We start from the raw sequence: 130,416 nt of genomic DNA on the forward strand, positions 1-130,416 counted from the left end.
ATACAAGGACAAATACAAAGATCCCCCGTATAACATTAAGAAACTGTTGGGGCAAGTGCTGTTAGCGAATAGCACCTATGAAGGCCGGAACGGCACACGAGGGAGTGATGTGGCAAGGAACACGCCCAGCCGCCTTTGTCTCCCCAGTGGCGATGTTTTTACACACCCGCACCAGGTACTCATTTGAGGCTGAGTCGACCTCGGGGAAGCCCCAGGACCGGTTCAGATAATCGTCACCGGTATTGGCCGCGAGCGAAAATCGAACCCGGGTCGCCGGGTTCGGTGCTGACCACTACCGCTCCCCCTGCACACACACACACGCACACACACGCGCACACACACGCACACGCACACACGCGCACACGCACACACACGCACGCACGTACACGTTTGTCGCAAATCGTTTCTTTCAAATGAAATATTCCATCCTGTTTCACCGCCTTCTCCCCCTCCTCCCGCTCAACAAAAAAAGCAAATAAATAAATGAAACGAACCGCGTTCGCCAATAACACCGTGGCCTTAAAAGACGAAAAAAACACCACACACACACGCACGCGTGTTCCGTGGAGCACGTTTCTGCGATGCTACGAAGAAGGGCCATTGCCCAAAACGTCGCCTATTATACGGTATTTTACTACGGCCACACGGGTCTTGTTGTTGACGAATGTGTTGAGGTTGCGTTGTCGTTGTTTGTGCATGTGTACCACTGCCAATATTAATGTTTTAAATGTAATTCTCATCGGGCCCCGTGATGTAAATACAAGCAGTGTCCAACCCTCAACATCCACTCCGTCTCACTACGGCTGGCCCTCTCCAATCATCGTGCGCTATGTAAGGGTCATTGCCTGAAACGTCGCCCATTAAATGTGAGTTGATGATTGGGTAAGTTGGTGATTGGGTGAGTGAGTTAGTGAGTGATTGATTAAGTCGATAAATGGGTGAGTGGGTTTATGGTTGGGTGAATGAGTTGATGAATGGGTGAGTACGTGCGTTGATGAATGGGTGAGTGATTTGATGAATGGGTGAGTTGATGATTGGGTGAGTGCGTTGATGAACAGGTGAGTGAGTTAGTTGATGAATGGGTGAGTGAGTTGACGAATGTGTGAGTGAGTTGCTGAACGGGTGAGCGAGGTTATGAATGGGTGAGTGATTTGCTGACTAGGTGAACGAGTGAGTCGATGAGTGAGTGAGTTGGTGAGTCGGCAAGTGCGTGATTTCACCATTTCTCGTAGCTCGCGACGCGGTGCCCTGCATGGTACGGAGACCCCTGTTCCCTGGACGTGGTAGCTCCGTTCCATCGCCCAGGCCCCGAGCCGTATCGATGTTGAACTTACTTCGCACCGTACGTAGCCCATCGTGCTAATCAAAAATGCGGGGGAAGGACAACTAAACACAAAAAGCAGTTTTAAAGAAAATAATTTTAAATGTGCATGGTTCCAGTGGGCTTCACAATATCGGAAGGAAGAGCGTTCCAGACGGCCGCAGAAGCGCATCTGAAAACGCGCGATGCGGTGACCGCCTTTGTTCGATGGCCAGACAAAGGCCGCTGCGAGGATGACCGGAGTTGGAACGATGTGTTACGTTCCTTGACGAGATCAGCGAGCTACTTCCATCTCTCGCCCCTCGACTCCCCGAGGAGAGAGCGGAGAGCCGCGCGTGTGCTTTCGGAGGGAGCGGCGGCGCACCGCACTCCGAACCCGGCGAACACCGAGTTCGATTCCTGGCCACGGATAATTATCATCGGTGGAGAGCGATATCTGAGCCGGTTCTAGGCGTCTCTCGCCTAGAACGAGTACCCGGGTGCAGTGTATAAATATCAGCGATGGGGGAGACAAAGGCGGCCGGGCGTGGTGCTAGCCACCCACTCCCTCGTGTGCCGTGCCGGCCTTCATAGGTGCTATTCGCTAACAGCACTTGCCCCAACAGTCTGTTAAGGCTACACTGGAGGGATCTTTGTCTTGTGTCTCTGCACACGTGCGCGCGCGCGTGTGTGTATATGCGCGCGCGTGAGCGTTATCGCGCGCGAGGGAGAGAAGGTTTTTGCAGGGGGTGCGTGTGCGGTGTGGTGTGTGAAAGGAGAGAGGGGCGGTGGACAGAGGAGGGAGGAGAGCAGAGAGAGAGCGGAGAGTGGCGGGCGTGACGCGAACAAACAGAGAGAATCGCTCTGCGTGGCGAGGGGAGACTGAGCGAGTGATGAGCGCGGGGGGCGCGGAGGATGGAGGAGAAAGGGGGGGGGGGCGAGGAGAGTGGGGGAGGTGGAGGGGGGGAGGTGGAGGGGGGAGGTGGAGGGGGGGGGGCTCAGGCTGAGCGTTATGGTGGAAGTCAATGGTGGGGTCCAGTGTTGGTTGGGTTTGTTGTTGATGATGATGTTGTTGATGATGAGGTGATGGCCGTGCGTGATGTGACGCGCAATGATGATGTTGTTGATGATGAGGTGATGGCCGCGCGTGATGTTGTGACGCGCGATGATGTTGATGAGGTGATGGCCGTGCGTGATGATGTGACGCACGATGATGTTGTTGTTGATGATGAGGTGATGGCCGTGGGTGATGTTGTGACGCGCGATGATGATGTTGTTGATGATGAGGTGATGACCGTGCGTGATGTTGTGATGCACGATGATGATGTTGTTGATGATGAGGTGATGGCCGTCCGTGATGATGTGACGCGCGATGATGATGTTGATGATGAGGTGATGGCCGTGCGTGATGTTGTGATGCACGATGATGATGTTGTTGATGATGAGGTGATGACCGTGCGTGATGTTGTGACGCGCCACTGTGGCTGGGGAGCCGGCGCGAGGGTCGAGGAGTCCGCAGCTCCGCCGAGAAGACGGCGCCATCTCCATGGCGACTCTCGACACCTCATCTGGGGAGGTGTCGTCTCTTGTTAGCTCGCAGCTCCTCCGCCCTCGTTACCGCGACTCCGCACAACAACGCCGCGCGCGCGCACGCGCGCGCGCGCGTCCCTCCTCGCTGCGCGCCACGGGACTCGCAAAACCGCGGGTGGGCAAACCGCGGGTGGGCAAACCCGGCCGGCTCCAGGAGGCACACGTGACTCTCTCTGTGCGGACTGTGCAGCGCGGCTCTTGAAATATCGAAGGGTTCATTTGGGAGTTTTTTTTTTTACATACCGAATTCGAACAAAAATTGGCTCTTCGTGTTATTTTGCTTGCCGACCCCTGACCGTGGGAGTCCAGTTCACCATGGAAGTCAGTTCACCATGGAAGTCCAGTTCACCATGGAAGTCCAGTTCACCATGGGAGTCCAGTTCACCATGGAAGCCCAGTTCACCATGGAAGCCCAGTTCACCATAAAAGTCCAGTTTACCATGGGAGTCCAGTTCACAATGGGAGTCCAGTTCACCGTAGAAGTGGATATAAAAAATGGATCTTGTTATTTTGGTAGCTGATCCCTGGTATAAACTAAACTATATATATTTGTTTATTTTACCAGGTAAGGACCACTGAGCTACATAGCTCTATGTCAGAAGCGACCTGGACACACGCGATGGTCGCTCAACAAAGTGGCACATCACGTGCACATTTATCGCAGACGAATACTCTAAACGCACGTTGATTCTAAATGTGGAGTGGAAAACCGCAGGACCCCAAGGAAAATCCACGCGACCACGGGGAGAGAGACACGCAAACTCCACATATACAGCAGGCGTCAGGGTTGGGATCGAACCCACGACCTCCTGCATACCATGCGAGGTAGTTAACATCTCCTAGCCACCACGGTGGCGAGTTATTCCCAACACCTGTCCCCAGAGTTGTTTGTGGTTGCGACTTGCTGAAACCGTGCCCCGATTGGACTTCTGGGGGCGGGGGGGGAAGAGCTTCATAGCTCATCGGATTTCTCCAGGATAAAATATGACGAAGCACAAATCGAGGATGGTGTTTATATTTCTGAATAGAACCACTCCAGTTGGCCGCACTTTACGATTAAACAAATTACTGGATGTTGACGCTGCTGCTGCTGCGTGGACAGTGGTGCACGAGAACAATTAACAACACTCAAAAACATTCGTAAATGACACCACTGTGTGGCCTTAGATGAAGGCGACGTTTCGCGCAATGGCCCTCCTTTTAATAGCACATCTCAAGATGATGCTTGGAGCCAAAAGAAGTGGTACAATAATGTATTTCCTTGGAGGGCAATGGGCTCTTAGCGCCACCTAGTAGCGACATCATGCCAAGAGTGTCGTACAATGCACGAGCTTGTTAGAAGTAACCGCGGTGCCACGGTGGCTAGGGGATGTTAACGACCTCGCCTGCTATACAGGAGGTCTGGGGATTCCATCCCGACCCTGACGCCTGTTGTATATTTGGAGTTTGCATGTTCTCCCCATGGTCGCGTGTATTTTTCTCCGGGTCCTCTGGTTCCTTTAGAGTCATTTGGCTGCTATAAAATGTGCAGGCGATGAGCGACCACTTCGTTGACCTTTCATTCGTAGTCCGGGTCGCTCCTGGAAAATAGCTACACAGCTCAGTGGGCCTTAACCTGGTAAAATAAAACATTGTTTAGTTTTTAGTTTAACTTCGTGATTGTTGTTGCTTTCTTTCATTTCACTGAATATCCCTTTGCCAATTAACTCCTGGATGAAGGGCTCCCCCCACGCCGTGTCAATCATGGGGGGGGGGGGTGGCGGCGGGGGCCGTATTTGACCATACTTCACCACGTTGGTCAGTGCGGGTTGGTGAAGAGTAGGTGGGGGGGGGGGGGGAAGGGACATCCGATCCGGAAATGGTTTTAGATGTCAATCGTCATTGACATTGATTCGCCGTGGCCGGGAATCTAACTCGGCGTGCCTGTGTTAGGAGATGCGGTGAGCTCCCACCCATGCGACCGATGATACCCAACGTGTGATGTCACGAGTGTGCAAGTCGCAGTACAATCACTCGCCACTGATGCGAGCCGTGACCGAGACTCGGGTGTGGTTTCACGGTGAAAATCCCTGCATCGTGGGAGTAAAACAAAACGCGCTCGCTCACCCCACACACACACGTGTGCATGATTAAGGGAGCATAAGCCACGTTACTAGCAGCCTCACTGGACCAACAGTACAATGTTGAAAGTCCTCGCTTAACGCGTGGTGTTCACACAATGCGTTTCCGCTGCAACGCGGTTCATCCATTCGGGGACACTTTTCGCACAAGGCGCACCGTTATAACGCGGTTTCTGAGTGGTCGACGATTTACCGCTTTCTTGAGATGCGTGGCCGAGCGCTGCGCTGGAGTAAGTACGCGATACGATACAGTTCACGCGGAGGCGAAACCCCCAGCTACTTGTCCCTCTGCAGTCTCACTGTGTGCGCGTAGTACATCGCATCTCCGATCAGTGCGGGTGGCTACGTACGGTGCGTGAGAAGTTCAACATACATACATACGTACATGCGTTACATCATTTAGGGGGTAATTTTTTTCGCTTCACGCGTTTATTTTTTTACTGAATGCGGCACTTTTCGGGAAAGGCGTCCACCACGTTAAACGAGCGCGCGAACGCTGTGCGGCATGTTGCATCAACACAGCCAGTGCAGTCACCGGCAACTGGGGCGAAACCGTCAACTGACTGCAACGGAGAACCGCGGTTTAATCACTTTTTTGGTCGGGCGTTCGAGACCCAGAATAGAACTCAGGGTCTCAACGTTGCGGGCTCGGTGTCACCGGCACGGTTAGCAGCCACCGTTCCGACTCTCCACTTCTTCGAATGTCCCCGATGGCGCGAGAACCAGGGATCGCCGGAATCGTCACCGCTCGTTCCGATGGACGGCTCAACTCCCCAACCTCCCGGCCATCGCGCGTACGTCTGGCATTGCCGGTCATCACAACTCACAGCAGAGCGCCCACCCCCCACCAAACACAAAAGCACAGGCGGTTTAGACTCAAACCATATTCATCACCACCTCTTTGCATCGAGAGCTTCACAATATAACCGAATTGCAATCACGAATCACAATGAATTGCATCACAATGACCTCCTAATTTCACGCACAATACGCGCGCGCACAAAAAAATAACTACCAGTTCTCTCCCGTTTGTATTATTTACAGCTCATTACAATGGACGGCAATCCAGGTAAGAGTGCTCGCACACGCACGCACGCACTCACAAAGATCCCCCGTATAGCCTTAACGGGATTGCTGGGGCAAGTGCTGTTAGCGAGCACCTATGAAGGCCGGAACGGTACACGAGGGGGTGGGTGGCGGCCGGCACCACGCCCGACCGCCTTTGTCTCCCCAGTGGCGATGTTTACACACCGCACCAGGTACTCATTTGAGGCTGAGTCAACCTAGGGAAGGCCCAGGACCAGTTCAGATAATCGTCACTGGTGTTGGTCGTGAGCGGCTATCTGACTCGGGCGGCCAGATTCATAGCGCAGTGCCCTAATCACTACACTACCGCTCCCCGCGCACACATACGCACACACGTATAATGCTTTCAGTTCAAAAACCCATTGCATATACATTGCAACTACTTATCCTAAACACATCCCCATCAGCCCGAGCTATAATTGGGTCACAAAAAATCATTTCCCCTGAATGCCTTTTATTTCATGCAATATTCCATCAATTTATCCCGCGACAAAAAAAAGAGTTCCCAAGGTACCGGCGAGTAACATTTATCTGCGAGGTCTCGTGACCCGGTTCGATTGCTCCTTTATGCCTATCCCAGGGCCTAACCAGCCCCCCCCCCCCCCCCCCCATTGAAGAAATTACTGCAAAAAGCAGCTCCCACCGGCACGTGGTGTGCGAAACGTCGGACATCGCGCGGAACAACACTGCGCAGAGGCGCAACCCGAGAATGCGTGGGAAAGCGACGCGGCATACACACAGAATCCTGCACACACGCACAAAGATCCCCCGTGTAGCTTTAATAGACTTGGGGCAAGTGCTGTGGGCGAGCACCAATGAAGGCCGAAACGAGACACGAAAGGGGTGGGTGGCCAGCACCACGCCGGGCCGCCTTTGTCTCCCCAGTGGCGATGTTTACACACCGCACCAGGTAACTAATTTGAGGCTGAGTCGACCTAGGGCGGAGGCCCAGGACCGGTTCAGATAATGTTCACTGTTGTTGGCTGCGAGCGGAAATCGAACTCGGGTCGCCGGGTTCATAGCGCAGCACGCTCACCGCTACACTACCGCTCACACATCCACACAACCGCACCCCCCGCATAGCCTGTTGGGGCAAGTGCTGTAAGCGCACACGTATTAAGGCCGGCACGGCACACGAGAGGAGAGGGTGAACAGCGCCATGTCCGGCCTCCTTTGTCTCCCCAATGTTGATGTTTATACACCGCACCAGGTATTCGCTGAAGGCTTGGACACCTCGGCGACGAGGTGTCCAAGTCTGCGGGCCACATCTGCTTCCCCAGCATGGACGACTCCGGCATCGCCCTCGTCAAGCACACGGGGCGCGGGGAGTCGAAGGCGCTGCGCTACGAGTTCTCCGTCGACAAGGTGTTGCAGTCGGGCCGCTCGCAGGGCGACGTCTTCCAGGAGATCTCGCAGCTCGTGCAGGTTGCCCGCTCGATCTCTCACTAGCTCACTCTCTCGCTCGCTCATTCTCTCGCTCGCTCATTCTCCCGATTTCTCTCTCTCTCGATTTCTCGCTCTCTCTCTCATTCCCTCGCTCCCTCGCTCATTCTCTCTCACAGTCCCCACGATCACTGTTACGTTGCAATTATGGCTTTATTTTTTGGTGATTTCGAAAACGTTTTTTTGGTTTGGACATGTTTGTTTTGTTGTATTACGGAGTTAGACTGATGGCCTTAATCTAAGTTTTCTTGTGGTTGTTGTTGTTTGACTTGCATCCCACTGGGATTTTTGCACACTGCGTTGGTGTACGGTGCTTTTTTTCAGGAATATTTTTGCGGGTTTTTTTTCCCCATGGATTTCTGTTTGCACACTCACAAAGTCACTTTAAAATGTTTTTTCTTGTTCGTGTTTCTGTTCATGTTTTTGTTTGTTGTGGTTGCACCCGATTCAAGCGCCGAATGGCTCACAGGGCTATACCAAAATAAATAAACTGAAACTGAAAACTGAAACTGACCTAGGGGAGGCGTGGGACCGGTTCAAATACCAATGTTGGCTACGGTGAGGGGGAATCGAGAAGCCGTGTCGCCCGGCTTGTCGGGCAATGCGCTAACGAACTGCGTGATCGCTCCCCAACGACAACAATTGCCATCGGCAGGAGGTCACGGGGACAGACCCAGGTGGCCCTGGTTTGACTGGCAGCAAAAACGCGCCACACGCACACACTCGGGTGAGACAAATGCAGCGTGCGCACAAAAAAAACAACCATATACTTAGTTCAGATCAGCAGATCCGAATGCCGCTTCAAACAAATCACATTGTGGGAAATCAACGGTGGTTGTCTGTGAAGAGAACGGCTCTCAAATGGGGAAGGTGGTGGAACTGCCACCACTGGCTACTGAGGGCCGTTATCACCCACCCAACCCCAGAGGTCAAGAGGTTACGCAGGTAAACGCTTTTCTCGAGGTGAAGGCCAACTCGAGCTGGCGTGCCCAGGACTTGGCCGAGTTGCTGGGGTTCATCACGCGAGTTTGGGAAGCCCTCTCCCACAAATAAAATAGTTGCGAGCAATAAAACTTACCCATATATAAAGCACTTGCGAGTCGGAAGAGATCAAAGTCGGGGGGTGCTCGCGAAAAGCAAACGCTACTCGTCAAACGTTGCGCCAAACGTTAAATGTCCCCGCCACGCAGGACACCAGCGCTTGGCACGGCTGCTGACGCGGAAGGGGTCCCCCTTCAATGAGGTGGGGAAATTTCAGGCCAAGCAGTCTGCGCCGCACGTTCAGCCCAGAAAATTCTGGCTGCGGCCCAGATTCCCGGTTGAGTTGGGGAAAAAAGGGAAATACATATATATACATACACCACCGTGAAATGCGCTGCCGGGATAGGCAAGTGATAGTTGCGGTGCGCGGACGCGGGTGCGTCACGGACGCACGGGTTTTCACGGACACGCGCGTCCCGTGGACACTCGGGGTTTTTTGACTGCGCGTTGAAACGAGGGGGAGGGCTTTCGTGCGCGGAGTTGAGCGCCGGTAGGCCCGGAGAAAGAAGACGGACGCGCAGGATGAGAGAGAGTTGGGGGGGGAGAGAGAGAGAGAGTGGGGGGGGAGAGAGAGGGAGTGGGGGGGAGAGAGAGGGAGGTTAGGCCAGGCGGGGCGCCCGGAGTTCCATCTTGGCGACGGTGGCACGGTGAACCTCGTCGGGCCCGTCGGCGATCCGCAGCGCCCGTGCCCACATGTAGAACTCGGCCAACGGCAGGTCGGGGCCCAGGCCGGCAGCGCCAAACGCCTACACAGCCGGCACAAAGACAAAGACCCCCCCACCCCGTATAGCCTGTAGCAGATTGTTGGGGCAAGTGCTGTCAGCGAGTAGCACCTATGAAGGCCGGCGGCACGGCACACGATGGTGGTGGGCGGCCAGCGCCACCCCCGGCCGCCTTTGTCTCCCCAAGTGGCAATGTTTTTACACACCGAATCAGCTACCCATTTGAGGCTGAGTCGACCTAGAGGAGGCCCAGAATCAGTTCGGATAATCGTCACCAGTTTTTTGGCCGTGACCGGGATTCGAAGCCGGGTCACCGGGTTCGTAGCACGGCGGCACCGCCCGTCCCCCCAACACGCAAACACACAGACACGCAGAGCCGCATGTGTGCACGCTCTCACCTGGATGGCACGGTCGATTACTTGCTGGGCCATGCTGGGCACCACCACCTTGATCATTGCGATCTCCGGTGCTGCCGCCTGCCCCCACAGACGAGCGTGGAGAAACCACCAGTGGTCAAGGAGTGAGAGGGGAACGGTGCAAGCAAGGGGATTTGGAATCGTAAGAGGCCCTGTTCATTGTTCAGGAACTCAGGCTGAGGTGCGAGAGGAATGCGAAGGGATTGGACAGACGTTCGGGGTGCATGACAGACGGATGTGCCAGGGGAGAGGGATGCGAGGATTGGCAGAGACGTGAAGAATGTAAGGGCTGAGAGACATGTGAGGGGGGGGGGGGCTTGAAGGGATGTAACGTATGTGAACGAGTGGAGGGATATTCTTAGTTCTTTCGGTAAAGTCACGTTCACACCTGAAGACGACCGTTTGTGTTATGGTCGAAACGTCGTGAGAATTTTTATTGTTTTATATATATTTTATTATTTTGTTGTTTCACTTCAACGTGACTTTACCGAAAAAACTAAGAATATGAATTATTGCAGTCACGAAAGCTTTAAATCAAGAGTGGAGGGATGTCAGGTGACGTGATGAGATGCACGACGGCAGAGGGAGGGAGGGAGGGAGGGAGGGAGGGAGGGAGGGAGGGAGGGAGGGAGGGAGGGAGGGAGGGAGGGAGGGAGGGAGGGAGGGAGGGAGGGAGGGAGGGAGGGAGGGAGGGAGGGAGGGAGGGAGGGAGGGAGGGAGGGAGGGCCGCCGCCGCCGCCGCTGCTAGAGGCAGCATCGTCACCTTGTTGCCGAGCGAGTCCATGAGGTGCGCCGTCTTCAGCACGAGCAGCCGCGCCTGCTCCAGCTCGACGCGCGACGTGGCCATGTCGGCCATGACGGTTCCCTGCTCGGCCAGCGGCTTCCCAAACGCGACGCGCGACTTCACCTGCACCACCGCGCACGCACGGCCAGGGTAACAGCCCCGCGACGAGCTCGCAAAGCCCGACCGTTGAAGGGAGACCCCCCCCCCGCCCCCCACCCCCCCCCCCGGCTTGTTTCTCAGGGCTGGGGTTCCCCAAAGGTGTCTTGTTTCCAAGGAGGCCACGGAATAAGATTGCCGTGTGCTCGCGCGCGGGTTTGACAACACGTTGACTTTCAAGTTCACTTCTTGACGTAAAGCTTTCGTGACTGCAGGAATTCATATTCTTTGGGTCTTTCGGTAAAGTCACGCAGATAGGTTCAAAGAAAATAACCAAAAAACTACGACGTTTCGACCGCTTGTGTTGCGTTTCGACCGCTATGCGTTGCGATCCAAACGTATAAGTTTTTGTTTGTTATTTTCTTTGAACCTATCTACGTGACTTTACCGAAAGACCCAAAGAATAAGTTCGCTTCTGTTTCACAACGGGAACTCGAGAGGCCCCGATGAGTCTCATCTGCAAGAGTGACCAGGCTCACAAAAAATGGTGGAAGCAAATACAAAAAAAAGATTTAAATGTAAAACTATGGAAGCACAAAATCGAAATAAATCGGAGAAAAAATAACCGCATTGCACAGGAGGAATCGGAAACACTGCGCAATGTATATTCATACAAGACTCAAATTAGTTTCCTGTTCACGAAAGTTGGCTCCGACAAGTTTATTTCTAAACCGTACACAGTGCGATTACTTAGGCAAACGTGATATGTGTGTCAAACACGATTTTGGCAGTCACGTCGGCATGCAGGATCGACATCGCGTGCCACGCGACGCCGTAAATCAATTGTTGCATCGTGATCCCCGAGCGGGGACAACTCCTGGCATTAGGCGAGGAAAGGGGTTGGTGGATTTTTGGCCTACGGAGGTTGGGTGGGGGGTGGAGGGGCGGTGGGGGGGGGTGGTGGGAGGAGAGGGGGGTAGGCGAGGCAGCGGGGGGCCGTACCCTGTCGGTCATGAGCTGCAGGGCCCGCTCGGCGGAGCCGATGAGCCGCATGCAGTGGTGGACGCGCCCGGGGCCCAGGCGGCCCTGGGCTATCTCGAAGCCCCTGCCGGGCCCCAGCAGCACGTTGTCGCGCGGCACGCGCACCTCCACAAACTCCAGCTCGCCGTGACCCCCTGCGTGCACGATGAAAGAAGCTCAACACACACACACACACGACACCACGACGACACCAACAAGAACAGCCGCCGTTGGCTACTAAGCGGTGGGGTGGACGTCACCACGACGCTTGCGCCAGGCTAGGTGCACTTCGAGGCCGTCACGTGAAGTGTCGATGGCTCGCCGCTGGCAGGAGGTTACGGGACCGACCCTGGTGCCATGGGTTGACTGACCGAGGACGACTGGCAGATGCACCAAGCTGTTGCTCCCCACAGCGTCAACTTGCTTGGCTTTATCGGCCCGGCGTTCTGCGTCGCGATTAGTCCACGTTGCTGTACCGCCTTCTCCTGGCGATGCCAGGGTATGGCACCTCAAAACTCACGGGATGTGAGTTCCGTAATATTGGTGTTGCGGTGATCCAGCAACCCTCGTTGTCCCCACAGCGCTGAGTAACAGGCCGCGTGCGTAGCCACCATCGTCCAGCTATGTGTGCACGTATACGGTCGCGGAGTTGTTCGTGCACCGCGCCACGATCCCAGGGACCCCAGTTCGATTCCCGCTCACGGCCAACACCAATGACCATTATCTGAACCAGTCCTGGGCCTCCCTTGAGGTGCGTGTTAAAATTGTCACTCGGGAGGCAAAGGCGGCCGGGCGTGGTGCTGGCCACCCACCTTCTTGTGTGCCGCGCCGGCCTTCATCGGCGCTACTCGCGAATAGAACTCGCTCTAAAGCAGCCCGTTCCAAGGCGATACGTGGGATTCTCTGTCTGCGTGATGCACACTTGGGTAGGCGAGTGTGCGCCTGCGCTTGCCAGGCGGGTCCTGGAAGCCGTAGACGGAGAGTGGGCGCAGCACCCGCAGCCCCGGCGTGTCCATGGGCACCAGCACCATGCTCTGCTGCCGGTGCCGCGGCGCCGCCGGATCCGTCTTCCCCATGAAGATGCAGAGCTCGCAGCGAGGATCCAGAGCACCTGGGGAAGTACACGGACACGCATGGCACATTTAATAACGACTTAAACTTTGTTTGTTTGTTTTGAAACCAGGTAAAGCCCACTGAGCTGTTTTTGAGGCGCAACATGGCGATCGCAAATTATAGCTCAACAAAGTGGAAATTTACAGCAGCCAAATGCTCTAAACGCGCGGTGTTGATTCTAAATGTGGAGAGGAAAAACCGGAGGACCCGAAGAAAAATCCACGCGGCCACGGGGAGACCATGAAAACTCCAAATATACAGGCGTCAGGGTCGGGGTCCTGTATACCAGGCGAGATAGTTAACATCTCGCCACCGTGGACGCGATGCGCACAGCGCACATGCAACAAAACCTGAACTTGCAAAAGAAATTGGGTCAATCTTCCCTCCAATGTTTTTCCCGCTTGTGCTATCGGTGTTGCGTCCTTAAACGAAGAATCCGTTCAGATCTCGAGCGGAGGAACAGTGCAAAAATGCTTCATGTTAGAAAACGGCCCGCAGAAGCTGATACTGCAGAACTGGTCCGCAGGGGGCTGCACTTTCCTGCCCACACTGCCACCCGGAGTAATTCATGTGCATCGCACGGCAGCCAAACCGAAACTTTTCTTTGTAAATACGCACGAGCTCAGTTAGAAGCCAACCTCGCACCCCTCCCCAGAACTCCACACACGCACGCGCGCTCGCTCACCAGACGTCCACCACTTGCGGCCATTCAGAACGTAGCTGTCGCCGGCCTCCACGATAGACGCCTCGATGTTGGTGGCATCAGAGGAGGCCACCTACAAAAATGGGGAGTGATTGCGGGGGTGGGGGGGGGGGATGATGGGGGGTTAGGGGCAGGGTTCACGTGCGCTGCTGCTGCCACCGGTGTGCGCGGTGCTCTGTCCAATTGTGTCTCGTCTCTCCGTTGGCGCTTAGGGAGCTGTCTGATACTAGCGTAGAGGAGTATTGTGAGTAACCGATGAGGGGGCGAACAGAAGGAGGTACGAGCGGGTTGACAGTCAAGGATGACGTAACGTCACGGGTTACGTAAGGGGCTTTCGGAGAGCACCTTCGGGGAACAAGGGCGGGGCCGAGCTGGGGGGGAGGAGCCGCCCAAGGGGGTTCTTAAGGGGGACCCCGTGACGAAGGTGGGGTCGTCGTGGGGAGCCAGGGTAAAGACCGGCCGGAGCGAGGGTCTCTCTCTCCTCGTCGCGGAGCGGTGCTGGCTGAACCCCCCGCTCCGGGCAGACGAGTGAGAGAGTCTAAGGGATAGCTGAGGGTAGGGTCCAAACAGTAGAAGTGTCCGGGGAAGGACCGAGATAGAGTGCACCTACACTGGTGTGAGTGTAGGATGTCGAGTGTGAGAGTGCTTTAACAAACGGCAGCAGCCCTCATAGTATTCCTCGTCTCCGCGTGGTTCTATTGCACAACACTTGCACGTGGCGCAATAGCAAGAAACACACCACAATGATTACGACGATGACGACGGAGGTATGGTGGTGGGGGAGGGGGGGGTAGACGCGCCTCGTGTCGCGAGTGCGTGCGCCGCATGCCTGAGGCTCCGTCATGGCGAAGCAGGATCGGATTTTGCCGTCGAGCAGCGGCGCCAGCCAGCGTCGGCGCTGCTGGTCCGTGCCGTAGCGCACGAGCACCTCCATGTTCCCCGTGTCCGGGGCGGAACAGTTGAACGCCTGCGCGGAGAATGACGGCAAGAAACGCAGCGTTGTCGTCGCGTTGACGATTTCGGACTTGTAACTCCGCGCCACCGCCGTGCAGTGTTAGCGAGCTCGCTCGAAGGGGGACAGAGAGAGACGGAGGGGTTGGAAGGCAAACGATTTGTGGGCCAACGCACCTCGGAAGCGTGCAGCGAGCGACCCATCTCCTCGCAGGCGAAGGCGTACTCCACGTTAGTGAGGCCGGCTCCGTACCGGGCGTCGGGGTCGGCCTCCCGCGCCAGGAACAGGTTCCAGAGCCCGGCCCCACGCGCCTCCGTCTGAGCCGCGCAGGGGGCGGTCGCGGGCCGAGTTCAGTCTCTCATTTGATTCCAAACTGTGCAAAATCGGCACAGCTGGCAGACACCGAGACATCACCCGTTCGCGGCATGGAGAAGCATGGTGAAACAATCGCCGTGACCCACGCGGCGGTATTTCGTCATGCCCGTGGAAGTTGTGTCAGTGGCAGCAGCGGAGGTGGTGTTAGCAGTGGTGATGGTCTTAGCGGTTAGCGGCGGTGGCGCCGGCAACATTGATGGCGTTGTTGTTGTTGGCAGTCGTGGAGATGGTGGTGGACGCGGCTTCAGCGAAGGTCAGTGGTAGCAGCAGTGGTAGCGGTGGAAGCAGTGGCGGTAGTGGTCGCAGTGGCGGTAGTGGTCGCAGTGGTCGCGCGTTGGCTGCGGTTATCAGCAGTGGCGGTGGCAGAGCTGGGCAGTGGTGGTGTTAGCATTTGTGGTGGTAGCGGCAGTGGTGGTATCGATGGTAGGGGTGGTAGCGGTGGCGGAAATGAGTGGTGGTGATGGTTACGGTGGTGACGATAGTGGCAGTGACGGTGGAAGGGACAGTTGTGATATCGGCAGTGGCAGTGGTATCAGTCGTGGCGGTGGTATCAGTCGTGGCGGTAATAGTAGCAGTGGCGGCGATGGCAGTATCAGCGGTGGTGACGGTGATGCGGCGGTATGAGTGGTGGCAGTGGTGGCGGCATCGTAGCGGTCTAATTGGTGGCGGCGGTATCGGCCGAGGCGGCAGTGCCGGTGCGGGACGAGTCGGGTTCCAACCTTGAGTCGCTCCAGCAGCGGGTGCGGCTCCCAGCGCCGCTCGGACTCCCCGTGCCGCCGCAGCTCGGCCTCCGCGGGGATCACGTGCTCGCCCACAAACGCTCGCACGGCCTCCACCGTCGCGCGGGCCGCCGGGGCCAGCTCCGCCTCCCGCACCGGCATTCCGCCACCTCTACCGCCGTCACCACGCCCGCTCGCCGCGGCCGGCTTGCCCGCGCCAGTGGCGGAGAAGCGGCGGTGGTGCCGCGGGCAGCTGGGTGCCTGCGCGCGGTGGACCTTTTTGGGGGGCAATCAACGACGCAGGAGTGATCGATTTAAATCGATACTTGAGCTCGAGATATAATCGGGGACCCATGTTTGAGAGAATCAGTTAGTTGCAATCTTCGTAACTTAAACGACGTATGATACCGTTAGATATAGGCGAATGGAACAAACCGAGAGAGAAAATATGAGAGTGGGGCCAACGGTACATGCCAGGACGAAACGACAGATACGGAGCTAGATGGAAAAAATTACACGGAAATTTTTTTTATCGATTTGTTGAATGGAATCGTCACTCCATACAAACGGTCAGGACTCATCGGATCGCTGGAAAGGCGAATCGTTCTGCGTCTAATCCACAGCTACGCTGAACCGACACGCACACAACAAGGAGGCCGACTCACAGCCATGCTGCGGCAGCTGGTGCTGTAGGGCCGGCCGGATTGCCCTGCCGCACCACCGCCGGGTGGCTTGGGCTGCCCCTTGAAGATGCGGAATCCTTCCCGTGTGGCGAAACCCCAAGCCACGTCAGCCATCGCCTCCGCCAACTGGCCAGCCTCCTCGGCACGCGCCGAGCTCGCCTGACCTGCGTCGCCGTCGTCGTCACACCGCCGCCGTCACACCGCCGTTAGGCACCGCCGTCGCACCGCCACCGTCGCACCGGACGTCACACCGCCACTGTCGCACCGCCGTTACACACCGCTGTTGCACCACCGCCACCGTCGAACCACCGTCGCACCGCCATCATCACACAGCCGTTACACCGTCACACTCCCGTTACACACCGCCGTCGCACCACCACCGTCGAACCACCATCACACCGCCACCGTCACAACGCCGTTACAAACCACCGTCTCACCGCCCTCGCACTGCCACCGTCACACCGCCCCCGTTACACCGTTTCACACCCCTGCCGCACCACCGTCGAACCACCGCCGTCATACTCTCATCACACCAACGTCGCACCACCGTCACGCCGCTGCCGCTGCCGCCACCACTGTGTTAATTTAGTTTCACAAAAACAAGCGACTAAGGGTTTATAATTTGTTTTACATTTTCGCCGACGGCGACGAGTTTGGACGAACATCTCGTTCGTCCACGTGATGATCCACGTGATCACTTCAAAGTACGAGGTATGAGCCCGTCCCGACGGGGCATTTGGCCCACTCACGCCGGCCAGAGCCCTAGCGGCCGAGTGCGGGGCGCACACCTGAGAGCGCCCGCTTGCAGACGCCCTGCAGGATGGCGGCGACGCGGAAGAAGGAGAAGGCCAAGTAGAAGTGCCAGTCCTCGACGGGTGGGCGGCCAGAGGCGCCGCAGTACGCCTTCATCGCCTCCTCGTCGCTCGGGATGCCCAGCGCCACGAGGTCGCGGCCCTTCAGCCCTGCGGAAGGCGGGCGGCGTCGGAGGGGGTTGAAGCGCGGCGGCACGCGTACGCAGACGAGGAGGGGGGGGGGGGGGAGCGCGGACGGTGATTTTACAGGCGTCACGCGGCAAGATTCTCCTGAGGTCGGAGCACAAATAGAAACGCGAGACGACGAGGCGTTGGGTTGCCCGATGCGCCGGTCACGCCGAGCGGTTAAACGTGTCGCCCGCTTTAGTCGAGTGACTCAAAATGAAAGTCGGCGGCGATCGACTATTTCAAGATTCGGACAGCCCAGATCTACGCGTGTCTCCGTGCGTGCGTGCGTGTGCATTAGTGGGGAGCGCTCCCGCCGTGGTGCGCGCGCTGCGCTATGAACCGAGCCCGTGATTCGTGTGCGATTCCCCCTCGCAATGAATTAACAGAGGAGAATATTGAACCGATCCTAGGCTTTCCCGATGTTGACCCAGCCTTACATGAGTAGCTAGTGTTGTGCGTGAACATCAGGAAAAGGTGGCCGGGCGTGCCGTTTGCCACCCACCCCTCTCACGTGCCGCACCATGCCGGCCTTCACACGTAGATGTCCGCTAACAGCACTAGCCCCAACAATCTGTTGAAGGCTTATACAAGGGGTATCTCTGCGCGTGCGTGCGTGCGTGCACGTATTTGCGTGCGCAGACCGGGCAGGATGGGGAAATTGCAGGGCAGATGGTGAGCCAGGCAGCTGTAGGAGAGGTCAGAGAGCGGGTCGCCCAGCGTCGACAGCTCCCAGTCGAGCACGGCTCGCACCTCCAGCCGCTCCGCGTCGAACACCAGGTTGTCCAGCCTGGCCAACCGTCGGTCGTGCGTGTATGTGCGTGCGCCAAAGTTCAGTCCCTGGAGAATCTCCCGGCAGCGCGCGGGGGCGAAACGTCGGACGTCGCCCTCGGCCAACAACAAAAGTGCGACGGGGGACCGCGCGACGGCACAACCGCAAACGCCCACACGGGCGGCGGTGTCGGGAGTTAACGGTCAACATATCACCGGCAACCATCGTTTTCCTCGTCTGTGCTGCCCACCGAAACTCATAATCGACAAACAAAATCGAATGATTACGTTTATTCGGCTTTGATATTCGTGCAAATGGCATTTCACGACCGTCGGGGAACCACAGATTAAGGTGGAAGGCTGCCATGCGGTGAGCCAGCCCAGATAATTGCTCCACAGTTCCCTCTTGTATCAGTTGTCTTTTCAGCCAGCTAAGTGTTTATACGTGTGACAAGAAAGCGCGGAAGCAGGAGAAACCCCACTCATGCGAGGGGGGGGGGTAACACTGCGCCACACAGAAGGGACAGATGATAGCAGGCCACACTTTGCTCTACTGCGTTCTGCTGGCGAGCCAGGGTATTGCACCTCGATGCACGCGGGAAGGGAGTCAACGTTGTCATTTGTGCGGTGATCCACTAACCGTCGCTGCCCACACAGTGCTGGATTTGAGGCATGTGCCACCACGGGCCATGCGTTCATCCCATCCCCACTTGACTACTGAGATGTTAACTCCCTCGCCTGGCGTACAGGAGGTCGTGGGTTCGATCCCGACCCTGATGCCTGCTGTATATTTGGAGTTTGCGTGTCTGTCTCCCTGTGGTTTCATTGATTTTTATCCGCGTCCTCCGGTTTTTCCCTCCACATTTAGAAACGTGCGTTTAGAGTATTCGGCTGTGATATATTTCCACGTGATAAGCCATCATTTTTGAGCTATCACTTGTCGCCGGATCACTTCTGAAAATGAGCAGTATAGCTCAGTGGGCATTACCTGGTCAAAAAAATATATAGTTTATAGTATAATAGTTCAAGTAAATCCCTCATCCCACTGCCCACTTTTAAAGCAGATCACAATGGAGAAGCAAGTGTTTGACACAGTGGACCGTTTTGTCACGATAAGCAACAAAAGCATCAAGTTGCATCCAAGGGCATAAGCCGCCCCACCCAAAGCAGGGAGCACGTGCAGAGGGAACTCGCTTTGAATACCCCATAACAGCCCTCCAACCCCACCGCGGGGCTCACCTGAAGTCACCGTGCACCACGCAGGTGGCCTCCTCTTGGGGCAGGTGAGCCGGCAGCCACTCCAAGAGCAGCTCCATGGAGGGCAGGCGTTTGGTCTCGCTCGCTCGGTATTGCTTTGTCCACGTCTGCACCTGCCGCCCGACGTATCGTCCTGCCAGAGATGCGTTTTTGTTTGCCGTTCGGCTACTGATTTATAATAGTAGGTGTTTGGGTTTGATCGCGTAAATATAAATGTGCCGTTAAACCCGCCACCACCCGACACAGCCAATTAGTAAGTTTAACACGTAGGCTTGTACGGTTTGTCACATAAACAAAACATGCCAATTCTGGTTCAGCACACCGGTGTGTTGGAGAGTTAAATCCACAACATTTACCATTCGAGTACGATGTTTCGTCAGTTTCACAACTCTGGCTATCGCCTGATGAGGCTGGTTGTAATTGCCGGCGAACCGTCATACTCTCCCTCCTCATCTGCGCATAATATTAATCGCGAAAGCCTACAACGTGTTAAACTGGCTACTTATTGCAGTACGTGTAAGGCCCGTTTTGTTTCTATCGAATCTCACTGCTGGATGAGAGCGTCAGTGATTGCGTGAATAAATGTGACGGCACTTATGCACGTAGGAAAGGCCTCGCTGAGCCTCGAGAACTCGCGGGGGGGGGGGGGGGCCCTGTTTTACATTGGGCAGGCCACGCCTTGACTACAAATAATGAGAGACGCGACGAGAAATTAACCGCGGAATGGAGATAGATGGCAGCAACGAGATAAAAAAATCACACAGCTCGGAGACCACTCGTGGACAAGAACAACCGAGCAAGGGAAGCAATGTGACACGATCACCGAGGCCTTTGCCCATGAAATAGGATGCTAAAGGCTGACAAACAACAACAACAACGACATCCATACATTGGGATGTCCGGCCCAACTCTCCAGGGACGACTTGCGATGGGGGAGTGGCAACGCGGGGAACCCACCGGTTTTGCCGAAGTCGGTGAGCCCCACGGAGCTGGGATCCACCCGGTGGATTTGGCTGAGCACGGAGGTGACTGCGGAATACACCTTGCGGCGCTGCTCTGGAGACAGATCCGGCAGCGACGGGTCTTTGAAGATGCGCCCCTCGGCGTACTCCATCAGGTAGAAGGGCGTCCCCAGCACGCTGCGAGAACGGGGGGAGCAACGGCGGACGGCACCGTTCGTCGACGAGGTTCGGACGGCAACAGACCGAGCCGCATACCCGCGCGTTGGCTTCGGAGAAGCCATTCGATGGCATCTGGTGAAGCCGAGTGAAACGAAAACTATCTTCTACTTCGCCAGGTAAGTTCCACTGAGCTGTACAGCTCAAATGATAGCCCAACGAAGTGGCTCATCACGTGAAAATGCATAGCAGCCCAATACTTAACACGCATGCCCATTCTAAATGTAGAGGGAATAGCTGGAGGACACGGATACAAATCCACGTGACCACTGGGAGAACATGAAAACTACAAATATACAGGTGTCAGGGTTGGGATGGAACCCACGACATCCTGCAAAACAAGGTGAGAGAGTTAACATCTCGCCACCGCGACGCTCCATTCGTCACCGTGAACAGATTGCGTGTGCACATTCCTGCAAACGCACAACGGGGGCAACGACCTGTGATAGGGCTCCAATTGCTGGGCCACCACTCCCCAGACAACAACAGTCGCCGATCGCCAGCCAACACCGGTGACGATTATCTGAACTGGTCCTGGGCCTGGCCTCGGTCGACTCAGCCTCAAATGAGTACCTGGTGCAGTGCGTAAAGATTGCCAACTGGGGAGACAAAGGCGGCCAGGTGCGGTGCTGGCCACCCTCCCCCTTGTGTGCCATGCCGACCCTCATAGGCGCTGCTCGCTAACAACACGGGCGGATCTTTGTCTTTGTGTAGACCGACGCGTGAGTGGCAGTGTTTCATACTCTTTGGTTCTATTCGGTAAAGTCACGTAGGTAAAAAAATAAAACAACAAAAATCACGACGTTTCGGCCACAACACAAGCGGCCTTCATCAGGTGAAGGGACCAGACTATCTGGTCCCTACGTGACTTTATCGAATATAACCAAAGAGAATGGATCCTTGCAGTCACGAAAGCTTCAAATCTAGAATGGCAGTGTTTCTTTCCCACGATGGTTGCTCTTGCAATCTTGGTGCCTGAAGGACGACGATTGCCTGTCGAGACTCGAGTTGTCTGCGAAGTTGTCTTCAGGTCTCGATCGTTGAGCGACGTTTGTGTCCCTCAAACTGAGACGCGCCACGTCCAACCAGCTGAGCGTCGGCGCGGCCCCTCCGTGGCGCTATCCTCGCAGCTTGGATTGTAACAGTTCACATCTCCTCGCAACCCGATGACGTGTCACGATCAGGCACCGCGATTCGAATGAAGATTCTGGTATTTGTCGTTGTCTCGTGCGTGCCGCGTCCCCAATGTCCAACGTCCCAAATGCGCCTGCAGCACATTCTCAATCGGTGCACGCTACCCGCCTTGCAGGTTAACTGTGTGCGGGCGAGTATGGTGTGGCGTGTGTGTGTGTGTGCGCGCATACGCAGGTGTTGGCGCGTGGGATCTGGACTCACCTGGAGTCCTCGCACAGAGAGAGCACTTGCGGTACGGGAACTCCTGCCGCTCCCAGAGCCTTCATCACCCTGCACGGAGCACAGACGCACAACAACAGAGGCAAAAGATCCCCAGTGTAGCCTCCACAGACTATTGCAGCAAGTGCTGACGAAGGTACTCGGGGTGATGGCAGTGTGGCCCGTGCCACGCCGGGATGCCGTTGTCGCCCCAGCGCTGATGTTTACATACCCCACACAAAGATACTCATTTAAGGCAGTCAACCTACGGGAGGGACCAACAATACTCCCGATATCACTCGACATTGATGTTAGTCGTGGGGCGGTAATGGAACTGGGGATAATAAAATCACGATGCCACCACTCCATGCCTTGAAAGAATCGGTTTTAAAATGTACCAAGGAATAACTGAAACGCATCCATCCCCCACGCCTCCATCAGCTGACCAACTCCGAAACAATTATCCACCGAGCAAGTGCGACATAAATGCATTCATGCGGAATTATTATTATTATTGTGAATACAGGGACCAAGAAAGAGCAGCTACAGCTCCCCCATCTCGCCATCCACATCTGCATTGGAGTGGCATGGTGGCAAGACGTTAACTAACTCGCCTGGCATACAGGAGATTGTGGGTTCGATGCAGACCCTGACACCAGGATATTTGGAGCGGATTTTTCTCCAGGTCCTCCGGGTTTTTTCCCTGCAGATTTAGAATCAACGTCACGCGCTTAGAGTATTTAGTCGCTATAAATTTACACGCGGTAAGCCACTTCGTTCAGCTACCATCACGTGTGGTGGCCGGGGGTCGCTTCTCAAAAAGAGCTAATTAGCTCAGTGGGACTTACCTGGTAAAATAAAATAAAGATTGCTTAGTTTAGCAGCAGTAGTTTGCATTTTTCCCCGACGTGAATAATAACTTTTCTCGGATCGTTCCAGAATCCGGACCTCCACGTGGCGCCGATTAGCTGCACCTGTACTCCCTCTCCACGGCGTGCGCCGATGGCAGCAGCTTTCCCGGCGGCTTCTTGCGCAGGACGAGCTTGCGGTCGCCACACTCCACGTAGTACGTTGGGTTGGACTGGCCGTGCCGGAACTGACGCACGAGTAGGGCGTCTGTTGAGGTGCAACACACACCATAGACTCGACACGCACCATAGACTCAACGCTGCACCACAGACTCAACGCTGCACCACAGACTCAATGCTGCACCAGACTCAGCACTGCTCATACACTTAAAACTGCCCATAGACTCAGCACTGCCCACAGACTCACACTACCCATTAACATTGCCCATAGACTCAGCACTGCCCAGAGACTCAACACTCCCCCTGTAAATTAAGCAGGCCCGCTCCTTAACCTCCTTTCGTTCCTCTCTCAGAGCCTCACCTCTTCTCCTTTGACAATTCTCTTCCTCTTCCCTTCCTCCCCTCTCGTCCCTCCACTTCTTCCCATCCCTCCCCTTCCCTTTCGTGACCCCCACGTGCCCACTATTATGGTCACTCATTCAGAATATCAGAATCATATTTATTTATACTGAAGGAATCCAATGAGCTATAAATCTATTTTTCCCAGATGTTCAGTCGGGGCAAGCCCTTGCACGCCCTTGCCACCTAAAACACTCGATTGTTGTCGCCGCTTTATAAATATAAAATAAGATAAAGCGTATGAATACTACTGCTGCACACAATAGGAGAGTTCTAGGCAGCAAGAGGCACGATCGTGACCACTGGATCGGCCCTCCCGATCGTACACGTGCAATGCAACAACACGATGTGAATGTAGCGTCTCAAGCCGCCGCTGTTGCAGAAAGAGTGTGACGCACGCACGCACGCACGCACGGGGGAAAACCACTGGAAATAGGGAGATATCAGACACGTAACAGATTATTTTAACAAAGGAACAGCCAACCCTGTAAAAACCCCAAACACGAGCTCCGTGCACCAGGGCGCTTTGCGACCTGCTTGAACGTTACCGAGCGTCGGACGTGCCAATAAAACGAAATAAAAGCGTAAACATCATTTGTATACGGTATTATTATTTCCCGCTCACCCGCGTGCAGCCCCAGTGCCGTGTGCAGGTAGGCAGCCAGCGCCCGCTCGTCAATCTCCAGGCCGGCGCGCACGGCGCCGGTGTCCGGGGCGCCGTGGGACAGCGAAAAGCCCAGCAAGGACTCCAACTCTGCCAGTGCCACCTTGAGGTCCCCCACCTGCAAGGGAGACAAAATCCTCCCAATTGGTGTCATTCGGAGAGCGCACGCTTTCTCATCAGATCTAAACTAAACCATCGGAACAATTTTTATTTTACCAGGAAAGGCCCACCTAGAGATATATAACTCTTTTTTCACCCCATTCAGCGACGTGCCCTACCCCAGGCCGACTTGCTTTCCTCAGCGGTCAACGTGACGTCTCCAACCTGTGCCTCTGTTCCCCGAACGCACGTTGCTCCTCTCTCCGTGTCTCGATGTTACACCCGACGTGCGTTCCACCACGCCTCGTTTGCCGCGCTTATCAGGCGCAGCCCTTCCGACGCTGGCCGTGACGCGGCACGACCCCGAGGCCACCAGCGGAGAGCCGCACGGCACGACCGGGAAACGCCTACGCGGCGGAACTTTTCCGTCGTGGCTACGTTGTGTTGTTCGTCGCCGTGACCGTATTCGTTCTTGGCGCGTGCAGTGGTCGCGGGGGGAGGCACGCACCTTGATGGTGCGAAGGCCCAGGGCCCGAGCCGGTGCCAGGTTTTCTCCGAGGTCGTCGAGAAAGACGGCAGCGCTCGGAGGAACCCCGAGCTCCTCCAGGCAGAGCGAGTAGATCCTGGGGTCCGGCTTCTTCATCCCGACCACGCACGACTCCACCACCTAGCCCCACGATGAGACCAAATGCCAAGTGGCCACATCTTAAATTGTCACACTGCTGCCAAAAACAATCTACGCCTTGGGTTTCCTGCTGGCTGCTGGCTGGGCTCCTGTCCAGGACGTTCAACAGAAGAGCGCCCTGGAGCGCCCTGCCCATTGTCGCAATCTGTACAATCGCGTTTTGTTTTGATCACGAGCATAAAGTAGAACAAATCCATGCACTTTTGCATTCGCGTCAAACACCAGCCAAGCGGGGCAGACGACTTCAGGAGGAGCCGAGCGAACGCATCCGCAATAACCGTCGGCGGCCCGTCGGGAGGCGCCGCGCTGACCACGTCGAAGAGGGCGCGGTCCAGCGGGAGGAAAGTGGCGCCGCCGCGGACGTAGAAGTTGTTGGTGAGCAGCGCCGTCTTGACGCCGCGCTCGCGCGCTCCCCTCAGCGCCGCGAGCGCCCCGGGCACCGGCGTGGCGAGCTGCCCCACCAGGTGCGCCACGAAGCCGTCCACGCTCACCGCGCGCCCCGCCTGCTCCCACGCGGTTAAAGCACAAACGACAGCGGGCTTTTCAATTCATCGGCGTCGGCCGCGGTCGAATCCACATCAGGCCAGGCGAGGGGGGGGGGGGAAAAGGCAGCCACGGCCGTCAGCCGGCCCCAACCATTTTCCAAGCTCTGCAGCCCTCCAGGTACTCAGGCATTCATTCGCTCGTTAATGAGTGTTTACACGCGGGCGGAAACAGCAGCACGTGGAGAAGACGCCACGCGTGCGAGGGGGAGACACTCTTGATCCCATACGGACGGAACAGGTGGAGTCGACATTTATGCTCTACTGCGCATTCTACTGGTGAGCCAGGGGTAAGGCAAGTGCGATCCACCGACCCTCGGTGCCTGGATTACAGGCCACGTGCATAGCCACCACATGTGTTGTTATTGTGTCGGTGTGTTTGTGACCACTATTATTGTCGTGTTATCGTTGGAAATATTTGATCGCGTCTGGGGTTACATTACCACTGTCACAGCCTTACAGCTGCTGTCGTTGTGCATGTGCATCCTGTGTTCTCGATTCACTGCTGGATGAGGGCCTCCCACCACCGCCCGGACCAAAAAATCCTCATTTAGATGGGTTTTGTATTATCCGTGTTTTCATTTCGTCCGCTCCACTCTCGCCCCCCATCACCCCGGCTAATCAAGAATTGCCCGCCGGGTGGCTCAGCGGTACGGCGAGCCGCTCGCGATCGAAAGGAGTGCAAATTAAAATCCTGCTTGGAGGTTGACTCGGGCTCTCATCCATGCTGCTGGGGTCGATTAAAACGAGCACCACAGCGTGGGGAAGTTAACGGCGGTTCTCCTTTAGGGGGAGGATCGCCTCCCGTCATAGGGATTGGGAGTTTCCACCGCTCGCTCAAGAGCTGCAGCGACGAAACTGTGCACAACCTTGAGCACCGCCGCCTTGGTGCTCATTTTGAGCAGCAAATCCCGTGACCTAGAACCGCAAGTTGACTGTACGACCGGCGTCTGTGGACGGCGATCGCGCTCGGCGCTGCGTACGATTCTGGAGCAGTCGGCGCCGAAGAGCTCGTCGAATCTCTCGGGCGACATCTCCCCACGCTGGTAGCGGCACCACGCGTTCGCCTCTCCGCCGTCACGCAGCACGCGCAGCACCGTGCCGCCCGGCAGCCCGCACGCCGCCTCCCACTCTACGCACCACCCACACGCAACCTCCGGTTAGCACGGATGGCCACGTGCGCTGCGAAAGAAGTTCGACACGCGTACATGCACAAGCACGCACCACGACGGCAGCGATAGTAACGACGGCCGCTGTTGGCCACTAAGTGGCGGTGACGTCACCACCCGGAGCTTGTCCCATGCTAGGTTCACTCTGACGCCGTCACGTGAAGTGTCGAAGCCTCGCTGCTGACAGGAGGTCACGGGAAAGAGCCAGGTGCCACGTGTTGATGGACGGAGATAACTGACAGATGCAACAACTGTGCTCCCTACTGCGCCAACTTGCTGCATTTTAACCGCCCGGTGTATAGCTCATTGTTCCGAGCGTCACTCCTCTGCCCTACCGTGTTGCTGGAGGGCAACTACCTCCAACTGCCCAGTAGCGTCCTTCACGAGCCTCAACAGAGGCCGATCTTGACACCACTGGTACCAGTGATCTGCAAGTCCACTCAGCCCAACATTCTCCTGTACCACATTAGTCCCTCTCTTCTCGAGGCCCATGCGTGCCCATTTAGCCTCCTCTATCGGGCCAAACAGAAGCTGCTTGGACATGCGGTGGCTGGGCATGCAGACTACATGACTCAGCCAATGTACCCTCAGCTGCCGGAGAAGCTCATCGATGGGACTACCCCCTACTGTTTCAAAGATCTGCGAGCTCCTCACACAAATCAAGCATGGTTAAAACCAGGATGGATCATAGGGAGACCAGCCGGAATGTATTAAACCAGCGCAGACACACACACAGCATACACGACCCCTGTGTAGCATTACGGACTGATGGGGCAAACGCTGCTAGTGGGCACCTATTAAAGGTTGTCACGGCGCACGAGGCTGGGGGGGGGGGATGTGGCGAGCACCACAGTCTGGCTGCCTTTGTCTCCATAATGTTTCCCACTGCGCCAGTCATGAGTTTGCGTCAAACAAGGCGAGACCCAGGCCCTGCTCAGATATTCGTCACTGATGTTGGCCGTGATTCGGAATCAAACTCAAGTTGCCGGGTTCAGAGCGCGGTGCACTAACCAGCAGGCGACCATCCCCACGCCGTTTGGTGGCTATACGACGTCAGAACTTTCTGACAGCGTGTGTATTATAAGCGTTATTGATTGCGAAGATGCAACAATGACTTATGGAAGACTCGTGCCGAGCAAACTTCAGTTGAAAAACTTTTAAGCAATTCTTATTGACACTGGAAGCACATCAAAGAAACCAAAACAACACGACAGAAATGTGAAATACAATTCCTAAGTTATGGGAAACCGACATTGTGATGATCATCACATCGTGACATTGAATATTGTATCATGCAAAAACGATATCACAGCAAGTCCACCTTGCACTGTACAGGGACAGCTTCCTTTGGCTAGACTTAAGCTGGGCATCGGAATTGTCCAGGTGGGACGTGATGCAAGGTGCTTCGAGTTTCAGAGGCATTTAAGTGCCCCATAAATACCAGCGACCCTTGTCCTGCCGGGCCACTCGGTCAGGACGAGGTTCCTCGCCGCGCCTTCCGTAACGACGCGGCGCAGGAGCGCACCTTGAATGGGCGGGTACGGCGACGGCAGGATCACTCCTCCCATGTCGAAAATGACGGCTCTCACGTCGCCGGCGCCGTGGCTCCATCGCGGGCTCTCGAGCCGCGTGGCGAGCGGCGGCAGCAGCAGCGAGCGCAGGCGGGGACTCCGCCAGAGGCTCAGGGAGTTCCAGCCGAACATCCTGATCGGTGGGGGTGGAGGCAAACAAGGAGGCCAATTGGTGCCCCGCTTGACATCAGCGGACACAATTTTACAAAGTGGATTTTTGCGTGTGTGTGTACTTGTACGGTACGGTCTTTTTGTCAAGCCACTGCCGGATGACGTCCACTACATTTGGGTCGTTATTTGACCGGCGTGTTTCACGGCCGGTCGGTAGAGTTTGGTGAATGCGAGGGAGGCGTAGACGCTGGAGTAGAGGGCAACAGACGTCTCTGCACTGGCCCCCCTTCTGACAAACGTAGCCCTGCAGCAAACTGCAACCTCTGCTTTACGAGCGGCTATCACCCATTCAAGCATTGTCCAGACCCACCACTGCTGAGCTTACGAGATCAGGCGCATTCCGGATGATTCGGCCACATGGGCTGTGGAGTAACATCACGACTAAACGCAGCATTTCAATATGCGATACAGTGGGAATATTTATTGTATATCCAGGGTGCTTCAAATGATTTTTTAACACTTCTCAGAATTTGCAACGATACCACAAGAAATGCGCCTCCGGTCTCTGCAGACCACCTGGAGATGACTCCCATGCAATGTGTTGACAATGATGGCGAACAAGTCGAGACTCTTTTCACATTTTGAAGCTATTAACATACACTTGTTATCATGTTACAGTGTATTATCCGTTCTTCTTCCATTAAAAACAATAGTCGCATGGAAGTGTTTACATTTTTTTGAAGCACCCTGTACAATATATAGGGAAACAGTCATACAAATAAGGACATCTCGTATGAATCAACTGCCCAAGCTCTGCGGTTCCCCAATATACCAAGGTGTTATGTGCCAATTAATGAGTGCTTACGTGCGGGAGGAAATCGGAACACTTGGAGAAAGCCCCACGCGTGCGTGGGAGCAGAACTCTACCCCGCACGGAAGGGACATGTGGGCTTAGCACAGAACGAGTTGGGGTTGCGGAGATGTGTTCGTCAGTCGATTTGTTCCTGAGTATGGACTCGGGAACAAATCGACCGACGAACAGATCTCTGCAACCCCAACTTTACTCCTGTCGATTCCAAACACGTTGCACGGCGTGTACACTGAACACGGTGAATGGCTTTCAAAGTCGTATAATCTCCTGTAGATGCCACTGGTTCTTCACGTTCTGCAGATGTCTGTCCATGCCACTGGTTCTTCACGTTCTGCAGATGCAGATGTCACCACCGCCACCTATTTGCACGGCTGGTTGAACTTACGACTCTCCGTCGGAACGGCAGGTTACCACTGCCACACGGCCTTGGGAGCCGGCCATAAATGACGTCACGCGATTTTGGACGATTTTTGACACACCCCCTCCCTTCGTCACACGGCGTGACGACAAGTCAGACCCCCCCCCCTCTAATATGACGTCACAAAGCGCTGCCCCCCCCAAAAAATATATAAAACATGCTTCAAATCGCTTTAAACTATTGTCACATTGTAGTGCGTATTTAATGTGGCGCTGCACGCTGATGTTGAAGGAGAAAACATTTATTAAAAAGTTGTATTTATTTAAGTAGAACGTGTTGTCTATATTTATTTAAAGTTGCGCATTTTGACGTGACGTCACATTTCTCAACCCCCCCTCCCCTCCTCCTCCTCGTCACACATCGTCACAAATGTCTGACCCCCCCCCCGCCTCTAGGTGCGTGACGTCATTTATGGACGCCCCCCCCCTTACTGCTGCTGTTGCTGTGCGTGTACAATCCCGCGTCTCGATCCACTGCTGGATGAGTAAGCCTCCCCTCTCCACGCCGCACGCTGACCATACTTCACCACGCTGGTCGACACGTGCGCGGCACAGCAGCCGCACCACCTATAGCAGCTGTTACGCACGGCGGTGGGTTCGCCCATACAACAACGCAGTGGCCGGGGATCAACCCAGGCTCGGCTTTCTCGTTCTCGAGAGACGGGGGGGGGGGCATTTAAACCGTGGCTAACAAAAAAATAATAATTTACCGGAATAAACACAGACTATGGATTCACGCAGTGACGAAAGCTTCAAATCAAGATGCAAAGCAATGATGTTGTGTTGTTACGCATCTTCCGAAGGTCGTTGCGTAGCTATTGCCATTAGCAGCCGTTCACGCGATGGTTTATCCTTGTAAAGAATACTGTGAGCGCGGTTATTGTTAAAGTACTGTACTGTGTGTGGGGGGGGGTGTGTGTTGGCGTTTAAGAGAGTTGTGTAACAAGCGCCGTCGTTTCTCGCGTGAGGACAAGAGTTGTGCATCAAACAACAATAAAAGTGTTACGGTTTCGAAGGATCGCGGCGTCTCGAACGTCCGCACGAAGCACGCAGGCCGCGGGGGTCTTGACTGGGGTGAGGGGTCGGCAGCAGACAGAGGCAACCACGGAGGGCTGTGCAGACAAGAGCAGCAGTCTTCTTCTTCTTTGGTTCTTTCGGTAAAGTCACCACGTAGGATGAACATACAATCATAAATTAATGAAATAAAATAGCACGATCAAATTCGAAACGACGCTTCGCGGCGTCTCGAACGACGTTTCGAATTTTATTGTGATAATTTATTTTATTATTTTATTATTTTATTCTCATTCTACGTGGTGGTGACTTTACCGAAAGAACCAAAGGAGATTAATCCCAGCAGTCACGAAAGTTTTAAATCGAAAAGAGCAGCAGTTTTATGGTCGAGGTGGGGTTTTTTTTTTGTTTTACCCCACTGGCGAAACGTCGTGCTGGGATTGTAAATGTTGTGGCTTGGCTCTACCAACACACCGGTTAGTGCTGTGCTAGTGACGAATTGGCCACGTTCTGTTTACGTGACAAACCCTTACTAATTGGATGCGGCGGGTGTGGCGGGTTTTACGACGCATTTATATATATTTTATATATTTTTTATTATTGGAATTAAATAGACGCAATTTATTCCATCAGCTATTTTGTTCATTTAAGTCAGAATTAATTTGTCATCCGCCGAATACCTGCTGTGTTTGTGTGCAAGTAGTTCTGCGAGTGATGCGGCTCGGGAACTCTTTTAGTCGAAGACGACGAAGAAGTGACCTCCTCTTCTTCTTTGACAGGTTGCCGAACCCCTGGCGAAGCATGTTGTGGACTGATAATTGTTTTTTTTACCCTTTTATATGGTAACAAAACTGACACCTTTTTTGTACAAGGAGTCATGTTTACATTGACCACAATACCTGCGGTCGGAACGCAAACAAAAAAACAACAACTCTGATAATGTATGTGGCACTGTCCTTGAAATTGATTGGTCCACACCCGAGACAGCTTTCTTTAGAGCCTCGTCTCACGGTGGTGTTGGACCAGAAGACGCCAAAAAGCGCACAACTCAAAGGCAATGCACCATCAGAGTATGAGAGCTCGGGGTGAGCCTCCAAGACCCCCTCCAGACACGAGGGGGCAGTGTAAACACGGCTGTGGAGTCCTGGGGCATTTACCAGTTTCTCTTTTTTATGTACACGCTTTCATTTAACTCACTCCGTCTGTTGTTGTTGTCGTTGTTGTTGTATCCTCAAATCTTGTAACTCAATTTTAACCCACTTCCCAATGTGGTATCGAATGCAAACTTGGTATACTTATGTCATACTGATGACAATACTTTATTCTATCATAAACAATATATAAAAAGTATATTTTTTTAAACATTCTTTTCTATATGTTATGTTTCGGCTTGGGTCTTCTTGTCCACGGTTAACTGACGTTGGCTGTAATTGGTCACGGTCCCCTTACGTTGTGGGAAGCTTCGGGGCCACTTCCTGGAGTCGTGGAGTTCTTCCATTACTAGTACATTTCATAAAAGCGTGTTTTTTAAAAAAGTTTGTTTTAAATATAGATTATTTTAATATGCAGTCGCCCCCTCGGCTGTGACTGACAGGGTCAGAGGTCGGCAGACAGAGGACACCACACCGTGCGGCTTTCAGCCAAGAGCAGCTGTTTGCACCACGTGTCCCCAGAATCAGAATGTTGATTTATACTGGAGGAATCCGATTAGCTATAAAGCTCGTTTTCACACATGTCCAGTAGGAGCGGGTCAAAACGTTACAATAGCAAACAAAACAAAAGCACGATGGGAGTGCAAAGCATAGGAAAGGTAAACAAACCACTTGAAATAAATATACAAATAAAACTAAACAATGTTTAATCTTACCAGGTAAGGCCCACTGAGCTATTAGCATCTTTTTCGGAAGCGACCTGGCCACAAATGACAGCTCAACGAAGTGGCTTATCGTGTAAACGAAAAGGCAAACATGCCTAATTTTCACAGACGAGAAGAAACCGTGCTGATGACTGCATGGTTACGGTTACACAAAGATACCGTTCCTCCGTATAGCCTGAACAGACTGTTGGGGCAAGTGCTATTAGCGAGTAGCCCATATGAAGGCTGACACGATACAGGAGGGGGTGGGTGGTCAGCACCACGCCCGGTCGCCTTTGTCTCCCCAGTGGCGATGTTATCGGTGATGATGATGCTGATGAATGACGTTACAGAATGAAGACTGGAAGGGAAAAGAACGAGGGGAAGGACAAGTTTGGGGATGCTGGAGGAGCTGAATTGATGAAGGAGTTTATGGTAATAAAGCGGAGGGTGGGGGTAGAGAGGATGGAGAAGGTGGAAGCCACGCGGCTAATTAAATCTAATTTTATATTTATATTTAATTAGAGCGCCTTCACTGAAGGCGTTTGACATACTTAGAAACCCTGTGACAGAATCGAATGATTAAGATGGCAGGGGCGTGCAAGGGTTGAGGTGTGAGTCTGTGGGTAGTGCTGAGTCTATCGGGAGTGTAGAGTCTATGGGCAGTGCTAAGTCGATGGTTTAGTGTTTGAGTCTATGGGCAGTGTTGAGTCTATGGGCAGTGCTGAGTCTATGGGCAGTGTTGAGTCTATGGGCAGTGTTGAGTCTATGGGCAGTGGTGAGTCTATGGGCAGTTTTGAGTCTATTGGTCAGTGCCGAGTCTAAGAACAGTGTTGAGTCTAAGAACAGTGTTGAGTCTATGGGCAGTGTGAGTGTATGGGCAGTTTTTAGTCTATTGGTCAGTGCTGAGTCTAAGAACAGTGTTGAGTCTATGGGCAGTGTTGAGTCTATGGGCAGTGGTGAGTCTATGGGCAGTGTTGAGTCTATGGGCAGTGTTGAGTCTATGGGCAGTGGTGAGTCTATGGGCAGTTTTGAGTCTATTGGTCAGTGCTGAGTCTAAGACCAGTGTTGAGTCTACGGGCAGTGTTGAGTCTATGGACAGTGGTGAGTCTATTGGTGAGTGCTGAGTCTAAGAACAGTGTTGAGTCTAAGAACAGTGTTGAGTCTATGGGCAGTGTGAGTGTATGGGCAGTTTTTAGTCTATTGGTCAGTGCTGAGTCTAAGAACAGTGTTGAGTCTATGGGCAGTGTTGAGTCTATGGGCAGTGGTGAGTCTATGGGCAGTGCTGAGTCTCTGTGCAGTGGTGAGTCTATGGGCAGTGGTGAGTCTATGGGCAGTGGTGAGTCTATGGGCAGTGCTGAGTCTCTGGGCAGTGGTGAGTCTATGGGCAGTGGTGAGTCTATGGGCAGTGGTGAGTCTATGGGCAGTGCTGAGTCTCTGGGCAGTGGTGAGTCTATGGGCAGTGTTGAGTCTACGGGCAGTGTTGCGTCGATGGGCAGTGGTGAGTCCATTGGTCAGTGCTGAGTCTAAGAACAGTGTTGAGTCTATGGGCAGTGTTGAGTCCATGGGCAGTGGTGTCTATGGGCAGTGGTGAGTCTATGGGCAGTGCTGAGTCTATGGGCAGTGCTGAGTCTCTGGGCAGTGGTGAGTCTATGGGCAGTGTTGAGTCTATGGGCAGTGTTGAGTCTATGGGCAGTGGTGAGTATATTGGTCAGTGCTAAGAACAGTGTTGAGTCTATGGGCAGTGTTGAGTCTATGGGCAGTATTGAGTCTATGGGCAGTGGTGAGTCTATGGGCAGTGCTGAGTCTCTGGACAGTGGTGAGTCTATGGGCAGTGTGGGTCTATGGTGCAGTGGTGAGTCTATGGGCAGTATTGAGTCTATGGGCAGTGCTAAGTCTATGGTGCAGTGGTGAGTCTATGGGCAGTGTTGAGTCTATGGGCAGTGGCGAGTCTATGGGCAGTGGTGAGTCTATGGGCAGTGCTGAGTCTTTGGGCACTGGTGAGTCTATGGGCAGTGTGGAGTCTATGGGCAGTGGTGAGTCTATGGTGCAGTGGTGAGTCTATGGGCAGTGTTGAGTCTATGGGCAGTGCTAAGTCTATGGTGCAGTGGTGAGCCTATGGGCAGTGTTGAGTCTATGGGCAGTGTTGAGTCTATGGTGCAGTGCTGAGTCTATGGGCAGTACTGAGTCTATGGGCAGTGTTGAGTCTATGGGCAGTGCTGAGTCTATGGGCAGTGCTGGGTCTATGGGCAGTGGTTAGTCTACGGGCGGTTTTGAGTCTATTGGTCAGTGCTGAGTCTAAGAACAGTGTTGAGTCTAAGAACAGTGTTGAGTCTATGGGCAGTGTGAGTGTATGGGCAGTTTTTAGTCTATTGGTCAGTGCTGAGTCTAAGAACAGTGTTGAGTCTATGGGCAGTGTTGAGTCTATGGGCAGTGGTGAGTCTATGGGCAGTGTTGAGTCTATGGGCAGTGTTGAGTCTATGGGCAGTGTTGAGTCTATGGGCAGTGGTGAGTATATTGGTCAGTGCTGAGTCTAAGACCAGTGTTGAGTCTACGGGCAGTGTTGAGTCTATGGACAGTGGTGAGTCTATTGGTGAGTGCTGAGTCTAAGAACAGTGTTGAGTCTAAGAACAGTGTTGAGTCTATGGGCAGTGTGAGTGTATGGGCAGTTTTTAGTCTATTGGTCAGTGCTGAGTCTAAGAACAGTGTTGAGTCTATGGGCAGTGTTGAGTCTATGGGCAGTGGTGAGTCTATGGGCAGTGCTGAGTCTCTGTGCAGTGGTGAGTCTATGGGCAGTGGTGAGTCTATGGGCAGTGGTGAGTCTATGGGCAGTGCTGAGTCTCTGGGCAGTGGTGAGTCTATGGGCAGTGGTGAGTCTATGGGCAGTGGTGAGTCTATGGGCAGTGCTGAGTCTCTGGGCAGTGGTGAGTCTATGGGCAGTGTTGAGTCTACGGGCAGTGTTGAGTCGATGGGCAGTGGTGAGTCCATTGGTCAGTGCTGAGTCTAAGAACAGTGTTGAGGCTATAGGCAGTGTTGAGTCCATGGGCAGTGGTGTCTATGGGCAGTGGTGAGTCTATGGGCAGTGCTGAGTCTATGGGCAGTGCTGAGTCTCTGGGCAGTGGTGAGTCTATGGGCAGTGTTGAGTCTATGGGCAGTGCTGAGTCTCTGGGCAGTGGTGAGTCTATGGGCAGTGTTGAGTCTATGGTGCAGTGCCGAGCCTATGCGCAGTGCCGCTTAATGCAGAGGGGACGTTGATTCCAGTGGCGGAGGGCGTGCAAGAAAAGGGAGACGGACGACCGAACACGGGATCGCGGGGCACGTGTTTATGGAGTTGGGACCGAGACAGAACTTGCCACACAAACGCAGCTCGCCACGAGAGGCGCGGTCCACTGCCACCGGCATCTGTTGGCGCTGACGTCACGCTTCCGCAAAAAAATTGACACACAGACGGAAAACCCACTTGTTGCCTGCCGCACGAGTTGCGTTAGAGCGGCGTTTGTCACCGAAACAACACGGAGCGCTGGGAACGCGCGTCCTTCTCCACCTGCAACGGGTAAGTGTGGACGAGTCTGGGCGGGTTGAGTGGCTTTGCGGGCGGAGCGTGGAGTTGGTTTTGAGTGACTGTGAGTTTGGTGAGTGTCAGCTGTTGGAAGGTGTGTCAGCTGTTGGATGTGTGTGTCAGCTGGTGCATCTGCCAAGTCATCTCAGTCGGTTAACCCGCGGCACCTGGGTCTGTTCCGTGACCCCCTGCCACCAGCGGGCCTTCGACACTTCACGTGGCCGCAGAGTGCACCTAGCCTGGCACGAGCGCTACTTTGTGGTTGATGAACATCGGTTGGTGTTGGGCTGGGGAGCGGATCTCGCGCCGGGTTCGGATTCCCGCTCACGGCCACCGAACGCCACTGACGATTAACCGAACCGGTCTTGAACCTCGTCTAGGTAGACTCGGCCTCAAATGCGTACGGGTGTATAAGCATTGACACTGGGAAGACAAGACAAAGGCGGTCGGGCGTGGTTGCTCGCTATCAGCACCTGCCCCTGCAGTCTGTTAAAAAAATAAAATAGGTCTATACGGGTGATCCTCGTCTTTGAATGTCAGCCAAACTAAGGCACATTGTCTCTGTCCCGTCACCTGCCAGCGAGCCTTCCACATGCTTCACATGCCTTCAAGACGCACCTAGCCTGGCACAAGCGGTGTGGTGACGTCACCGCCACTTAGTTAAGATGAGTTGTCAGCAGTTGTCAGCAGCGGGTCTGTGTGGTTGAATGTGGCCAGCACCAGTGAAGATTATCCGAACCGGTCCTGGGCCTCCCCTAGGTCGACTCAGCCTCAAATGAGTATCTGGTGCGGTGTGCAACCATCGTCACTGGGGAGACAAAGGCGGCCGGGCGTGGTGCTGGCCACCCACCCCCTCCGTGTTGCATGTCGACCTTCATAGGCACTACTCGCTAACAGCACTTGCTCCTACAGTCTGTTAAGGCTATACGGGGCACCTTTGTTTTGTTGTTTGTGGTTGAATATGGATGGGCGAGTGGGGTGGCTCAGTGCGTGGGTACGTGATGAAGTATGGCTAAATAACCCCCACGACTGACACAACGTGGGGGAGGTGTTGGTGGCTCTACCAGTAGTGGATTGACAACAGTGCTGTTCATGTAGACACGCGCTCCTGTATTGTTTAAGTTATGAGTCAGAGATCATGACTAATGCAGTTTGTTTTATTTGCTTATAATGGGGATCTGTTTCGGATTAAAAAGAACTCGTATAATTCTGTAGATTTTTCTGGCAGGAAAGGTGTTGGTGTTCTACATGTCAACATCAGAGGGCTTGTGAGTAAATTAAGTCAACTAAAACTAGAAGTGGCAAATCTTGACCCGGACATTTTTTGTCTAACAGAAGCATTTCTCACTCCTGCCGTCAATGACTTGCAGATTGCGATTGACAACTACAACCTTTTTCGGCTTGACCGAGGATCTAAAGGAGGTGGAATTGCCATCTATGTTCGTAATACTATTGCATGTTCACTAGCTCACTCCTTGTTTAAAAAAATGTTTCTTTGAAGGTCTGGCTCTCCAAATAACTCTCCCAAATAATCAACAGATATTGGTAGTGTGCTTCTATCGACCGCCTAGTGGGAAGGATGTTGAAGCTGCATCTGCACTGAGAGAGCTTTTTTGGGGCCTCCCTAAAGGTGAAATAGTTTTAGTGGGTGATCTAAATTGGAATTGGCTAAACCCGCCGGCCGTGGCCACAAATTTTGCTGATGAATTTAATCTGTTTCAATTAATAAATGTCCCCACAAGACCCAACCTAAAAAGTCCGGGACAGTCATCTCTGCTTGACGTCCTATTGACAAATGCCCCTTACAATTTCACACTGACTGGTGTTCTGGGTAATAACCTTAGTGATCACTCCTTCATTTTTGGGGTGAGATCATCAGCCAGACCCAAAGCCCCCCCTAAATTGGTTGAGAAGCACTCTATGAGACACTTCAGCACTCAGGTATTTACTAATGATGTGCTTCACTCGGATATTGACAAGGTCTGTGATATCCCCAACCTGACTACGGCTTGGGAGACCTTCAGGTACACGTTTCTCCAAATTCTTAACAAACATGCTCCGTTGGTTAGATTTAAAACTAAAGGCAACCGCCCACCATGGTTTGATCCTTTGAAGCTCATGAAAACTAAGGACAAGGCTTGGGCATGTGCTCAGAAAAGTCATTTGGTCAATGACTGGCTAGAATACAGGATTTTAAGGAACAGATGCGTCAAAAAATACGGCATGCAAAAAATGCCTACTTTTCCTCCACTCTCCTGGAATCACATGGAAATGCCAGGATTTTCTGGAAAACAATCAAATGTATCGAAAAGGCATCCAAAACAGACAATCTGCCCGTTGAGCTTAACCGAAATGGGGAATATTTTTCAGATCCCAAAAAAATAGTTGACAATTTTAACCTTGATTTTTCTGAAGCTGGTAATCTTTTTGATAATGTATTGGGAGTCACCCCTGCTCATGCAAATTCCTACACCCCTGCCCAAACATTAAACGAATTTAGTTTCCAGCCAATCCACGAAATTAATGTTCTGAAACAACTGTCCTACCTCAAAGGGTCCTCCTCTACCGGAGCAGATAGTATTCCCGTCTTTGCTCTACTAACTGTTGGTCACCTAATATACAAACCTAGAGCCCATATTTTCAACCTGTTCATTAAAGAAGCATCAGTTCCTCTAGAATGGAAACATTCCTATGTCCGTCCACTTCACAAAGGGGGCACTAAAGATGATCCAAATAACTACTGACCTATCTCAATTTTGTCCCCGTTGATGAAAATTTTTGAGAAATTATTGACCTACCAAATTAGCAGTTTCCTGTCCACCAACAATCTACTACATCTAAAACAATCTGGGTTCCGAAAAAAATACAGCACCACATCTGCTGCATTAGACTCTCTGAATCACATTTACAGTAGCCTTGATAATAAGCAGTACTGTGCCTGTCTTTTTCTAGACTTGTCCAAAGCTTTTGATACAGTAGACCACAACACCCTGCTTAGTAAACTAAGTTGCCTCGGTTTTTCCAAAAACGCAGTAAAATGGTTAAAAATGTACCTCTTTTCTCGCACCCAAACTGTATTCACAGATGGTTGAAGGTCAAACAGTGTTAAGATAACAAAAGGGGTTCCACAGGGTTCCATCCTCGGCCCCCTTTTGTTCTCTCTGTATGTCAATGACTTGGGCACTGACCTGGATCATTCCAGGGTAAATCTTTTTGCAGATGACACGATACTGATTACTGCTGGCCGCTCTCCGGATGACGTGATTGCTAAGCTACAGGGTGATTTCAACAACTACAACATCAGCTAGTTGCTCTTAACTAGTCCTGAATACCTCCAAAACCAAGGTGCTACGCTTCTCACCAGGACTAAAGCAGGAAGTTATTTTTCCCCAATTACATTCCTGAAATAATTATCAAATAGAGCAAGTCAAGATCTATAAATATCTTGGGGTCATCCTGGATTCAAAACTGCATTTTGAAGATCACATTGATTATATTGGTAAAAAGGCAAAAATAAAAATTGTTTTTCTGTATCGACACAAGCACTGCTTCCCCCCAATGTTCCGTTTGGAATTGATAAAAGCTACCATACTGCCTCTACTTGACTACTGTGACATCGTGTATAAATCAGCCCCAAGTACTGTACTGAAGAAGCTTGATTCCATCTATCACTCGGCCTTAAGATTTACATTGAACTGCCCATATAGGACTCACCACTGTGATCTCTACATTGGGTCAAACTTAACATCTCTAAATGTTCGACGGCTTGTGCACCAGATCTTATTTATTCACGATGAACTTACAAAAAAATCCGCAGACTACCTGCTGGATCTCCCCTCTGTTTCAAAGAACAAATTTGACCTCAGGTCTTCGCTCAGTTACCAGCTTCACATTCCCTATTGCCATACAAAACTGGAGAAAGGTCCTTTGCTATTGATGCCCCCAGGGTCTGGAATGATATTGCCAATAAACTGCAACTTGAATCGCTACAAATGAGATCTTCTCTCAAAACTGCTCTAGAGGAGTTGTACACCCCTAGCTGCCACTGCTATTCATTGGCCTAAAATAAAATAAAATGTTTCGCTCCGGATGATGCTGCAAAGTATTATCTGTATTTTGATTTAGCGTGCTGATCTTAAAGGTGCATTGAAAAATGTGATACTCCGACTGATGCTTCTGTTGTGGAGTGACTCATGCAGCCAGCTATGGCTCTAGGATTTGGTGTTACATGTTATTTATGTAGTTTATTGTAAAAATTCGGTCACAGTCCCTGTGATCACTGTTACGTTGCAATTATGGCTTTATTTTTTGGTGATTTCGAAAACGTTTTTTGGTTTGGACATGTTTGTTTTGTTCTAGTACGGAGTTAGACTGATGGCCTTAATCTAAGTTTTCTTGTGGTTGTTGTTGTTTGACTTGCATCCCACTGGGATTTTTTGCACACAGCGTTGGTGTACGGTGCTTTTTTCATGAATATTTTGCTGTTTTTTAATGTATTTTCTGTTTGCACAGTCACACATAGTCACTTTAAGATGTTTTTCTTGTTCGTGTTTTTGTTTTTTTGTTTGTTGTGGTTGCACCCGATTCAAGAGTCGCATGGCTCACAGGGCTATACCAAAATAAATAAACTGAAACTGAATGTTAAACGCATTTCATGTAGTTGGACTTGCATTGTAATAACGGTAATCGTATATGCAACTACAATTTATAGCTTAAAAAAAATACTCGTTTAACTTCAACGTTTAACATACATTTCAATGGGTTCAAGCGTTCGACGATTGCACAGTTCAAGCAAAGAGCGATGCCACATTTCAACCAACGGTGTCACGTGACGGCACCTGTGGTGGGAAGAGCACGCGAGTGATGAGTGCGGTGGATGTGATGGATGTGATAAATATGATGGATGTGATTAATATGATTAATGTCATTAATGTGATGGATGTGATAAATATGATGGATGTGATTAATATGATTAATGTGATGGATGTGATGGATGTGATGGTGGAATGGATGGGATGGATGTCACAGAACCGCCCTCGATCGCTTTCTGTCCACGTCACGTTTTAGGTTCAATGCAAAACTATTTATCTTCCGAAATGTGATAAATATACCTTGGCACGATTTTCAGATACTTTTCGGGACAAATCTGAAATCGAGAACACGCCACTAGCTGACGGTTCGGTTTCCTTTACAAGACGACCAGACGTAATCCGATTGGGGCCAGAATCTATCTTTATTTTTCAATGCAGATCTGTGTTCACATAAGCGCCACTGAAATGCCCCCGAATGGGCGTGTGGCACAAACAACACGTATTGTGTGCCCTCCTCAATTACTCTTTTTTTTCGACAGACCTCCACACCCACGTGAATGGTTTTTTAGGCCACGTCCTTTGGCGTTCGAACCCAGTCACTGAGACAGGTCGGGACGGATCGGGCTGGGGGGTCATTAGCAGGTAATGTCAACAGGTGTGGAAAACTTTAATCGCCCAGTTGACTGTACCACACCACGCCTAAGCGGCACCCACAGGGCAAACCGGAATATCTGCTCCGGAATTTCGCGGGTCACCGGAGCGGACGCAACCGGTAAAGCCCACCACCGTCGCCGCCGCTTTTCGTCATCGGCCAGGATCTATCCACTGTTCGATGAAGGCCATCCCGTGCCGGTGCCATCGCTTCGCAGGCCCACGAAGCTGTTCGGCTTGGTTCGCGTCGCTCACGCCAAGCTGGTTACATCGGAGCAAGATGTTCACGTTCACCATCCAATTTCCCAAATAGTTGAAATATTATTTGTCATTTAAAGTGTCTAAATATCCGATTTCCCGATTAGTTGCAAGGAAATATTATTTGTAATTTAAAGTGTCTAAATGTAACTGCATCTCAGGCGCTGTATACGTAGGGGGGGGGGGGGTACTATGATATGGATCTAAAATACCCAGGAAACATGCCAACGTTTTGCCAACGTTGGGATGTTTACTGGGTACGAGTATTGACGAAGACAATTCGAACTGTTTAACACGCAGGAGGCTTTTCGCGACCAATATCATCCATAATATAGGGTTGTTTTTTGGGGGTTAGATCGCATAAATATAAATGTACCGTTAAACCCGCCCACCACCCGACACAGCCAATTAGTAAGGTTTGTCTGTCACGTAAACAGAACGTGCCAATTCGTTACGAGTACAGCACACCGGTGTGTTGGAGAGCAAATCCACAACATTTACAATCTTGAGTACGACGTTTCGCCAGTAATTACAACTAGCATAATCGATTATGCTAGTTGTAATGCTACGTGACAACCCCTTACCAATTGGCTGTTTCGGGTGGTGGCGGGCTTAACGACACATTCATATTTACGCGATCTAACCCAAAAAAAAAACGAAATTATGGACAATTAGAACTGAAAACCAGGAACGTGTGTCAAGAGACGTGGCGATACGCACGTTCGATCACATTGTGAGAGATAGATGGAAAGGAGAGGAGAGCACGTGAATCGAGATAACGTGCAGCAGGTGAGAGACCTTGTAACTGACTGCTAAAAGGAGCCAGCGCGCTTCGACAGCAGGCGGTCGCTGTGGAAGGGACGGCGATCGCGCGATTGTCGAGATTCGGCGACGGAGTGGCGGCCGAAGGCAGGGACGTGCCTGAGAGCACGTCCACCGGGGAGATGGAGCACATTAAACGAGACACGAAGTGGATCCTGGAAGAGGCTGGTGACGGCTCGGGGAGGCCTTCATCCAGCAGTGGATCGATCATGGTTGACGACGATGACCCCTCCGTGTGCTCCGTCCCACCGGCGTTAACGAGCAGATGAACTATCGATCAGAGTCGTTAATTATATGTCGTCACGGTCATCCTTTGACCTCTGGTGGGCAGTCAGTTATCCTCGTCGCTCAATCATCGTTGATTAAAAATAAAATACATCTCTTGGTTGGCGAATATATATATTTTTGGTCGTATTTTTGACGCAGGCTGCGATGCTTTAGTCGCGTTGTTAGCAGTGCCGGATTAAGCTAGTGCGGGGCCTGTAGCGTATGTTATAAAGGGGCCATAAATAAAATGAAAAAACTTAAATATTAAAACACAAATGTTTTACTTGCATAGTAAAGTAATTGCATTTTTTTCACTTGCTATACAGCCAGATAATACGACAAATCGCTAACCTTAAACACCCAGTCGTTCATAAAAGTTGAAGGCAGTATAGTACTATAGTAATAGAGCAAGTGCAGAATCACTGAACCGGAATTGATATCTTGAAAGCGTTTAGCACGGGGCCTTTGAAAGTGCGGGGCCCGTAGCTACTACATGTGTAGCTACTACATGTGTAGCTATTACATGTGTAGCTACTACATGTGTAGCTACTTTTGCTACCAGGATAATCCGGCACTGGTTGTTAGAGAGACTGCAAGGCGCCGAGGTGGAGTGGTCCGGTGGAAATGTTGGGGCCCCCCTCGCCAACATTCATAATTAAGAGTAGACCAAACGATTTACTCGCTCGAGTCGGCCAGACTAAGAGAATGACCATGAATCTCTCTCTCTCTGCAGAATGGTCTTTGAAAAGCAACTTACAACACATCGTACCTTACAACATATCTCAAACTGATGGCATAACTTGCGACGCATCGCAAAATGTAATCTCCGGCGAAATGTCGTATCAGATTGTCAAGATCTTGCTTGCTTTTCAACATTCCTCCGCCGGTTTGCTGAAAAATCAAATCAGTTGAAGACATTTTTTCCCATGACGTGACAACTTTATGTGATTGGCTCTGTCGGGTGGTGGAGGGTTATAGTAAAACTAACCATTGGCATTGTACCTACATGGCAATCTAACCCAAAATAAAATAATCATGAATTGCAACGTATCATCATCACTGTGTGTTGAGTGTAACAATTCGTTGGATAGCATCAGGAGTTGCTTGATGTGCAGCGCGAATGGCCTAGTTGACATCTGTGGGAAAAGAGCTTCATAGCTCATCAGATTCCTTCAGGATAAATAAAGATTTTAACGGGACCTTTTTGCCTTTTATCAAAGTGTGAAAAACAAGAATAGGTTTTACATTTTCTGCCAATAGAACAGGCGTTAAGATGTTCAAACGCCAAGGAATGGAGTCTGCATTAACCACACGTTCTTGTGGTGAACATGCAAACAAACATATATTATCAGAGCATGTTTGTTTGCACGTTCACCACAAGGGCGTGTGGTTAATGCAGACTCGATTCCTTGCAAAAGGAATCTGTTTGCTACTTGAACATCCTAACACGACTGTTTTATTGCCAGAAAGGGAAAAAACACTATTATTATTTTTTTTCATAAAGATTCTGATTCTGAAATCCGCCGGCCAAGACCAAAACTCTGCAGGTTGCCTTTGACGAGACAGACAAAGACAAATAAATTGCTGACTAAATGAACACCGCATCTCACCGACCCCTCACTCACCTCACCGCCCAAAACCCCCCTCCCCAATCCCTCCCCATCCCTCCCCATCCCTCCCCCATCCCTCCCCCATCGCATTTCCATTTCGTTTCTCCGGTTGCCACGTGGCGACAGAGACCGAAGCTGCCGTCGCCACGGGAACGCCGTCATCCAATGGCGTCCGTGCGTGGTTGCCGGTGGCAACGGACTGGGGGACCTTGGGCCGGAGTGGAGGGAGGGTGGCCTTCTCTCGGTTGCCTGGCAACCACTCAAGCGTCCACCCCCCCACCCCTCTTACCACCCCCCCCCCCCCCTCAGCGTAACTCGCTGAAATCTAATGTAGTGGCAGCAGGCACGGAAATGATGAGTGGCGGTACACAGGAGAGTGGGGGTGGGGAAGATACACAAACCACACGCAACGGGGAGGACGGTCCAGTGGCCAGTCGCTTGGAGAGCCGCTGGGTGCCCCATCAGCTGCCCCAGTGTTGAGAGCTGGGCGTCCTATCAGCTTGCACCAGGAGCTGCCCCAGTGTTGAGAGCTGGGCGTCCTATCAGCTTGCACCAGGAACTGCCCCAGTGTTGAGAGCTGGGCGTCCTATCAGCTTGCACCAGGAACTGCCCCAGTGTTGAGAGCTGGGCGTCCTATCAGCTTGCACCAGGAGCTGCCCCAGTGTTGAGAGCTGGGCGTCCTATCAGCTTGCACCAGGAGCTGCCCCAGTGTTGAGAGGAGGTCCCCCTATCAGCTGCCCCAGTGTTGAGAGCTGGGCGTCCTGTCAGCTAGCGTCAGGAGGAGCTGCCCCAGTGTTGAGAGGAGGTCCCCCTATCAGCTAGCGCCAGGAGCTAGCCCCAGTGTTGAGAGCTGGGTGCCCCATCAGCTGCCCCAGTGTTGAGAGCTGGGCGTCCTATCAGTTAGCGCCAGGAGGAGCTGCCCCAGTGTTGAGAACTGGGTGCCCCATCAGCTAGCCCCAGTGTTGAGAGGAGGTCCCCCTATCAGCTAGCGCCAGGATGAGCTGCCCCAGTGTTGAGAGCTGGGCGTCCTGTCAGCTTGCACCAGGAGCTGCCCCAGTGTTGAGAGCTGGGTGCCCCACCAGCTAGCCCCAGTGTTGAGAGGCGGTCCCCCTATCAGCTTGCGCCAGGAGGAGCTGCCCCAGTGTTGACTTTGTCTATCAGGAGAGGGGCATCTGGTCAGGAAACAAGTGTGCAATTGTTAACCGCTTGAGGGTGGTGGTGGTGGTGGTGGTCGTGGTGAATGTGATGCAAGCCACAAGCTGTTCGGTGGTGGGGGTCAGAGCAGCAGACGTTTCGCTTTGCTGCTTCTCTTCCCAAAGGAGAGAACCGCAAAACCGTGAGAGTCAGCGCCGGCTTGCGGGGGCCGCCATCCAGCAGTCGATAGGCCAAGACTGATGATGATAATGATCATCTAAGGTCATAGTTCAGCACACTGGTCGGCGTTGGTGAATGTTTGGGGGTTGGCGGGGGGTGGGGGGGGTGAAAGGGGACAGTGGACAGGGCCGGGTATTGAACTGTGATGTTGGGTTTAGCGCATCGCGCTATGAACCAAGTGACCCGAGTTTCATTCCTGGCCACAGCTAACATCCTTAACTGTGTCATAAGTGCTTGGCCGCCGTGCATTATGCAAAGGCCATCAGCAGTTCCTGAAGAAGTGCATTGTGGTCCTTTTTGTCTTAGGCCACCGTCAAAATAAATTTGAGCAAATGTGGCGGACTGACAGGCAGCAGCAGTGATGCGGTGAAAGACAATCCTGGACCGGTTTTGTCATTGTGAGGACTCATCAGCACCATGGGTTTTGTTTGTCACTTACAGATTTGATTGCTGTTGGTATGAGCCAAGCTAATGGGCCCCGTGGTGTTGGAAGTGGGAGCTCAGCCTACATGGTGTACTATTACTGCATTACTGTACTGATGAGTCCTAATTACGGCGAAACCGGTTCATGGTTCTTTTATTGCTGCATCACTGCTGCTGCTGTTTGTCGGTCACATTGGCTCAAATTTACTTTGACGGCGGCTTCAGAAAAAGAGGACCACAATGCACTTCTTCGGGAAATTCTGATGGGTTTTTGTTTCCCATCCCCCCATGCCCAGAGAGCTTCTTTCTCGGGAGCTCCAAGCAGCACGTGGAGCGAAACGTCGGACATTGTGCCGCGTGGTAGTACAACCTGAGAGCACCAGCCAGCCAATTTTCCCTTTCAAGTAATAAACGAGGCTCGACGCCCGCTAGGCTTAAATGATCCCGCAAAATATGGCACATTTGACACGATTTTGGGTTATAGACCAGGGGGGGGGTCGGCAACCTTGCGGCTCTGGAGGAGCCTGCGGTGGCTCTTCGAGGTGCCGCTTTCGTGACGTCGCCTTATCAAGGTGGGCCACCGTCTCGTATTCATCCACGTGCATTGCGGATCTCGAAACTTTGGGTCTTTTTTTCTGTTTGTTACCGAATTAGAAACAAAAAAAAATGGCTCTTCTTTTTATTTTGGTTGCAAACCGCTGTTTTTAGAGACGTTGGTTTTCTTTGAGGGCTAATCAGTGGATCTTTAGCCTTGTGCTTACAAACTGCATGCACACATTTATATATTTACCCTTATTGAGGACACACAGCTCAGCTGTTCAGGGTTATTGACTTAGCGGTGGAAGTGTTGGCATAGGGTCATATTTCATTTCAAATTAGCATAGTAAAAGGTTACGTAGGAAAACATTACCAAGACACAGCAGTCACCATAGCTGCAGTGGGAGCTCTGTGATTTTGTCCGCTATCAAAGTAATGAATATATAATAGTGATATTTTCTCGATATAAATTAAGCTCGTCATTAGTTAATTGGGGTATTGTGTCATGCGTCGAACGGGTGACCCATTGTTTGTTTATGCAGGCAGAGTTGCTCTTGCCAATACCAACTGGTAATCCATCGCGCACAGAGCTGGCTCTGCTGATGAGACTCAAAAAGGTGGAAGCCCGGCCAGAGTTTGCCTGCTTAAACAAATGCATCTTGAGATTCATGGGCGCGGACAGCTGATGTTTATGGCCTTATTTTTTTTGTGTCTTAACATTTTTTTATGTCACACCAACCGATGTTGATTTGTGGTGCCTTTAGTGGCGGCTGCGTAAGTGGTTCGCGCATTGTTGCTCTGAACGATCCGAGTTCAGTTCCCGGCCACGGCTAACATCTGCGTGATATCTGATATCTGAAACAGCAGACCCGTCACCCCTCCCCACGCACTGACCAGCGTGGTGAAGTACGATTAAATAAACCCGCTCTCTTGACCGACACATATCGTGGTGAGGCCACCATCATCATCATCATCGTCCAGCAGTGGATTGACAAAGGGCTGCAAATAATTAGAATAATTATTATGATCGTATTAATTCTCCACGACAGTGCATAATAAGTTGCATACAATAGTAGAATTCGGGTGAAATTGGTGATTTGCAAAGTCAATTATGCGCAAATGAAAAAAATGTCGAATGGACATTTGCATATTACCGATGATGTCCCAGCATGCCCTCTGAGCCTCAGAGAGTGGTTCGGGAATTAACGTTTATTTAGCTTCGTCATTAACCATTTAAAAGATCATATCATCGGGCAAACAAAAGAAAATCTGCATCTACCATGTTCCTTGCATGGGCTTGTTTAGACTGTCTTTGTAGAGATAATTTAACTACCTCGCCTGGTATGCAAGAGCCTGTGGGTTCTAACCCGACCCTGACGCCTATTTTATATTTGGAGTTTGCAATATTCTCCCCGTGGTCGCGTGGATTTTTTTTTGTGTACGGGTCCTCCGGTTTTATCCCTCCGCAATGAGAAACGGGCATTTGGAGTATCTTGCTTGTGATAAATTTCCACACGGTGACGAGCCACTTCGTTGAGCTATCATTTGTGGCCAGGTCACTTCTGAAAAAGAGATACACAGCCCAGTGGCCTTTGGCTGGTAAAACATTTTTTTCAAAAGTTTAGTTTAAGCGTTTGGCCAAACTAAGCAAAATGCTGCCGGTAAACGTCGTGATCCCTTTCACCATTTCTCGCACGAGGACGGCAGCAAACTGCAGTCCTCGTGGGCCACGCAAGCCTCCGCGCGTCTCCTTCCCCGTCGCCCGATCTCTTCCGTCCGTAGGGTCAAACCTAAAGTCAACCGATTTGCACTCGACTGGACGTGCCCGATGCTCGGCGGTCGCTCGGCAACTTGCGCACCGCCGGACGATCGCGGCGACCTCGGCCGATGGTTTGCGAGTGACGCTCGCGCGAGTTCACGGGCGGGGTTGTCCCTCGCTCCGTGCGTGGGGTTCGGGTCTCCACGTGCGGCTGAACCGACTGCTACCCAAACGAATTCGCTCCACCGTCGTGGATTGAATTCGCCCGACATGCGGCTACGCGGTCGGACGCGGGGGCAACGTTGTTGTGCGCGCGCACGTGCGTGCGTTCTCTATGGTTAGCGTGCTGCGCTACGAACCCGGCGACCCGAGTTCGATTCCCGCTCACGGCCAACACCAGTGACGATTATCTGAACCGGTCCTGGGCCTCCCCTAGGTCGACTCAGCCTCAAATGAGTACCTGGTGCGATGTATAGACATCGCCACTAGGGAGACAAAGGCAGCCAGGCGTGGTGTTGGCCACCGACCCCCTCCTGTGCCGTGCCGGCCTTCATAGGTGCTCGCTAACAGCACTTGCCCCTACAGTCTGACAGGCTACATGGGGGATCTTTGTCTTTGTATGGTTAGCTCGTTGCGTTACGAAGCCGGCGACCCAAGTTCTATTCTCACTCACGGCTCACACCGGTGACGATTATCTGAACCGGTCCGAGGCCTCCCCTTGGTCGATTCAGCCTCAAATGAGTACCTGGTTCAGTGTGTAAACATCGCCACTGGGGAGACAAAGGCGGCAGGGCGTGGTGCTGTCCACACCACCCCGTCGTGCCTTCATAGGTGACAGCAGGTTGCCCCCAACAGTCTGTTACGGCTATACGGGGGATCTTTGTCTTTGCATGCACTGCTCGGCAGACAGCTGTTTCACACGGACACAGTACACGCACACATACACAGAGATACATCCAGAGATAATACACTGAGATACAATGCTGCTGTGTGTTCTCTATGCACTGCTCGGCAGACAGCTGTCTCACACGGGCGGTCTCGCTTAGCGCGTGCCCTTCTTTTGGAACGCATCTCCCTTCTACCGCGTAGAGCGAGGGACACATGCACACGTTGTGACGGTGAAATGTGTAGTGACATAGAATGGGTCACTACGGAGCGTAGCGCTGGTTACTGGTAGAGAGCGGGATCGCGGGTGCAATATCCCGGTCTACCAGCAGGGCAGGTGAAGTCTGCCACTGCAGCGCGTAGCGTCGGACGCCGGCAGTGAAGGGCATTTGAGGATACAGCGGCCGGTCTGCCAGTAGGTCACGCGATAGGCACGGATGTAGGGTAAAAGTGACAGAGGGAACAGGTGGGGCAGAACCAGAGCCTTCTGGTGGGTTCCAGAAGGGGGCGTGGCCGGGGGCGTGGCCGGGGGCGTGGCCGATGGCGGAGCCAGGCCACGCTGAGGAGGATAAAAGGGAGGCCCCGACGCTGGGTCGGGGCTGCTGCGGTTTGGGAATGGAACCCGCCGTCTTCGCAAGTCTTCACCTCCTCGTCGGTGTTGGGTCAGGCAGCGTGCCGGCTGTCCTGACCCGTACATAGTTATCCCCTATACTGTGGGAAGTGTATAATAAACGTGGATGCCTCCTACTGGTAGTGTCTCTGAATTGCCACACTACATATGTGACAACGTTGCCAGTCCAGTGGCTGTTGCGACTCCGTTTAGCGAATTCCAGAGAATCCTTTCTCGTCTTGCAAACAACAACAACAACAACAAACAATCGCTGTTCACCACGAAGTGGCGGTGGCGACACCACGCCGCCTGTGCCATGCTAGGTGCACTTCGTCTTGCAAAGCCGCGTCTCTCCACCCTCGCGTCACAATGCCTGCCCCAACCCTCCTCGCCCTTTCTCCTCCTCCTCCACCACCACAATCGCCATCGGCCCGTTCTCCTTCATCCCGAGTGGCTGCTGACAAGTCCGAGAAGAGGTGGGACGAGCTCGAGTGTGTTGTGGTGGTGGTGGTGGTGTTGTTGTTGTGTGGGTGGGAGAAGAGGAAGGTGAGAGTTGTCATGGGAGAGATGGAGAAGGAGGAGGGGGAGAAGGATGAGTGGGAGGGAGGGAAGGGAGGAGGTTGGTGGGAGGGAGGAGCAGGGTGGGTGGGAGGGAGGGGGGGCCAGGGTGGAAGGGGTGAGTAGGGTGGGAGGGAGGGGTGAGTAGGGTGGGTGGGAGGGTGGGAGGGAGGGGTGAGTAGGGTGGGTGGGAGGGATGGTGGGAGGGGTGAGTAGGGTGGGTGGGAGGGGTGAGTAGGGTGGGAGGGAGGGGTGAGTAGGGTGGGAGGGAGGGGTGAGTAGGGTGGGAGGGAGGGGTGAGTAGGGTGGGAGGGAGGGGTGAGTAGGGTGGGAGGGAGGGGTGAGTAGGGTGGGAGGGAGGGGTGAGTAGGGTGGGAGGGAGGGGTGAGTAGGGTGGGAGGGAGGGGTGAGTAGGGTGGGAGGGAGGGGTGAGTAGGGTGGGAGGGAGGGGTAAGCAGGGTGGGAGGGAAGGGAGAGTAGGGTGGGAGGGAGGGGTGAGCAGGGGTGAGTGGTGAGCAGGCGAGAGAGACTCCGAAGTTCTCCAAAACCACTCCCACACCCTCCGGTACCCCCCCCCCCGCCTCCTAGCAGCGAGTGCAAGCAGAGAGTGAGAGCAACAGCGTGGAGGCGGAGGAGAGAGAGAGAGAGGGCAGGGCGGGGGTGGGTTGAGAGGCAGACGCCTGTGGATTTGGTGGTGGTGTTGCCTGCCGGGCGTGGTGCTGACCACCCCCACCCCCCTCGTGTGTCCCGTGCCAGCCCTCGGAGGTGCCACTCGCAAAACAGCACGTGCCCCCACACCCCCGAACGCTCTGCCAAGGGAGGCGACACGGGGGGTTCTGTCTTGTTGGCGGGCTCGGTGTGTGCTGGGGAGCGACGCGGCTGGAACCAGGTGGTGGTGGTGGAGGAGGAGGAGGAGCGGTCACATTACCGGTGAGCATCAACTCTGAGCAACTTTACCACGAACGGGCGGACGTGATTCACGCACGGGCAAGTGACGGGAGGGGGCCCCAACCGCACAGCGGCGAGCCACGTGCGTCGTGAGTTCAGGCGAGTGGGGTGGTGGGGGGGAAGGTGTTGAGCAGGTGGTGGGGGGAAGGTGTAAAGCAGGTGGTGGGGGGAAGGTGGAGAGCAGGTGGTGGGGGGGAAGGTGTAGAGCAGGTGGGGGGGGAGGTGTAGAGCAGGTGGGGGGGGGGGTGTAGAGCAGGTGGTGGTGGGGGGAAGGTGTCGAGCAGGTGGTGGTGGGGGGAAAGTGTCGAGCAGGTGGTGGGGGGAAGGTGGAGAGCAGGTGGTGGTGGGGGGAAGGTGTCGAGCAGGTGGTGGGGGGAAGGTGTCGGGCAGGTGGTGGTGGGGGGAAAGTGTCGAGCAGGTGGTGGGGGGAAGGTGTAGAGCAGGTGGTGGGGGGGGGAAGGTGTAGAGCAGGTGGTGGGGGGGGGAAGGTGTCGAGCAGGTGGTGGGGGGGGGAAGGTGTAGAACAGGTGGTGGTGGGGGGAAGGTGTAGAGCAGGTGGTGGTGGGGGGAATGTGTAGAGCAGGTGGTGGGGGGGGGAAGGTGTAGAACAGGCAGTGGTAAGTGTGGCCGGCGCACCACCAGCAATTATTGCCCAAGCTCCGCCATCCTCTCTGTATACAGTATATCTAAAACGGCGTTGTCATCGGCCATTCAATTCGCGTGCAAGAGGGAGGGCGACGTTGCTGCAATGGAGGTTTTAGTCTGCGGCTTGGCTCGGCACGCCATGGGTTGGTGAGTTTGTTTGCTTTTTTAACGCCATCCGTGTGGTGATCCATCAACCCTCGCTGCTGCCTCCACACGACGATGGACGAGTTCAGACTGTCAGGTGCGGCAATGGAGCCACCCAGCTCGTGAGTGGGGTTGAGTTCTCTGCTGTGCATTAGGGTGGGTTCCCTGCTGTACCTTGAGTTGAGTTCCCTGCTGTGCCTTGGGTTGAGTTCCCCGCTGTGCGTTAGGGTGAGTTCCCTGCTGTGCCTTGGGTTGAGTTCCCTGCTGTGCGTTAGGCTCCCTGCTGTGATCTGGGTTCCCTGCTGTGATCTGGGTTGGGTTGCCTGCGGTGCGTCTGGTGTCTGAAATGTGCACCGGTGTTGAATTCGATTCCAAGTTCACTTGTTCCACGGAAAATCCCTTCTTAGCCAGTTACCCAGCTATCGTTTTTTTTGCGAGCGGATATCCCGCGATGCCATCGGCACCGAACAGGAATAAACATCATCATCATCATCGATATCTATATAGAGGTGCAGGCAACATCGGGACAGACCAGAACTTGAAACACAGTACAGCAGTAGTACATTATGTACACGTGCAGCCCGTTTGCCAATCCACTGCTGGATGAGGGCCTCTGGCAGGCTGTGCGTGTCCTGGGTGTTACTTGAACATAGGGTACAGCACTGCACTTGGCACGAGTCATTGGGCGTTCATCTTCTTGGTTATTTCGGTAAAGTCACCACGTAGAATGGAAATAAAATGATAAAAATAAAACATAATAAAATTCTCACGACGTTTCGGCCACAACACAAGTGGCCTTCTTCAGGTGAAGAAACGCAGGTCTGTCCAGAAGACAGCGCTTGAAATTTCAAGCTCTGTCTTGCTCTGTCAAGCTCTGTCTTGTGGACAGACCTGTTTCTTCACCTGAAGAAGGCCACTTGTGTTGTGGCCGAAACGTCGTGAGAATTTTATTTTATTATGTTTTATTTTTATTATTTTATTGTTTCCCTTCTACGTGGTGACTTTACCGAAAGAACCAAGAAGATGAATCCCTGCAGTCACGAGAGCTTTAAATCGAAATTCATTGGGCGTTGTTGAAGGGACCACGGAGCATCGACATGGGAACATAGAAGTACAGTACAAACAATAGATTATTTTGACTGCAATGCCCCATGCTGACATGTAGACCCACTAGTAACTTAGGACCGTGGTTCTGTATTAGAACGTTTCTTTTTTGAAAGAGATCAACACATTCGCCGATAACACCGTGGCCCTTTCCTCATAGCACACACGTGCGATGGGAACGATTTTGTATTTTATTAACGGGTGACGTTACGGCAATGGGCCGGGTTCCTTCCTCGTTGTTTCCAAGAGCTATGGGAAAGGAAACCCGTTGCTCTTGACCCCTGCAGTTCGACGGGCGTGTTGAGTTTATATTGGTCCGGGTGCTCGTGCGCCCAAAAACCCGTTGAGGGTATCTCTCTAGCGCCTTCCGCCGCCGATTTTAGCCGTGGCTGGGAATCGAACCCCCCGCCCCCCCCCCTCGGAGCAGGCTCGAGAGGGCACGCTTCCCAGCAACCACTTCCACCCACCTCACAGATCTACGTTAAAGGCCACCGGATGTTAAGGTAGCCGTGGTCGGGAATCGAACTTCGGATGGTGGGATGTGCGGTGGTGGCATCGCTGGGTTCAGAGTGCGCAGGGGTTGTTAACCGCTTTGAGCGGCCGCTCCAACGGCCTCGCGAAACCCCTTCACAGATCTGGGTGACGACTGCTGTACCGAGCGAGCGATAACGAATGTCAATGAGCCCAGGCCGCGTTAATCGACGTACGCGCGCCGACGGATTGATTACCGTTACGGCTTGTCAGCCCGGTTTAGTGTCTCAGCCTGAACTGTCTGCTTAATGAAAACGAGCGCTAAATTCGCCTCGGAAGGTCGGGATTTTAGCTGAGCTTATTAAGCCGAGCTCAAAATTCCTGCTCCCCCCCACCACAACCACCCCCACCTGAATACCTCTCACACACTCAGCCCACCCATCTACCAATCCACTCACTCTTACTCACTCATCCACCCAGCCAACCATCAATCCACTAAACATAACCCATCCGTCTACTCGTCAAGCCGCCTGCTCACCCATCCACTTACAAACTCACCCACCTACCTAAGACATTCGCTCGCTCACCGACTCAACTAACTCATCCACTCACCCGTTCATATGCTCACAAGCTCACTCGCCCATCCACTCCCACACACTCACCCATCCACTCGCCTATCCACTCGCCTATCCGTTCGTCCACCTATGCCACCCAACTCACCCACCCAACTCACCTGCACAAAGACAAGCTCACTCGCCCATCCACCTTCCCACCCACCCACGCATCCGGTCACCGAACTCACCCCCACACACCCAACCACTCGCAAACGCACTCACCCGTCCACCCAGCCACTCACTCATCCCGCCACCCATCCACTCACAAATGCACTGCCCCGTCCACTTACCCAGCAGTCTGCCCGCACGCCAGCGTTGCTGTGAAATTCAAAGAGGCAGGATAATAAGAGCAGGAATGTCGCTGAGAAGCCATCGCTGTCGGAGGTGGCTGTGCGGCTCGGGAGAGCGTATTCCTCAGACAGACCCCTGAGGTGGCGGGCACCGCCGCCGAGGGCCTGGGTTCGATTCCAAGTTTCAACGCCTCTGCCGATTCAACTGAGGTCCTTGGAGCCGAGCGAGTTTGGTGGCGGCCTCGGCGGCCTTTGGCGTAGACAATAACAAACGGCCGAACAAAACAAAACAAAAAAACCTCTTTGCTAAATGTCTCTTAGCGTTTTCACGCGAGGCCACTAAAGCTGCGCTCACGACCACGATATAAAGTTGATTCTTGCACACACGATTCCACACGGGTATCTTTGTAGACACCTGTCTGAAATCGGGTCATCCGTGAGGTCTTACGGATGACCTGGCACTCGCCACAGGAACGGAATGCCCGCCAATGATTTAGGGACCGCCCATTGCGAAAGACAATCAGGGCTCTTCGTTTGAGATTGAAGATGCCTGATTGTCGGACGTTTGAAAACCAAATTTTGAGCCGCCGTTTATTTATTTCATTGCTTACACAGCTTACTGTGCCCCCCATTACGGCGTGTTCATCTTGTACAAGCGAGGAGGCCGCTGCGTTTATCTGATTGCTCCTGCGAGCGGGCGGGCGGGCAGGCAGAGGGCCTTTTGGCTCTCTGCCGGATTTTGCGATAAGCGTCCACATGCAATTTTTTTTTACTAAAACTCTTTTTTAGTTGAAGAGGTAAGGCCCCACTGAGCTACAGTGAGGGAAAAAAGTATTTGATCCCCTGATGATTTTGTACGTTTGCCCACTGACAAAGAAATGATCAGTCTATAATTTTAATGGTAGGTTTATTTGAACAGTGAGAGACAGAATAACAACAACAAAATCCAGAAAAACGCACGTCAAAAATGTTATAAATTGATTTGCATTTTAATGAGGGAAATAAGTATTTGACCCCTCTGAAAAACAAGACTTATTACTTGGTGGCAAAACCCTTGTTGGTAATCACAGAGGTCAGACGTTTCTTGTAGTTGGCCACCAGGTTTGCACACATCTCAGGAGGGATTTTGTCCCACTCCTCTTTGCAGATCTTCTCCAAGTCATTAAGGTTTCGAGGCTGACGTTTGGCAACTCGAACCTTCAGCTCCCTCCACAGATTTTCTATGGGATTAAGGTCTGGAGACTGGCTCGGCCACTCCAAGACCTTAATGTGCTTCTTCTTGAGCCACTCCTTTGTTGCCTTGGCCGTGTGTTTTGGGTCATTGTCATGCTGGAATACCCATCCACGACCGATTTTCAATGCCCTGGCTGAGGGAAGGAGGTTCTCACCCAAGATTTGACGGTACATGGCCCCGTCCATCGTCCCTTTGATGCGGTGAAGTTGTCCTGTCCCCTTAGCAGAAAAACACCCCCAAAGCATAATGTTTCCACCTCCATGTTTGACGGTGGGGATGGTATTCTTGGGGTCATAGGCAGCATTCCTCCTCCTCCAAACACGGCGAGTTAAGTTGATGCCAAAGAGCTCCATTTTGGTCTCATCTGACCACAACACTTTCACCCAGTTGTCTTCTGAATCATTCAGATGTTCATTGGCAAACTTCAGACGGGCATGTATATGTGCTTTCTTGAGCAGGGGGACCTTGCGGGCGCTGCAGGATATCAGTCCTTCGCGGCGTAGTGTGTTACCAATTGTTTTCTTGGTGACTATTGGTCCCAGCTGCCTTGAGATCATTGACAAGATCCTCCCGTGTAGTTCTCGGGCTGATTCCTCACCGTTCTCATGATCATTGCAACTCCACGAGGTGAGATCTTGCATGGAGCCCCAGGCCGAGGGAGATTGACAGTTATTTTGTGTTTCTTCCATTTGCGAATAATCGCACCAACTGTTGTCACCTTCTCACCAAGCTGCTTGGCAATGGTCTTGTAGCTCATTCCAGCCTTGTGTAGGTCTACAATCTTGTCCCTGACATCCTCGGAGAGCTCTTTGGTCTTGGCCATGGTGGAGAGTTTGGAATCTGATTGATTGATTGCTTCTGTGGACAGGTGCCTTTTATACAGGTAACAAGCTGAGATTAGGAGCACTCCCTTTAAAAGTGTGCTCCTAATCTCAGCTCGTTACCTGTATAAAAGACACCTGGGAGCCAGAAATCTTTCTGATTGAGAGGGGGTCAAATACTTATTTCCCTCATTAAAATGCAAATCAATTTATAACATTTTTGACATGCGTTTTTCTGGATTTTTTTGTTGTTATTCTGTCTCTCACTGTTCAAATAAATCTACCATTACAATTCTAGACTGATCATTTCTTTGTCAGTGGGCAAACGTACAAAATCAGCAGGGGATCAAATACTTATTTCCCTCACTGTATGTAGCTCTTTTTCAGAAGCGACCTGCCCACAAATGATAGTTCAACAAAGTGGCTTATCACGTGGAAATTTATAGCAGCAAAATAATGTAAATACTCGCTGTGGAGCGCCTGCATTCAGGAATGGATCGAGAAAGTTCAGAATTGGAATCTTTATCCTGGAGAAATCCGATGAGCTATGAAGCCTGTATATTTGGAGTTTGCATGTTCTACCCATGGTCGCGTGGATTTTTCTCCGGGTTCTCCAGTTTTTCTCCCCACATGTAGAATCAACATCACCACGCGTTTAGAGTATTTGCCGTGAATATCCACGCCATTAGCCACTGCGCCTAGCTGTCATTTGTGATAGAGACAGGTCGATCCGGAAAAAGAGCTATATAGCTCGGTGGGCCTTACCTGGGCGAATAAAAAAAATAGTTCATAGTCTGTCATTTATTTTCCACAGGTGTCGCGTAGGGGCAGGTCAGAAATTCGACTGCGGCGGATTCTCACGCCCGCGATCGTCTACCGTCGTTTAGCCATTTCCTATCCGCTGCTGGATGGATGCCCCCCCTGACGTCGTCGCCGCCGCCGCTAACAATCCCTGCGATGCGCCAATCCATCTGTCTCCTGCTGCGGCACGGGATTATTTTCGTTGCTCCATTTCCGCGGTGGAGATCGTAATCGAGCGCGGTTCCCCCTTGGGTGTTAATCTCCGACCGCCGGCCGTCGTGGCTTCCACCGACATGTATGTACAGTATGTTGAACTTCTTTCGCACCGTACGTAGCCGACCGTGCTAATGTGTGGGTCTCTGTAGGTCCCTGTGGGTGTCTCTTTGGGGCTCTATGGGTCTATGGGTGTCGCTGTGGGTCTCTGTGAGTCTCCGGGTGTCTGTGGGTTTCTGTGTATGTACTGTATGTATGTTGAACTTCTTTCGCACCGTACGTTGCCAACCATGCTCATCGGAGGTGCGGGGGGGAAAGGACAGCAGACGTGTCCTGGCATGAACCCTCACTGTCCTGTCTTCAAAGACACTCGGCACGAGTTCTCTTCAACTCAACGCGTTTCTCGGTGGGAAATGCCAAAGCGTGCGTGCACCCGCCGTTGAACGGCTCTTCGCGCACTCCCTTATCTTTCTGATCTGCGTGCCAAATCCGCGCGCCAAATCGGGGACACCATTGTGCTTTGCTTTCATTGTTAGAAATCTTGATTTTCACTTCTTTTTTTTAAGGTTCGTGCGAGGAATGAGGCTGAACATACGAAATGGACAATAACGGAGGAGGTGGTGTGAATGACGGCCGCGAAATGTAATTGATCCTTACGATTACCGCTCACTGGTCCCGGGGCCTCCCCTAGGTCGACTCGGCCTCACTTGAGCACCTGGTGCGGTGTGTAAACATCGCCACTGGGTGAGACAAAGGCAGTTGGGCACAGCACTGCCCACCACCACCCCATTGTGCACTGTGTAGGCCTTGATAGGTCGCTCGCTAAAACAGCACTTGCCACAGCTGCCTGTGAAAGGCTGCATGAGAGATGTTTGTTCCTTAGCGCACGAGTGTGTGTGCATGCCACTCATGGCCAACACCAGTGACGGTTATCTGAACCGGTCGTGGGCCTCCCCGAGGTCGACTCGGCCTCAATCGGGTACCTGGTGCGGTGTGCAAACATCGCCACTGGGGGAGACAAAGGCGGCCGGGTGTGGTGCTTGCTCACTCATGCGTACCGTGCCGGCCTTCATAGGTGCTACTCGCTAACAGCACTTGCCCCAACAGCCTGTTAAGGCTATACGGGGGATCCTTAGCTTCGATTGTGTGCGCGTGTGTGTGCGAGTCATGAGTGTTTTCACGTGACCACTTTTGTGCCCAAAGGCTCAAGTGGCGGTTGCTTTACGAGGCTGCACTTGAGTGGCTCCGCAGGGAAGAAAGTGTCCCGCTGTGACCGCAATACAACCGCACGCAAAGGTCCCTCGTGTCGCCCGCGCAGGCTGTTGGGGGGGAGGGGGGCGGGGGCAAATGCTGTCCGACTTACACCCATGCTGGTGTAAGTCGGGCGCGTGATGTCTCGGCCCGAGCCTTTGCGGCCTCGCGAGAGGTGCGGCATTTCACGAAGGAAACGCCGAGACGGGCATTCACGAACCTTGCGTCGTCGAATCGCGACCCCACGTCGTGAGAATCCATACGGTTTGCAAACTCGTGAATTGGCGAGGGCTGCCTGGATGAAAGTTGATTATCCACATTTTTCAAGTTGCCAGCCTTTTTTCAATCCACTGGTGGATTAAGAGGCCTCCCCCGTGCCATGTTGGTCAGGGGTTGTTGTTGTTGTTGTTTTTACCATAGCTCACACCACATTGGTCAGCGCAGATTGGTGAAGGGTTGGGGGTAGGCAGAGGAGTGGGTTTTGATGTAACTCACCGGTGATGTTGGCTTTGGCGGGGAATCAAACTCCGGTTGCCGTGGGTTTATAGTGCGGTGCGCTAGCTCCAATACCAACAACAACAACGGCCGCCGTTCGCCACTAAGTGGCGGTCAGCTCACCACGGCACTTGCTCCAGGCTAGGTGCATTTTGAGGCTGTCACGTCAAGTGTCGAAGGCTCGCTGCTGGCAGGAGGTCACGGAACAGACCCGGTGTGCCATGCGTTGACTGACTGAGATGGCTGGCAGATGCGCCAACCTCTGCTCCCCACTTACCACCTCGCTGCGTTTTACCCGCCCCGGCGCACCGCTCGTTGTTGTGAGCCGTCGCCTCTCCGCCCACTACCACACGCGTAATTTCAAGACAACCCATGCCGGCCTCGCTTGAACACATTAACATTCCACTTTTGAGCTTTGGCCACACGATGAACTCGATACCTCACTCGGTTTTCCCGTTCACTTAATCGAAAGCCTTGAACTTGCCGGACAATGCGAGACTGTGCGTTGTCAAGTTGTTGGATTAATTTTGGCCAGGACACCCCTCTACGCTAATGATTATGTGTGTGTGTGTGCGTGCGTGCGCGTGAGGGGAGCAGTAATGTAGCGGTTAGCGCGCTGCGCTGCGAACCCGGCGACCCGAGTTCGATTCCCTTCTCATGGCCGTCAACACCAATGGCGATTATCTGAACCCGTCCTGTGCCTCCCCTAGGTCGACTCAACCTCAAACGAGTACCTAAGCGTGACGTGTAACCGTCGACACTGGGGTGGGAGGCTGCCTTTGTGTGCCGTGCCGGCCACCGCAGGTGCTGCTCGCTTGACAGCACCTGCCCCCAAAGTCTGCCGTGGCTCCACGGGGAGATCTTTGCCGCCGTGCCACGGCCTTTCAAGCCTGACCACGTGCGGGAAGACAACCGCTCGGCAGGATCTCGTTGCTTGGCGACGTCGCCTTCAAGTGCGCACCCGGCGAGTTTGTGAAGAGCTGGAGGGGGTGCTAGGGGGCTGCTGCGTTTTGTGTGCAGGGGGCTGCCGTTGCTCCGCGTGACGGGCGTTTGCTGTGTCCCGGCGCACCGCACGGTATGTTTAGGATTCGGGGTGGGGGGGGGGGTTTAATCCGTGAGAAACCTGAGGGCAATGGTTATTTCATCATCGCCATCAGCATTCACAGCAGCAATAGTCACGTGGTTTTATCCACTGCCGGATGAAGACGTCCACGCAACATTGTCGACCCCTCCCCCACCAAGATTACGGTCCGTCTCACTCCCGCGCATGAGCTGATCTCGTTTGCTCTGGGCCTCCACGAGGTCGACTCAGCCTTAAATGAGTCCCCAGGTGCGGTGTGTAACAGCACCAGGGAGACAAAGGCAGCCCGGGGTGCGGTGCTGACAGTATCCCACTCCCCCCCATGCGCTTCATTAACTGCACCTGCCCCAACAGTCTGTTAAAGGCTACACAGGATTGCTGAGTGGGTGGGGGGGGGGGGGGTCTTTGCCATTGTCTTGTGGCTTATGATAGGTGCTCGCTAACTACACTTACTTCCCAGCAGTACTGAGTAATGTAGGCGGCACGGGGAGGAACCTTCGTCCCACAGGCGCCTTTCAATTCCCACCATGGTGAACGAACGCCACTAGAAACGAATGCGGGGGGGGGGGGGGTTGTGATCGGGTGTGGAGCAAGGACGTGTGAAATCGATTCGCGGCGATTGGCAAGCGTTCGCGAACAAAAAAAAATCCCCTCCTCCTAATCCTACCGCCCACCCCTCCCCCAAATTCCGCGCAGAATTGAAATCGCTGCCTTCGTCCGTACTTGCAAGCCTCGGGCTGGTGGGGCGTCAGTGTGGCGTTGGAATCGCTAATTCAACCGGGGCGCCGCTTGACCGCCCGGGGAGAGGACAAGCGGCGTTACAGCGCAGGGCACGTTGAGGACAAAGGTCAATTCTCGAGTGTTAAAAGAAAAAAAGGTCACATTTTTGGTGCGAAACGTGGCGGAAATGCATGCGGGGCGGTCGCGCAGAGGTTTCTGGAAACCGACGGGCTTACTCGGAACCCCGCGGGGCCCGTTGTTTGATTGTACTTACAGGCCACGGCCAACATCGGTTGCGATTTGTCTGAATCGGCCCTGTGTGCATCCCCACCCCCTCCTCCCGAGGCCGACTCGGCCTTAAATGAGTACAGCACCCTGGTTGTGGGGGGGGGGGGTGTGTATGGATCATAATTGGGGAGAGAAAGGCGGCTGGGAGTGGTGTTGGCCCCACCACTCCATGCGCTGGCACCAGGCCTATCATAGGTGCTTGCTAACATCGCGTACCTGGTGCGGTGTGTAAACATCGCCACTGGGGAGACAAAGGCGGCCGGGCGTGTTGCTGGCCAACCCACCCGCTCGTGCCTTCATAGGTGACAGCAGTTGCCCCAACGGCCTGTGGAGGCTACCTGGGGGATGTCTTTGTGCGTGTGCGTGCGTGCACTAGTGGGAGTATAGCGGTTATCCCACTGCACTCTGAACCCAGCGACCCAAGTTCAGTTGCAGCTCACGGCCAACACCGGCGCCTATTATCCGAACCATGAGTGTAAAATCGGTTTGACTGACATTGGTGGTCTCGTGAAGGGCAAGAGAAGAGATGATTGCCACCCACGATGTGCCATGATTGAGGGCCATTGCCCGAAACGTCACCTATCATATCTATTTATTTCCCCTTTTACGACCACGGTATTTAATGACAAATGAGTTGAAATGTTCTTTGTTTATATTGTTTTAGTACACAATATGAGTCGTACGAAATAGATCTGAAATTGGCTTTGTAAACATACGGCATTGAAAAACCCTAATACAGTGCGTGTAAGATTAGCCAAAATGTGCAAAGTGTACCGACGCTTAAACGTGCATAGGACAGGGCTCATCGCTGGGGTTCTTGTGGCGCTGTGCAAACTCCACATTCCTATGGCATTGCAACAGCCACTGTCGACCGTACGTGGAGCGGCAGTATTTTCACGAACTCGGGGGGGGGGGGGGGGGCGGGGGGGGTCTCGATGGGCCGAGTCGCAGCCTTCTCACTCTCCGAGTCACTGCGTGGCCAACACTGCAGGGAACACCAACAACAACACCACCAGCACCGACGCGGTTCCACTGCGTTGGTGATCACGGTCGTGCCGCTGCCGCCACCGCCGCCGCTGCGGTCCGGCTCTCCTCCACGTTCTTCGGGGCTGTGCCGCGGTGCCGTTCGTTGAGATGTCCGACGTTTCGCCCCCCGCGTGCCCTGGGGGGGGGGGGGGGTGGGAGGAGCTCCTTCCGGAACCGAAGACGTCCACACATCGATGCGGGCCGGCACGCGGGCAGAGGGCGAGAACGAGCGCCGCGCGACCATTGTTCAATTTTGCCTTCGTTTCCATTCAACCGTTTCCTGGGCTTGCACGAGCGCGCTTTTTTCGTCGGCCAGCGTTAATGCGACCGTTTTGTTTTCCTAAGATTCACTCTGAACGTCCCCGCTGTGGCCCGCCCGCTCACAACGATGTTGCCGCCACGAACGCAAAGAGAGAGAGAGAGAAATAACAAACAAACGGATGCCGTCAGTCGCCACCTTTTGATATCGCCTTTGTTGAGACTCCGCAGTCTTCCCCGGTCCGCGGAACCTACGGTGGGTATTTTTTTGGCCGCACCGGACCAAACCCTCAATGGCCGGCGCGGTGAAGTATGGTCAAGCAAACGCCACGACCGACACACTACAATCCCCACTCTTCTCTGCCACTCGAGTTCTCCGGCATAGATTTAAAAAAAAAAACACGCTTTGTTGCAATGTCAATTGGGGAGCGGAGAGTGGGGTGCTGGGAATTTGTTCTTGCCGGATCAGCGATTGAACCACGGGCGATCGCGAACGAACACGGGATTTGCACCACCGCCGCCACCACCAGAAGCAAACGACAAAGATCCCCCGTATAGCCTCTACACATATTCTTAGCTCTTTCGGTAAAGTCACGTTGAAGGGAAACAATAAAATAATAAAATAAATAGGACAATAAAAATTCTCACGACGTTTTGATCCATAACACAAACGGTCATCATCAGGTGTGAAAAGCCTGATGATGACCGTTTGTGTTATGGTCAAAATGTCGTGAGAATTTTTATTGTTTTATATATATTTTATTATTTTATTGTTTCCCTTCAACGTGACTTTACCGAAAGAGCTAAGAATATGAATCACTGCAGTCACGAAAGCTTTAAATCAAAAGCCTCTACACACTTTAAGGGGAAAGTGCCGTGAGCGAGCACCTATGAAGTCCGGCACGGCATGCAAGGAGGAGGGTGGGTGGCCAGCATCGCGCCCGGCCGCCTGGGCCTCCCTCGTGGTGGTGTTTTACACACACCACCAGGTGCAGTACTCATTTGAGGCCGAGTCGACCGACAGGAGGTCCATGACCGGTTCAGCTCATCATCGCTCGTGTTGGCCGTGAACTCAGGCCCCACTACTCTCCCACTCCCCACCACCACCGCCGCCAGCGATCGGCTCCAACCGAGCACGAATGTCCACGTTCTCGAGCGGTTTCCCGTCTGACCGGTTCCACGTGCCTCCTGTTGGCGCGTGCGGCACGCCCTCGCCGCAAGCGGCGCTGCAACCGTGGCTCTCATTCTAACCGGGTCGGTCCTGGTCGGCGTGTGCCCAGCACACCACATCCAGTATACCTCTCACTACAGTCTGTGGCTACTTAAGTCACGCGGCGGTGGCGAGGAGATGTTAGCTTCCTCGCCTGGTATGCGGGAGGTCGTGGGTTCGATCCCGACCCTGACGCCTGTTGTATATTTGGAGTTTGCGTCCGGTTTTTCCCTCCACATTTAGAATCGGCGTGTGTTTATAGTATTGTTTATAGTATTGTTTATAGTATTGGCTGCTATAAATGTGCACGTGATAAGTCACGTCGCTGAAAAAGAGCTCCATAGGTCATTGGGCCTTACTTGGTAAAATAAAAAGAGTTGTTAGTTAAGTTATAGTTAGTCAAACCTACTGCAGAGTACCAGTGAGCTTTAACACAAAAAAAAGTTACACCTGGAAAACCACATCCAGGATCCGCTTGGCACATGCCAAACTACTCTGGCGGGTGCGGAAAAATATCCGCCGAGAAACAAACAATACCCCAAGGGAACAAAACCATCGCTGCCAATAACTCGATGGCCAGGGAACCACGCGAGCTGGGCGTGCAAGCTCCAGGTGGGGCTCCAGGTGGGGCTCCAGGTGGGGCTCCAGGTGGAGCTCCAGGTGGAGCTCCAGGTGGGGCTCCCGATGGAGCTCCAGGTGGGGTTCCCGGTGGAGCTCCAGGTGGGGCTCCAGGCGGGGCTCCAGGCGGGGCTCCAGGCGGGGCTCCAGGTGGGGCTCCAGGTGGAGCTCCAGGTGGGGCTCCAGGCGGAGATCCAGTTGGGGCTCCAGGTGGAGCTCCAGGTGGGGCTCCAGGCGGAGCTCCAGGTGGGGCTCCAGGCGGAGTTCCAGGTGGGGCTCCAGGCGGAGCTCCAGGTGGGGCTCCAGGCGGAGCTCCAGGTGGGGCTCCAGGCGGAGCTCCAGGTGGGGCTCCAGGCGGAGCTCCCGGTGGAGCTCCAGGTGGGGTTCCCGGTGGAGCTCCAGGTGGGGCTCCAGGCGGGGCTCCAGGCGGGGCTCCAGGCGGGGCTCCAGGCGGGGCCCCAGGTGGGGCTCCAGGTGGAGCTCCAGGTGGGGCTCCAGGTGGAGCTCCAGGTGGGGCTCCAGGTGGAGCTCCAGGCGGAGCTCCAGTTGGGGCTCCAGGTGGAGCTCCAGGTGGGGCTCCAGGCGGAGCTCTAGGCGGAGCTCCAGGCGGGGCCCCAGGTGGAGCTCCAGGTGGGGCTCCAGGCGGAGCTCCAGTTGGGGCTCCAGGCGGAGCTCCAATTGGGGCCTCCAGGCGGAGCTCCAGGTGGGGCCGCCATGCGGAGCTCCAGGTGGGGCTCCAGGTGGGGCTCCAGGTGGGGCTCCAGGCGGAGCTCCAGGTGGGGCTCATGGCGGAGCCCCAGGTGGGGCTCCAGGCGGAGCTCCAGGTGGGGCTCCAGGCGGAGCTCCAGGTGGGGCTCCAGGCGGAGCTCCAGGTGGGGCTCCAAGCGGAGCCCCAGGTGGGGCTCATGGCGGAGCCCCAGGTGGGGCTCCAGGCGGAGCTCCAGGTGGGGCTGCAGGCGGAGCTCCAGGTGGGGCTCCAGGCGGGGCTCCAGGTGGGGCTCCAGGTGGGTAACCGCCGTGCTGAGCGTGCGGTCGCTGACACTCAACGTGCTCGCGCAGCTCTGGTGCAGGAGTCTAACCGGTACCGCTGACCACCCCCCCCCCCCCCCCCGTGCAGGACAATCGAGGGAGCGAGCTGGCGGGCGCCATGACGGACGCCGTGTTCGGCAGCAGCGCCGCCGACCGCTGGGTCTGCCCCAACGACCGCCACCTGGCCCTGCGCGCCAAGTGAGTGCTCGCCGGGACACAGCCACGGTCGCTGCAGCACCACCGCTCGCACCACCACCACCCATTCACACCACCGCCACCACCACCACTCAAACCACCACCAACATCACCACCCATTCACACCACCGCCACCACCACCACTCATGCCACCACCGCTCACACCACCACCACTCAAACCACCAACAACATCACCACCCATTCACACCACCACCACTCAAACCACCACCAACACCACCACCATTCAAACCACCACCACCACCAACACCACCACCATTCAAACCACCACCAACATCACCACCCATTCACACCACCACCACTCATGCCACCACCGCTCACACCACCACCACTCAAACCACCACCAACATCACCACCCATTCACACCACCACCACTCAAACCACCACCAACACCACCACCATTCACACCACCACCACCACCGCTCACGCCACCACCACGGGCGGCTGAAACAAAAAAAGAACCCGGATGGGAACCCAGGCTCTGTGCGTCACCGGCGCGGTGCTCTCTCTTGGGCTCCGTTATGCGCTTCGTGGTCGATTCCTTTTCATGTTTGTATTTCTGGATTTCTGTCCGTGCCATGTTCCACCTCTCAAAGGCGCGGGTGCGGGGAGAGACATCGTGAGCCCACTCGGCGACCTTTCACTCAAAATTGTTGCGATATTTCGGGAAAGGGCGGCAGGCTCGAGCGGGAAAAGTCGCTTTGACATCGCTCGCCCTCTCAACGTCTCGCTCGCTCCCGCGCCTGCACGCTCCCTCTCCCGTTCACCCTTTCCCTCCCTCGCTCCCTCTCCCGCTAATCCCTTCCCTCCCGCTCACCCCTTCCCTCCCTCTCCCGCTCACCCCTTCCCTCCCTCTCCCGCTCACCCCTTTCCCTCCCTCGCTCCTTCTCCCGCTCACCCCTTCCCTCCCTCGCTCCCTCTCCCGCTCACCCCTTCCCTCCCTCTCCCGCTCACCCCTTCCCTCCCTCGCTCCCTCTCCCGCTAATCCCTTCCCTCCCTCTCCCGCTCACCCCTTCTCTCCCTCTCCCGCTCACCCCTTCACTCCCTCTCCCGCTCACCCCTTCCCTCTCTCACTCCCTCTCCCGCTCACCCCTTCTCTCCCTCTCCCGCTCACCCCTTCACTCCCTCTCCCGCTCACCCCTTCCCTCTCTCACTCCCTCTCCCGCTCACCCCTTCTCTCCCTCTCCCGCTCACCCCTTCACTCCCTCTCCCGCTCACCCCTTCCCTCTCTCACTCCCTCTCCCGCTCACCCCTTCCCTCCCTCTCCCGCTCACCCCTTCCCTCCCTCTCCCGATCACCCCTTCCCTCCCTCGCTCCCTCTCCCGCTCACCCCTTCCCTCCCTCTCCCGCTCACCCCTTCCCTCCCTCTCCCGCTCACCCCTTCCCTCCCTCGCTCCCTCTCCCGCTCACCCCTTCCCTCCCTCTCCCGCTCACCCCTTCCCTCCCTCGCTCCCTCTCCCGCTCACCCCTTCCCTCCCTCTCCCGCTCACCCTTTCCCTCCCTCTCTCCCGCTCACACTTTTCCCTCCCTCGCCCGGTCGCCGCCATTGTGAGCCCTCAACCCATCTGGGCCACTTTGGCCACATTGTCGTAATTTGATATATTTTTTTCCAAAATTATGTTTTCTTATCGTTTTCATTTGGAGCCCTGCACCTGGGGTCCGAAACAGCCCCGAGAAGTTGAGGCTACAGAGCTGGTTTCGAAGTAGTCGAGGCATCGGATCTGTTGATCCACACTTCGGGGCACACATATTTTAACGTGACATGCAAAAACGATGATCACGGTATGGGAACAAAGCTGGCGGTTTCTATTGTCGGAGTTGGATTCGAGCCAAATTAAGAACAAAACCAAGTTGAGCGATTTTTTTTTTTTTGCGTGGCAGTCATCGGTGACCAGGCTGAGACGAACAACTTGCCACACTCGAGATGCCTCGAGTGTCACTTAGAGGCGTCTCACTTCCCCCCCCTCCTCCCCCGCCCACACCCCGAGGTGTCACACACGCAAACGCACGCGTACCCGCCCCGGGTGCACGCGTACCCCCGCGGCGTGAGCCGCTGCCGACGTGTCGCGTGCGTGTCGCGTGCCGTGGAGCAGGCTCAACACGGGCTGGTCGGTGCACACGCACCGCTCGGAGAAGCAGCGCAGGAGCGAGACGCTGAGCGAGGAGGAGCGCGAGGCCATCCACAAGGTCATCGAGAAAGCCGAGAAGATGGAGCTGCTGGAGCAGGAGCGCATCGGGTGAGCGAGCGCAGGAGAAGAAGGCGAAGCAGCGTGGGAGCGGAGCGCCTCGGTCGCCAAGCGGGGGATCGGAGTCGGAGTCTGTCACCAGACTGGCGCAGGCCGCGCATGTGGATGTTGGAGGCCCCTCGCGTCGACCGGCGTCCAGATCGTCGCGAGCACTCCGCCACCGTTGAGCGCGTGACTTGTCCGCGTGAGGTCACCTCCACTGGCAACCCCCCTCCCCCTCTTCCCCGCCACCTCCCCCCCCTCCCCCTGTAGAAACAGACGCCGCTCCTCCTCCTCCTCCGTGCGGCTCAATTCTGCTCGCTCATCCCTTCTTCTCCCTCTCTTCCTCCCTCTCTTCTCGTCATCCTCATCGCCCTCTCCATCCCTGAAACATCTTGGTCCTGCCATTCCTTCTTCCGCTCCTCCTCTCCCCCTGCTGCTCATCTTGGGCCGTGCCCTCCTCTTCTTTGTCCGTCTTGGGGCGGGGTTGTGGGGGGGGGGTAGCGACTTCCGCCCCGACCTCTCCTGTCCCTTTCCCGTTACTTTCTCGTTGCACCGTTCACGATCGCGGCCTTGACTCCATTCGCCCTCGGGCGTTGTCGCGTAGCCTTGGGCACAACTGCCTTCGTATCGACTATGTCACCGCATGTTGGGCAAGTCTAGCCTGGGGGGGGGGGGGCCCCCAGTGACACGCAGGGGGTATGCGCAGCACTGGCCTGAAGATGCACGACGCTCAACCGAGACTCCGTCTGTAACCCCACCCGCTTTGTCTGCACGTGATCTACGTAAATGTCGAACGGAAGGAAGCTCCTGGCCTCTCGTCGTGGACTCAAGTCGCTGGCAAGCGCGCGGTCCCATTTTGCCATTCGCGATTTGAATGCTTGCCACCGTCGTGCGTCACCGCGAAGGCACGCGCGAGACTGCCGGTTCGGCGACCGCGGCTTCACCGCCTCGGTTCGGCACTCGTTTGACGCTGGCGCGTTTCGTCTCCGCGATTCCCCGAGTCCGACAAAACTTCTCCTGCGCGGTATCCGTGCCGCCGCCTGCGTGCCGGCCCCGCTTGGTTGCGAGCACCGCCAGCCCCACCCCCCCCCCCTCTGTCCGATGGCCCCCCCCCCCCCCCCCCGGTCACTGCACCCGGTCGACGTCACCCCCGCCCCTCCCCCCACCATCCCATGCCCCCTGCCGCTGAACCTGGTCCGTGCTCCCCCCCGACCTCCACCCCACCCCTCCCCCCCGTGACGGTGCAGGCGGCTGGTGGAGCGGCTGGAGAACATGAGACGTAACGCGCTGGGCGACGGCGCCGCTCGCTGCGTGCTGTGCGGGGAGCAGCTGGGCCTGCTCGGCTCGGCCGCCGCCCTCTGTGAGGACTGCAAGAAGGTGAGGGGGGGGGGGGGCGGGAGGGAGGGGGAGGCTGGCTGCCAAAATGGCGAAAAACACCAAAAAGATGCGCTCGCGCTCAGGCTGAGCGTGATGGTGGAAGTTAGTCGTGCGGCGTCCAGTGTCAGTGGGGGGCGGGAGGGGGGCGGCGGAGGGAGGGAGCCACGGCGAGACGGAGTCATGAGCTCACGCAGCTGGCGTCCACGCAGCCACAGACACGGCCACCACCACAGACACGGCCACCACCACGGGCAACCACGGCCACCACACAGCTGGTAATTGGCCTTTACCGTATTTGTGGACAGTGAGGAGCAGTGGCGCAGTAGTTGGCGCACTGCACAACAAACCTGCTGACCCAAGTTCGACTCCCCGCTTGGTGGTCTCGGCCTTAAACGAGTACCTGCTCGCGGTTTGTGATCATCGGCACCGGGGTGTCAGCCTACCCACTCCCGTCGTGTTTCCGTGCCGGCCTTCATAGGTGGTGGCGCTGCTCGCCAACAGCACTTGCCCCAACAGTCCGCGAATGCTATACGGGTGACGTTTGTCTCTGTGTGTGCCGCCCCGCCCCCCCCCCCCCTCGTCTCCCGTCAGAACGTGTGCACCAAGTGTGGCGTCGACTCCGTGTGCAGCCGCCAGCGTCCGCTCTGGCTGTGCAAGATCTGCAGCGAGCAGCGAGAGGTGAAGTGTTCGATAGGAAAGCGGCACAAATGATGATGACGCTGATAACGAGTGCCCCGAGACGGTGCCCCTCCAGCCACCCCCCCCCCCACCCTCTCTAGCCAGCCCAACCCTCTCGGAATCTCTGTGGTGCTCTATTAAAGTTTCTGGATCTGCACATGATGCCGTGGGTCCCCCACGTAACTCTACAGGTCCTCTACGTAACTCAATAGATCTGTACATAAACCTGTGGATCTCTACGTAACTTTGTGGCTCCTCTGTGTAACTCTACAGGGCCTCTACGTAACTCAATAGATATCTACATAACTCTGTGAATCTCTACGTAACTCTGTGTAACGCGCGGTGTCCTGTAACTGCCGCCACCGGGCTGTGGTTGACACCTGTAACAAGATCCGCTTTAGGCTCTATGGGGGCCCTCACCAGCTGAGATAATAAAGTCCGCGTCTGAGCCGTTGTATTAATCCAAATTGTATAGAAGAATTTGTTTTACCCTTTCTGGCAATAAAACAGGTGTTAAGATGTCACAACAACAACAAACAAAAACCTCGTGCAAGGAATTATCTCTGCATTAACCACACATACTTGTGTTGAACATGCAAACAAAAAACATACCCTGGTCGTTTATGCATAGTCGTTTCACCATGTGGCATTCTCTGGTCTAACACTGTTTTGAGAAAGCTGTCTCTGGTGTGGACCAATCAGTTTGAAAGACAATGCATCATATACGACCAGAGCGTGTTTTTCTGTTTGCTTGTTCACCACAAGTATATGTGGCTAATGCATCTTAACACAACTGTAAAACCAATTCTTCTATTTTGATACTGGCAAGGGAGGTGCCGCGAAATCCAAATTGCACCGTCGCATCATCCCCCAGCGCCCGCCACCACGATGGCCCGGTCCGTCCGGTGTTCACCGCCGCTAGCTCCTGCCCCTCTCGCCCCACGCCCGTCTCTCCGCTAGGTGTGGAAGCGCTCTGGAGCGTGGTTCTTCAAGGGGCTGCCCAAGTACGTGCTGCCCCCCAAGACGTCCGGGGCGGGGGGCCGGCAGGACGCGCGGCCCGCCGCGGCCGCGGTCCTCGGCAGGAACCCGCAAGGGGCGGCCGCGGCGAGGGACCAGGCGGCCTCCGCGCCCGACACGCGCACCTACACCTGGGTGCGCGGTCGCGGTGAGTGATTTGGGGGCGGGAGGCGGGAGGGGGCCGCGGAGAGTTTCGCGTCGTGAGCGCGCGGCTGTCGCACGCACAGACACAGCAGCTGCCACAGACACAGCCGCTGCCACACGCACAGACACAGCCGCTGCCACACGCACAGACACAGCAGCTGCCACACGCACAGACACAGCAGCTGTTGCACGCACAGACACAGCCGCTGCCACACGCACAGACACAGCCGCTGCCACACGCACAGACACAGCCGCTGCCACACGCACAGACACAGCAGCTGCTACACACACAGACACAGCCGCTGCCACAGACACAGCCGCTGCCACACACACAGACACAGCAGCTGTCGCACGCACAGACACAGCAGCTGCAGCACACACAGACACAGCCACTGCTACATGCACACACACAGCAACTGCTACACATACAGACACAACACCTGCCACACGCACAGACACAGCCGCTGCCACAGACACAGCCGCTGCCACACACACAGACACAGCCGCTGCCGCACGCACAGACACAGCCGCTGCCGCACGCACAGACACAGCTGCTGCCACACACACAGACACAGCCGCTGCTACACGCACACAGACACAGCCGCTGCCACAGACACAGCCGCTGCCACAGACACATCAGCTGCCACACGCACAGACACAGCAGCTGCCACACACACAGACACAGCAGCTGCCACACACACAGACACAGCCGCTGCCGCACGCACAGACACAGCCGCTGCCGCACGCACAGACACAGCTGCTGCCGCACACACAGACACAGCCGCTGCTACACGCACACAGACACAGCCGCTGCCACAGACACATCAGCTGCCACACACACAGACACAGCCGCTGCCGCACGCACAGACACAGCTGCTGCCACACGCACAGACACAGCCGCTGCCACACGCACAGACACAGCAGCTGCCACACACACAGACACAGCTGCTGCCACACACACAGACACAGCCGCTGCTACACGCACACAGACACAGCCGCTGCCACAGACACATCAGCTGCCACACGCACAGACACAGCAGCTGCCACACACACAGACACAGCCGCTGCCGCACGCACAGACACAGCTGCTGCCACACACACAGACACAGCCGCTGCCACACACACAGACACAGCTGCTGCCACACACACAGACACAGCCGCTGCTACACGCACACAGACACAGCTGCTGCCACACACACAGACACAGCCGCTGCCACAGACACAGCCGCTGCCACACACACAGACACAGCTGCTGCCACACACACAGACACAGCCGCTGCCACACGCACAGACACAGCTGCTGCCACACACACAGACACAGCTGCTGCCACACACACAGACACAGCTGCTGCCACACACACAGACACAGCCGCTGCCACAGACACAGCCGCTGCCACACACACAGACACAGCTGCTGCCACACACACAGACACAGCTGCTGCCACACACACAGACACAGCCGCTGCCACACACACAGACACAGCCGCTGCCACACACACAGACACAGCTGCTGCCACACACACAGACACAGCAGCTGCTACACACACAGCCACAGCAGCTGCTACACACACAGACACAGCCGCTGCCACAGACACAGCCGCTGCCACACACACAGACACAGCAGCTGTCCCACGCACAGACACAGCAGCTGCCACACACACAGACACAGCAGCTGTCACACGCACACAGACACAGCAGCTGTCACACGCACACAGACACAGCAGCTGCCACGCACACAGACACAGCCGCTGCCGCACGCACAGACACAGCTGCTGCCACACACACAGACACAGCCGCTGCCACACGCACAGACACAGCCGCTGCCACACGCACAGACACAGCAGCTGCCACACGCACAGACACAGCAGCTGCCACACACACAGACACAGCAGCTGCCACACACACAGACACAGCTGCTGCCACACACACAGACACAGCAGCTGCCACACACACAGACACAGCTGCTGCTACACACACAGACACAGCCGCTGCCACACACACAGACACAGCAGCTGCCACACACACAGACACAGCCGCCACCATGGACACACACGCACAGCCGCAGCTCGACGGCCGACGGTTCAACCGGCCTCTCTCCTCTGTCTCTCCTCCGTCTCTCCTCCGTCTCTCCTCCGTCTCTCCTCCGTCTCTCCTCCGTCTCTCCTCTGTCTCTCCTCTGTCTCTCCGTCATGCCGCTGTTGCCCCCCCCCCCCCCAACACTGGATTGCAGGGATTGGAGTTCCGTCGCACGGTATCGGAACTCCAAAAATGTGCACAAAAAAAATCTCGTGTTATCCACGAGTGCGGGCAGTGTTGGCGATGCACGCGGCTCAGCCCCCGCAATCCAGGCATTGTGGAGGCTGCGGCGAGTGTTGGCGGATCTCGGCACAAATATAATTAGTTAAACTCGACGAGGATCCGTCATACCCTGGCGGTATGGCAGATGTGAACTCCACCTGTTTCCACCTGTGTGGGTCCGGCGTTGCCCCCTCTCACACGTGCGAGCCTTCTCCTGGTGCGCCCGCTTCCTCTTTCCTATACTTTGCGCTCCTATCGGCGTTTGTGTTGTTTGTTGCTTTTGCCACTTTCTGACCCGCCCCCTTACTGGACATCTGTGAAAAAGCTCTGTAGCTCGTTGGTGAGCTCGTTGGTGAGCTCGTTGGTGAGCTCGTTGGTGAGCTCGTTGGTGAGCTCGTTGGTCAGCTCGTTGGTGAGCTCGTTGGTGAGCGAGTGCACGAGCTCGTTGGTGAGCGAGTGCACGAGCTCGTTGGTGAGCTCGTTGGTGACCTCGTTGGTCAGCTCGTTGGTGAGCTCGTTGGTGAGCGAGTGCACGAGCGAGCGCTTGACCGTGCGAGCGTGCGAGCGAACGTATTGCGCGCCGTCCCATCGGGTCGCCTAACGAGTGACGTTCCTTCCACCCCCCCCCTCCTTCCACCTTTTGGACGTTGCGCCGCAGTGAGGATGGGCGACAGCGACTCCGACTCGGAGCGCAACTCCAGCTCGGACGAAGACGACGCGGGGACCCGGAGGGCGCGGCGCGCGGCGGGCGTCGTGCGGGCCGACTCCGGTGAGGGCCGCGGCTCCGCCGCGCGGCGCTAGCGGCCGCCCCAGCGGCAGCAGTGGCGGCGGCGGCGGCGGCGGCGGTAACGATCGCAAAGTAAAATCGGCCACCGTCTTCGGCAACAGCTGCGAAGGCGAACATCGTCACCGTCATCATCGTCGTCGTCGTGGGCCACAGCGACAGATGCGATCGGATCACGATCGACGGCCAGTCTTGCGAGCGCAAGAGCCCCCTTGTAACAAACGAGTCTTGAGATTCGCATAGGGGATGGGGGGGAAGGGCATTGTTCATCTTGTTGTCCTTCCCCCGCACCTCCGGTTAGCACGGTTGGCTACGTTTGGTGCGAAAGAAGTTCAACATCTTTGTCGGTTGCTCCCAAGCCATTGTTGGAAATTCCATGGCTCTATGGCAGGGGGCCTGCTGTGGTTGGTAGAGACGACAACTGTTGATGGGTAACTCCAAGGATCAGCAATTCATTTTATCTACCCACAAAAATGTGACCGAAGGAGTTATAACCCCCTAACGGGGTCGATCGAATGAGGTCTAGGGAGAACCAGTGCCGGCTCGCTACGCTAGAGAACCCGGTTCAATCACAGGCAGCAGCTGCTGAAACCCGGATACGAACCCCCGGGGATCTCGGCGGTTACCGGCTCCACACCCCCCCCCCATTTAGCGCGGTCGGGTACGCACGGTGCGAAAGAAGTTCGGCGTACATGCGTTACATGAACAGCTTGAACCGTGACCCTTGACTCGAAACCCTTGACCTTTGGTGCCCAGCGAGCAGCGACGGAGCGTGGCCGGCGGGGTCGACGGGCGGCAAGCTGGAGGGCGCGCTGGGCGCGCTGGGCAGCCGGGGCAGCGTGGGGAGCGGCGGGGGCGGAGGCGCCGGCGGGTTTGGGGGAGCGACGAGCGCCACCGAGAGCTGCCAGGGCGACGCTGCCGGCGACAGCGACGCGAGCCGGGGTTAGTGGGCGCGCGGGCAGCGGCAGCGGCAGCGGCAGCCCCGCGTCTCTCGCGCACGCACGCATGCACGCATCCATGCACGGCGGTACGGCGATACCACGGCATATCGATCGGTGCGAAAGAAGTTCAACATGCATACATATCGTACGCAATATATATGTAAAGCCCACGATACTCGCACAATCTGGTTTGTAGAATGTCGTTGTGTCGCCGCTCATTAAGTACGATCGTAACCGTTGCAGATTATGGATTATGACGTCGCTGTAGGACAACCGCAGGGTTTACGTGGAACATTTGTGCTGCTGCTGCTACAGAGCCCCTCCGTACAACGTTACCTCCCGGGGGGGTGTAACAATCCCCCCCGCCCCTGCCCTCCCCGCCCTCCACAGCGATTCGGTACGAATTGTTGCCACAAAATAAACGTTATACGTTGCCTCAACAATGTTGGCCCAACAGCCCCAAGGGTTCCAACCCCACGCTTACTGGGCATTAATTTAACAAAGTGGGTGCATGAATGTAGAAGGCCTTCACCAGAGGCTGCAGGGGGTCGCGTTTGACATCGGTACGAAATCCAAATCCGAAACTCGTCGATTCTCACGTTACACGGGCATGCGATCACATGCTCGAGAATCGATGCTTTTCCATTCCGCATTTAGAATGAGCGTCGCGCGTTTAGAGTATTTGCTTGCGATACATGTCCACGTGGAGAGCCACTTCGTTGAGCGGCCATTTGTGATAGCCAGGTCGCTTCTGAAAAAGAGCTTTATAGCTCAGTTGGGCCTTACCTGCTAAAATTTAGATATTACTTGATCACTCGGTGCGTCGTTACACTGTCACATATGCCACTATAGGGGCCGTCCATGAATGACGTCACGCACCTGGGGGGGGGGGGTCAGACATTTGTGACGTCACATCAAAATGCGCAACTTTAAATAAATATAGACAACACGTTCTACTTAATTAAATAGACTTTTTAATAAATGTTTTCTCCGACAACATCAGAGTGCAGCGCCACATTAAATACGCACTACAATGACAATAGTTTAAAGCGATTTGAAGCATGTTTTATATATTTTTTGGGGGGGGGGGGGCAGAGCTTTGTGACGTCATATTTGAGGGGGGGGTCTTACTTTTTGTGACGCCGTGTGACGAAGGGGTGGGGGGGGGGTCAAAAATCCTCCAAAATCGCGTGACGTCATTTATGGACGGCCCCTTATCACTTTAGCCAAATCCAACCGAGGCAAGGCAGGTCAATGTTTTTTGGAATTTGCGGCTTTGTAAGCAAAAAAAAAAAGAACTAACGAACGCTCGTAACTGTGGTGTAACGTTTCAGTGTCAAGTGCCAAAGAGACTCTTTATGAATTGTTCCGTCGACTGCCTCAGCCCGTCGACTGCGGTTTCCCGACTTTGGTCTTCGTGGTATAAATAGTAAAGCGCGCAGTGCGTTTACAGCGATAGGTGCTGCGTTAGTTTACAGTCGTTTTTAAAAGTTTTCAAATATAGCGATCGTCGGTGTGTCGGTTCGACCAGCGGTGGTGCTTTCGCCCACGCGGATTTCAAGTGGCCGACACTGCGACAAGACTTGCCGCAAACCCCCCCCCCCCCCCCGCCAAAAAAAACAAATGGAACAGAAAGGGAACGCGCGCTGTAGCTCGCCCGTCGCCGCGTGTCGTTCAGCGCGACGTCCGACGTTTCGCTCCGGCCCACAATGCACGTCGGAGGGGCTAGCTGCAGCGCAACCGCGTGAACCTCACACAGGCTTAGCAACACGCACGGGCCTAGCGTGCAAATAGAACGCACGCCCCGTAGGTTTTGAAGCCGAGCGGCGTTTCGCGATTCAGCTGCGGCGTTTCATCGTCCATAATGATCGGCCATTGGCTCTATCCACTGCTGGATGAAGGCCTTCCCCAAGTCGTGGCCATCAATCACAGTCTCGCGCTGCATCTAGCCCCATAAACAAAGATGGCTGCTTTTTTCACTGGCACATGCGAGCCGTTCCCGAGCCAGCTCGGCGCAGCTTAAGAGGCGGCCGGGTTGTTTTTTTTTTTCCTTCCCACCGTGGTGACGCTGCGTCCTCATCAATGAATGCATCGTTAGCCCCGCCCCTGGCCCAGCTTGGCCCCGCTTGGCCCCACTTGGCCCCGCAGTAGAATCGTTACGTCTTGTGATGTCGGCGTAGCGCGGTTTTGTCACACCTCGGCTCATGTCAAAACCTCCGCACTGGCTGGGCTTCCGATGTGCCAGTGGAAAAATGGTACGAGTTGCAGGCGACTGAGAGCCCTGGCTCAGGCCATGCTAACATTGGCCGGGGGGGGGGGGATGGGAGGGGTTAAAAAAAAATGTTGACCTTACTTCACCGTGCAGGCCGGTGTGGGTGCGGCGAGTTAGTTTTTGTTTTGGTTTGAGCAAAGTATTTGTTTGGTAATTTGGCGGTTTTTCTGTTTTAATTTTCCGCTCGAGTTTCCAAAAGCTGTCTATGCACAGAGAAAGAACACTCCTCCTCGGGCTCGATCCATCTCTTCTAGCAGGCACGTCTACCGTAACACCGCCCTGCACGCAACGTCTCTCTCTCTCTCTTGCCGCGTTGATGATTTCGTCGTTGTGTGTTTTAATTTGCGCGCGCCGCAAATGCGCTGCTGGGCGGGGGGGGGGGGGGACCCTGGCTTCGAAATGATTTATTTGGCCAACAATAACAAGGGGAGAGGGTTGTTGGTGCGTTCTGGAATTGAGATAGCTCACGGTAAAGCCATGCTCCTCCCAACCACATTGGAATCCACGGTGATTCTTCATAATTCACTCGTTGGCCATCCGCTTTGCCTGCCTTACCTCTCAGAGGCGCGGGGCCGAAGGAACAAATCGCCCGGCCTGTGCCCAATCTGGAAAGCTGAGCGGGGCTGAGAGGCCTCGATATAGCACTCCAATGGGTGGCCAGTCCATGCATAAAAAAGCATGCGTCAAAAGGCTGCTCTGCTTCTTGCCCTCACCAACCCAGCACTAACCGCCACGGTGAAGTATGGTTAAGTAACCACCCCCTCACACCCCCCTCCCCCCACGAGCTGCCAAGGCGTGGGAAGATTTCGCGTTCGGCAGCGGACTTACAAGGGGGGGTTGTGTGCACGATGTGCACACAACCCCCCCAGCTCCCAACAAAAAACCCCGATGTCTCTAGGACCGATTGGCGCTCTCCGTGGGGGTTATGGAGTTGTTGTTTTTTACCAGGACATCCCCTCCCACCCCTACCCCCCCTACCCCCAGCGCGTCTTCCCTGCGCGCGCAAACGCTGGCTGCTGCACGGCCTTGCCTTCTTCATTCTCACTGCCTTAATAACAACGCCAACAACAATAATAACAATAATACTAATCCTTGATGATGCCATTGATAGACTGGTTGGAAAATTGCCGTCTCTCGCCTGCCCTTGTTTGCTATCGCGTTGATTTCGCACGAGCGCGCTCTCCGTGTGCCGCTGCCGCTGCCAATGTGAATCGCGAGCCGTCGCCACGCTCCTAACACGGTGAGGGCTTCACAAACTCGAGTCCTCATGGCCCAGCCACGATGCTACATCTTTCCGCATTTACCAACTTACTCCCCGCGTGCTCCCCCCCCCCCCCCTTCAGTCAAATTAACTCGTCTCACACTGCCACAGTGCCCGATGATTGTTCAAACGCGTCCAAATGTGGTGCGCGCTAACCAATTAACGCTGCGTTGCGTGCGCACGCAGACACACGTGGACACGTGTTTAGATGTTTATGCATCCATGTTGGACTTCTTTTGCACTCTACGTAGCCAACCGTGCTAATCGGAGGTGCGGGGGGAGGACAACACGCTTAACACAAAAGGCTGTTCTAAATAAAATTAGTTTTTTAGTCTGGATTTTTTAAAAGTGCATATAGCTCCCGTGGCTTCCTGATATCGGAAGGAAGAGCGTTCCAGACTGCCGCAGAAGCGACAGACCGTACGCAGAGATCTCAAATCTTCATTTGCATTGTGCCCTGGACGCAGAGAGAGTGTTTAATTGCTCGGCGTGTCACGTGGGACGAGTTCAACAATGATCGGGCACGTGCGGCAGCGTGGAACGGGTTAAAGCGGCACAGTATTTGAATGCGCGAGAAGTAAATTGGGAAAACGGGGAAAAGACGCAGCGTGGCGGCAGCGGCGGTGGCCCGCGAGGACTGGAGTTTGGGAAACCCTGTGAGTCTAGCCGCTTGCCCCACCGTCGATTTGTGTCGACGAGGAGATTTTTTTTTTTTAAATGTAGCGACGAGAATCGCTTCAACGGTGACCACGAGCGGCCCGCCGAAGGCCCAACCGCCCGCCGTCACTGACCGCGACGACGAGGCGGGTCCCGAACGAAGACGCAGGCCGAGATAATTTTTCACGCAAAAAACACGACACTCGTCAACAATACTCGTCAACAACAACACTGTGCGTGCGTGTTTGTGGTGGGGGGGGGGGGGGGGGGGGCCTTCGAAGAAAATCGCCGACGTTTCGGGTAACAAGTTCCCCCCCCCTTCGTTAAACATTGAGGGCCAAGCATTGCCAGGAAAGTACACGACCACAATTTGATTCGCCAGGTAGCGCCCACTGGGATTATTAGCCAAACGCCTGATGATGGCTCATCGAAGTGGCATTGCATCGTCAAATGTGGGTTATTTATAGTCGCAGCCAAGTTATCTAAATGCATGTTTTGAAACGGCGATTTTTATCTAAATATGTAATTTGTTTCGTTAAAGGCCACAATGTTGTTATGGACGGACGTGTTTTCGTATTTATTATCAACTGTGCTTTGTGCACCACTGCCAACGCAGCAAAGAGCACGCAGCATCGCCAAATGATTTAATTATCGAGATGATTCCGTTGCGGCGAGGAAAACCAAAAATAGCCATCCACTATTCCTGTAAATAAACATTTACCGAGTTTCACCGATTTGTCTGAGCTGATAATATTGGATGGGTGTAGGAATTGCTGCCTCAGGCGTTCTTCGTTATAAAGGCCCCCAGGCCACTGTAGGCCCCTGGTGGCCTTATTAAACCCCAATGGTTTCAAATGTTGTGGCGGTTCTCAAACTGATGATGTCTTATAGGCGAAAGTGCCCCCTCCCCCACACCACCACCACCACCTAAGATAATTATTAGTGAAGAAAACTTGCTCGGGTCGACCGCACTCTCGATCGAGAACGACAACAGTAGCGGTACTGCGCGTGAAAAATCCACCGACTGAAACACCACAGCTGGGTAACTTTCTGACCCCCCCCCCCCCTGCTGGACGTCTGTGAGAAAAATAAGAAAAAGAGCTTCACAGCTCATCGGATTTCTCCAGAATAAATAATCTAATTTTGACCTGAAGATTCAAATTGAAGGAATGAACACCGCGTCTCGGCTTTCTCTCTCTTGTCACTAATGCCCTGCGTTTGCTCTCTCGCTGGCTCTCTCTTTGGTGGCTTGTGTTCGGTTCATGCCTTTCCAATAAAAACTTCTTCCCCCACTCGGAAATTCCCCGCATGCGTTCTGGATTTGTGTGCGACGCCTCACTTTCGCTTGTGTCTCGCTACGCGGTTGGCTTCATGGGTTGCGGAGGGGGCGGGCGGGCGGGCGGTGAGCAGCGCTCCAGATAATCTGCGCAATCTGTGGGATTTATTGGGCGCCGTGGTGGCTACAGATGTTAACTACCTCGTCTGGTATACATGAGGTCGATCGGTGTCGATGCCGACCCCGACGCCTGCTGTATATTTGGAGTTTGGGTGTTCTCCCCGTGGTCGTGTGGATTTTTCTCTGGGCTCTTCCAGTTTTTTCCCTCCACATTGCTATGAAGTTCCACACGATGATGAGCCACTTCGTTGAGCTATCATTTGTGGCCAGGTCGCTTCTGAAAAAGAAGCTAATAGCTCAGTGCGCTTTACCTGGTAACATAAAAAAAAATTGTTTAGTTTTATTCGTATCGTTTGTTCAAGGAAATTCGTTTACCTTTTGCTATACTTTTCACTCCTATCGTGTTTTTGTACTGTTTGTTGTTGTAACGTTCTGACCCCGTGCCCCTACTGGACATCTCCGATTGGCACAATTGGCTGCGTACGGCGCGAAAGAAGTCCAACACACACACACGCACGTGTGGAAAAGAGCTTTATAGCTCATCGGATTTCACCCGCAGTATAAATATTTAGATCCGAAGCGAGTGACGTCACTGGAAATGACATCACTGTAAATGACGTAACTAGAAATGACGTCACTCGTTTTTTTACCGTCACTTCCGGGACTTTTCCCGCCAAGGGTGGTGGCCGCGTGGCAGGTTAAACGATGACAAAACGTAAATGATCCGTAAATAACGATCAGAAGTTGTACCTCCCAAAAATACAGATTGTACAAAAATTAAAATGGTCGTAATCTTGTCAAGTCACCTCAAAGCGCTGTACAATCGAAATATAAAAAAACGATTAAACAACTATATTGCATTATGCCGTATCTATGAAAAGCCGAAGCTTTAAATTTAAAACTCATCCCTGATGGGATTTTTTTTATTATCGCGCCCCAAAGGCCAGCAAACATTGACAAGTGACCAGAGCAACTAACAGCACCCGCGAAGGTGTAATACATGAGGAGTGAATTGAGCAAGGTTATTTATAATTGAGGCGATTATAATTGATCAAGGTAATAATCATGAGAACTCCTGGAATGGAGACGAGTGGAGGGAATTCCGGAGCGGAGGGGTGAGGTGACCGGCAGCGTGTTGAGAGTGGTTGGGTGGCTGGGTTGGTGAGTCCTACAGCAGCTAGAGGGTGAGTGAGAGTGTTTGTGACCTGGAGTGCGGTGAGAGGGTCAGTAGGTGGTATGACCTTCAGTGTGGTGACTGGGTGAGTGTTGTGACCTTCAGTGTGGTGACTGGGTGAGGGTTGTGACCAGCAGTGTTGTGACTGGGTGAGTGTTGTGACCTTCAGTGTGGTGACTGGGTGAGTGTTGTGACCAGCAGTGTGGTGGTGACTGGGTGAGTGTTGTGACCTTCAGTGTGGTGAGTGGGTGAGTGTTGTGACCAGCAGTGTGGTGAGTGAGTGGGTGAGCGTTGTGACCAGCAGTGTGGTGAGTGGGTGGGTGAGCGTTGTGACCAGTGAGTGAGTGGGTGAGAGTGTTGTGACCAGCAGTGTTGTGACCAGCAGTGTTGTGGTGGGTGAGTATTGTGACCTTCAGTATGGTGACTGGGTGAGTGTTGTGACCTTCAGTATGGTGACTGGGTGAGTGTTGTGACCAGCAGTGTTGTGAGTGAGTGTTGTGACCAGCAGTATTGTGAGTGAGTGGGTGAGTGTTGTGACCAGCAGTGTGGTGAGTGGGTGGGTGAGCGTTGTGACCAGCAGTGTGGTGAGTGGGTGGGTGAGCGTTGTGACCAGCAGTGTTGTGGTGAGTGGGTGAGCGTTGTGACCAGCAGTGTGGTGAGTGAGTGGGTGAGCGTTGTGACCTTCAGTATGGTGAGTGAGTGGGTGAGCGTTGTGACCAGCAGTGGAGTGAGTTGATAAACTCGCTCGGCTTTGTAACACTGCGCATTGTTTACAATTGTACCCAAGCTCCATACAATAATTTAAGCCGGCATAACCCCGTAAGTTAGATTACTCACGCCTTCGAGAAAAGCAGTGTTCACAATTTTTTTTTACTCCGCTGAAAGCTCGGCGCAATTTACGTAAAAAAATCGGCAGGCAAATGACGGCCCTCGGACACGAAACTTCATCTGGAGCGCTGCAAGTGGGAATTTGTTTGCTGGGCAACACGGCGGCGGTGGTGTTGTTGTTGTTTGTTATTCGTCTCACCCCCCCCCCCCCCCCGTCAAACGCGCCTCCCTCCCTGCGGGGACGATCGTGCGGGGACGATCGTGCGCCATCGCCCCCCCCCCCCCCCCCCGCGAGCTCCACGGCCGCCTGAATCGGAACCCCTCGACGCTTCGCAGCACGGCCGCGCTCGCGCGCGAACGCTTTTTGGCTTCCTGTGATCGTCTCTCTCGATTTTTCTCAAATCTCCTTCCTAAAAAAACGTTCCAATCGTTCGATCGGTGCCGCGTAGTCGTAAGAAGGAGAAGACGGCGACGGCGACGGCGACATTCTCAATCTGGAAACTCTTCGCAGAAATCACGACGCGAATGTTGTGCACCATGATCCATGATTCTCGACTGTCTAGAACACTAATCCCCAGTTCGAGCACGTGACACCTTCGCACGTCACGTGCAGCTTGAGAACCAACGTTCAAACGTCGCGCAGTTAGGATTCCTTCGGCAGCAGGTTTAGGGCTTCATTCCAGTTATGTTTATAAAGCATCAAAGTTCCCCGTGTAGTCTTAACAGACTGTTGGGGGTGAGTGCTGTTAACGAGTAGCGCCTTTGAAGGCCCACACGGCACACGAGGGGGTGGGTGACCTTTGTCTCCGCAGCGGCGGTGTTTACACACCGCACCGGGTACTCATTTCAGGCCGAGTCGGCCTAAGGGGAGGCTCAGGACCATTTCAGACAATCCTCACTGGCGTTGGCCGTGAGCGGGAATGGAGTTCGAGTGTGCCGGGTTCGTAGCGCTGCGTAGCGCTAACCGCCGCCGCACTACATACCCTCCGTGGAGATTTGAGAGCGGTCAGGTCCGGACTGCGCAACTCCCTTAGATTCTGGCAGAAGGACGGAAGCGATGCCAAGAAAATAAACTGAGAAACGGGAGCAAAGGGTTCAGGAGAGGTGAGGATGGAGAGGAAGAGGTGGATACATCAGGACCCTGCTGCTGCTGCTGTTGCTGCACGGAGGAGCGGCGTCTGTTTTCACAGCGGGCGGCCGTGAGAGGGGAGGGATTCAAGGTGGGGGTAGCCCACACACACAGGTCATGTGGTTTAGGGGAGGCTCGCGCTGATATGGATACAGAGATGTCTTACAAGACTACGATGGAGACTTGCGGTCCCCGTACCGAAGCGGAGGAGGTCTCATTAGTTCAAACCCCCCCAGGGCATTATGGTACTTCGGTGTTTGCGTGACGTGTGGTGGCGAGAGCCGGCGTGACGTTGCTCGCGCTGTGGGGTGCGGGGGGGGCGGTGGTTTGCAGAGGGGTCGCTGCGCTCGCGTCTCTCCCTCGCCCCCTCTGACACCTCGTCGTCACTGGCCACCTCGTCGCACGCCGACGACGACGTCGACCGCGCCTTTTCCGCCTTCGCTGCCACCACCGCCGCGACGCCGTCGCAGCAGCAGCAGCAGGCCGACCCAAACGACTCGGACGATGCCAGTGAGTCTCGGCCTTCTCGGCCTCCCTCCTTTCCGTTCCGCTCTCTCTCTCTCTCTGTTTCCCTCTGTTACAATCTGTGTTCCCCTCTCAGTACTCCTCTCCCGCTGTCCTTACATCTGTCTGCTTCCCTCTCTTCCCCCTCTTCCTTCTCTGCTCTCATCTCTGCGTCCCCGATCTGTGTTCAACTCTCCCTCCGTCTCCCTCCCTGTGTCCCCCTATCTCTCCTCTCCTCCGTTCCTCTCTCTGTGTTTCTGCCTCTGTTCTCTCCTGGTCTCATCTCTCTATTCTTCCCCCCCCCCCATTCCCCCCTCTCGACGCCGTTCCCCCGACTCTCGCAGCACCACCGCCCCCGCTGCCCGGTCTACCGATCGGTCGTCTCCGTGTGAGCGGAGGGGTTTGGTGAGCGAGGGAACTGTCGCCAGGAGGTTTTTTTGTGACGCTGGCGGTGCGTCGCGGTTCCGCCGCTGAACGTTCCGCTCCGCTCTCTCCGCAGCGACGCTCGGCTGCCTCGAGTTCAGTCTCCTCTACGACCAGACCGGCAACATGCTGCACTGCACGCTGCTCCGTGCCAGGGTAGGTGCACCTCTGTGGCCCACCCCCTCCATCGGCGTTCCTTCTCTGCTTGCGGTGCACGTGGTTATCGAGTGAGTGGTGAAGGCGGTGCAACTGCACCACTTGAGGTGGCGCAGTTTGGATGGTTCCAAAATTCTCTGTGCGGCCAGCAACAGCGAATCGTGCGTTAACCATGTGAGTTGGGGTTATGGAATCGTTAACTCGTACTAGCCATATAAATAAACCCGTACGTACTGCGTAAGTTGCGCTACACAAGGTGATACCAAATTCTGCTCGGGCCCATGGACTACAGGGGCGCCACAGTAACGAGATGTTAACTACTTCGCCCGGTATACAGGAGATTGTGGGTTTGACCGCGACACCTGCTGTGTAGTTGGAGTTTACATGTTCTTGTGTGGGGTCGTGTGGATTTTTCTCCGGGTCCTCCATTTTTTTTCCTCCACATTTAGAATCAACATCACCCGTTTAGAGTATTTCGCCACTATAAATGTCCACATGATGATAAGCCATCATTTGTGGCCAGGTCGCTTCTGTAAAAGAGCTACACAGCTCAGTGGGCTTTACCTCGTCAAATTAAAAAAAATAGTTCAGTTTACAGGGCCCATGACATCCGCACTGCACCACTGGCTCTGGCTACACACTGGGCGACCATTTAGAAACGGGCTGAATGACTCGAAGCATTTGAGTAAAAATTTGCCGCGTTTTTATTCCTACGTTACGTTCAATAGCTTGTGCCTACACGGCCCTCCTCGTACACACGCAACGTTGGTTCCAACTGTTGTAACCCCACGCCAACGTCGGCCCAACGTTTTTGAACGTTCACCGAGCTTTTGTCAATCCCACTGCTGGATGAGGGCCCTCCCCATGCCACGGTGGGTCATGAGGGATCATTTGCCCGTCCTCCGTCAACGGGGTGACGATCAGCGCGGATGGGAAAAGGCGCGGGGAGCATAGAAGGGCAGTACAACAATGGATTTTGTTGCATGGCCCTTGGCTCTCAACAATAAAGTTGCCCCCCCACCGCAGGGTCTAAAGAGGAGCCACTCAGGGGGGCACGCGGACCCCTACGTCAAGCTGCACCTCATGCCCGGAGCCAGCAAGGTGAGCCGGTGCCCCCCCCCCCCCAGTTCCCGCGCCCCCCCTCACCACCACCACCACCCCCGCGCTGCTGCCCCTAATACTGTTTAACACGTAGTATACTTTTGCGACCAATATTATCCGTAACAAAGGTTTTGTTATTTATTTTTTGGCTTGGATCGCGTCAATATAAAGGTGTCGTTGAACCCTGCCCGCCACCCAATTAGTAAAGGGTTTATCGCGTAAACAAAACATGCCAAGCAGATGCTACTCCGGCACGCACCCGGCGCGTTGGAGAGGAAACCCACAACATTCACAGTTCGAGTGCGGCATTTCGCTGGTGATGACAACGACCCGCTTCGTCGGGCGTATTCGCCAGAATTGTGAAGAAGTCTTCCTGTTTCGGTCTTTATCCTGTGTTTGAGTATTAAGACCGAAACACTCGTACAGTATTTGTTCCACCTACTCCCTGACATTCGGTAATATTCTCTCCGCTTCTAAGTATTTGTGACCATTTATAGTGACGTTTTTTTCACCTGTTACGAATTGTTGTCGTCGTCGTCGTTGTTTAATCGTCGTTGGCCAAACATCTTAATATAGGATCACAGAGCTTGGGGAAATTGTTGGCACTGTATAGCGCCGGCTCTGGTCGCCGTTCGGCTCGTCTGTGATGTCCCCCCACCCCTCTGAACCTCCGCGTTACAAAGTCTGCTACGGCAGCGTTGCGAGACGCAGCAGGAATGAACGACACTGATATTTGTAGGAATTCAACGTTAAGCGTCGCGTGGCATCACCGCCTGTCCTTACCCGACGGGGTCACGGCTTGCTGGTGCCGCTGTGGCCGTGAAGACAGATGCCTGGCTGGTGGTCTCTCCCTCACTCCTCTCTCTCTCTCCCTGCCTTTCTCTCCCTCACTCCTCTCTCTCTCTCCCTCCCTACCTCTCTAAAACGAAACTTTATTTTTTGCCAGGTAAAGCCCCCAACTGAGCGATAGCGTCATCACGTGGGCATTTATATAGCCGCCAAATACTCTTGAGCGCACGTTGATTCTGAACGTGGAGGGAAAAACCAAAGAGGGTGGGTGGCCCTTCCTGCCTGTCCCCATCGTGGATGTGTGCGGTGTGTGCTGCCCTCTCAGGCGAATAAGCTGCGCTCCAGGACGGTGAAGCACACACTGAACCCCGAGTGGAACGAGCGCCTCACGTACCACGGCATCACGGACGAGGACATCTTGAAGAAAACCTTACAGTACGGACGCACGCACGCAGCCACGCCCATCGTCGCTCGCAAATGACCGAAGATGCCCCCCTGTGTAGCCTCTGGCAGACTGTTGGGGGCAAGTGCTGTTGAGCAGTGGAACTAAAAAAGGGGCAGTGCATTATAATTTAATTGTGACACTCAGAAACACTTCGTCTAGCAGTGGATTGACCAAGGGGGCTGCAATATAATTCCAATAATTTCGACGCAAATGTTGATAACCTCTTTTTCTTCCAATCGTAGCTTGTGATCACTGCCCCCCCCCCCTCCCCCCCTCCCTCCACACAGCCGCCGACAGAGGCGGTTATTCACCGTTGCGGTTCGTTTTTTTTTTTGTTGTCTTCCCGATTCTCTGCGGCATTCCTGCGCCAGGGTCTCGGTGTTCGACCAGGATCGGATCGGTCACAACGAGTTCATTGGCGAGACGCGCGTCGCCCTGCGCCGGCTCAGCCCCCAGCAGGCCAAGAGCTACAACGTGTGCCTGGAGAAGCGCCTCCCTGTGAGTGCCAGGGTTCCATCGCCGCTCCCCTCGTCCTTCCTTCCTTCACGTTCGCCGTCAAGTCGTCGCTCTTGATGCGTTTCCTTTTCAGCGCATAGGGCTCTTTGCGGCCGGCGTTGCGATTCGTTGTTTATTTTGTTGGGGGTGGAGGGGCGGGGGGGGCGGCACGTAAAGTGATCTCGGCCCAATTTGTGTCGCTAAAAACCTTTAGAAACGGAATCTACCCAGACCTCTGAAAGTCCATCATTTCAATAGCATTGACTCGGATCAAGCAAAACTCTGGACCGATTTTGTCACCGTCACTGTTTGAATCGACGCTGGTGAAATTGCCAGAAGTTATAGGCAAAGACCCTCTGTTTAAGACATTGGCCTTAATTGGATTCGCACGGTTGGCTACGTACGGCCGCGAAAGAAATTCAACATACGTACGCACATAACGCATAATAATAATAATAATGGTGACATAATCTCCGTTGAACAACCTGAGAATCTAACGCGTGTTGCAAATCCGTCGCAGAATCCATGCGCGTTTATTTTCTCTCCTCGTTTTCCCGCAGACGGAGCGGGAGGCGGGGGAGCCGTCAGCGCAGCGGGAGCGCGGCCGCGTGCTGCTCGCGCTGCTCTACAGCAGCCAGCGCGGCGGCCTCGTCGTGTCCGTGATGCGCTGCGCTCACCTCGCCTCCATGGACTCCAACGGCTACTCGGACCCCTTCGTCAAGATGTGAGCACCCGCGCCCGTCACCCCGCGTCGTCTCCCCGTGTCTCCCACGCCCGCCTCCCCCGTCACCCCGTGCCTCTCCGCGTCTCCACGCGTCTCCCACACCCACCCCATCACGCTGCGTCTCCCACCCCTAATGTGAGCCGTCACCCCCGTCTCGCCCGTTTTCATCCCCGTGTCTCCCACACTCACAACGTCTCCCAGTCACCTCGCTTCACCGGTCATCATTTAAGGTGAAGGATTTGCATGAACAGGGCCCTTTACTTAATGCCTCGGCAACTTGAGGCGCCTTACATCTCATCTCAACCGTACGCCAGTCTAGTCGAGAGGGGACTCCCATTGGCAGCTGTCCCTGTGCGGCCCAGTTTGTGCCCGCCGCTCCTCACGCGAGCCGCCCGCTTACACCCCTGTATGCCGCACCCCCCCCCCCCCCCGCCCCCACGTGTTGTTCCGCGAGCAGACAGCTGAACCCCGACTCCGGGAAGAAGTTCAAATTCAAGACCGCGGTGAAAAAGAAGTGCCTCAACCCAGAGTTTAACGAGGTGAGGGCCTCCCCCACACCAACAGGTTACGTAATCTCGCGCGTCTCACAAAACGAGGTCCCGGGACGCGAGGTGCTGCTGCCCGGTCTCGAGCGGTGGACGAACGAAGCGGCCGTTCGCTGGCGATGACCAGGTGACGGGTGCGCTGCTGCTGCTGCCTGCCTGCCTGGCTGCCAGAGTCATGAATGAACATCACCTGGTGACGCGATGGCGGCGATTGCAATGTAATTGGGAAGGGCGAGAGAAGCGCCCCACGCAGTCACGTACAGATTCACTTCGTGCACACAGAGTGCCGGGTAACTTGTACACAATACGGCACATGGCGCAACATGAAATGTGGAAATCTTGCCGACGGGTCACAGGACAGACCCAGGTGCCGTGGGTTGACCGACAGAGATGACTGTGCTCCCTATGGTGCCAGCTTGCCGTGCTTTAGCCGCCCGCCGCTCCGCTCAATGTTGCGAGCGTCATGCCTCTGCCCCTCCGTTGTTGCCGGAGAGCGACCGCCCTTCCCGACTGCCCAGTAGCGTCCTTCACTCACCTTGTCACGTGCCGGAGCACTCGCCCACCCCGAACGCCGGGTGAGTGCTCCTTCACATAGGGCAAATCTTGAGAGGCCACGAATGAAAACTCGTGCTATAAGAATGGTTTGTACCCTTTCTGGCAATAAAACAGGTGTTAAGATGTTAAAACACGAAACAGAAACATTTAGAATCAACATGGGAATGATGTAGCTGCTCATCCCGAGCTCTCAATGTCCTGATAGTGGCATTGTCCTTGTGCTGTTCGCCTTTTGGCGTCCTCTGGTCTAACACCGTTTGAGACTTGGCTCTAAAGAAAGCTGTCTCTGCTGTGGACCAATCAGTTTCAAAGGCAATGCATATATGATCAGTTATGTGTTTTTTTTGTTTGCATGTTCGCCACAAGTATATGTGATTAATGCCCACATGATTCCTTGCAAAATGTTGTTAGGTGTTGTAATATCTTGACACCTGTTTTAGTGCCATAAAGGGTAAAACCTATTCTCATATTTTGAGACTGGCAAGGGAGGTCCCATGAAGAACCGCATGCGCGCTCGCATGCCACGCCCCGCTCCCAGGAGTAACCCTTCCCTGCCAACCTAACCCAAGCCCTTCCCGTAACCCACAGGAATTCTTCTTCGCCCTCCGGCAGAACGAGCTCGCCGGCAAGAGCCTGGAGGTCGCCGTGTGGGACTACGACCTCGGCAAGTCCAACGACTTCATCGGTGAGGGTCGGGAGAGAGAGAGAAGGGGGGGGAGCATGGCGGGTGTTTGGTGTCGGTCGGAGTTATGGGACCGCTTGTGTGGTCACACAGGTGGCCGGTGGAAAATATCGAGCACGTTCATTCGCTCGTGTGTCCGGTCAGCCACTCGCAAATTCCCTCGCCCGGGTCCGCTCACTCACCAACTGAAGTAAATTCCTCATCCACTCCACCCACACCAACTCATTCTACCCTATCACTCGCTCATTCAACCCGTTCACATGAACCAACTCACCTACTCTGCTCTCACTCATTCACCCCACTTGACACCAACTCACAAGCCCAACAAAAACAGCCGCCATTCGCATAAAAAAGTGACGGTGACATTACCACGGCGCCTGTGCCAGGCGCGGTGCACTTTTGAGGCCGCTTAAAGAGTCGATGTCTCGCTGGCAGGTCACGGGACAGACCCAGGTACCATTAGTTGACGAGCAGATGCAATCAGCTGTGCCCTCTACAGTCCCAACTAGCTGCATTTTAGCCACCGGGCACTCCACTCGTTGTTGTGACCGTCGCTCCTCTGCCCTCTGTTTTTGGGAGGGCTGACTGCCTCCCAAGTAGCGTCCTTCACTCACCTTGTTACGTGCCCGAGCACTCACCCACCCCGAACGCCGGGTGAGAGCTGATGTTCCGTTGCCACGGTTTTCCCTCCCACCGCAGGCTCCGTGGAGCTGGGAGCGAAGGCATCGGGAGAAGCACTCAAGCACTGGTACGAGTGCCTCAAGTACCCGGACAAGCGGGTGGAGCGCTGGCACATGCTGGGTGATGCGGCACCCTCCAAGCACTAGCACGTCTGCCAGCCGCCGCTCTTCAGAGCCAGAATTCGGCTTCCGTTGAAGCTGCCGCCAACGCTTGGAAAACGTCGGCGGTGCAAGCACGGGGGGGGGGGGCTTGCATTTCTCACCGGATATTTTCTGGGTGTCCGAAGAACGCAGTCGTTGTCAGGTGGCTATGAGTTGGCCAAAGTCATAACAAGAGGTACACTGGATGGTGTGCCAGGTGCGAAAATATTTTACAGGTCACTGACCTGGGCCCAATCCAGGACCGACTCGGTTCAGATTAAACCTCCGATTGAGATTAAGCACTTATAAAGGTGTTGCGGGGGGTGCAGAGATTTGTGGAACTTTCAAACCCGCCCGTGTCTCTTGCGTATTCTGCATGTTAATCATTTTTTCTTATTATAGACTGCCAAGTTCTCCGTGACTTTCGACCAACACCATCTCATGACTAATAACCATAACCCCTACATCAGAACCAACCGGGGCAGTCAGGAGCAACCAGCTCCAAATCCCGATTCATTAACAGATTAAAATATAGGCAACCCTTCGTTGCTGTGGGATAAATTATAGACACCCCTACACTGACAAAATTCATGACTGTGCCACCCCCCCCCCGCCCATCCACCCAAATGACCTGCTGGTTTAAATTGTTCAGAGGTTTGTGGTTTTCTTTCTGCCACCAGTGGCAAGGGAACCACACGCAGGGCTGACCACAACAGTAGTGTTCTGCATAACGCAGAACCGCAATCTTTCTATAAAGTTTTCGCAGCCAATATATGCGACATTTACATTTTGTAGCACGGGTGGGTGCATGTTATACCATCATTTGTAACCGTTTGTGATCCACAATAAAGCTTAGTTTGAAACATGCGTTTGATGTCCAGTGTTGGTGTTGTGGTCTAGTAACCTTCACGACCCCCATGGCATGGGGAGGCCTTCATCCAGCAGTGGACTGGAAAAAAAGGGCCGTACGTGCAAGGGTTTACCATCGGGGCAGCTTGACATATGACCTTTAAATCCTTCAAGGTTAGGATGCGGTTGTGACCAGACACCAACACCAGCCACTTTACGGCGTTCCAATAATATCCATGCTCCCCACCTTCAAGGAACAGCATGGTGAAGTATGGACTAAATGAACCATGTTTATTCATACTGGGGGAATCCGATGAGCTACAGCTCTTTCACAGATGTCCAGTATAATGCTCCACAGGGGGGAGGCCCTCATCCAACAGTAAATTCACTTGACTAAACTAAACTTTAATTTACCAGGTAAGACCCACTGAGCTATGTAGCTATTTTTCAGAAGCGACCTGGCCACAAATGATAGCTCAACGAAGTGGCTTATCGTGTGGAAATGTATAGCAGCCAAATACTCCAAACATGTTTCTAAATGGAGGGAAAACACGAAGGACCGGGAGAAAAACCCACACGAGCACGGAGACAACACGCAAACTCCAAATATACAGCAGGCATCAGGGTCGGGATCGAACCCACGACCTCCTGTATACCAGGGGAGGTTGGTAACATCTCACCATCGTGGCGCCCGTAAAAGGGCTGTACCTGTATATCCATAAAACGAGGAGTCCATTACCAAGGGAGACCTTGGGCAGGGGGGTGGGTGGGGAGGTCGTGGTGGAAATGCAAGAGTGCTTTGCGATGGCACCTCAGGGTCCTTTACAATAAACCAACACATGGGTGTGTGAAGATCACTTTGAAAAGGACCCCCAACCTGCCAGCATTCACACAGACCTGCGGCGTGCATATCAATATAGTTTATTCAAAATTCTATAGATTATGAATATATTATACCTTCAAACATTACACAAGATTTCAAAATATTGCAGAAATCTTTAAAAAAAAAAGTCGTAACTGGCAAAGTTTGAGTTTACAATACATTTTATGGAGACACGCTACAGGTGATGACACAGCCTCCCACCATCGGCGAAGACGTTCAATGCGCGCCATGCACAAAAGCACAGACAGGATTACCTTCAATCCCGATAGCGAGACACTATCCATTCATTAAAACAACCCTTAGACTGGTTGAATTTGTAAACAAGTACAGACTAAATTGGTGCTTCCGATGCTTAACCATATTTTAGAGATGCATGCATCTTCCGAGAGGGGGGCGGTGGGGGGGGTGTTAGTTTTTTACGCCAGATATGTGACTCACTCTTGTTGCCCCCCCCCCACCATCCACCCCAACCCACACCCCTCCCCCCAATCCACCGTTGACACCAGGTTCACCAGCATACATTCTTAAATGAGAAATTTAAAACATTTATTTTTTTAATAGCACTAAAATTAAAAAGACTTAATAAATTTGATGATCAACAACGTTAGCACAGAAGACAATTTCAGTGTTCAAAAGAATGTCATTAGGTGTTTTCTTGTCTGGGTGTTAATACAAGGACCACGATTTTGAACATGTGCCAAGCGTGTTTGCGCATCCTCAGAGCGAGCGCACCTGCAGCGGACACATTACTCCTGCCCGACGCGATGGACCAACGACAGAACCGCAAGGCAAGCAAATTAACAAAGGCAAAAAAAATAACTACTTTTTTTTTTATTCAGAAAGGAGAATGATCAATTGCAAACAACTGCGCAACATTCGCTAAAGAAAAAAAAACAACCAGTTCAACAGATTTTATAATTTATACCGTCGACTTTAGTCCCATACCTGCCAAACGGCAAATTAACAGCGGAACAAAATCTCAGAGGTTCTGGTCAGGAACAAGAAACAAATAAACGAGTGGTGGTGGTGAATTCTGCAATCCTGCACACACCGCATTCCTTTTTCCAATCCTTTCTTTACCATCCCTCGCCATCCCTGCCAACCCCCCCCCCCCTGCCATCTCCCCCCCCACCCAACCCCGCACCGCTCCTCTCCTCTCCCCGCCATTTCGACGCCCCCACCGACAGCAGCAGCTCTACTTGACGCCGGCGGTGGCCAGCCACTTGCCATTGCAACAGCGCTGATCGCAGGGCCCGTTGTGCGCGTTGCAGTACTGGTTGAAGCGCTCCTGCAGCTGCTGCCGGTACTGGTCGCGCTGCACGTAGAAGGCGCGGTGGCTCGCCTTGAACGAGCGGATCTCGTCTGGCGAGATGAACGATTCCGCGTCCGGGAAACAGTCGTCACTGTCATCCTGCGATGGTAACAGTGGTGGTGGCATTGATGATGGTGGTGACAATGGTGGTGACGATGGTAACAATGGCGATGATGATGATGATGGCGACAGCAGTGGTGGTGTTTGTGGTGATGGTAGAGGTGGCGGAAGTGGCAGATTGAAGGTAGGAAGAGGAGAAAAGACATTATTCGGGTTAATCACAATGGCTTCCACACGCACTGTGCAAACAGATGCTGTGAATATCCAGACATTCCCCTGAAGTCCCTGAATGGGACAAATATCATGTGAACCTACTGTACTTGTGAAAAAAGAGCTTCATAGCTCATCGGATTTCTCCAGGATAAATACAGATTCTCATGAAGCTGGAATGACCCCAAGTGCATGATGAACTGTACAAAGGTGGTTGGACCAGCTATGCTTTTAACGTGGGGCTTTGGGTCAACGCTAATGTCAGAAGCGATGACGTGGAGGGGATCGCGCACGCAAACCCGTAAAAACTTGAAATTCAAAAACCCTCCGCGGACCTCAATGAATTTACGCTGAGTAATAACTTAGGTCGGCAGTGACGAGAATGCTCAAGCAAGCATGCAGCAGTGCCCGTATGTTTAAAAATCAGTGGTGGAAAGTCGACATTCCTATGCAAAGGGAAATTGCGTCCACAAAAAGACACGTACGTAGACGAGAGTTGACAGCTTCACTGGAACGATCTCTTATTTTATTTACAAACCGGCGCCAAGGGAAGGTGTCCGCATTTTTAAACCGCATATCTGGAAAGCTACCGAGACACGACTTACAGCTGGGACATCCGATTATCGGTTCGATTACTCTCGGCTAATTGGACGGCACGAAAATAAGTCGTGGGGGGGGAACAAAAAAGGGCTCGCCTCTTCCCACGTGCGCCGCTGGACGGGAGGTGAAGATGGGCAGCGCTTGGTGACGTCATCTGCATCATCAGCCGCGTCACGCTGGTTCGGAAGGCGGGATGGGACGTGGGAGGGGGTGGGGGACGGGTAGGGGTGGGAGGGGCAGCCGCCAATTTTTTAAAGGGGCCCCCCCGAGTAATCGACCACAGTAAAAGTAGTCTATTACAATGCTGTCGAGTAATCGACCTTCTCGACTAATCGTCCCAGCTCTAAGTAGAACATTGAATGTGCAACAGGATGCTATATCTTCATAATGGAGTTATTCGAGGCGAGATCGCGTAAATGTAATCGCATCGTTAAACCCACCTCCACCCAACGCAGCCGATCGGTCAAGGTTTGTCACACGTTGTTAACAAAACGTGCCAATTAGTCACTACTTCGGCGCCACCGCTGTGTTTACGGCACATTTACATTTATGCGATCCAACCCAAAAAAGTTACTGTCAATAATATTGGTCGCGAGAGATGCCCAAGTATTCAACTAGGATATATTAACAATTAAATGCGAGTTAACCCTCGATTATCCATGCGCGGATTATCTGAGAAGTTGACTGAACGTGCTTGCTGGAAAAACCATCGCTACGCGCACGCCACTTTGTCTGCCGCTTCAAAACTTGTGGTGTGTCGTTAACTCGCCACCCACATCGCCACTAAACATGTTGGGCAGGTAAACACGATTGCTTACAGCAGTCAGAAAAAACAAACGAAACAATGAATACGTGTTCATAGCCTAACTTATATGTTTTACCATTATCCATTATTTTATTTTATCTGGCCCACCCCAGTCCTCCCATTATCCCTGACAATTGAAAGTTGATTGTTCAGTGAGGAATGAAAATGCAAAAGCTGTGTGTGGGTTGGGGGGGAGAGGGGTCTGCTGAGAAGGGGTACCAGCATGTCAGCGAGGCTCCGGGCAGGGTCCTGCTTCTCCTCGCCCCCTGTTGGCTGCTTACCCCCACGCTTCTGCCCGCCCTTCTTCAACTGCTGCTGCTGAACCTTCTGCTGCTGCGCCCGTGTTCCTTGCTGTGCCACCCTTTGATCGTTTGCTTTCTGCACGCCGTTAGATTTTTGTACTGCTGCCTGTTTGCCGTCCTGTTGCTTCTGAAGCGGCTGTTTGGCGTCCTGTTGCTTCTGAGACCCCTGTTTGACATCAGGTTGTTTATGAGCCGGCTGTTTGATTTCTTGCTTTTGAGCCGGCTGTTTTCCATCCAGATGTTTTTGAGCCGGCTGTTTTCCATCCGGCTGTTTTTGAGGCGGCTGTTTGACTTCCTGCTGCTTCTGAGCCGCCTGTTTTCCATCCGGCTGTTTCTGAGCGGGCTGTTTTCCATCCGGAGGCCTCTGGCCAGGCTGTTTCGCTTCCGGCTGCCTTTGCGCGGGCTGCTTGGCATCCGGCTGTTTGTGCTTTGCGTCGGGCTGCTTGGCCAGCGGCTGTTGTTTCGCTTCCACCTGCTTCTTCGCCCCTTGCTTGGCATCGGCCTGCTTCTGCGCCGGCTGCTTGATTTCCGTCTGCGCCGCTTGTGCTTTCTTCAGCTCGGGCTGCTGGGCGATGGCGGCAGCGAGAAGCGGGATTCCCTTGTCGGGCGGGCGGTGGCCCACGGCGCCGCAGCCGTCGCACCTCACGCACACCCCAAGCTTCAGCTGTGCGCACACGGTGGCCGCACCCACGTCGTCCGGCTCCTAACGGGTTTTGGTGGGGTCAGAATAACATGCGTTGAAGCGAAGGAATTCAACAGAAACACTTAACCAGGGTTATAACGATCATTGCCCTTCACTACCGGACGAACTTAACACTTGGGGGTCCGGTATTCGAGTCACCAATCGATTTGTATTTGCCCGTGTGGCACGTAGTGTTTGCAATGCACAGGTGGGTAAGGGGTCCTTCCTCGGGGGAGACAGGTGGCAGGAACAGGCACTGAATTCCCATTCTTAAAAGTTTTGTGCTACAGTTTCCATAAACGTTGGGAATACCGACACTGATGTGTAATGCAAACCTCATGAGTCAACAGACATGAATATATGGGATGTGACCTTTTATATTCTCCACAAGTTGGATTGTCAAAAGTTTTGGGGGGGGGGGGGGGGGTCACGATTCAATATATTGTAACAAGACAACAAATACTACAGTGTACAAAACAAACTTATGCTACTCTGGACAACAGGACAGCCTGTGGGTCATTCAGTAACAAGTCAACCATCTAGGATTTTGCTAGAAAAATTCCCCTGGGTGGTTTTGGGCTCGCCGAGTTCAAAAATGCTGATCTTTTTTTCCCTCCCTTCAAGCTGTGACCCGCCAAAAGGTCAAAGTGAAAAAGTGACCTCACGAAAAATCACCCTGCGCTCAATGCAGACGCTACCATTGGTGTCCAACACATCATGCGTGACTAATTTGAGGCCGAATCGACCTAGAGGACATCCAGGACCAGTTCAGATAATCGCAATGGTCACCGGTGTTGGTGGCCGCGGGCGGAAAATCAAACTCGGGTGGCCAGGTTCGCAGCACAGCACGCGAACCGCTACACTACCAGTCGCACGCACAACACGCACGAAGCACAATACAAACGCCGCTGACAACAGAAGCTGTGCAGGCCAGTTTCAGCCAACAATCCCGTGCCTGCCGCCCTTTCAACGACGAACAGAGCCAAATTAAGCACAGCAGGTTTTTCCGCAGACAGCCAAAAGCAAGATACACATCTCGGCCCGAGGGTGCGCGTGAGCAACCCGACAGCACGGGGGTGGGGTGTGCGTGACATCCGCCCGACGCTTACGTCTGCTTGCTGCCCCTGGTTTTTTTTCTTTTTCTTCTTCTTCTTGCCGCCGTCGGGCAGCGTCTCGGCAGCCAGGGGCAGCGCCGACTTTGCGGTGCATTCGGGGCAGCACCCCGCCGGCGCCTTCTCAACGCCGCCGCCGCCACCGCCATCCACACGGCAACCTGGCACGGAGCACCGATCGCATCGGGGTGGTTTTAAATGGGGGGGGGGGGGGGAGGGTGGGAGAGAAAGAGGTCACAATGGGGTCAGCATCGTCATGTGATGAATGTGCGTGTAAACTAGTTTTTGCTTGAAGACAAAAGTCAAAGTCAGAATTGTGTCCTTCCATGCCAAGAGCACTGGGGAGAACATCAATCGCCTTTAGAGGCTCCCAAGCCGCTGGTGGTGGAAAGTCCACAGTCCCATGGCGGAGTGGGGTTTACACACAATAGTTACCATCAACGAACCACAAAGTGCTACTCGATTTACGTGAATTATTATACTCCTTGTTTAACGAGTCTGAAAACTGTTTCAGGAGGGTCCTGCTTTCTGACATTCGGCCAATTATACTCACGAGTGTTTTGCCACCTGGACTGGCAAAACTCTCGCTTGGCTTCACAATTCTCAGCAAATCATGTAACCTGCTGCATGTGTATACAACACTCAAAAGCCCTGCACAGCTAGTTCATTCATCCACTGCCGTGTTACCATGTTCTTGGTCACATTGCATCCCAGGCCTACTTTGCAAAGTACTAACAGAGGCACGTCCAGTTTAGATTCCAAGATCAGGCAAGATCCGATGCATCCTGGGCAATTGAATCACAATCGCACACCTGCCGTCATTAGCACGGCCTTATAAACAGGAAAACGCGTTCGACTAACATTTTGAGCAATGACCTTTGTTTATGACAGGCAATGGTCTGTTTTATATCCTCAGAATACAATTCCAGGACCCACAACGTTATGTCTCCTATAATACATGTTTCTGTTTTCACTAGCAAGGACATGAGAATGATAATCCCGGCATATTTGTTTGGCTATAATACTCTATAGAAACACTCAACAAGAAATTTTCCAAACATGTCAAGCACGCCTCTCCTAAAAAGGAAGGCTCAAGACTGACTCACGATGGTCCGTGAGGCTTTCCGGGATGAGGACTGTCAAAATACCCACTGCGCACCCTCGCATAATAAATGAATGCGACCTGCAAGCACAAACATATTTTCTCATCCCGTCTGCAACCAATGCTTCAATATCTCAAACACCGGTGTACGATTGCTGCCGAAAGAAATTCACTTCGCCAAACATAGCACATGATATGAACATGTATTTATTTGCTGCGAAACACTGCCAACATTTACTCTGTTGCTTCTGCTCACTGCTCTCAAGTGACGCGCGAACTGCCACTTGCTCGCTCGCTGCCCTTAGGGCACTTTGCACGTCGCCTGTTACCGACGTTGGTCACGCCAGATCTCGGCGAAAGAAACGGTGGTTATTTTTTGACCGATCCAACATCTGACCGACTCTTCCTCGGCGCTTGCTGCTCAATCATCCGGGGCAAACCCGTTTTCTTCCTCCTGCTCTTCTTCCTCCTCCTCGTCTGAACTCCCTGCTCTCATCGACTTCCTGTACACTGCTGCCCCAGCTGCCCTCTCTCCGTCCCTTGCCGCAATCCTCAAACCGCCCTTTAAGGATCCCCTCCTCAAATCCTGCACTTCGTATTTGCTCCTTGGAAAATAAAATAAAAATCGCTTTCCGACGTGCCCCTCTCGCCTCTCTTTCTTTTCAATGGGCTCGGCGCAGATGATCGGTGCTTCACAACTAAACATCTCACCTGTCTCACTGGCGGTCGAATGCTGCATAAGCGGGGTCCTGCTATCCGCCGTCGCTCCCTTCCGTTCCTTGCCCCCATCCTGGCCACCGCCGAAGGCCGCCGAGGACTTCTGCACGGCCTGCACCAGGTTGGCGAGCCTCTGGTCCGGTTTCAGGCCGTTCACGGCTGCCTTCCCGCTCTTGGGCGCCTCCGAGAGGACGGACGCCAGGCCGGACGAGGCGGAGACGCTTCCGTCCTGGTGCCTCGCCCCCTTGGCCGCTTCTGCCTTCTCCTTGCCCGCCTCCGAGATGTACATGTTGCTCAGCCTCTTGGCAGATTCGATGAGCTCCGTCAGCTCCTTGTTCTGCTTGAGGCTGGTGAAGCCGGCCGCGTCCGTGCTCACGGTGGCACGCGCCTCCCGACCGTCCGCCAGCTCGCTCAGGTTCAGCGCCGACTGCAGCAGCTCGGCGATGCTCTTGTCCTGCCGCACACCGTTTCCCGCCGAAGCCCCAGCTCCCCCGCCGGCATCGCCGCCCGCTTTGGGCTGCGTGGCATCCAGCAGCACCTTCTCCAGCTCGCGCAGCTTCTGCGCCGACTGCAGGAGGCTCGAGAAGCCCAGCGTCTTTAAGGCTCCATCCACCGGCTTGCCCGCTCCAGAGGCCGACGCCTGAGCCGCCGCAGCCACACGCGGCAGGGGGAAAGTCGCGCCGCCCACCACAGGCACCTTGGACGCCGAGAAGAGACCGAGCGCGGGCCCCAGCGCGGGCCCCAGCGACGGCGGCGGGAAGAAGAGCGAGCCCTTGCCCTGCACGGCGGAAGAGGACGACGAGGGGGCGGCCGGGACGGAGGAGCACAGCACAGGGCTTCGGCCGGCACCAGACAGTGGCTGTTGCTGTGGGGAAGACTGCGGAGGGGGCGACTGCGATGGCGTGGGGGAGATCTTCTCGACGACGCGCCGCAGGACGGCGTAGAATGCGAAGGGCATCTTCTCTTTGGCTGCCTTGAGCAGGTCGGCCTTCACCTCGGCATCCTCGGAGCAGGCGAGCAGGATGTCGTAGTTGGAGATGCCGAGTTCCTTGTCGATGGCGGCCGCTATGCGCCCGCTCATGCCCTGCGACTTGAGCCAACCCGCAAAGTCTTTACGAGGGTCGGCTGCCCACGGGGGGGAGGGGGTGGAGGGACAATGTAATGTTAAGGGGTGAACGGGGTCAGGATAAATGTGAGTTTTCGTGGGGCTAGTTCCACAACGCCTTCCTCAAATTGGCGAATCGGTGAATCATCACACGCTCGACGGTGGATAGTAGAAATGAGTTTCAGTTTTAAAAAATTAATTCAGGAAAACGCTGGAGACATTTGCATACTGCAATAATTTAACGAATCTTTGTGCTAACAAAAGTGACGTGACACGATGTCATCCGACGCCACTCCTGCAAGGCAAAGCACGGGGAATTTTTGGGATCCGGAAGATCCTGTCTCGGTGAGATTTTCCAAAAATATTTTTCTTTTTGCGTTAATTCGAAACAACTAGGAACACTCAAAGGGCCCGTTTCCCATCACTGATCACCGATCGTGCCTCTCGTACCGGCGTCGCCCTGGCCACTGCCCTCAGAGCCGTCCTGGGAGCCCGGCTCGCTGCCCTCCGCGCTGGACGAGTAGCCGCAGTCGCTGCTCCCGTTCACCTTGAAGGTGCCTGCGCACAGTAAACGTTCAAATTCACCGTGGCCGCGTGCAAAGCGTCATGTGCGCGCGCTTTTGTAACGATTTCAACTTCCCATGCACTGCACCAGTAGTTACTCGCTCTCACAAAGAGAGAGAACGATCACTCCCCGGTGGCAAGGAGCCCGACGAGCCGGTAGGCAGCCACGCGTCAAGCCGGCACCAACTGCTGGCCAAGCTCTTTGGTCCTCTATGTATTAAGGTCTTATTGGGCAATTCAGAAAGCGTTTAGATGTGGGAGGAAACGAGAGCACCTGAAAAAAACCCATGCGTGTCGAAGGCTCGCTGGAAGGTCACTGGTGACCCATGACTAGTAGGACTGAATGTCCCTTCGGTCATTCACCACTGGTTCGTGAATGACTGAGGGAACACTGATCAGCGCAGTCAAGCAACCTCCACAGCCCATAACAGTGCGGGAAGTGGGAGCTCTCATCCAGCGGTGGATTGACAACCAAGGCCTACACACGTGTGCAGCCTTTCGATTTTATAATAAATGCGAAAGAAAACGGGCCAGTGGTACCCCGCGCGTGGCGTCAGGGACTGACGAACTGGCCTTGGAGAGTCGCCTCTGTGCTGCGGTGGTCGGCCAACACGTGCCCGTTGGTGGCCTGGGGCCCGTCCGTGGCAAAAAGGCACATGCACGCGCCGTCGCCGACCTCGGAGGCCAGCGGCGCCGGGGAGGTGCTGGCCGCGGGAAGAGCTGGGATTGCATCGCTCATTCCGTCACCGTCGTCCGAGCCGTCGGCATCCTCCTGTGCGCGGCGGTGGTGAGAAGAAAACATCTGATGAGAACATTGCAAACCCGTCGCAAAGAGCCCACCTTGGCTTCTCATTTGAGCAACGGCAGCCCTTTTCACACAGTCAGCGCTGTTTAGGAGGGAGACTGTGAAGAGGACGTTTAAATCAAATTGCTACATTTTTAAATATCAGCAAACTTAAGATTTTTGTTACGAAAAAAACTTGGTGGAAAACTGCCAAATCATATAAATGCAGCTGCAGACTTATTCGGGCCGCTGCTCGAATAAGCAAGACTTTCTGTTGAAGCCCAAATCAAATTTCACTCGGCGAGAGGACGTTCATTCCCCTCTGCTGTCAGGAACTCTACCCCAGTCATCCATGCTGTCGACTCCCAGTCTCTGTTTAGATGCAGGCTCGATACCTTCCTTTCCTCCGGCCACGACTCGTCTTGTCTCTCCATATAATCCTCACGTACAGAGTCTGAAGATGCGGTCGCATTCAGACGCATTATAAAATAACTCGTTTTGTCAATATGCAATCTAAGCATCCGGTCCAGTTACGGAGGCTAGCGTTAACCAGCCTCTCAGCCCGCTTGCCTGCAAGCCACAAACGCAACAAGGCCGGATGTGCAACGTCTAGTCCCGCACCTGGACAGGCTCGGCCAGGTCTGTGCTGGCGTCCGCCCCATCCAAGCCGAATTTGTTCTTCCGCCGGTTCCTCCGTTTCTGCCGCTTCTTCTCCTGGCGCAGCTCGCGCGCCCGCTCCTCTTCCCACAGCTCCTCGCACAACATGTCGATGCGGCTCACGCCCTGCTTGCGCTCCACCGCCACCTGCATCCCCCCCGCGCAAGATGCGACGAGGCGCGCAAGCGCACGCACACGAGCGCAAGTATAAACAAAGCGGACGCGGAGGATATCTCGGCACTTGGTGGGGCCCGCGACAGAAAGACGTGGAGATAGAGTAGGTGACCGAGACATGGAGAAACGCACACAGATGCACACACGTGGAGAGACAGACACAGACAGATACAGTGAGATGTGGAGTCAAAGAGACAGACCAAGAGACAGAGATGATGCAACACACACGTGCAGAAAGATAAATCTTGACTTAAAGCTTTAGTGACTGCAGGAATTCATATTCTTTGGGTCTTTCGGTAAAGTTTACGTAGATAGGTTCAAAGAAAATAACAAAAAACAAACCGTTTATAAACAATTTGCCTTTAGAAGCTAACCCCCTTTTCCTGATGACGACCGCTTGTGTTGCGATCAAAACGTCCTAGTTTTGTTATTTTCTTAAAACCTATCTATGTGACTTTACCGAAAGACCCAAAGAATGTGCAGACAGATAGTTTTGGGAAAGTATTTTTTTAAAAAGTTTGTTTGACAATCAGCTACAATGCAATGGATCTCGTAAAGTAAGCAAGGTTGCGCCTGGACAGTGCTTGGCTGGGTGACCGCCACGCACAAAACAGGACGTCTTTGGGCTGCAGGCTACGTGATGGACAACAGAGGGGGCTCTCAGCAAAATGCATTGCTGTACTGTACTTCTTTACTCCCTGCCTCATCTAGCAGTGGAATGACAACAGGACTGCACATGCACTTATCAGAAGTTGGGGCCCTGTGCATATTATTATCTTACGTAGATTTAGATAGTGCCTTGATCCAGCGCATGCTGCACAAGCGTAGAGACAGCAATGGACAGACATGAGATCCAACTTTAGTCTAAATGGACCGTCGTGATTGCTGCTGTTTTTGCGCAAGCGCCTATACACAAGCGAGACTGATGGGAGTCAACACCGCCCCCCCGGCAGCCTTTGTTCCCCAGTGCTAATGGTGTCACCACGATAGCGACAAGGCATTTTGGGCCAAGTCAATCAGGTCCACGCAGCAATCGCCATAGGCGAGATGGACTTTAAAAGCTTCTGCTCCAGCGAGCTTATAGTCGATAACAGGTTACGCAAGCAGCATTTTTTTCTGCTCCCGAGAGGAAAGGAAGATTGATATTCTTTGGGTCTTTCAGTAAAGCCACGTAGACAGAAAAAAATAACAAAAAATATCGACGTTTCGATCGCAACACAAGCGGTCGTCTTCAGGAAAAGGGGGGTTTTAGCTTCTAAAGACAACTGCTTATAAAGGTTTGAAATGGGCCTTGCCCAAATGTCAGCGGCCAATGCAAGTGGTGGGCAGCAACCGCTGCGGTGGTGGGCTTTCCACCAATCAGAGGGCTGACCGACAAAAATTAGCATGTCAATGCAAGATCGCCGAGCCTTCTACACGGCTCGTGCGCCAAGGTGGCTATGTTAATACGCGCCTCATCAAAGTACAATCAATAAGAGAGTCTTACGTGTTCTGTAGGCGTGTGTGTCAGAAATATAAGTCCTCACGACCAGGGGCGCAGCCAGGATTTTGACTTTGGGGAGGCTGACTTCAATATTCTGAGATATCCAGCGTATGTTTTCCAATGGGCGCCACAAATGTATAAAACAAATTTTATTGGATTTGAACGCGGAGTTTATTAATAGGTCAGAGCCGCTGATAAGTTCGATAAGTTCGAAAGGCTGCCGCTCAAGCAGCCTGCAGGGCACCACAAGGTGGCAGCCAGCATTTTGCAGCAGCCAGATATCCGGTTATCCCGATTACCGACTTTCCCAAAATTTCAGGGGGGGCTAAGTCCCCCCCCAGCCCCCCCTGTAGCTCCGCCCCTGCTCACGACCTCCCAGGTCAAGTTGTGTCAATACAGAGGATAGCGCACTAAATGTTTACGAGTTGGTTGCGTTGCAGTGGCTTGGATAATAATGGAAACTAGCTGGTGTGGTGCGAGATGGGAAAGGGCATCTGTGGGGAGGGCACAAAGAGCCCATAAATCAAGGCACTGCTGCTTGGTTCATGGTGAAGGCAGGAGAATACGTTGGAGCATAGAAGCACAGTACAGCAATCCATTTAGGAATAGGTTTTACCCTTTTAACTGGCACAAAAAACTGACACCTTTATTCAAGGCATCATGTCTGCAATAACCGCAACACAAGCAGTCAAAATGCAAACAAAAAGACAACTCTGATAATAATATGCACTGTCCTTGAATAAAGGTGTCAGTTTTTTGTGCCAGTTAAAAGGGTAAAACCTATTCCTATATCTTGTTACTGGCAAAGGAGGTCTCATAAAGCAATCCATTTGTCTCTACTGCAGTTTGCTGCCCACATGCTTCACATATTTAAGTAAATATATATTCACGTATTTAGTCGAGGAAAGTCTGAAGACTTTTTTTAGGAGGGTCCTTCAGTCTGCCAATTTCCTTACGGATTCTTTTGAATGTGGAGAGCAAACAAGGCCAGTTGGAGACCAAGGCCAATGATGACGACAATGACGATGGCGACGACGAGGAAGAAGCCTATTTGGGCAGCGCTGAAATTCTACAAACGGGTCCGGCAAAGGGGTGACGCGTCACCTCGAAGCTCTTGCGCAGGGCGTCCACCCCGAGGTGGAAGAGCAGCTGCCAGGTCTGCTCTTCGGCGCGCAGCCGCTGCCAGATGCGGTGCAGCCGCTCGTACAGGTGGATAGCCAAGCAAGTCACCACCTCCTCCTGCGCGCTATCCAGCGTCTTGGCGTGGCGCTCTCTCCTCCTGCTCGGAACCAAGGACGCACGGCAATTGATTCCCGTTGCAACTTTCCGATCACGTTGAAACGCAAGTCAATTTTGGTATTGTGCCATCCTGACAGCGGCGCAAGGCTATCACGAATGCACAATGTTTGGCAAACAGCCCGCAGTAGTTTTGCAGTTGAGGCCGTTGTTGTTATGTGTTCTCCCAATTTCGTATTTATCGGTCATTTTTCAAATCTCGCAAATTTGGACAGTCATGATGGCACACATTCCCTACTCCTTTTTGAATGTCACGTGATATTTAGCATCCCCTGTGAAGCAGACAGCACTTATTTATGCATAGGTTTTTCCATGTTGTGCTGTATAGCACTTCGATACCTTTTCTGGTTGTACCACGTGTTGTTCGGCATGATGCGAATGCCCATCAAGTCTGACTGCTGATGAGACAATGGGTGTCGAAACCCGTGAAGTTTGCTCATGTTGCATCAATGCTGCTGAAATTAAGCAAACCCAAGTTCCTGCGTGGATGTTGGATTGTGTACAAATATATTTTTTAATGCAGAGACAGAATTATGAACGAGACATTGTCTGCTGCTTATCTATATTATTATTCATATTCTACACAACGAAGCTCATGATTATTTGTGCTGGGTGTATCCATCAATTTGTATACATGTTCACACATCTAACCTTTTTACACATATTCACCCTTGCCTCAGTAGCCCAGCGAGTCGGACACAACACGCTTGTCTACAAAACAATAGCTGCAAAGAATCGAAACCCCCCACCCCACACCCCCCACCATCCCGACCAAGGCACGTACCCTCCAGCGAGCTCGGAGACGGCGCGGCCCAGCAGGTGGCTGATGAAGGTGGTGTCGCAGGAGACGTGAACGTGGCGCTCGTGGGGGCAGGAACGCAGGCCCTCGTAGAGGCCCGCGCAGTAGCCCTTCTCCTTGCTGCCGTCCACCTCGCCCGTCAGAATGGCGTAGGCGCGCAGCACCTTCGTCTTGCACTCACCGCAGAACCTGCTCCGCCAGACAATAGGCGAGCCGGTTCTAAATATTTACGCGAACGTCGTCGTCGTCGTGATTACCATCGGCCATTGTCTAGCCGCTGCTGGCTCAAGGCCTCCTCCCCTAAAACCGTCACCCTTACTTGTGCTTCTGCGATAATCTGTCGCGCACTCTCGTCCTGGAGCCGATTTCATGGCTCCATCTCTCAGATGAGTTTCATTCCTTTGGCTGTCGGTCTGTCACCAGTTGCGTCCATTGTCTTCATCCCTAATAGCGATGCATCCTGCCAAGCACTTACATTTCTTCACGACGATGTTGTCTCCATTTATCTGTTCCCCGATCCATGTATTTCTATCTCAGTACAAGTCCGAGCATGCATCGCCTAACTCAACGTTTTGTGGCACAATTTAAGCTTTTGATCCATTTTTTCAGTGGTCATTTTCCTGATGTATGCGTAAGCTATGTACTTATTGAAACGGCAAATCAGGATGCTCATTTTCATTCGAATTCGAATTAATTAATTAATTCGAATTAATTCGAAATGGAGCCTTTCAAGACCAACATTATGATTTATCATTGCTTTATTTTGGGCTAGATTGTGTTGATGTCATTTGAGAGATTATAACACTTCCATCATCCGACAAAGCCAAACCAATCAAATTGTCACGTGGGCAAACGTACCAATTGATTTCGCCCCAAAGAAACCAATTTTTTTCATCATGTAATGCGTCAACACAATTTTCTTTGCCTCTAATAATTGGGGGATGAAGGTCATAATTGCTCAATTTTCCCTTCCACTATCCACATCATGCCAAGTTTCCCAAGGCAGTTAGCTGCAATGTCAATTAGCACTAGCGCTTCAATGGACGATGGAACAAGCATAAAGAGGGTGGAGGGGAAGGAAATTAAGGGTGTAATGGGATTATACGGTGATAAATAAAATAACGACCCCTAAATTGAGAGAATAGATGTAGCAGTTTCCTTTTCTTAATTGCACCCCGACTTTGTGAACTTTGCAAAGCGCATCACTCCAACTCTTCCCCCCCCCCCCAACTGTAAAGAAACATATTGCATAACCACCCCCAAGACATCACCCCTCTTTCCTCATTCCAATCTCAGTGAAGACGGTTTGCTCGGTGCACCGAATATGCCATCACCTGCTAAATACGAAACAGTTAAGGGATTGTTAAACATTGTTACCAATTATAAAGAAGCCATCATACCGTTTCCCCGGCACCTTCCCACCACCACACTCTAAAAGGTTGTATTACCATGCTTACACCTCGAGAATAAAAAGAGCTTTGGATAACAATTGAAATATATTAAACATTATCAGTTATGATCAATCCACTACTGGATGGTCTCCAAGGTGGATGGCCTGCAATGTAACAATACATCGATCACAGGTACAGGGATACGGGTTCATTGCTCCTTTTCCACGGTGGACGTCCTGTCGGGAATTTTCCCTCCCTTGGCTTGCACTCTGTCGTTTGTCGACCGTGGTTTTAAATATGCAACTCAAATACCAAATAGCTCCGATTCTTCGCAGATACATATCTAGGCTGTGTGTTCTGGGCTGTTTGCTATGAGCGTAAAACTTCCTTAACGATAAAAACATTTATATAAAATGCATCAAGCTGGATCTCACGGACCCATGGCTGCATCCTAAGGTTAATAATGAATGTAACAAACGATTTGATGTGTGCTTCCTAACATGCTAAGCGATGTCACTGATGATACTCAAAATGTCTTCATAAGTCAATAGTGATGTTACGAGAGCATCCCAAGGACTCGAAAGAACTTGGCAAGACCATGCGTCGGCTGGGCAAGCAACAGAAGAGAATGGATCAAGAAGAAGTGGAATCGCATCAAGGGAGGAATGCCATAAATAACAGAACATAGTGGCAGGAGCACCAAGACATTTAAGCAGCGAGAATAGATGCACCCCAACGGTCACTGTGATCGAGTAACCCTTTCATGCACGAATGTGATTTTGGGAGCCAAAGAAACTCCCCAAATGTGTTCAATCGTAGTGGCCCATGAGTGGATAACATGCATGAGCGAATTAAAGAAAAATAAACAGTGGTGATGGGTGGGTGGTAAGACGCTTGCGGCTCAGGGGGTCACCTGTGCTTGCGCAAGTGCGTCTCCAGGGTCTCCAGCAGGCAGTCCGAGTCGATGAGCACCACCTCGTCGCGGCAGTCCTGCGACATGCGGTCCCACACGTCCGTCCAGCTGCCACTACACAGAGGAAGTGCGAGCTTAGAAACATCCCAGAAAAAATAATAATGTATGTAGAACTTCTTTCCCACCGCACATAGCCAACCGTGCTAATTGGAAGTGATGACAATGCTACCACCTGTGCCTTCAGTTGAATTTTCAAGAGGACCCATAGTATTGACATGCCTCAACGTGATTCATGCCCTGTGCTTGCTAATCGTGCTCATTAACCCTGCCGATGCATTCACGACATAATTTGGATTTCTATAGCTTTGAAATATTCTAGCCGATTTATACAGAGTTGAAATATATGATTAGGACTAATTGTTTATATAGCATCTAAATGGGAGTACATCTCAAGACACTGCCAAAACAGTGGACATTTGTTTGTAGAGGTGGTCAGTGATAGGTAGAGGAGAAAAGGTCTTGAGCCTGAACAGTGGATGGAATTGGACAGCACGGATGGATGCAGGAAGGCTGACTTGGGGCTTCGACATAATTCTTATTAAAAAAAGCACCCCATTTCTGAAAATGGCTCACCACTTTAAAATTTCTTCCTAATAAGCCACATGAAAGTGCCACTTACTTTGAAATGTGTGGATGTTTATGCTAAACATCAAACATTGGATGGATTCGAAGCCATATCAGCTGAAACATGCAGCGATGGACAGAGACAAGTGGAAAACCCACTAAGGCGATAGATGAAGGCCCAAAATAGGCTAAGAAGGCCTAAACAGGCCAATAATGAGTATGCAACGTTCACAAAGTTACCTTCAATGCACACCTATCACTTCAACACCACTAGCATAAAATGTTCATCTTACTCGTACAAAAAAAACTACTTCATATCTATCAAAAAAACACTTGGTGTTACCTGTATGGGGCCTGGAAAGGCCCAAAAATGTAGGTAATTTTACACCTGACTCGCTTCCTGGCTCCTCCACCTCCTGTATCTGTACCTACAGCTTGGCTGGCTGAGGTGGCCAGTGCACCGTCTCTGCATCGTCACGCACTCACAAACCATCTTTTGCATAACACGATTAAACAAACCTAAGACCGTACCATTTCCTTCTAATTATAGTAATAATTCAATAAGTTGGAGCCGTTTAAAAATACACTACTGAAGTACTCTTGCCATGTTGGTCATGGGGGTAGGTTGTTGGCTGTGTCTTACAACGGCGCTTAGTGTTTGGTCAGTGGACGCGGAAGATGGATGGGTCCGTGTGTCTTTTTAGAGGGCGTGTGGGGAAAGCACAGGTGGTGCATCTGCCAGTCATCTCAGTCCGTTAACCCCCATGACACCTGGGTCTGTCCCGTAACCTCCTGCCAGAGAGCCTTCGATACGTCGCATCAAAGTGCACCTAACCTAGTATAAGCGCTGTGGCAACATCAATGTCACATAGCGACAAATAGCCGCTGATGTTGTTGTTGTGGTGGTGAGGGGGTAATCCAGAACCAGTTCAGACAGCACTCACCACTAACTTTAGACGTGCCAGAAATCAGACTAAGATCACGGGATTGGTAGCATAGTGCACTCACTAAATTTCCCTTCCTGTAATGCTCATAAATTACAGCAACATACAGCAGGCAGTAATTTTTCCCCACATCCAGTCACTGCTGTGGATTCAATTACCCGAGCGGCTTTGCCTTGTGTGTGTCCAGAGAGTGGAAAGGACAGCGCCGGTTCTTCTTGCTCTTAGGAATGGAATCCAGAATATCATTCAGCTTCGCCCTGTGGAGAGGAATAACACATTTTAATTTCACACGAAGAATTATACATGCCAACCTTCCCACGGCAGAAACATGTAGTGCGACCTCAAAATACGTCAAATCTCTCTACCTGATCTGAAAAAGGCCCATTATGGCTCCAAAATATCAACCTATTATCTTTATGTTACAAGACAGTGTTCACCTTACTGTTCTGGCAGTTGGTTCTGGAAGAGCGATCCAAGAAATGTAGATTTGCTCACAGATGATGTAATCATCCCTTTTTGTAATAAGATGTTCAATGTGTTGTACAAGATCACGAAAGTGTGCAGCATGTATATCAAATACATATTGATCGGTCCCATGGACCCAGGGCTACATCCTCAGGTAAATAATGAATGTAACAAACTAATTGATTTCTGCTTCACACTGGGAGGAGTAAAACATTATGAAGTAAAATATACAGACAATGCATAATTCCTAACCAGACGTGTATAAGCGACTAGAGACAATACCACGAGTAAAGATACTACACGTGCACTGACTTTTTTTTGGTACGTACACCGCGGGCATAAAAGATGTGCAATCAAGACACGCACCCGTGCAGATAGAACAAGCAGTAGAGTTTCCGTGCGTCGGCCAAGTAGCTGTGGCAAACCACGAGCTCTCCCGACGACTCCAGCAGCAGAGGCTCCAGCGCCGGTGTGCCACTCTCCAGCAGCGCGGAGAAGAGGCGCTCCACGCTGCCGCGGCAGCCCACGCACGCCACCTGCTCCGGGAGGCAGCCCACCAGCTCGCGCGGCGGCACGCGCACCGCACACACCAGCTCCTGCCCCGACAGCATCTCGTAGTGCTGCAAAACACGCACAGCAGGTTGAAATTGTTTTCTCAATTATTATTTCCACCACCCCCCCCCCCCAAAAAAAATGGTAGCATGCTCTTGAAACAATCACAACTGTAGATATACCGTGGATTTGGTGGAGATTTTTTTTAGACTTACAAAGCCCTAAAAAAGAACAGCGTGCAAAGTAATGCTCAATGTTTTGGCTGCGTCTCCACACTGCGATGGAACTTCATGCGTCAGGTGCTCCCAGTTTAATACTATACTCTTCCCACTGTGCTACTATAACGTACGTTCCAGAAATGGCTTGTGATTTTGTAGATTCAGTGGCGTTTCATTACCGCATAATATACTCATCCGATATACATGTTTATAATATAAAAGACAATATAGACAACCTAACAATCAGCAAATAGGATAAAATTAAGTCTTCATGGAAAGAATATTGTTCTGTTAAGCACACGGATAGGTTTGGGCACCCTACCCCTGAATGAGCCCAGTATTTCAGGAACGTATTGCGCTGGCCGCACACAGCTAGAAGTGCACCACCTTGCATTGGAAAACTGCACCGGTAAAGCACAGCACAGAACTACTTCTGAAGTCCCTTCAGTCAGTTTCTTATGCATGCTAAATAGTACATGTCTCATATATTCTACAAAGTGTGTGGTGTGCAGGTCAATCAAGCAACAAATGTTAATTTATCAGAGTTGGAATTAGCCAAAATAATTGGACATCTTTTTTTAATTCAGTTATTGGTGAAAGGACTAAGAGACCTAAAACTCAGAACACTTGAGAGCCTGTTTAATCAGGGGCGGATTCCCAGATTCAAAACCAGGATCTTCTCAGCAGTGCTGGCTCACTGGTATTAGCGACGGTGTCACCTCAAGAGCAATGTCATTGCAATAACATTAAACATGCTCAGCTTGGAAGTTTTTTCATTACCCACATTTTTTTTTCAGCAGGGAACGGGGTCTTCACAATCACAGCACCTTCATTAGTAAACACAAACCCTGCCCCAGTACATTTCATATGCACTGACGGCCCATGCATATTCTAAGTTACTAGCTTGTTAGCCCGTCCTAGGACGGAAGCTGTAATATTAAAGATGTAAATTAACGTTGTATTGTGATTGTTAATTTTATTGAGGCTAGTACCAACAATGGTATAATCCGTAGGTTGGACCATCCATGATTGCCCTCTTGGTCCAAGAAACTATTTGCACAATAAGGCCACACTTTTTGAGGTGATAGTCGAAAAATAAGGTTGTGTGTATTATACACGCAGTGTTCAATGTCATGTCACATGCAAACCACAATGGGTCAACTGATCCAATGGTGAAAATCATGCCTTTTGCCGTCAAAAAGATACCATGTGTGTGTATTATTACTCTTATTTGTTTACGGCCTTGGCTCGAAATGTATTAAAGATGAGCGTCTCATAACATACAGAAACTGTGCGAATTTGTTAAATGGCACAACTGCTTGCCAATTACAAAGCATACGAGACGAAATGTTTTCTAGTGGGACAAAATTTAAGGGGTTCTTAAGCGGCAAAACCAACTCTGCATACAACTATAATGTTAAGGCATAAACTACTGTAAGAGCAGGCACTTCTCAATAAGCCAATTTGGAGGTGTTTGGGGGGGGGGGGAGAATTTGTTAACTCACTGTTCCTGGAAATCCAAGTTCGATTCCTGGCCGTTGCAAACAGCAATGGTGATATCTGAAATAACCCTGCCCCCTTACTCACATTCGCCGACCTGAACTGACCATCCTCAAGTATTATTAAAATACCTCATTATGGACATGAAAGTGGCCTTCATCCACTAGTGGGCTGAGATTGGATGAAATGCAAATTCCCTTCGAGTTAATATAACTCGCATGTAATGCAAAAAGTGCAATGGATGTTTTGTTTGCAATGCTTTGCGCAGGTGCACAAACCTGCGTGAACTGCTTCAGCTGAGCGCTGTTGACTTGACCACCTTCCGCGTTGAGTAGCGTGTCCGGGAACTCCATCACCAACTGCAGCATATCGACAGACGGCAACGAAAATATCGCACGGACATCGCGTTCAGAGACAGAAAAAATAATATTTCATTTGATGCCGACATTTCCGGAAACAAGTCTGAAATTACCCGAAACGTCTCTGCGTTTTCGTTCGGATAATTCCCCAATGTCCGCATTTTTTTTGTTTTCATTAACCAAAGCCAAGAAGCCAAACGCTGCATTATATTTCGTCTTTCGAAAGGCCCTCAAAAATAAAATCCCTATTACGAAATCAAAAATAACTTCGGCGGACTTCTTTTGCAAACAAGGAAGCAATATGGTGCCTCAGAAACAACTAGACTTCTGTAAATCCGTATCCATTGGCCGTAAGTGGCACGCGAACAAAACGGACACCATCAAAGCATTACTATTGCCCTAACAAGGGTCAGGATGGACGAACCCCGGACACGTCCCATACACCCCCAGGTGATAAACTTCTCTGAAGACTTCACATGCGACGACATTCGCCCTATTGTCCCTATGACCCCGAGTCGATTATCATTAACAGAGTTGCGACTGCGATGGTACAAATCCCCCCCCCTCCCCACACCACCACCACCGCTGGATGCACAGCAAGACGTTGCACATCTAGCAAATAAACAATGTTCACGACAGAGTAATACAACGGCAGCAATCACCACTATTTACTATTGTAACAGCACTGGCTGTGCGTTCGTGCGAGAACACGGCCTATGCAGCGGGGCCTACGTCCTCGGGACGAGGGCGGGCGTACGGCTCGCACCTCGCCCGGGGCCTCGGTGCGCCTAAAAGCCGGCTGCCGATCCAGGAAACGGCTTAGGCGCCACAATGACCCAGGCCTCATCCGCGATCAACCCGGTCCCTCGGGGGCGAGGGGCGCGTGCGATGGTCCGCCGAGCAGCTCGAGGCGACGAGGCGGGCTCCTCTTACCGTGAGGGTATCGTCAATGGCGAGAGGAATCTGCCGTTTCTTGAAGGGGAATCCGTCCTCCCCGTTCCGACAAACGGCCACCAAACGCGCCATGTCCGCTCCGCGTCGCCGCCTCGCGCTACGGCTCCGCCCCGCGTCGCGATTGGGTCGGCATTGGTCACGTGATATTTAAAAGGAGTGGGGGAGGGAGAGGGGGGGGCCCCCCTCTAAAATACTGGAGAGGGGGGGGGATAACCTTGGGGGTGGGAGTCACGTGACGTGGTGGTGGATTATTAGCCCCGCCTCTCCGCCCCTCCCCCTCTGGAAACACTGCTCCTCAAGCCGAAGACATTGACGTATTTGAGTTGACCCAATAATTATTTGGTGGTAGTGGCTTGTCAGTGGTGCGCTTGCAATTTTATATGTGCTATGAAGAAGGGCCGTTGGCCCAAAATCGTCGCCTATTTTCTTTTCACTTTGAAGGCCACACTGTGATTGATAGACATGTGTTGGGTTTTGTTGTTACGTGTGTGTCACGTTAATGTAATGTTTATAATAGCTTTGATTTATTAAGGAAAGCCTAAGCTATCAAGTCACATTACTCTTATGAAGAAGACCTGCTTTTTGCTTGGTTTATAGATGCGGGCCCATTTGCCTTTCCCAGTCGATTTTTTTTCTTCTTCTGAATTTCACGTGCGAAAAAGTTTTAAATACTGACCCGATTCAATAGATTTATCTAGACGTGGACGAGGTGGCCAACTCATCCCTTATATTAACTCTCCACAGAGCCCCCTCTAGTGGAGACCCTGTTGCCAGCGGTGGTGTCAGAATTTGCGGGGCTGCGCTTTTACCTTTCATGGTTTTAGAATACAATTGTTCTGCTCAAATAACTTAACTGCACAATTGAGTGAGAAGGCGTGTGAAAGTTTGGAGGATGACATTTTTTAATGATATTTCCATTACAAAAATGTGTCTCATCAACTTTTCGTCCGTTCTGCTCAGCCACGGTGGCTAGTTAGCACAAAACAACTTAAGTGGAACACGTTGCAAATTTTCCTGCAGTATATTTATTTCTAGTTATTTATTGAACTGTCCAAAGAACATTTACGGTGCAATAAGGTCCTTATGTTTTATCAGTGTATCATCGTATTGTAATTCCATTTCGGACAGTTAATGAGACTTATAAATATTTAATCACTTGAGCGTAGTACGTAAACTGTATATTGCCGTGTATTACGCTTATATTATAAAGCCTGTAAGCAAATCGCCCAGAATATGCCAGATTACTCATTGTTTTTTTCGGTAAAGTCACGTATGTAGAAATACAATAACATTATATTTTTATAATTATATTTTTTTGTTTTAATATTATTTTATTGTCTTTCTACATACGTGACTTTACCGAAAAAAACAATGAGCAATTTTATGCAGTCACGAAAGCTTTAATACTTTAATATGCCAGATCTCATGAGATCTCAAAAGCTGGTTGAGTCTCGGATAGTGCTTAGAATGATCGACCACGGTACATCGGGGCTATTCTGTCAGCAGAGGGCAGTACAGCAAAATCTATTGCTGGTACATCTACTGTACTCGCTTGTGCTCACCACATTCACCAACCGACACTGACCAGCCTGGTGAAGTAATGGTCAAATAACCCCCTCGATCCACAGGGCTTGGGGAGCCTCTTAGCCAGCAATGGATGGACAAAGGGGGGCTGTATATGCTCACATTTGGTGTCACGAGGTCAAATACCGTAAGCACAAATCAGACCCATTCATTCTCTAAGCCGGGCTGTAACCTCATGGTCAGTTTCTTGGACTGCACTTTGGCGAATGGGAAGCAATGGTTGAAACCCAACGCAGGACTAAATGTATGGATTTTTTTTGGGTAGAATTATGTATATTACAGCAAATGGGAGGGCCTATCACCGCAATGTATTTCGAACGCGGAAGGGGAGAAACGTGCACTGTATAGTGAATGTGAGGCATTTTAGTAAACCATTAACCTTTATGTGTCCGAGTGGAAATTCCACGAGTTGCTCGAAATTGGAAAAGCCAGTGGCAGAGTTCCCACGCAAGAAAATAAATGTACAATGGAAGGCTCGCTCACACGCACTTCAGACTGCAAACATTCACGCACGGTGTAAACACGTGGCTTCGGGAGACCACAGTTGGTTAGCTAGAGTGCAGCTCGCCATTTATTATGCACCTGCACGCAATAATAATTCACCCTTATCCTTCCCAGGTTGACCTTTGGACATACCACTTTGTATTCCGTTTGCAGCCAGGCTCTAAGAATGAGCAGAGTTTTCATTTTCTGCCCAGTGGGGTAACGATTGGGTGTTGCAGACGGTGTAACCGTAGCAGGAGCCACATGTCTGGAAAGGCCCTGACAACAAGCTACAAAGATGTTGCGGAAATTGGACAGGACGCCCAATTTATTATTTTATCTTTCTAGAGCGTCTTAGCTCAAGGCGCTTTTATATAGTTTCAAGGCGGGAACAAAAATATAATGACTTAGAGAGCAAAGGGCGTGCAAGGGCCGAGGAATGAGTGATCATAACTGAGGGCACTTGGGGTCACGAAAGGCAGGGGATGGACGGGAAGGAGTGGAGGGGTGAGAGGAGGGAAGGGAAGAGAATGGCCAGTGGAGAATAGGTGAGGCTCTAAGAGAGGAACGGAAGGGGGTTAAGGAGGGGGACTGCTCAAGGTACAGGGGAAGTTTATTGCAGTGGAAGGGTGCAAGTAGTGAGAAAGATCTAAAACGAGATTGGGCACAATGAAAAACTAAACGAAAGGGGGGGCAGAGAAGATTGTGAATGAACAGCACGAAGGGGACGTAAAAATAAATGAGAGAGGCACCAGGGCCCATCCTTGCTCTGCCACTGATTGTTGCATTTTATTAGGAAAGCCTCATTGAGTCTGGTGATTTTCAGGACGATCCCATTTGGGATGTTTGGCTAATTATAGTTTTCAGTCATTGTCATAATATTAATAATGCTCTTTGTTTACCCAGGAAAGCTTCACTGAGCCTTAAGAGTCGTTTTTATGAGAGTCTTGCATTGGTTGTTTCTCCATTTCCAATGAGTCACATGAATGTAAATGGGAAAATCCATGCATATGAAGTGGTGACAATATAATCTCTGCACAGATAGATTCAAGAAACCATTGCTGTACTGTTATCTTCGGGTCAGTTTGTCCCCGAAGTCTACTATACCTATAATACCTGGCACAGTATCACTGGACAGGATCAACCCCGCTTTTGTTTTTGAGAACTGATAAACTGGGAAAATGAAGCATAAATTGATCGACGGAATTGTATGTGGAATAAAAGTGGAATACCAAGAGGACAAGGGAAAACTCTGCACAAACAGGTGAGCAACCCCTACGTGCTGGTTTACTATCATTAGTGACAAAGTGTGGTTGGATGACCCCTGGGGCAAGGAATTAAATGGATCCCCCTGTCTAATTTCCCTCCCTCTGGCCCATGGGGGTTTTCTAGAATGTCCAGCTCTGAGGAACACAAACCTAGGACATGTCATCTCCCAGGAGGTACTGGAAGAAGCGTGAAATACATGTTAAATACGGCATTATCTCAAACGGCACATTATTATACAACAGACGATAACCATAGGAATAGGTTTTACCCTTTTAACTGGCACAAAAAAACTGACACCTTTATTCAAGGCATCATGTCTGCAATAACCACAACACAAGCAGTCAAAATGCAAACAAAAAGACAACTCTGATAATAATATGCACTGCCCTTGAATTTGATTGGTCCCCACCCGAGACGGCTTTCTTTAGAGCCTAGTCTCCACTGGTGTTGGACCAGAAGACGCCAAAAGGCGTACAACTCAAAAACAGCGCACCATCAGAGTATTGAGGGCTCGGGGTGAGCATTTACATTATGAGACCTCCTTTGCCAGTATTGGTTATTGCAGACATGATGCCTTGAATAAAGGTGTCAGTTTTTTGTGCCAGTTAAAAGGGTAAAACCTATTACTATATCTTGTTACTGGCAAAGGAGGTCTCATAAGACGATAAGCATATTATTGTGTTTATGTCTCTGGAAGGCTTAGAGATTTCCTCGGACAGCTACCCCGGAAAGAGGACGATCCTGGGAAAACCAAGAAAGGTGGTAAACGTTAGGGGCTGTACCACTGCTCATTCAGTAGCTACGCCACTGTGCTTCCCAATAGTTAGTGTACCGTACTATTCTTTTGTAACCCTGATTTAAGAGAAGCCACGATTGCCAGGGTTGGCTGTCGAGTTTAAACGCTGTCAATAGGAGGCACTCTTTAGGCTCAAACCGAGGCTCAATGAGCAGGCACAAATGTTGCTCACTGCAAACTGAGGCACTGCACTGCAGACTGTGTGGTTGTGCCATGAGACAGACGTGACATGAGCGTTGTCCCTGCGCTGCAGATGATGCTCATTATATGTGGATATTTTTTGGTCACCCTGGCCTCCCCAGATACACAACCCACAAAAGAACCACAAGCTGTTTGCAACGGGCAAATATTCCCACTGGCAAAATTAAGAATAGAATACAAATTTAACTCGTTTGTGTGCTTGCAATTCGTGTCGTTCTTCTCGAGTAAGGTTGTCGCGAAGGAATTGTGTTTCAGAGACGAGAAACAGTCTACCAGTAGGGGGCGATGTTGCCATTAGGGCTTCACTGAATTGAGTAATTTGTCAGTCGTTCTTCTAATTTGGAAGATTTGGACCCGTGATATGTTGGCACACACATGGCCCACTCGTTTCCGAATAGCGCGACGGGTTAATTAACTCGCCCTGTGAGGCAGACGGCGCGTATTTTTTGGTTTGAATGCACCTGCAGCAAAGGTCACACGTACAGAAAGTGTCCTGCCACATCGATAGTCGTGTATCAGGTAGGGTCTGTCACTTTGGTTCTATTCGGTCCCTTCACCTGATGAAGGCCACTTGTGTTGTGGCCGAAACGTCGTGATTTTTGTTGTTTTATTTTTTACCTACGTGACTTTACCGAATAGAACCAAAGAGTATGGATCCTTGCAGTCACGAAAGCTTCAAATCTAGAAAGGGTCTGTCACCTTTGAATTTAACAGTACATGGGGAAATATGACACGAAAGTGTTGTTCTTCTAAGTTTCAAACTTCTAAGCCATATATTCTGCAAATAGGCGTTTGAGACAATGGTGTAGAATCAAGCGAGCCATTTCAAGAGTAAAAATAGTACTGAGAAGACCCAAGTGAATAATGTAATCTCCGTACTGAGTTTCAGGGATGATGCCGTGGTTTAATGGTCAGCACACTGGACTTGTAATCGAGAGGTCACCGGTTCTTTTCCATCTCCCGGCGCGGCAGTAGGAACAATTGGCACCTTTCTTAAATCCACCTCACCCACGCCTCTGTCCGTCGACCCAGTCGTATAAATTGGTACAATCACAGCCAATCTGCGGGTCTCGTGTGCTAGCGTCAATTTGTGGATAATCCCACCTCTTTTTTTCAAGACGGTCTGGCCAATGTGGAAGAGTAGGCCAATCATACCTTCTCTCGAGTGCTGCCCCTTCTCGGGACTATTTCAGAAGCAGTGCCGCGTGCAAGACATTTCAGATGCTGCATCTTCACCTTTTTGTGTTTACCAAATCACAGAATGGTGGCAATCAATAGTATACCAGGTGCTAGTTACTTTGCACTGAACGCTGAGAAGCAAATGTTCAGCGTGTGAACTTGCCATTTGTACACCAAGTGGTACTATTATTGGAGCTTATTAATGAGCAGAAGCAAAGTGTTCGAGACGAGGTATTCGTTACTAAACACTTTGCCAAGACCAAGCCCTGCCCCTTACACTGGCTAGTCTGCGCTTGTCTCAGCTGCGTTAGTAGATGCACTTCACATCAGCGGTGTGCGTCAGTACTTGTTCAACAAAGGCGAACTGACCGCAGACGGAGTAAACTACGTGGCTCTACTGCCAGGCCATGTGAAAATGTGTACGCCTTGCGTTTGATTCAGAGCGGTGGTTTAAGAGCACTTTGCGCGACCCGATTTCAGTGGCGAATGACATCTGAACCGGTCCTGCGCTTCTGCTAGGTTGACTCAGCCTATTGTGTGTGTGGTGTGCAAACATCAGCGCCTTGGAGAGACAAAGACGGCCGGGTGTGCATCTGGTTCCCTCCCCACCTCGTGCAAAGGATAGTCTATGTAGGCTATCCTGGGGCGTCTTTGTTACTTTAATCATTGTTATTCAGAGTTACAATTAAAATGTGAGTCTCCGGCATGTTTTTTTCCCACAAGCAAGAGTCATTATGAAAGCTAGGGTAATTGTCAAAATGTTAGTTGCTCGTTAATCCTTAAAATACGTTTAGTTAGGTAACGCTTGCAAAAGCTCACATTGATATTTTATTTATTTAATGGTTGATGTCATACGTTCATGGAGGAACACTGGTTGAGGCATTTCGAATTATATTATATGACGTTTATAGGTAAGATTTAATGACAAAGGAGGTGTGGTCGAGTGCTGGTATTTCTGTGGTGGGACACATTTCCTACCTTACTGAACTTGACATAATTCAAGGTAGAGCAGTGTTGATGATCCCGAACTTCACTGATTCACTCCGAAGACAGAGGTCTCCCGTAGAGCCTTAACAGACTGTTGGGGCAAGTGCTGTTAGCGAGCACCTATGAAGGCGGGATGGGTGGCCACGCCAGGCCGCCTCTGTCTCCCTCGTGGCAATGTTTACACACTGCACCACGTACTCATTTGAATCTGAGTCCACCTAGAGGAGGCCCAGGACCGATTCAGATAAGCGTCACTGGTGTTGGTGGCTGTGAGCGGGAATCGCCACTCCGCCACCGCTTACCAACTTCACATCCACTCTCTTCACGGACTAACTCACTCACCACACTGCCGATCTGTCTGCTTCTCCCTTTGCACTGCTCCACGTTGGAATTCCCTCCCATCGTCTCCTTGTTATATCTAGTTCTCATAACCTTGCTCAATTCAAGAGCCATATGATCTCTTCCAACTTTAATGGTGCTGTTAGTTTGCTGGAGTTTTGGGCATTTAGGACCAAAAATGATGTTACTAATGAATGGGGTGGAACGATGCATACATGATTAATCTATTTGTATTAAGCTCAGAATAGTGCGTAACATTGCGTGTGGTAAAATCGATGTGTTGATTGGTATATGTTGTGCGCAGTAAACTGGAATTGGGTTCATGTTATCCCTGCAGCCACTATAGAGGCGCTACCACACGTCCACCAACAACCCATGATCGGAGCAATTCCTCGAATTGCATGGGAGGAGGGTGATTAATTTCATCCCTCGTGGATAATTCACGTCACAACATCACCAAAGAGATTGGATTATGATGCAGACTTGATCCCCTTCCGCGCTGATACATTTTTGCACGAATGGTCTAATTTACAACAGTTAAACCGGGCAGTTAATTTTGAGCTGCTGATTAAAAACCACCCGATTAAAGATTATACAAACGAGGGACTCCACAACGACCGTGGTCAGGAAATGACAAGCGCGACCCTTGTTTGAACAGTATTCACTTTAATAGCATTGGTCTATCTTCTTTGGTTCTTTCGGTAAAGTCACGTAGAATGAGAATAAAATAATACATTGATAAAATAACACAATAAAATTCTCACGACGTTTCGGCCACAACACAAGCGGCCTTTTCACCTGATGAAGGCCGCTTGTGTTGTGGCCGAAACGTCGTGAGAATTTTATTGTGTTATTCTATTTTATCAATTTATTATTTTATTCTCATTCTACGTGACTTTACCGAAAGAACCAAAGAAGATGAATCCTTGCAGTCACGAAAGCTTTAAATCTAAGCATTGGTCTATTTCTTGACCCACAAAAGGCGCATTATGCAAATCTAATAATACTAATTATTCAGTCCGTTTTCAAACCAGTGCTGGATGAAGACCTCCCTTCACCATTGTTGTGTTTGTTTGACCACAAACGCAAGCTTAGGGAAGAGTGCTGTGGGTGGGAGTGTGGTTACGAGGACAGGCTCTGATGTTAGCCATTGCCAGGAATCTCACACAGGTCGTCTGATCTGGTTCATAGAGCGATGTGCTAACCGCTGCACCCATCATCACTTCAGAGGTAAACGAATGTCGATCCAGTGCCAGATGAAGGCCTCGCCATACCGTGTCGGTCATGGGAGTTGTTTGGCCATACTTCACCGCACTGGTCAATACAAGTAAAGGGATTTGGGGGGAGGGGGGTCCAGAAGCTGTTCGCATATTACTCGCCACTGATGTTAGCCGTGGTCAGAAATCAAACCCAACTCACTGCGGTCATATCGCAGTGCGCAACACACCACGCATATATAATTATATGGGGGGTGGGGGGGGGAATAATCGGGAGAGGTATTGACACAAGAATGATGCGGCAAAACCAAAGTCAAGCGGTTGTGTGCCAAGGACTGACACAGAGCGATGAATTTGCAAGTCGCCGTTCTACAAACTTAAAAGGATGATCGAGCGAGCGGTCGGAAGCTTACATGCCACTCCAGGGAGATGCATCTCATTGCCAGCAGCCGGGATTAATGAAGAGTTTGAGAGCTGCTGATGTGGCTTCACACCACTGCCCTACACGGCAGCCTTCAGGAATGCCACGAGTGGAAGTTGTAAGGCTGCGGTGAGAAGACCGTACTGCTGCTGCTGAGTGAATCACAATAATCTTGCAAGCCTCGGCACCTTAGCGGGATACATTCTTGATGACTGGGGTGGGGCGGATTGTATTCACACACCCTTGGGAAATTTAGACTTGTACACTGCATTGTGTATGCAAAGCCCGGTCACCACTGTAGGAGTATCTGATCCTATGTTGTGTGCGCGTGATGTTCGGCAGGATGTCCACACGTTTCTCTTCCACATGCCAGGAGCTTTTTTTTATCAATTCGGTTGCCGAGGAAACCTTGTAAGCCAGCACTGTCTTGGCGAGGGATGGTGAATCACACAAACATTGCGAAACTCCCTTCCCGTGTGCGTCAAGGTACAGGAACGCCAGGAAATGTGGACTCCATCTGTTCCATCCGTGTGGGTTAGTGTGATGCCCCCTCGTATTTTTTCCGAAGGGAATTGGTCAAACACCCCAACTTAGGACCACATATAGCTTGGGGGCCGTCCATAAATGACGTCACGCGATTTTGGACGATTTTTGACCCCCCCCCCACAAAAAGTCAGACCCCCCTCAAATATGACGTCACAAAGCTCTGCCCCCCCCCCAAAAAAAAATAAAACATGCTTCAAATCGCTTTAAACTATTGTCATTGTAAGTGCGTATTTAATGTGGCGCTGCACTCTGATGTTGTAGGAGAAAACATTTATTTTAAAAAGTCTATTTAATTAAGTAGAACGTGTTGTCTATATTGATTTAAAGTTGCGCATTTTGATGTGACGTCACATTTCTCAACTCCCCCCCCCCCTTGTCACACATCGTCACAAATGTCTGACCCCCCCTCCCCCCCAGGTGCGTGACGTCATTCATGGACGGCCCCTTGGGCAATTTGTTGATGCCTGTTGTGGCTGCGATCTCGCTTGGCCATGGTTTACAGCGACCTCTGAATCTACAGAAACTGCGAGAATCTATGCAATAGTGCATTGTCGGACGGCGTACAATGCAACAGGGACAGCCTACCTGCTTGGTATATCTCTCGAGACGTGTACAGTACGGTATATGGGTTGTACCACGGGAGCTGTTTCTGAAGATGCTCCCAGCACGTGGTGCGAAACATCGGACATCATGCTCCGACATAACCTAAAAAAAATATACCAAAGAGCAATACGCAGCCAACGTCAAAACGCATGCTAGTGTTGTACCTGTTTGTCGTAAAAATATGTATTAACACCATACGCTTTGTGACGTTGTAATTGTGGTAATGAAAAGAAAATCCCATTGAATAATTTCATTGAAATTGTGTATTTCCACTGTGAGTGGGCTGTATTTCCCATGGCACTGTTGTACTGCACAATGGCTTTGTCTATCTAAGGGTGTATCGATGTTTTATTTCACAGACAAGTAGAGGGGCAATGCTTGCCCACTGTCTCTGAACAATGACCCACCTAGAGAAGCAAAAAGTCTGGAGAGAAGTTAATTACTGGACCTCGGAGAGTTAAAGAACACCTTGTCATGAAGAACTTGTCCCAGTTATTTTTTTCTCTCTCTTTCCAAAAGCTCAACAGAACAGGGTTAGCATAACCTTGCAATTATTTTCATAGCTTAACAGCATTCTGCTTTTTAGACGAGGCATATGCCGTCTCTAATAGAGCATTCCAAATCAATTTTGACATAACTGACATAATTTTTGACAATGCTCTGGGTCACAAGCCACCGCCCAACAACACTCAACAATTAACTACTTTTGCGTCTGCAAAATGAACATCGTTTCTAGAATGGTAAGATTGTTTCATTTTTAATCCAACAGCAGTAAAATATGTTATGCGGTTATCTAATGGTGGTTGCATTCATCAACACTATGCTAGATTTGTTCAGTTTGTAAATAGTTCATTAACAGGAGGCAGAGGGATTAGTGCATTGTGCTATGAACTGGCCACCTTGAGTTAATTTCATGGTCACGGCAAAGATCAGTGGCAAATGATATCTGAAGTGAACCTATGTACCTCTTCCGTCAACTAGCACGGACCAGCGTGGTGAAGTATGGTCAAACAATCCCCATGATCGACACGATGTTGGGAGGCCTTTGTATAACAGTAGAATGGCAGCGCGCACCGTTTTTCAAAATGCATTCATGTATTAGTGTAATAATATTTACAGAAGTACTGTATATGTAGCATCTTTATTAATTATTTATACGATAACAGCATTGTTGGAGGCCTGATTTTTCAATCTAAAGTTCCACTATTCAGTTTTCCTTTGTATTCCACCTATTTGCGTTTTTTCCCCTAAAATGTCATGGTATATACACATCACACGTGGGATTCTAGGCGAGGAACACCATACCAGCAGTGCGGTGATTGAAAACGCTAAACCCCAATGCCTCGGGGCTGTATTTTAGATGTACTACGAGAGCCGATGGCAGTTTTCGTTTTACATCGTTTAGTGCTGCACGTAGCACCTTTGGCGTATTTATCGCATTCAGCCCGGCATTCAGTCACTGCACCCATGGGCATAGGTAAATTGCCTGTATGCGGCAGCATTTAATTGGCAGCTTTTCAGCTGATACCATTCCCACGGGGCCTGGGAAAAGACATGCCTTCCTACGGCAGGACGCCGTAGCTGAGCATGTGCATTCGTCAAACCGTACTGCGTCTGCGTGGACGTGCAGAAAGGGCTGCGTTAAAAAAAAAAACACCCGCGCTGATTCTAAAGAAATAAAAAATAAACCAATGCAGAACCTCAGCCCTGGTTTTGCTATGGACTATGGTTTGTTCGGCGTGTGGACAGGATGTGGCAGATCTCTAAGCTGGATTGGCCGTTGTGATTAATGTCTGTGGACAAAATGCACCCATTTTAGAAAGCGTTTTTTTTTACATCCCTCTGCCGCCAAACGCTACCCCCACGAGCTCTAGACCAGGGGAATGATCTACACAAAATACTGTATTTGCTGATACAAGCAATGATCGGTCCCAGCTTGTAGAAGGTAAAAACGAGATGAACAAATAAACAACATTTTCCACACATTCCACGAAGCACACAGCAACAGTGTTTGTGAGGAACTTTGAGTGGGTTTTTTTTTTCCATGGGTTTCTACGTTAAGATTTACATCAACTGGGCACAGGACATGGTCTGTTGTATACATTTCAAGGGGGGTGGAGTACCACTGCGGTTATTAGTGCTCACCGACATGAACCTGGCTACATGGGTTTGATTCCCAGCCACAACTAACAGCAGAGTGGTTGAAGTATGGTCAAACAAACTTCATAACTGAAAGGCTTGGGAGGCCATCTTCATCCAACGGTGGATTGATAGATGGCCGTACATTACAAGAGCTAGGCAAAACAGATTTCACATCACGTAGGTATATGCTATCTTGGAGGCCTTCATACAACAGTGCATTGATAGATGGCTGTAAATTACAAGAGCTAAGCACAACAGATTTCACATCACGTAGGTTTATGCTATTTTGGTCTACCTACACTCATCCTATGCTGCCCACCCCTATTTTGGCACTCTCCCCAAGCCATTTATTGCAATCAAATCTCTGCCCCCTCTTCAGGCCCTATGTCCTCTGCCTATGGCTGTCTCTTGTCTGTAACATACACAAATGCTGTATTGTATACGTTTGCCTAATTTTTCACAGTGATGGACACATCCCAGTGCAGTAAACTTGGAACTATGGGCCAACGATGGGCCAGAGTTGGTCAAACGGTTCCAACCACATGCCAACATTGGCCCAACATTGCATGTTTGCTGGAACCACGCTGATTTGTGTCGCGTCTTCAGACAATGTTTCATGTGCGCACAATTTAAATGCAAATACGAAACAGAAACATTCTTCGTATTGTGAGGAAAAAAAACTTTAATGAGGTAGTGATGATCCTAAAAGGTAAGCAGTGGAATTTTGAAGGTGCAAATGTAATGGTCTTAATGACCACGACTGATATTTGCGCCATTTGTTTTTTTAAAGATTATCTTTGGGGCACGGCTAAAACTCGACCCTTGGACCAAGTCGCTGTAGTGAATGACTCCTGAGACTCAACGGATTTTAACCGTAACATAAAGACGCTGTCACCGTTTACCCACCAAATAACCAAATCACCTGTAGTGTGCCCAACCCCGCACCAGACTTCGGAAGCCTCGTTGAGATTGTCCGTGGAGTCACCACGATAAACAGGTGTTATAGGCTCCAGTGCTACACTGCCAACGGAGGGCAGTGCAGCAGAATCAGTTGTACTGCGTTATGCTTGAACGTCTGTGCTTCCTGCCTTCACCAACTAGGGTGGTGAAGTACGGTCATATTAAATCTTGACTTAAAGCTTTCGCGACTGCAGGAATTCATACTCTTGGGTCGTTCGGTAAAGTCACGTAGATAGGTTCAAAGAAAATACCAAAAAAAAATACTAAAAACTACGACGTTTCGATAGCAACACAAGCGGTTGTCTTCAGGAAAAGGGGGCTTAGCTTCCAAGGCAAACTGTTTATAAAGGTTTGAAATGGGCGTAGCCCAAATGTCAGCAGCCAATGATAATGTAAGTGGTGGGCAGCCAACCCTATGGTGGTTGGTTTTCCACCAATCAAAGGGCTGCCAGGTGAAAATTAGCACGTTATAGAGAGAAATTGCATGTTAATGGGAGATCGCAGAGCCGCAACCAAGGGGTCGGCGCGCGAAGTGACTGTGCTAGTGTGAACCCTGTGAAAGCGCAAGTTTGAAATGGGAGTAAAGCACAACTAACATCGGAAGGTCGTAGGATGGGAACATCATCGCCGATTATGACTAAAACTGGTTGATAATGTCCTTCCAATGATTGCTCAGTTTGTACCAATCTTCTCAGTTGAAATTGTGTCTGTGTCTATATATATGGATAGCTTCATGAACGAATCTTTGTTGATAGCCAGTGTGCTTGCAAAGTACCTTCGTCTTAGAGAAATCAATTTCGTGTGAGCCCACCGCATTAAAACAATGATCAGCCACAGCAGACGTATTGGTCCTACCGTGTTTCAGATCTGCCTAATGTTCACGAACACGGTCCGAGACATGTTGCTTAGTTTCCCCAATGTAACTACTGCCGCAGACACAGCTTAGTTTCTAGACGCCGGGGTATTGCATGTCAGAGATCACATCTTTCACAAATGGGATCAGATAATGAATTTTATTAACTGTGCTAAATCGAACCTGGATCTTGTGTTTCCTCATGATTTGGGAAATATTTTAGTGACCCCTGCTATATATGGCAAGGTGATGGTTTTGATTAGGTCTTCAGATGGTTCTTTCCCAACGGTTGGGGTGATAGCTTTACGGATTGTGTAGTCTGAAGATCCATTCATCTTGAGAGCTTGGTGTACGTGTTCCAGTTCACTGGCTAGGTGATGACGGTCGGAAATACATCGAGCTCTATGGTGTAGAGTTTTTATGAGGGAATTCTTCTGGAATATGGTCATATTACCCGCACGATGTGGCAAAGGCCATCATCCAGCTGTGGAATTGCCAAAAAGGTTCTACGTATACAGTAGACTGTTTCCCAACAGGATAGTTTGCAGACATGCACAATTGGAGGTTGAGCATTACATGACAACCAATATGACAGACAGGTTGTAACGCGCATCACGGACAGAGTCCAAAACGACTATTGAGTAAGATACGACAATATTTTGATTTAAAGCTTTCGTGACTGCAATGATTCATCTTCTTTGGTTCTTTCGGTAAAGTCACGTAGAATGAGAATAAAATAATAAATTGATAAAATAAAATAACACAATAATATTCTCACGACGTTTCGGCCACAACACAAGCGGCCTTCATCAGGTGAAGGGACGAGACTGTCTGGTAGGACAGCGCTGGAGTGAGACAGTCTCGTCCCTTCACCTGATGAAGGCCGCTTGTGTTGTGGCCGAAACGTCGTGAGAATATTATTGTGTTATTTTATTTTATCAATTTATTATTTTATTCTCATTCTACGTGACTTTACCGAAAGAACCAAAGAATACGACAATATCTCATAACATTTTGATTTAAAGCTTTCGTGACTTGCAGGGATTCATATTCTTGGTTCTTTCGGTAAAGTCACGTAGAAGGTAAACAATAAAATAATAAAAATATAAAACATTAAAATTCTCACGACGTTTCGACTGCAACGCAAGCAATCATCATCAGGTGTGAAAACCACAGCCTGTGGTTTTCACACCTGTGGTTTTCACACCTGATGATGATTGCTTGCGTTGCAGTCGAAACGTCGTGAGAATTTTAATGTTTAATATTTTTATTATTTTATTGTTTCCCTTCTACGTGACTTTACTGAAAGAACCAAGAATATATCTCATAACATGTACACGTGCAGCCCTTTCTCTCATCCACTGCTGGATGAGCACCTCCCCACTAAATGACATTTGGAAAGAAATGCATAATGAAAAAAAATCCCACATTGAAACACCTGCCCTCCCATGGCATATATGAGCATAGCATCTTGTGGCCCTTTAACATTTTGAGGAAATGGTGGCAACAGCAATTGCAGTTGTATGGCGATTTTATTTTAAACATTTTATCATCAGCACAGTGTACCCAACGTATCACACTGTACAGTCCAATTATGTGAAAGTTTCATTATTCCTCGCGATCATCAGCTCTGCAAAGCCTTGCTATCCTAAAACGGCAGCTGTATGCTAGTTAAAACCCCAATAATGTATAGTGCAGCGTAGCTCTATGTTTGAGTATTGGGGCCAGAACAGAGAAAACGCTCTTAAGATTGATCTAAATCTTGCAGCTTACGATTGTGTTACGCTCATTCATTTCGTAACACATTCTGTACTCTGGCCCCACACAGACATTGTTTTTACTGTAAAGAAAAGGGGCCTTGGGTAGGGATGATGGCTGATGGACGGGACAGGAAATAGAATCGCAGCTATTGCATGTTTCACCTTTATTGGAGATCATCGGTGCAGCATAGCCATGCACCATCCCACAATTTAATGGAATATAATGCCTCTTCCCAGCAGTGACTGTGTGCACATACGAGGCGTCAAGCATCAAGTAAATGCTTACGAAACGAGGAAAATTGTTTCAAATGTAGGCTTTTTGGAGTGATTTGTTAGTCAGTCATTGCCATGCAGTGGAAGGCTTCGCAGCTCGGGCCCACGGGGAGGGGCGGGGTCCAGTGAAACCTCAACCCTCCCCACCACCCACACGCCACCCCACGCCCAGTCCCTACTACGCATGCGCCACATCTACCCC

At 52.3% G+C, this 130,416-nt stretch overlaps 3 protein-coding genes across 9 annotated transcripts; 1 reads left to right on the plus strand and 2 right to left on the minus strand.

Moving 5' to 3' along the window:
* Nucleotides 1–5,408: 5,408 nt before the first annotated feature.
* On the minus strand, nt 5,409–30,441 carry ACAD10 (acyl-CoA dehydrogenase family member 10). Of its 4 annotated transcripts, none has more exons than XM_076072619.1 (22): nt 30,301–30,441; nt 27,850–28,028; nt 26,139–26,287; nt 24,925–25,116; nt 24,437–24,595; nt 23,791–23,947; nt 22,713–22,854; nt 21,742–21,810; nt 20,126–20,307; nt 19,151–19,301; nt 17,785–17,930; nt 16,952–17,125; nt 16,146–16,327; nt 15,481–15,741; nt 14,563–14,703; nt 14,264–14,401; nt 13,417–13,507; nt 12,571–12,729; nt 11,601–11,773; nt 10,482–10,625; nt 9,701–9,778; nt 5,409–9,326 (listed from the first exon to the last, which is right to left on the minus strand). In XM_076072619.1, exons 2-22 carry the CDS (start codon nt 28,025–28,027, stop codon nt 9,180–9,182), a joined length of 3,213 nt encoding a protein of 1,070 aa, XP_075928734.1. In that variant the 5' UTR covers nt 28,028; nt 30,301–30,441; the 3' UTR covers nt 5,409–9,179. The 4 variants fall into 4 exon arrangements, with proteins under 4 accessions (XP_075928734.1, XP_032823611.2, XP_032823612.2 ...); XM_032967720.2 differs by having other exon boundaries at nt 15,481–15,756; nt 30,005–30,441; XM_032967721.2 differs by having other exon boundaries at nt 15,481–15,756; nt 30,301–30,440.
* Nucleotides 30,442–35,566: 5,125 nt separating this feature from the next.
* On the plus strand, nt 35,567–92,052 carry LOC116950171 (rabphilin-3A-like). Of its 3 annotated transcripts, XM_032967716.2 has the most exons (18): nt 35,568–35,716; nt 51,044–51,217; nt 65,637–65,746; nt 67,855–67,998; nt 69,237–69,366; nt 69,958–70,044; nt 71,005–71,209; nt 74,162–74,272; nt 75,044–75,229; nt 84,279–84,455; nt 84,949–85,028; nt 86,055–86,129; nt 87,244–87,353; nt 87,735–87,861; nt 88,419–88,582; nt 89,040–89,121; nt 90,271–90,367; nt 91,064–92,052. In XM_032967716.2, exons 3-18 carry the CDS (start codon nt 65,667–65,669, stop codon nt 91,189–91,191), a joined length of 1,983 nt encoding a protein of 660 aa, XP_032823607.2. In that variant the 5' UTR covers nt 35,568–35,716; nt 51,044–51,217; nt 65,637–65,666; the 3' UTR covers nt 91,192–92,052. The 3 variants fall into 3 exon arrangements, with proteins under 3 accessions (XP_032823608.2, XP_032823607.2, XP_032823609.2); XM_032967717.2 differs by lacking the exon at nt 51,044–51,217 and having other exon boundaries at nt 35,567–35,716; XM_032967718.2 differs by lacking the exons at nt 35,568–35,716; nt 51,044–51,217 and adding an exon at nt 61,097–61,246.
* Nucleotides 92,053–93,060: 1,008 nt separating this feature from the next.
* GGNBP2 (gametogenetin binding protein 2) lies at nt 93,061–114,767 on the minus strand. Of its 2 annotated transcripts, XM_032967714.2 has the most exons (15): nt 114,581–114,767; nt 113,567–113,647; nt 111,385–111,638; nt 110,712–110,810; nt 108,986–109,099; nt 106,667–106,870; nt 105,691–105,865; nt 102,894–103,076; nt 102,062–102,260; nt 101,375–101,482; nt 99,814–100,944; nt 97,998–98,161; nt 96,124–96,909; nt 95,195–95,275; nt 93,061–94,328 (listed from the first exon to the last, which is right to left on the minus strand). In XM_032967714.2, exons 1-15 carry the CDS (start codon nt 114,671–114,673, stop codon nt 94,113–94,115), a joined length of 3,888 nt encoding a protein of 1,295 aa, XP_032823605.2. In that variant the 5' UTR covers nt 114,674–114,767; the 3' UTR covers nt 93,061–94,112. The 2 variants fall into 2 exon arrangements, with proteins under 2 accessions (XP_032823605.2, XP_032823606.2); XM_032967715.2 differs by lacking the exon at nt 95,195–95,275.
* Between the last annotated feature and the right edge of the window lie 15,649 nt (nt 114,768–130,416).

The sequence above is a fragment of the Petromyzon marinus genome, chromosome 38 (genome assembly GCF_048934315.1).
Source record: "Petromyzon marinus isolate PM22_M1 ecotype Great Lakes invasive population chromosome 38, UKy_Petmar_22M1.pri1.0, whole genome shotgun sequence".
In the NCBI taxonomy this organism is placed as follows: Eukaryota; Metazoa; Chordata; class Hyperoartia; order Petromyzontiformes; family Petromyzontidae; genus Petromyzon; species Petromyzon marinus.

Coding starts and splice junctions, on each gene's coding strand:
- LOC116950171 (XM_032967717.2), top strand. CDS start 65,667: ATGACGGACGCCGTGTTCGGCAGCAGCGCCGCCGACCGCTGGGTCTGC. Junction 84,456..84,948: donor AAACGACTCGGACGATGCCA/GTGAGTCTCGGC, acceptor CTCTCTCCGCAG/CGACGCTCGGCTGCCTCGAG. Junction 87,862..88,418: donor GCCTGGAGAAGCGCCTCCCT/GTGAGTGCCAGG, acceptor GTTTTCCCGCAG/ACGGAGCGGGAGGCGGGGGA.
- ACAD10 (XM_032967720.2), bottom strand. CDS start 28,027: ATGTTCGGCTGGAACTCCCTGAGCCTCTGGCGGAGTCCCCGCCTGCGC. Junction 24,596..24,924: donor ACCGCGCCCTCTTCGACGTG/GTCAGCGCGGCG, acceptor TCGTGGGGCTAG/GTGGTGGAGTCGTGCGTGGT. Junction 14,402..14,562: donor GCTCGCTGCACGCTTCCGAG/GTGCGTTGGCCC, acceptor TTCTCCGCGCAG/GCGTTCAACTGTTCCGCCCC.
- GGNBP2 (XM_032967714.2), bottom strand. CDS start 114,673: ATGGCGCGTTTGGTGGCCGTTTGTCGGAACGGGGAGGACGGATTCCCC. Junction 100,945..101,374: donor CAGTGGCCAGGGCGACGCCG/GTACGAGAGGCA, acceptor CCCCGTGGGCAG/CCGACCCTCGTAAAGACTTT. Junction 98,162..99,813: donor TTCGACCGCCAGTGAGACAG/GTGAGATGTTTA, acceptor GCTCCGTGCCAG/GTTGCCGTGTGGATGGCGGT.